This window comes from Alosa alosa, chromosome 1 (genome assembly GCF_017589495.1).
Source record: "Alosa alosa isolate M-15738 ecotype Scorff River chromosome 1, AALO_Geno_1.1, whole genome shotgun sequence".
Taxonomy (NCBI): Eukaryota; Metazoa; Chordata; class Actinopteri; order Clupeiformes; family Clupeidae; genus Alosa; species Alosa alosa.
This window is the reverse complement of record NC_063189.1, coordinates 40,049,915-40,183,581: the sequence shown is the minus strand read 5'-3', so window position 1 is coordinate 40,183,581 and position 133,667 is coordinate 40,049,915. Positions and strand designations below refer to the sequence as shown.

Below are 133,667 nucleotides of genomic sequence, written 5' to 3'. Positions count from 1 at the left end.
GAACGAAAAGGAGTGAGAAAGAGAGTGGCGGAGATGGGTGAGGCACTGCAATGCAGAGACCTGCAGCTCCCCCCCTGACAACACCAGCTCTGACCAACGCTCATAAGCACAGAACTTCAGCCTCCTGCCCACGGAGAGAAGGCTACTACACTAGACTGGACATCACACAGCACAACTTACAGTAATCGAAATACAGCTTCCACCAACCAAAAACACCCAGGGACAGGCTACTGCCTGTGAGCACTCGGACACCAAGAGTGTGGGAATCACACAAACGGGCAAAGAAAGATGGAGTGTTTGCCAGCAGCGCTGCTTCGGAGACATGTGCACACACTCTGAATTACGTCAATCGCACCAGTTTTATGGGTTTACTAGCAACATGCAGTCACGGGCACACAGGACTCGCACAGTAGCTCTGTGGGCAATTGTGGTTTACTAGAGCAGTTTGCACAGCAGTTAGTGCATTTCTCAAAACAATTAGTGCAAACTGCAAAACCTAGTGGATGACCTGCAAAAGCACGTCACTTGCTCAAAATGGATAGTCCATTCCTCAAAAGCAGGTATTAATGTCAATGAAACTGTCAGTCATCAAAATGAGAAGTCTTGACGTTCGTTTATGAACAAGATAGTCAAATGGCTTTGTCATGTTTTCATTATGACAGTTCTCTCAGTGTTTTCCAATGCAAAAAAAAGGTCAGAACTCGGTGACACTACCTGAACATGCTCAAGACAGCACTATACAGTACTTGTACAGCCATTTGAAAACTACAGTAAAGTTACACATTGCTGTAGTTAGGGGAGTAAGTGAGTACAAGACACTGAATATGTACATTTTTACTGTATGCTCTTTGCAATTCCACAGCATTGTGACAGAATTTTATAACTAGTTCAACAATTTTGTATGTAATGACTCAAGCAATGAAATGAAGACTATTAGTTTTATTGGGAACGACTATTCAGCATCCATAAGTATAGTTCATTTTGACTGACATGACATAAGCAAATGATAATGTTAAAAAACAGCAGAGAATTGTATGAAAACAACTGATACATGTCCAAAAGCATTTGCAATTTGTTCAGAGGAAGGAGAAATTGCTACTATGATGTGCACAAATGACTAAATGTTGTGGAGGTTGAACTAATAGTTATGAGAATTTTCATTCTGATCTGAAAAATGTACCAAAGCGACTGAGAAAAACTGTAACTCTGATATTTGTTTCTCCCGCTCACAACATAAAATTGTCTCACAACCTAAAAGAAAATGCACTTCCCAGTCATGTGAAAAGGGCTGGATGAATGGATGAATGGATAGATCGATAGACAGACAGACAGACAGACAGACAGACAGACAGATAGATAGATAGATAGATAGATAGATAGATAGATAGATAGATAGATAGATAGATAGATAGATGTGTGATAGATGTGTGATAGAACTTTGTGTACCTACTCAAAAATGAACCGAGATGCTATAGACTAGGATTATGTTAATGATCATTTCAATGCCATTGAAAACATCTTCATCTAAGTCAAAGGTTCCTCTGCACTCACCATCTGTATGGGGACGTTGCAGAGGTCCCTCTCGGTGACCAGCCTCTCCTGGTCAGTGACGTAGAGTCCTCGCGTAGCGAGGGCCTGGATGACGGCGTTGTGGCCCAGCAGCGGCTTGGCGGCGTCGCTGCGCAGGATCAGGCTGCCGGCGCGGCAGTAGAGCTCAGCTGACAGCAGCAGTGATGCCACGGGGGGCTTCAGGTGCTCCTGCTCGTACTGGTCCTTATAGAAGGGCTCCTGGAGGTCCTCGGGGATGCTGTCTGCTCACACACACACACACACACACACACACACACATAACACACACACACACACACACACATACACACACACACACACACACACACACACACACACACACACACACACACACACAGAGAGAGATATGAAGGGTTACTTAGGAAAAGGGATGAGATCTCATTTCAAATGTTGCTCTCCTATGGTAAGGATTGAGGTCGAGAGAGACCAGACCATGAGATTATTGAAAGGTCAGAGGCATGAGGCTACATTCACAAATGTTACAAATTCTTACATCTGAGCATAGCTAAAAGCACCATCACAAAACACCTTTTTATTACAACATGCACAGTAGAGGTACAGGGCCTCAAATGTCTCCTCTACTTTCACTGCAACCATGCCATGGGCAGCAGATTAATGCTCCCTTAATCAGGTAAGAGGCCTCTTAAACTAATGAACTACTAAACGGCCATTAAAGATAAGATAAGTGAGCATCTGTACACAAACAGGACCTCCAGAGCTGCTGGGGTGGGTTGCAGTGCCCTACTGCCTGCTGCTGTGCTCCTCATCAACATGTTATGGAGCGGACTCAGTGGACAGGCTTTCACAAACAAGGTCAGGAGACGCCCAGGGAGGACTCAGCGGACTCAGGAAAACAGGTCAGTGGCCATGAGGGGCACACAGTGGCGGGGTGACCGGGGCTTCCACAAAGTTACTTTGCCACTAGCCACTGTCTGTGACAGAGATGAACTAGCTGATGGGATTGCAGCTGGACTTGCAGCAGGCTATTGTTTTTGGTTCAGTTTAATTTATATAGAGTTGTAGTTTGTGGGGGGATTTTTTTAAAGAGTAAAGACCACAGTTGTCTTTTAATAATACATGTTGATGTGCTAATGATTAAACTCTGGCCAATGGCTTTATCACGATAACAGCAGGGTGCCTAGTAGCACAAGCATGCCTTGTGCACATTCACTTACACACACACACACACACTCTTTCACTGTCCTGTCTCGTTCACACACTTTTGGCAGGAGTGTGTTTTCCAGTTCCAGTTCTCATGCACACACACACATACACACACACACTCACATGAATGAGACCACAAGCCTCCACAAGGGCATTGGTTATAAGAGTGTGACAGGGAGTCACTGTTTTGCCTTATAATCTCATTACAGTGCTCTGTTAATCTGATTTGCAGAACCTTTCTAAAATAGCTGAATGCTCTTTGTTCTGCACATGTGGGTACAGTAACCCCTACAGACACACGCAGAGTGATTCAGAGACGAGGCTGCATTCAACAGACCTGTTGAACTGAGGACACATGTCTTCCCTGCTAACCTGGGTCACATGATGAGTCTGTGGAGAGAGTTATTGTGGGTAATGATGTGTGTGTGTGTGTGTGTGTGTGTGGGTTGAGCTCAGATGTTTGCTCTGTTGGGGTCATTTCCCATCTCCTCGTGTGCATGTCTAACAGCTCCCCAGCAACAGGAAACTCGTGCCTTAAAGGCACCGTGTGATCCAACCTTCCAGAACCCTCCAAGACGTGTGCATGCAGCCACAGAGACACATCCTCCCTGTTGCTGAACACAGTGGTTTTTCATAACCCAAACCAACGAGTCTCCCATGACGCCCCTACTGTGAACGGCTCTAACACCACTGACGGGCTCAAAGTGTTTTCCCATGACACACAGACCCCCATCTTCTAGCCATTATTCACTATTACTGCCCAGGATGTCAATATCTCCCTCACCTTTCTGCTACCAATCACTGATAATTAATGACAGTAAAGTCCACCCAGGCAACAGCACATGAGCGTGTATAAGTGTATAGTATAAGTATAGTATAAGGCAACAGCACATGAGCGTGTATAACTGTATAGTATAAGTATAGTATAAGGCAACAGCACATGAGCGTGTATATGATAAACACAAACACACAGACAGCCTACAGGGTATGCACTTCTTTTCCTTCCCATTACTGGGAGTAGGACTGAGTTGACGATGGGCTACTGGATTTATCTTGATGGTACACATGTTTTCCACCCGATAATGGCCTTTCCCAGCAGGCCACTGGAGTGTGAGGGCGGTGCGGCACCTATCTCCTGGACAATGGGCTTCTTTCGGCAGGTCAAAACAGAGTTATTCGCTCCCTGCGTCATGTCAAGACCCATGCAGCGTTTTTTCCCCCCTCTGTGTCAGCCATGAAAGAGGAAAGAAAGCAGGAAGCTGTTTTCACAGGAAAGCCTGAGCATGCCAGAAGAGTCCTATTGTGCTGGAAAAAAAACAGTCAAGCCCCTCTCTGTAATGACATGATTTAACAGCTCTGAATCAATACAGGATTTGTGTGGCAAAAGTATTCATTTCATTTCAGTGACTGTGTGGACTGGTTAACCTCAAAGCGTCATACAAATGTAGAGAAAGCCATTTTTGATGTCCTCAGTACACAGATTAATTGATTATATCATCAATACCCCTTCTGAGGGAGAACCAATCATGTCAGTTTGTAGAATATCTGTCAGCAGACACAGACAGTGTCACAGCTGTAGCTCAGCTGTAACAGTGAGAAAAGTTTAAGACCAAGTGCTAAAAACAAACAAAAGCAAATTGACACGAGGGCTCACAGTTAGCACTGAATCACATGGAGTGCGCTCATAAGGGGCTGCTCATACTGTGGCATGCCCCCTCAGGCTGTTCTGATGTAACAGAGACAAATGCTGTCAGTCTTTGGTATTCCTAGCACGCCACAGATGTTAGCGCAAGGGAGAGACAGACAGAGAGAGAAAGGAAGAGCTGAGAGAGAGAATGAGAGAGAGAGAGAGAGAGAGAGAAAGAAAGAGAGAGAGAGAGAGAGAATGAGAGTTAAGAGTGAGAATGAATAAAAAGAAAAAAATCTGTCTGCCTGTCTGTGCAGTGGGGGCTATTTATGACAGCTGTTTGTTGCATTAGAGGGTCTCTAATGTACCCCAGCGCAGTCTTCAGACACTGCACTAGGTCGGCTCAGATGCCTCCATTTTGAAAAGCTGAGACGGCTATGTGTTCCATGGCCTTCCTGTGATGTGGTGCTCTGCCTACACCCTCACCACCACCACCACCCTACCCCACCTCCTTCCGGGTCTATTTTGCTGAGGAGGGATTTCAAACACCCAAAGAGCCATACAGTCAGAGACAGCCACCACACTCTCTCCTGTCCCCGTGTGGAAAATGGGTCACTGGTGGTATAAACAAACACCATCTCCAACTTCCAACACCAATGCCATTTGCGTCTATCAACGCAACCGTGTTGTTTGGAAGTCATCTTGTACCAATTTGGGATCTACAAACTACACACCAGAGCCTTCAAACACACTAACCCATAATTAAGGATGTAAGCCTGTCCTATGCTGTGCTCGCCGAGTGCACAGGCCATGGCCAATTCAAGCCGGTGGAGAATGAGCTGTGGGAAGCACATCTAACCTCCGCGATGACTTCACCGTGCATCTGGTGCCAGCAGCCCCTCTCCAAACTCCCGTCCTATTACAGACTGCCTTCTGGGACACCACTGTTGTGGCCTGGCCTGCAAACCACTGGAGGCCTCTGGATCTAACTTCAATTTCCCTTGGAGCGCCAGCGCCTCTCTCTCTCTGTCTCTCTTTTCACAAGCTAATTCAATCCTATGAGTATCATATGGTGCTCTCAGAAAGAAAGGAAGGAGGCCTGTTAAAAGAATTCATTAAGTACGTGAAATGACCTAGCAGAGCTCAAAGACAGACTATGAGTGTAGTGGTGTATGACTGTAGAGGTGTTCATATGGTTCCACTGAACATACAACGCTTTACTTTAGGTTTAAGTTGGCAAAAGCATTTAGTGTAGAGAGACAATGGAAAATTTACATAGATGTGTCATTTTACTTCTTTTTATTTAGACATGTAGACAGTTTTCTCTGAAGCATGTCATCTATTTAATAACATGGGGATGACACCAGTTCAGAGGGACTATGGTGAAGGCAGCAAAGTGACTCATTAGTTTCAAAACAACTGCTTGGCTAAAGAGGCCGTGGCATCTAATTTCACATTAGAGTGCCAAAAGCATGTGGACTAGTCCGGATTGTATAATATGATGATTGTATGTTTACATAGTTGGTACAGGTTTCAATTGGCAAGTATTTATGATACACAGTAAAAGCAGATAGGCCTAGTTGTGTTTCTGAAGTGATCTTCAAAATAGGCTTTTCTTTCTGTCAACCAACAAAGGAATTTAAACTCGTCTTTGAGTGATCATTATTAGTTTTCTTTAAGGGGGCTGTTGTTACTGTTAATGTGTGTGGATGTGGAACTAGCCCTACGGGATCTATTGGAAAAACCCGACTCGGTTCTGTTTCAAAGGGATTGCCTGAGAGGAAACGCGCAACAGTTAGTCAAATGATCTGTTTGGATACTTAGCGAACTCGAGACAAACCCAATGGCTTTTTTAAAATGCTGTGATCATTTTGACAGCTCAATACATTTGGCAACATTGACAACATGACAATTAATCAGGCAATATCACTTGTTTCCACGTTGTTCCATACTATCAACATGACTTATACAGTCAAATGATACAATTCTACACTATGTGTTACAACTCGTAATTAGTGTCAGTTATTGAAATGTAGCCTATGGCAAAATAGAACACGAAAATGCGCCACCTACCTGACCCAAAGGCTTTGGCAACGAGCCACGCTAAACTACAAGATATCTTAGCCCTTGTGAAATCATAATGATCAAAAGATTTGATGGCCGGGACGATGTATGTCCTTTTGCTCTCCTTGTTATCCACCGTGTCACCCATCCTGATGTCTAACTGGATCTATTCCTCTTCCCCAAGGATGACGGTGAACTATGAAGCGATACTGATGGATGACGATGGCATTCCAGAGAACTCAATGCGCAAAATGTTATCTTCATTAACGTTAATTTTAGAGGATCTTCTGTCTGATAGCGTTTCGCACAATCGGGGTGACTTCCTTCGCTTTATATGTATGATGGAGAAAGGTTGTCCATCGTATTCAGTGGTATCTCCATGTGTTCACGTTAGTACTCAGTCCAGTGACTAAATCCAGCCATCCGCAGTAGTTCTTCATCCATTCCCTGACATTATCCTCAGGTTGCCAAGGATGTTACAACATCGAAATGTCAGTCAAACTTCATCGTTTCTTACACGAGGGGTTGGCGAATTCCATAAGCTCGAGCGCTGTTGGCGACTTGAATAGTCCTCGTCTCCATCTCCATGTTGGAGATTTCCCTCTTCTTTAACTTTCTAACTGTCCTCCTCCATGAAATCTCGGTCTCTCCCTGCGGTTTTCCTGCCGCACTGGCCTCAAAAGCAAGCACTGGTATAGCGCCTGCGCGTTCCGCCCAGACACAGACCGACGCGGTTGGCTACATTGAATCCAGTGACCAAGTCGTGAGGCATGCGTTTCCGCCGGTTGCATTCCAATGCCACTTCTTAATGTATATTTTTAATAAATTACCTAAACAAGATGGTAAAAAGTCATGCTATTACATTGTAATTGTATGTCAAGAAATGACATGACAGGCTCAATTTCTGTTACAAATATGCCATCATTCACTTTTTTATTGACTTCTTCACCAAAATACTGCCATGATTTCAAATATTGACCAGTGACCATCCAATAGCAATCAACAAATTATCCAGTGACAAACAGCCACACCAAAGCGTCACAAGAAAGATGCTTGGAGAGCAACATTTGGTAAAGGACCTCTACAGAGTTGGATCCTTTGAGCTAAAGCTGATTAATTAGAGGAGAGACTAAGGTTAGCTTTAAATGACAACTATTGACCATTGAGAAATTACCCTTAGCCACTAGTCACTCCATCTAGAGTGCAGGCTTGCTCAATGCCTCTCTTGATATGCATAAAGACTGTAAGAAATTTAGTCAGCCATTTTATTACTTTTCCTAGAGGCCTCTCTCTTCCAATCTCCTTTGGAGACTATATTCTAGCCTACTCAACATTCTGATGGTGGTAATAGTAACCCAGTTGTGATGGTACCAGCAGTTAATACTTTTGGAGTGAAACATGATCACTGTGATCACAACAGTTGTAGCTACAGGAGAGGATTGTTGCCATGGTAATGATGGTTCTGTCAAGGCAGTGCAGTCGTTATAGTCGTGGTGTCGTGGCGACGGCGGTGCAGGCTCGGGGACTAATTCAGGCTGCAGCATCAGACAGGAAAGGGGTGTGTTTCACTCAGCCGAGAGTATCAGCCTACGGAGAGGGATAATTACCTTCCAAAAAGAGCCATAGCCTTTTTTCTGGCGGGAAGAGAGAGAGAGAGGAAAATAGAGATATGGGAGGAGGGACGGAGGGAAAGAGAGAGAGAGAGAGGATTGAGAGAAAGGGAGTAAGAAAATGTGAGGTATAGAAAGGGATGGAGGGAAAGAAAGAGAACGAAGAGGATGGGGGAGAGAGAGGGTAAGAGAAAGAGAGAGGGAGGGAGAAAAAGATACTCATGCTGGGCAGAGATCTCTCCGGCACAAATGGAAGTCATTTGGTGTGCTTTTACAGAGCAGGGACTCCGCCCATGTGTCGCACACATACTGACACACACACACACACACACACACACACACACACACACACACACACACACACACACACACACACACACACACACACACACACACACACACACATAGACACACACACACACACACACACACACACACACACACACACACACACACACACACACACACTCACACACATAGACACACACACACACACACACACACACACACACACACACACACACACACACAGAAAGAGAGAGAGAGAGAAGGAGAGAAGAGAGGCAGAGTGTCATAAACATATGGACACAGAGAATACAAAAGAGACAGAGTATAGGGCTGACCAGCTGTGATTTGCTGAAACACACTCACCATTTCCCATGCATGACATGGCACATGGCATAGTTACAGGTGACGGCAGACCTCGAGTCATGCCAGTGCCAGAGACGGACCCTCAGAGTTCCTCTGCTGTAACATATCTACTGCTGTGGCTATGAGGCACATCAACAGCAAAAGGGACTCCCAGTCTGGAGGGGTCTGACGACGGGGGATATTATGGTAAAAAGGGCAGATAGAAAATCACTAGAACTCAAAAGACCGAAGAGTCTTGCCTGAGACATTCTCCAGTGAAGAAGATTTAGTGTCTTGCATGTGCAAGATGTTTACAATGCAGTTAATACGTACAGTATTTATTGACATTGTCCCCAGTTCATAATTGTGTAAACATGACAAAAGTTCGAAAACTTTACAAGCCTTAATACTTTTCAGACACAGCAGAACTAGGCCTATATAATGATACTGATTTTGCCTTGTGTCTTGCATTATTGGTCTGCCCTATGAGAAAGTTCTAATTTATCCCAGCATTAGGCTACTGCTCCATTGGTGTGGTGATTTGATTTAATGTTTGCCCTCTTTAATGTAATTGTTGCATTGCTTAGCATCTAAGACATTTTAAATTGATGTTAAGAGCAGATGAGATAAGAGCAACGCGTCTATAACCTAGATTACACATCCAAGAGAAAAGTTAAGATTCAAGCAATTAACCATTTCTAACGGTTGAAAATCTTGATCACACTATGGCTTGCTAAACTTTTAGAAACTAGAGCTCTACTACTCTCTAGTGGTAGGACGTGACTGTACAGGACAAATATGGGATGGAATGTTGCTGCTGTTGCACTAAATGTGAGGACATAGCTTTAACTCAGTTTGCCAGTTCATGGTTACAGTAGTAGGTAGTAGTACTTATAAATAAATACAGTATACAAACCATAACTCATAAGAACCGCTTAATTAAGTGCATGCAACAGATATGTCTTGAAAGACGCAAAACTATCACGGGAACGGAGAGCACTGGGCAACTCATTCCAGCAACGAGGAACCACTGAGGAAAAGTCTTTAATTTGACCTAGCGTTTATGTCTGGTCGACACAACAGACGTTCATCAGAAGACCAGTGGGTGCTTGGGGATGTACAGCTCGATCATAGAATTGAGATAGCAGGGACACTCCAGTAAGTGTCATATAGGCCAAGATATGAGATTTACATTTTTCAATTTAATGCCCACATGGAAATATTGTGCTTTGGGATGTGATGAAGAATAGAGCTTCCTTGTGTTTATATTGCTCCTCAGTGTCCTTTGCCAGCACCCCATGGCTGTAGGTAACCTTCCCTGAGGTCACTATACGCCCTCCCAGCATTTCCCTTCAAAGGCCTCCATGATATTCAGACCTACCTCTCCAACTGCATCCTTCAAAGTCACACCACTAGATGGCAGCATGCATCCAATTTAAACTTCATAAACTCAGGATAGTTGCCACCTTTATTGTCCCAGGATTTGTATTTGGTGTATTAGGTTTGTTTTTTACCAATGGTTGGTGGTTTCACCAAGGTTTTCAATACCTAATAAATATTTATAAACATAAGACTATAGTTATAGTTATAGTTATAGCTGTGTCAAAGTGAGATGAAATCTAACTACGTTCTCAGTCTCACACGAAACAATGTGAATGAACTGATCTGTGAATGAACTGATCCTCTGAGAGCGATATAACCTTTAGGCCTCTTGGCTTTTGTTTTCGTCTGTTGGAGGAGACAGACGGTCCTTTAAAATATTGAGAGAAGATTTAAGGAGCTCCCCTATGATCTTACATTTCTGTGGGCTCAGAGAATTCACATGATTTTAATTGTCACGCCATGAGGAATTGTTATGCAAAATGTAGCCTACAAACCCCCCCAACACACACACACACACACACACACACACACACACACACACACACACACACACACACACACACAAACTCTCAAACAAATTCTGTTGTATTCTGTCAGAAAAGACCATACAGTATTTCTCATACAAAGATGTCTTTACAGGAACACAACAAATTCAGTGTTCTACCAGTTAGTCAATACGCATGTAGTTGTAAAGCATTCTCCATTCCCATTCTACTCCCACACAAAACCACACACACACACACACACACACACACACACACACACACACACACACACACACACACACACACACACACACACACACACAGATACAAAAACACAAAAACAGTGGTAACAATCCTTAACCAACCCCCTTTATATATACATGTCTTTTACGATAGAAATATCAAAACATTTGCCCCCTTGCTGTTTATGGATTAAAGACCATAGACTTCTGGAGAGTTTCTTTGCAAAAAACTTTCCCTGAACAAAGACAAATATCAGTGTTGACCAGTAAGTCATCTTCCTCACCGACTGCTACGAACATCAACACATTTAACCATGTAACCCTAAATCATTTACATGCTTTGCACAAAGTAGACATTCGTGTGAAAAAGACACAAAGGCCTAGATTAGGCCTTTGACTGGGTGGCTACGTGGTACTGGTGTAGTGTTGGTGGTGTAGTGGTGGTGGTGTAGTGGTGGTGGTGTAGTGGTGGTGGTGGTGGTACAAGTGGTGGGGGCACTCTTCCTAAGTCCTTATCCACCCCCACTCCCCTCCCATGTTTGGTAGGGAGAATATTGAAATCGTTTTTTATTGTCGCAAAACAAAAAGAGCCATTGTCAAGAGGAAACCAAACGAAAAGAAAGGGAAAAGAAAAAAAAGAAGGGAGGCAGTGAAAAGAGTGAGAGAGACAGAGAGAGAGACAGAGAGAGAGAGAGAGAGTGAGAGAGACGGAGAGAGAGAGAGTGAGAGAGACGGAGAGAGAGAGAGGGAGAGAGAGAGAGAGGGAGAGAGGGAGAGAGAGAGGGGAGAGAGAGAGGGAGAGAGAGGGAGAGAGAGAGAGGGAGAGAGACGGAGAGAGAGAGAGAGTGTGAGAGAGAGAGCCAACCAGCCATAATCCTGACAGAACACAGTATTTTTAAACTGGCTGGAACCTCAAGGTCTGTATTTACTGGGGGTGGAGCGCCCTGGTGCTGGTGTTGGTGCTGGTGAGGAGGTGTGGTGCTGGCTGACTGGGGGGGAAGATTGGACCAGTGGCACTGGCAGGGCTGTTAGCTGTTCATCTCTGTCCAAACTCTGTCAGCCACACAGTTTAAATTTGCACCTATAATCAGAGTCAAAACTGCACCGGCCGAGCCCATTCTGTCTCTAATTCAGCTACTGCAGTTCAAACTATTTAAGACTTTAACTATTCATGATGTTATGTTCACCAAGCAGACAAGAGATGCTGGGTGGTTGCAATAGCTCCACAACGTGTAACAACTGTGTGGAAGTCAAACCCTTTGCCAAATGTACTCAGTGATGACCACAGGTAGCTGTAGCTGTTGAGTATTTGAGTAAATGAAAATATTCTAAACACAAACATCAACAAGAGGCTCTTGAGTAGCCAACACAAGCACGTTATAGTGGCTCATTTTACGCAATCTGAACAAAAGACTTGACCACGCCATCATGTCTAATCCCAACCCCCTTACACAAATCCCCACACACACACACACACACACACACACACACACACACAGACACACACTTATATGGATACACTGAAACGATCATGCTAAAGGCATATGTGTGGACATGTGTTTTAGAGGCTCTGAGTGCTGATCCATGAGTGAAACATGTGGACCGTGATGCTCCACATAATAGCCCCCTCCACGAGTGAAACATGTGGACCGTGATGCTCCACATAATAGCCCCCTCCACGAGTGGTTTTGCTCCAACAAGCTGGGCCCAGGAGAGGGAGAGCAGCACTGCACACACATGAGTGGACTGAAATCCCAGTGCTCACCAGAAACACCACCATATCTCTCCTCCCTCAGAACAGAAATGGCATTGCTACGCAGTCATGAAATATACATAGCTCAGGATATCTGTGCAATTTAGGTTAGGCTGTCAATCTGAGAAAGATCTGTGTTGTATTAAAAAATAAATATATATTGCAATAATTTGAGCAGTATTTTTGTCTATGCAGGCCCTCGTACAAAAAAGGTGGCAATGATAGTTTTGCTTCAACAAAAATGACATCTGTATGGGGATATGAGTTTTACAGTAAATGCTTTTAAAGTCATAAATAATCTGAATCATTGACCATTCTTCATACTCCTCTGACTACCATTTACCCTTTGAATTGTGAAACAAAACAAAACAAAACAAAAAACCTCCATGTGTGTCACCTCTGCATCTGTCTCGGTAATATATGGGGCCTTCAGATTGTAAATGCTGTGCCATTTTTCATTATTTTAATGAGATGGACCACACCTTTGTTGCTCATGCAATCAGATCTGATCTGCCAGCCGTTGCCGGCTGCATGACTAGAATGCATAGCAAGTAAAGAAAGTTCAAAATGTTACAGTTTTTTTCAACTGCTTACACACTAAATCTTTGCTTGTCACACAAACATGTCTTCCAAACATCATAACCCCACACCAAATCTGCAAAACCATACACTAATTCTCAATGTTTGACTCAGTTTTCAATGTACTAAAACACATTTAGCAAAACACCACACACAATTTTCTACTTTCTACACACAAAATTCTAACAGGAAGTAACTTGATTTCGTTTTTTCAAACACAACCCATCAAAATGCCACACTAAATCACCAGTGTTTCACTCTCTCTCTTCACATGTGTAAACACTCTTTACTTTACGGAACACCATCCAATCATTGCCTTAGTATAGGCCTATGAATAGATATACTCTATATGTAGGTATGGACCCTTTCAATCTGGCCCTAGAGGATTTCCGGAACCAATGCAGGTACTTTGAAAGGAATGTTCTACAAAAAGTCGACTTTACCATATGTACAGTAAATGTATCTTTTTTACTATATTTTTGTGTCTCCCCAAGTTACCATTAGCTCAATACATTTTTCTATAGACCTATGAATACATAGCCCCCACACACACACACACACACACACTTTTCTTTGGAAAAAGCAAAGTAATTTGATAGTAGTCAGTCATTTCCATCTTAGGCAAAATCAGCTTTTTCAGAACTCCATGTACATCTGGTAGTCATTGTATTTTGCTTTGCTTTGTTCTTGTTGGCTGTAAAATACTGTATTCGCAACAGCAAATTATTTGGGAAAAATCACTATTTTTTGGTTTCAATATTGCTTGCATTTTTACTGTGTATTTCAACTTCTCTCTGTAGATACCGTAACTTTCACTTTTGTATGGAAATACATAAAGCCCATGAAAGACAAAAGAGCGTTGTGTGAGCAACAGTGTGTACATGATGTATCCAAAATATCATATTATGACAAAAGTGTTCGCAATGTGAGGCGAATGTTTGATTTAAAGATGTGTTTATGACATTTTGAATGTTGTGTGTCCTTTTGCTGGAGATTTGAGGCATTTTGCATTTTGTGTGAGCAATTGTTGGTTTTGTGTGTGGAGTTTTGAAAAATAGACACAGAGTTTTGAAAACGTGTGTAAACAGTTTTCAAAACTGTAAAAGTACTGTTTAGGAGAGGATATAAACTATCCTAATATACTAAACAATCCTAATATCCTAAACTATTCTAATATCCTAAACCTTACAGTTTGTAGAAAGAGCCCTGCTTAAGCAAAACCATGCAGAATTGATATTTATCCCCTTGGCGTCAATATTGAAAGCCATTCATGGCTCACTGTCTTACCCGATCCACAACATTACATAGTGCAATATGTTGCAGGCAAGCATCCGCATATGTGAGAGACTTCATTCTCCATATCACAAGTCATTGTAATTTTTAAGGGACTGCATTGTGCATTGTGTTGTGTTGTGTTGCTTTAAGCAAAATATTTAACACAATTACTCCCTTGGTAAACATACAATCCCCAATATTGATTGGATATTATTAGCATCAGTGTCATTTAAGTACAGCGTAATTGCTAAGTGCTGTACGGAGTGTTCCGTAATCACGTTAGCCTTGGCTTGGGCGGTGCAGTGCAGGGGCGAGTCCGTGGCCCCGACTAAACTGCTGAAGCTAGGGATGCTGTCTGGCCCAGTACTCTTGTTTCCACCACACAAAAGAACGTCTTTGTCAGCAGTGGCTCCCAAAATATATCTGCAACGTGAAAAGACTTAGTCCGACCATTCAGCAGCCACACTGACCAGCAAATCCCTACTGTACACTGTGTGTGTGTGTGTGTGTGTGTGTGTGTGTGTGTGTATGTATGTATGTGTGTGTGAGTGTGTGTGTGTATGAATCCACTCACTGTATGACTGAGTGTGAGTTTGTTTGTGTATGACAATAGGAAAGAATGTGAAAAGAAGAAATGTGTGTGTGTGTGTGTGTGTGTGTGTGTGTGTGTGTGTGTTAAATAATATGGATGATAAAGAGAAGTGTGCTGAATAACATGAAAGCTATGCTCATAGAGTTCTGTATTATCCCCTGCTTCTTGCCCATGCTCTTTGTGTTGGCTGTGCCTTGCTAAGAGGTGGAGCTCTGTGGCTTTGCAGCTGAGCCTCAGCACTGCCTTTCTCCCACACGGGACTCCATTGCAGCCCAAGGCTCAGGGCTATCTACGGGACTCAGGCAGGCCAAGTAAGAGCACATATACAGAAAACAGCTGAGAGGTGCAGACATGCCAGTTACCTCTCTCCCTCTCTACGGGATGCTCGGTGGGGGCACTTCAGCCTGTGCATGGAAGGCTGGAGTGGATTTGCCTGGGAGAGGTCCAGGACATGTCCCAAGATAGGAGTTGATTTCTAGGGGAACATATCTGGCTCTGTGGCTGGCTGGTGGATGCTTGCCAGATCTGTGCCATGTCAGTACCACATGTGCTCCACATGGGACTTTTTTCCCCTCCCCGCCACTGTTTTTATTTTTCTCTCTTTTTCTGTCCTTATCGTTCAGTGTTGTTCATTTAACTTGCGGCATTGTACAAGAGTTCACTCTCAAATGTACAAATCAACAAATCAACAAATGTCCTGACAAATATATGTAGTGTCCCCACTCACACACACACTCATACAGAGAGAGAGAGAGAGAGAGAGAGAGAGAGAGAGAGAGAGAGAGAGAGAGAGAGAGAGAAGCACACAGGGTTGCATGTGAAGCTTCAGGATCTTCATTCTCAAATGGCCTTTAAAGAGATCCTTATATAACGGCCAACTGTCCTTAATCATTGCGGGTAGAGTTTGAAAAAAAGTCACATACAGTACACACAAATGCACAAACAGTCACACACACACACACACTCTCTCTCTCTCACACACACACAAACACACACACACACACACACACACAGACGTAGCTTACAGCTGTGTCACTTCCTCTGTGCCCACCACTCCGCCTGCCTTCTGTCCAAAAGCCTCACAGCTCAGTGCAATGTGAGGCCACCACAGCACATACCCAACCACACACACACACACACACAAACACATGTCACTGACACACACACAAGAGCGCTCACACCCCGCAACGTGCAGGCAGCCTATGAGGCCCAGTCTCGGTGTCAAAGGGTAGATGAGATGTACTTGGGTAACACTCTGATTATGAAATTCACAGGCCTACCATGGTCAGGACTGAGGCCGATAATTTAGGCTAGATAGATTATGTTTCCTCACTTGTATGAAATGTGGAAAAAGATGTAATGTGTGTGTTTGTTGTGTAATTTTGTCAATACAGTATATAAAAAGGAGTTTGACAGAAGTATTTCATAACCTACAGAAGAGAGTTAGTTACATAGTTTGGTAGATACAAATAGTTGCTGTGTATATATTTTTTTCAGAATAAAAAAGAGCTATCAACTATGGTTTTAAAATACACATGTTATGGAGGCAGGCTTTTCAAACTTGTCTCCCTAGCAAAAAATACGTATTTCATACAAGAAAATACGTTTTGTGTAGTTAAACTAAGTAAAAAACGATGACAAAACAACCTCACTCCTCACACTGCTGTCAGTCTTTGTTATTCCATCGTTTGGCACTATTATAGCACTGAAATATAAAAAGATTATGGAAATGGAAGTCATGAATATATAAAAGCCCTGAGCCCTCATATTGTTTGTTTGTTTTCATCATCTGTCCGTGCAAGCATTAATTATTGTGTCACTATGACCCAAATACAAAATACAGCCTTGCTCAAAATCATAGTGACGGCCGTCGTTCCAGATTTTTTTGCAGGCACAGCAAACAGTGTGTGTGTGTGTGTGTGTGTGTGTGTGTGTTATGTACATTGCCCTTTGACAGCGGTGTCACATCCTATAATCCCAGGACAATGATACGCAGCTGCCTTGCAGGCCTGCTAGCCAGACAGATTTGCCCCTGTGCTTCCATCCAGCTCTTGCACCTCTCTCTTCTCTGAGGAGGACCACCTGCATGCCATGGCCACAGAGCACATCTTAGCACACCACACATTCTAGCACCAAATAGCACAACAAGCACAGCAATGCTTCACAATGCTTCACACAGCGCAACACACAGTTGCTGAACATATAGAATTAGCACAGGAATAGCACAATACAACACAGTCCAGCACAGCACAAAACAACACAACACAACATACTAAAATGCAACATGACATAATATACACAAAACACACACACACACTGCAACATCGATCAACAACAATCACGACAAACATCAGGAGAAGCAGGGCACGTGGGGTACGATAGGCAACATGGCATAACTTCTTACAACATGGCACTTCATGAAAACATCCAGAGCAGAGCAGTGTAACTGTATACAAAGCTGAAGGGGAAGAGCATAACCAGAGCATAACCTCTGTTTTATAAGCTATTAGCTGGCCAAGTAAATGGGCAAAGATGCTTAAAAACAGAAAGCAACACAATAAAACCATGCATGACAACATCACATAACACACTATCATGCACAGCAAACTTCGCAACCCAACATGACAGGAGTCAACGTGACAAGACATGACATAAGATGACATGACACAATGCTCTGATGACACATGTACTGTACATCATAACACAATGTGGAAAGAAGACCAAACACAACTCACAAAAAGGTGCTATGACTCATCAGAACACAAAGAAATGATATAACCTGACTCCCAAATCCAATGGCTAACACTGGATATGCTATACTGTGATTTAACACAGAGAGACACACAACATAGCACAGAAAACACAAACGTAATGCAGACTAACACAACAGAAAAATTATATAACACAACTGAACACACACAGATGACGTAACACTAGAGAAGGAATAAGGAGTCAAGTGGGGCTGAGCCACACATTTTATATAATTCGGCCAATTACGAAACAAGTGTTTCACAGGCTACACAACACTGATAAAATCAACACAAAAACTGTACAGACAGAGGAGGTTTCAGCATATTTCCATGATGTTTCACCATGCGCTTACTCAAGGTACATTTTATAAATACACAGTGTAATGCAACAGCACTCAGTGGAGTCAGTGTGGAGTAAAGAGCTTGACATTCAGGTAGCATGGCACCACACCACACAGATTACCCCAGCTCTTTTCCGTCCATTCTACAGTAAAATAATAATAATAATAATGGTAGTTTCCTCTCTCTCCATTGGTGCATACCGGTACTTGTTTTTTAATTTCTTTTTTAAACAACTTCATCCTTATTATACATGATTGAATGTGAGTTTGTTTTCACATAAATGTTTCAATAATCAGAAATTCTATAACGATGTTCCAGCATGTATGTTTTTTCTGCCTCTGTCTTATAGGCTTACAGTAGAGGAGAACCTGAGAGGAGAATCATTGGAGGATACATACAATTGTTTTGGGGGGAGGGCCAGCAAAAAAAGACATTTCTTTCTCTGGGTGATCGTCTAAAGAGAAAGAGAGTGTATGACAGAATAATAGAGGAATGAGAGTGAAAGAGGGAGAGAGAGAGTGAGTGACTGAGTGAGGAAGAGAGAGAGGTAGAGAGTAAGTGAGGAAGAGAGAGACTACTGCTGAGAGACACACAATGAATCAATATTTCCGATTTGAGCATTCAGAATGAATGAGGTCTCAAGGTTTTAGTCACACATGCTAATGGTAATGGAGTTTTCATCCTCTCTCACTCTTTCATTCTCCTCTCTCTCTCTTTTTCTTTCTCTCTCTCTCCCTTCCTCACATACACAATCTCTCTCTCTAATGAGTCAAAAGAGGCAAAAAACTTCATTTGTAACAAAGCAAGGCATGTCTACACAAGTATATACATATAAAAAAGCAGAACATCATGTAGAACAGACATGACTCAGAACCGTGCCTCCTTATGCACTCAGTATGTGTGTGTGTGTGTGTGTGTGTGTGTGTGTGTGTGTGTGTGTGTGTATGTGTGTGTGTGTGTGTGTGTGTGTGCGTGTGTGTGTGTGTGTGTGTGTGTGTGTGTGTGTGTGTGTGTGTGTGTGTGTGTGTGCATGTGTGTGTGTGTGTGTGTGTGTGTGTGTGCAGTGTGTGTCAATGCGTGTGTGTCGCGTGCATGTGTGTGTGCAAATGTGTGTGTGCATGTGTGTGTGTGTGTCGCGGCATTGTGCGTGCGTGTGTGTCAAAGCGCCGCGTGTGTGTGTGTGTGTGTGTGTGTGTGTGTGTGCGTGTGTGTGTGTGTGTATGTGTGCCTCACTTTCTCTCTCTAGATATGAAAATCCTATTTTTGCTGGACCGACACAAAGGCCATCAAGGATCTATCACTGTATAATTGCACAAAAGTGGACAACCAGTGCTGCACTTCAAGGCTTCCATCCTCTGAAGCACAAAATGGCTTTTATGCTGTTCTCCCTCAGACCAAACACTATTTCCTACTACCATCTGACAGCATATGCTGAATGTATACATTTATATCGAATTTAAGTGTGAATATGAGTAAGTGATATAAGGAAGATAATAGGGACATGATAAGTTTATACCAGGAATCCGTTGGAAAAGAGAGGAGAGGCGCACTCTCTCTTTACAGTAATCAAAAGAAAGCTTAGAAAACACTTAAAACATGAATACGAGAAGTGTATTTGTATTATGTCTGTACTTTTAGGCCTACTTCACTCTTTAAAATATTCCATATTTATTATGACTTTGTCACAAGCACTAGCACAGGATAAGACAGTTTACAAAGAGTTGCAGGAGTAGGGAGTGCAGAGGATTTGGGAAGAGTGTCATATTGTCTTTACATAGCAGGTGGCAACACCATGCAGTAGACATCTCATGCCCTGCTTTGTGGAACATCTCATTTCAAACATTACCATACCAACTTAAAGGCTTTAATGTCTCTCTTCCTCTTCAGAGCAAAAAAACTCCTCTTCTTTAATGAAGACATTCAACTGGAACTGAAATAAAATATGATAACTCTAAACAAGGAAAGTCACATCTAACATAACAAAACAGCATTTGGTGCGTTAAGCAAGTTAGGAGGACCGGTCAGGCATGCTCAGCGTCTCCACACACACACACACACGCACGCAGATTATGCCCTGGTGCACTTTTCAGCCTGATTCATGTTAATAGGGAATAATAGGCACAAGTCCAACATCACATTAAAACATGCTTATTTTAATCATAACACACATTGCTTTACATCATAATGAACCGTCGTCCGGAGGATGATAATGTCACAAAACAGCCCTTGCTTCATTAAAATGTGCCCCTAACAACAATCGCAGAGCAATGAAGAGACAGAGGAAGAGGAGGAGGAGGAAGATGAGGAGGATGGAAGGGGGAACGCAGCAGCGATACGAGGGACGTGCGAGCGCGCACTACACAAGAGCATGCTTCGGTTGGCATGTAGGCCAAGCCAACAACAATGCATAATCTAGCCAGTGGGCACAAGAGGGCACATCCAGAGATACGGCTGCATCGCTGTGACAGGACGCCCCTGAGGAGCTTGCCGAGCCCAGCCTGGTCAACACTGAATTAATGGGAAACTGTGATTCCTTTTTTATTATTATTTCCCCCTTTCCTACCACATCCAGTGTCTTTGCAGTTCAAAAGAGGATTTGTTGCTCATTAAAGCATTCTGTTTACACGTGTGGAGTGCTGATCGTGGCCTTTATGAGGATTCAAATGAAAAGTTCATTTGCACAAGAGATGAGCTCCATTTTAATTAATTTTCATAAACATGTTTTAATGGGGATTTTTTTTTTATTGTGCATTCCAAGTAATAACAAAGGAGGACGATGATGATGATGATGGCATCCATGAAAGGAGATGGAAGGAAGACTGGGCATAGGCCATTTGGCTCTCTGGTGTAGTTACGTTATGCACTTGTCTCCAAGCCACGCAGTCCCGGCGTGTCAGCCAGGTGGCCTGCTGCTGCTGTGGCTGCATCTCTTGCCGCTCAGAACAGTACAGGAGCTGTTTCTCGGCACGGTAACAGTCTCACTGAGCACGCTCCAAAAGGCCACACGTGCTGAGTATACAGAGAGGGAGTTTTCCCTTCTCTTTGGTCTTTCTTTTTCTCATGAGGTCATGGATTTCTTCCCTGTGGTGGATGTGGAATCGGAGCTGCAGGTGTGCATCCAAAAGCAGACCCCAGGGTAAGGCTGGCCAGGAGGCTCTTTTCCCTCAACACATGAGCTCCAATGCAACTTCCTACATTTCAAAATTCAATTCATTTGAATGTGGGGAGTTTTACACTCAAGTGTTTTTTCCCATGTCAGTTTATCTGAGCAGATAAGGGTATTTTAAGTGTCCCAAAATGATCTGTGAAATCAAATGATCATACAAACAGACATGGGCATCATTGCACCCATACTGTTTAACCACTTCTTAATGATCTGGTATTTAGAGCACCTGTGCCCTCTTAGGTCACAGAGAACTCTAAATTATTTTGATCTCCAGTACCGATTCCAGCTTTTGTAGCAGGACACAACTGTAATGTAAAGATAAGATCAGAACAGAACCCCTCTTATGACCCTACAGTGAAGCGGTATTAAGGAGTAATCCATGTCATAAAAGATGAATTATTGAGCTATTGTATATTATGGTAGTATAAAATAAGACCATTTATGTTACTCTGCCAATATCCTCCACAGCCTGGGTCAAATTTATTTGTCCACTTTAAAACAGGCGATTACGTAAAGGCAAGAATAAGGCCAGAAGAGTTTTCCAAATTAGTCACTCCTTTTATTCCACTCTATTTTTCACTGTGACCTCACCCTACTCTTCTATTCTTTCTCTTTTTATGGAGAAAAGACGAGTGTGCATGCATGCGTGTGTGTGTGTGTATCTTGTGGACGTGTGTGCATGCATGCGTGTGTGTGTATCTTGTGGACGTGTGTGCACATGTGTGTGAGAGTGGATTATATCAAGCTGTATAATTTGTGTTGCCACTGTGAGAGCCGCTGAGACAGAGAGAGAGAGATGTTTGCAGCACTCACAGGATGTCAGGCTGGATTGGAGTGTGTGTGTGTGTGTGTGTGTGTGTGTGTGTGTGTGTGTGTTTGAGTGGCAGGCGGGCATGTATCCCCATCCCAACAGAGCTGCAGGGCCTAACGTCCGCACAGTAAACACTGAAAAACATGTCATCCACCACAGCTGAGACCCCCGCCCCCCAACAACAACATACACACATGCACACACATTTACACACAGACGCACACACATACAAGAACATACTTACATGCACACACTCTCTCACTCAATCTCACCCACATCTATACTTCACTCCAAATTTGCACACACATAAACAGGGACAGATGAGACCTTCCCTATGTCAACACCAACAAAATAAGACCCCTCTTTTTACATATATTCACCCATACACACACACTGTTTGTTGCTCTCTCTTTCCCACATAGACACTCATGCACACATACATGCTCATTCACTGTCCCATCTCACTCACTCACACCACCACACACACACACACACACACACACACTCACACACCTGGATCCCATCCTTAACCCAGCTGCCTGTTGTTTGTATCTGTTCAAAACATTGTGGGGGTGGCAGCAGGGTATTGAATCCCTGCGTAAACCGTAACTGCATAACACACACACATCACAGCCCCTGGGCCTCTATCAGCCAACCGCCAGGTTGGACTCCAGAGTCCAGCTGTCAGCACAAAAATCAGACACTTTTGCAAACAAATGAGCCTAATTTGTCTGTGTCCATCTCAAACTAAGCCACAGTGAAAGGCAACAGTGCTGGATGTTTACTTTCTGTGTATTTCTAATCAAAAGGCAAAGGAATGTAATCAGCAACCCCTGTGTATTTTGCATTGCATTTATTCATAGCACCAAAGCAATGGCATTCTTTCATCGGTATGTCTCAGGGCATTAGACTCATGTCTTTGGAGACGTTCTTCTTTCCCCTACTCTCTGTCCATCTTCCACTTTGAGCTAAAATACAGGAACACGTACAGTAACTACCTGTTTGAGCATAACCTGATCGGTTACAGTGGTTTCAGTATCCAACATCCCCATTGCAGGGAGCACACCATTCTCTGGTGATGGAGAGTGTGTGTGTGTGTGTGTGTGTGTGCAGTGAAGGGTGGTTGGGGGGTACCCCTGCTTCCTTATCCCCACCACCCTACCCCCACCCTCCACACCCCTTGCTCTAGCTAATCACGGCAATTACAAGACATCTGCTGCAAGTCTCCCTCTGTCATTGGACACAAGCAATCACCCTTTATTACGAGTATTTACAAAGTCCCCCCAACCCCAGTGCAGGCCTCAGACTGTGAATAACAACCCAGCCAATTCCTGTAGCATGAAGAAGCCATTCTCTTATTTTAGGCCATTTTTGTTTTTGCTGTTTTCCAGCAGCAAGTCATGTGATTTCCAAATTTCCCATTTTATTGCTTTTGAAAAGCTTGCAATAGCACTGTCTTTGCTGTTTTGTGGTTGACAATGGTTTGACTTACATTGTCTACTAGGCTTGTATCGTTTTTTAATTGGAAGGTTGTGATTAGATTATATGGAGAAAAAAACAGCAGGTAGTTATCATACTTTTATTCATGACAACAGTTGAAAGAATAAAACCGATGCACTCCATGGTAGTGATTTGCTTAAAACCCTGTCTTTTATGTTGCCATGGATTTGTAATGTAAGAGTCCAGACCATAAACATTTATTCTTGTCTCACTAAAATAGTATTATAAATAGAATGTCAAAATAAGTTTACTTATTATTATTCATTGACTATTCTGTCCATACTGAAGCACAGTGGCTTTATTGTAACTGATACTTTTCATATTTATATTTTAATATTTCATACACACTGAACATGCATATTTTCTATCACATGCATAGCAAACACACCATGAACATGTAGACAAAACTGTAATTTGAAAAAATATCAGGACATCTCAGAATGATGTGGTAAGAGAGACAGAGCATTGTATTGTGCTTGTAGAAATCCTTATCTTTTTTTAGACAGCACATTATTTGTTTCAGCTGAGGTCATTATTACATGTATATTAGACTCCATTTCAGCTGGCCTTCATGAAAATATGTCCAAGGTAAAATAAAATTGGCAATTCTCTTGCTGCAGCAGGGATGGTAAAATAAAATTTTTATGCCACAATATAGACACAATATCTGTGTCAAATAACCATGGAAACTACCTTCCCTTGCAGAACCCTTGTGCTACTTTCATTAAGGATTATCTCATAGCGAGCAGCATCAGTCAGCTCACCAAATAGCTACTGTGTGTGTGTGTGTGTGTGTGTGTGTGTGTGTGTACGTGTGTGTGTGTGTGTGTGTGAGAGAGAGAGGGGGGGGGTAGAAGTCTGTGAGAGACTTAATTCATAATTCCCAAAAAAGGATGCGTTAAGCCAGCAAGATTGCTGTGCTGTAAATATCTATAGTGGACAGGCAGTTGACAGCTTTGCTTAGAGAGTTATTTTAAAACATTTGATCAAAGCATGGAGGGTGACTGAATAACATGTTTGGAATTGTTTCCTTTTTATCAAGCATATTTTGATTGTAGCACATCGCTCACATGTAGCACAATGTACAAGTAACACAAACACAATCGTACAATCCACACACACACTCACAAACAAAGAAAATGCTATTATTTTATCACATCACATGAACATGAGACACAGACCACTCGCAGGGACAGAAAAATACACACAACCACACAGGTACAAAAACCCACAAAAATGGTCTCAAAATTGTGAGGTAATCAATCCAAGAAGATTCCAGACTTGACGCTCCCAGGACAACAGGTCTGTCTCCAGCATCAGGAGTGTAGAAAGTGGTGCTACATGGGAATGCTTTGAACAGATATTGATCGGGCTGACAGTGCCTCCTTGTGTGTGTGTGTGTGTGTGAGAGAGAGATAGAAAGAGATGTGTGTGTGTGTGTGTGTGTGTGAGAGAGAGAGGGAGAGAGAAAGAGACTGTGTGCGCGCATGTGTGTGTGTGTGTGAGAGAGAGAAAGAGACTGTGTGCGCGCACATGTGTGTGAGTGAGTGCATACTTGTGTATACTGGTATGTGTGTTTGTTCTCCCATTCTCCCAATCAGCTCTCGTCGCCCCACCTACCTCCTGCTTCCCCTCGCCCTCATCAGGACCCATGGCTCCTCTTCCTGGAATACAGATCCATTTAAAAATGCATTATTGCATTACGGTCATGTTCAGCAGCAAAGCAGCATCCACAGACATCGCAGGCCCTTCCATTCACATTCACTCACTGGTGATAATGGGACCGGTCAGAGCTGGGTGGGGGCTGGGGTGGGGTGTTATACCTGCTATTTTAGGATTTCTTTGTAAATTATTCACTAATCACTCTGTCATGTTGCTCTCATAAAAGCATTAAAAGTAAGCTACATGCAGAAGTGCTGCTGAATCGCTGCCACTTGCCTATGCCTTTAATCCCTATTAACCAATAACTATTATGAACACCATATATATATAGCACATATCAGCATAACTATTACAATTAGATTTACATAAAATCTTTGTCAAGAATAGCTTTGACTGAGTTGTAAGGTAGAAAGGTTTTGATAAATCCATTTTTTTTGTCTGTGTGTGAAGTGGACGGATTGTCCAGTCTACTCCAACCCAGTCTGAAACGCGCGCGCGCGCGCACACACAAACACGCACACACACACACATATTACCGCACCCTCTTTTCCTTCACGAATTTTTACACAAGTGCCTATTCGGCTTTGCCGCGAGCAGGAACGCTGCACCAACTGGCTCCGTTCTACGCCAATCACAACGACCAAGTGGTGAGCTACCAATGCATTTGCAGCCAATGCGTGTGTCGCTTGCGGGCCATGTGATGCTGGTCCGTCCTCCCTGTCTCTCACCGTCGGCAGAATATACTTTAATCGCTGGAGAGCGAGTAAAACTACTGCGGAGCAAGTGGGATGTCATTAAGTAGACTACCTTAGAGTTTGAAGAATCAGTCGGGCCGAGGCTGCAGTTGTTATATCCACTGATGTAACGGGATTGTCCCTCTTGTACCTACCATCAACCCTTACCCCAGCGACGAAATTTGGTCGTAAGTATGTTTTAAATTGGAGCATACATTTTAAAGGGTACACATATCAATGTGATAAAGGTTGTGTGCATGTCGCAGATGGAATAGCCTGCGCGAATCCATGTCGCGGTCGGGTGGCTGCTCGCATCAACTATCTGCGTAAAGCTGACTAAATAAAATAGTTAGTCTAATTTGTAGTCTACGATATTTATTCCAGTCGTTTTCATTATTTCTGTCTCCATCTTCAATATGCTCGATTGTATGGTTTGCATACTCTCTGTAAATGAATGTTTAATTAAACAATTAAAACTTTCCATGTTTGACTTACCCGAAAGCAATTGGATTGATGTATCGTCTATCGTCGCATTTCACTGCAGTGACTGGCTGCCGGTGTTCCGACTGCATGGTAGCGCCGACTCCCATAAATGAAAAAGTGCGGTAAACTCGCTGACCTCTCTGACAAGGGCGCGTAGCTGTCCACCTGGTCTCCACGGCCCAGTTAACATTGTTACCTACAAGGGATCGGAGCACTTGCGAGGGCATGTCTTAAAATTAAATTTGTAGGCTACGGGTGAATCCTGTTCAGTTAGTCTTAAATGGAGACGTGCGATTGAAGTTTTAATGCTATTCAATAAAGCAAGATTGTTTGGGTAAAATAGTAAATTCGTGTGACAATTTTGGCTATCTAACGCCAAAAAATATGAACACTTACGCCTTATACTGGTCTTGCAACATAAATTAACTAAATCACAATTTCAATATATGTTTTAAGTTTGTTAACTTTTGTGTAATGGATTAGTAATAATTTAGCCTAGGCCTAATATCGCCTGTCGCATAGGCCTATCGAAAATGATTTTTGATTGAGATGAGAACATGTTTTGCTAATATGCTGTGCTGTTTTATTCTGCGTGTTATTTAGGCCCTGTGTTAAATGAAATAGGCGACTGGCATGTTGTCATGTGTAGAAAAGATGTCTGGTGTGCATCGAATCCAGATGTTTCTTGTTGTGGTTGGTTAGTGAAATAGCCTACGTTTTGTCTTTTTTATGTAGTCTGGTAGTCTATATAAGGACAAGGGAGACATTCGTGCTTTGCGCATTTCTAAAGGGAAAAAACATCACATAGGCTAGCCTACACTTAAATTATTCCTGTACCGGATAGTGTTCTCCCTCTTTGTCTTTCGCCTCCGCTGGAGGCTACACCTCCCCCAACTATCCGCCGCCCACGGCGAGCAGAGACACCTGAAGACTAGACAGAATGATCCACGGCATCGGGGATGTCTGGAGCATGGCCTATGCCCCCTCCCTTGTTTTCTCTATTCCCCCACCATTCGCCAGTCGTAGGGCGGTGTAGCACACGCTGTTTTTAAACTCGTCAATGTTGTCGGCCACACAACCACATACAAACTCAGACAGCCAGGAAATAATTTTTATTAACATCGTAAAACAGGTGCATTTATGTTTGGGTTCAAATAACGGCTGTAGTATTTTACATCCACCTGCATGAATAGGTCCGCTATTAGGCCTACTCTGAATAGGTTGTCATCCAATTATAGCTTACATGACGCCCGTTCAATTAATGAACCTTATCAAATGTAACCAGACAACTAACATCATTCCAATTATTGACCATTGACAGCTTCATGGTGGGAGTTAAACATATTGTGAAATTGTGATGTGGAGCATCCTCTCTGAGCTCTGTCCAAATGTAAAAACATTATGGATGTGCACTGGGTTTTAATTTTATATTTGAAATGTTTTACTTTTCATGTTAGAGAGTGTAAACTGGTAAGAACTGTCACGATAGTAGGAAATATTCTGGTATCACTAGATTGCTGTTCCTAGTAGAAAAAAAGTGGAGTCTGTTTTAATCTCTTATAGTTGAGTACAGTAAACCAGCCTTCTTGAATCTCTATCCACACAACATTAATGTTTCCGTGACTTTCCAACTTCTAATGATAATATCCTATATTGCAGTTGTAATTATTCAAACGAGATCTTAATTGGCCTGTTGATTGCTACATCTGTTATGCCTGATGGTGTATATAACCATAATGCTTGTAAAGGAGATGTATGTCAAGAAATTCCATAAACCAGAGGGCTTCATCACTGCCATGGTGTAATGTTTAGAAATGATGATTGGCCATTGACATTCCCGGAGAATAGCTATCATTGTCTATGCAAGTCACTCCAGTTATAGGCAATTTTCCCTCTATGCGATCTGGTTTGGTCCCTCTGTAATCTGACCGTATGGATCGTCCAAAAAAAAGGTGAGGGTAAATTGCGTCAAATTGACTAGGAGGAATCAATGCAATGTATTGGAGACTGTGAAAAACTACTGTGTCGGGAGGAGGGGTGGGGTTGGTATGTAGTCAAAGCTGGACCCCCTACGGTGGAGAAAAATATATGACAATAATGAATGCTGCGAAACCAGGAGGAAAAAAAATAAAAAAACAGAGAGAGACCTGAGGGAAGATGTGGGGAGGGGGCAGGCAGACATCTTTGAATTACACTCAAGCCCACCGCTGCTGGATGGGAAGAAACAGTCTATTCTTGGCCAGGGAGACGTGACAGCCTCCTAAGGTTTTAGGGATATTGCTTTGCGTAGCAAATGTTGGTGGAAGTGCGTGATTCAGAGTGGAGGAGGGGGAGAAGAAAAGTATAACGCTGTTGCGACTATCAGCACGCCAGGAAGTTGAATGCCTTGAGGTTAATGAGGCAATCTGCATAAATTCATTTTGCCATCTGGATATAAAGATGCTTTGTGCCGATGTAATGTCTTAGTTTCCGGAACTTTGCGTGTTTGGGATGGGAGGGGGTGGTTGTTTCGGGATGGGAAAAAGTTCCTCTGTGTAAGCAATGCAAAAAGGCTAAAGAAACCCTCTAAATGTCACCAGGGTGTTTGCTTATATATATATGGATGGGCTCTGTTTACATGTCTCTCTGTTTCTGCTTAAGTTTTTTTCCATTTGGTGGTGTTTATTAGCCCCATTAATTTACCTGTGTGGTTCAATTCAAGGGTTCCATCAGGCTTCTTCAATCTGATTGCTGTGATTGTTTGAGAACGGGGTTGGACTGCATTCTTCTCATTAGAAGGGTAAGCGAGGTGAACTATATTGATTGAAGGGACCTGGTGGTGATCCTGTTAATGCTCTTCAGGACTGTGGTTCACATCAGCTGATACTGGACAGGGCCCCTGGCTGATTATCGATGCACGACATCGTTTATCGACAGCCCCTGCAAAATGTTATTTGCCATACAAGTTCAATAAGAAAATGTTTGTGTAGTTTGTCTAAATGTGTATCGGTTGTTGTGCAAGATGTTGCTGGAGGGTCTCCTTTCTGCTCTTATTGAGCACTTGCAATACTTTAAAAGGACTGGTTTGGCATAATGGGAGATGGCACATGCCTAGCCTTGCTATAATCGGACACGACAGCATGATTTGATGTTGTCGCAGCATTTAAAAACACGTTTTTTTTTTATGTCAGTCAATTGGTTCTCTTTTCCAAAATTGAAGGAAGAAAAAAATCCAAGTCTGAATTTTATTTGTTAGAGTTACCATTGAAGCTTATGCAAAGGAAATGTTAACAGTGAAGGGTGTCATGCACCGTCACTGTCTTTAATATCCCACAAACCCACAAACAGACCAAACTCTCAGGAGAACAGCGTGTTCTTACAGGGAAAGCCCAAGTTCCCTATCGCTTCGCTTTCGGTTCCAAACAACTGTCACTCTAAGTGTGGCATTGCATTTTTAGTACTAAGCAAGAGATTACGGGAATCCCAACATGTGGGTAGGATGTTGTGGGCTCAATGAGGCATCCTATGCCTTTTACCCCCTATCTGTGAGGAAAATGAATGGTCTCATTTGCATTAATGGGCTGATTTTATGCCGAGGGAGTTGCGGGTGGTAGAAATGAAAGAGAAAGCTGAGTCCATCTTCTTTTAAGGGTGGAAATGTGCTAGATGTTCAATTAGAGTTGCACCTGAATTGTCTTATGAAATGAATGGAATGATAAGTAATGGCTGCTACAGTGTTTTTGATCTGCGTTTTTTATGTGCAACAGCAGACTTCCCAGAGTTATATGAGCAAAGAATGGGTTTGAGCGCTTTGATTCTATGTTCACAACTCTCCGCAATGTTCTACTTTCAAGATATTTACTTATTTTCAGCAGTCAGTAACATCCCTGTTCACTTACTTTCCCCTATGTGGTCGCCATAGTAGATAGCATTGCTTTAATAATAATAATAATAATAATAATAATAATAATAATTCTAGAGTCTGAATTCAATTCCTTTCTAATTCTAGAGCAGATGTACAGCGTACTGGTATTTAGTTGCTTGGTTTTAGTTGCCGCTCGGTGCCTGGGGCCTAGGATGCTCATCAAACTTAAACTGAGGGCTTGACCTCTGTCTGTCTGATGCCGCCACCCCTGAGCCTTGAGGTGTGTCTTGTGTGGTTTGTGTATCTCCCCGTCTCTCTCTCGTTACGTGGGAAAGCATTTGTAATCGTCACGGCTGACCTTTCACTAGTGTCACCAGACCCCCCCCCCTCAGCAATTAAAGTATTAGGCTTGGTGAGTAGGAGTCCCTCAAATAGCTGATGTCCTTTGATCTTTTTCTTTCCCTCAAAGGAAGCAAAGTTAAACTGAGCCATGGAGTTAAAACTTGCAACTCAGCATTTCTGGACTTTTTGAAACTGAACCAAATGAGTTTCTTTTTTCAGCTTTTGTTCCTCTAATTAATTCCTGGAATATTGAGTGAAACTGAGTTAACTCTTTTGGGTGAGAGTGACTCGACTTCGACCCAGTTGCAAATGGATTGGTTTGGTAGATCCTCTACCTCTGCAGAGGAAAAGTCTGAAACCTCTGAAACCTTTTGTTTTTCAACAAAAGCGAACAATGAACCATTCCCCTGAGTACAAAGTAGGTTTTGTTGGCGTTGTCTGCAAGCTACTGTTTGCAGGAGGGTTGTGTGAGGATCATGGCTGCTGAAAACATGTAGCACTGTGACAACAACAGGGGGCCGGTTAGGTCAGGCCGCCGCAGAAGATCTCCCCTCCCAGCGTCTCCGCCATTCCCCTCCTAAAGTTCATATGGAAGTAGGAGCACCAGGAAATGGCACACATTCTTTCTGACCGATTCAAAAATAAACTGGAGTCCTCACTTCCTGTTGCTAGAGTGGAGACGAGGAGAAAGGAGGAGAGGAGGGGAGGGGTGATGAGAAAAGGGGAGAGAATGGAGTTGATGAGGTGGGTGCAGAGGAGAGGAGAGATGGGGAGACAACGAAAAAGAGGAGAGAAGAGGTTGGAGAAGAAAAGAGGAGACAAATAGGTAGAAGAGACAGGAGGAGAGGAGAGACTATGAGAGGAGATAAGACCAGAGTAGGGGGGATGATAACAGTGGGAAGGCATGGAGAGGAAAGGAGAGGAGAGGGCTACACTAGGAACAGAGTTGAGTCCTAACGTGACATTTGGCTGGGTTATGTCACTCGCTGTGCTTCCCGCTTTTGTAAAGGAGAGATTAAGGCCTCGGCAGTGGCTGTGTGGTTTGCCAAGTCTGTCCCCAGCCACACTCCCACATCCTGTGGACTCGGCATGCTGCGGCATCGGGGGGTCAGAGCTGTGCAGGTCTGCTCCCGGTCCTCTGATTCTTCTTCTGACCTCACAAGACGAGTTGAAGCCAGGTCAGAGGAAGAACATGTGGAAGGGGCCCTGCTAAGAGCGTTATGAAATATCTGCTTGAGTAATCCATACTCAGAGAGTGGGGTGGAGGTCCATCCATTAAGTAGCGGTCAAGTTTATTATTGATTACTCATGCTGACAAAAGAAACAGACGGGAGAGATTTTTCAATTTCAAGTGCTTAGAGCGTTTTTTTGCTTTTAGACACAAAAAGCTATTATCTGATGAATGATAAGCTTCTACTATTACAAAGTTGTAAATGATGATAATTGGTCAATATTTTATATCTGGGAAGAAGTATGGGTATAAGTATGCCTTATTTTCTTATTTAGATGTGATACCAGGCTTAAGGGCAGAATATGATCTGCAGCTTGCTGTCGTGTGCTGACTGATTTGAGCCTCCCTTCTTTTCAGTCCAATTGTTTTAGTTCAGTTCTGGTGCCTGGAGGTCTGTCTATCTTTCCTTCTCATTTGCAGTTGTATATTGTTTTTTATGTTCAAGCTGGGTTGTTAGTCTCTCTCTCTCTCCCCCCTTTATTGTGTAGAGGAGGTCACTGTAATCAATCTGAAACCACGTTATGTTCTAGCTGGCGTCTCATTGGCTGCCTGAGTGAGCTTGGGGGAGGAGTTTCAGACTGATGTCACCCAGCCCCCACACACACACACACACACCCACACACACACACACACACACACACACACACAAACACCCACCCTCCCTGTGTGAAGACCCGCTATGCTGAGCTGGCATGAAACTTGACCAACGTCAAAAGAGAAGTTAAGGCTGGCACCCTCATCTCCCCCTCCTTTTCTCATAGCACTCCTCCCTCTCTTCCTCTCTCTCTCCCTCTCTTTCTCTCTCTCTCTCTGCCTATTGAGACCATAGTATCAGACATGGAGGATAGCACTGTGCTGTGTTGTGCTCTGTGTGCACGCCTCTCGTATATTCTTGGCTTGAAAGGACAAGGTTCCCCTGCCAGAAAAATAGATCCATCAGATCTGCATGTAATTATGTCGGAGTAAGAGTAACAATTTAAGATGTGTCTGAGAAACAGACCATGTGTGGTGTGTTATTTTAAATCCTCTTGGTTTGGGGTAGAGGGTGCAGGGGTTGGAGGTTTTCCTGTCCATATGGTTTTGATATTCCTTAATTTATTGATTGTTTAAGCTTTATCCTTGCGGGTTATTTATGGTGCCGAGATGTATGCCATGTTTGTACTGGAATGGCCTTGTTGGAAGGGTAATGAGATAATGTTTTCTTTGCATCTATTTCTGCAAAATCCTTACAGCTATCATTTTCCCGGTTTCTTTTCTTTCTTGTTTCGGCCTGGTTAACTCAGTGAGTGATTGAACGTGGTGGTGAGTGCTCTGGCGTAGTGAAGTATGGCCGAGCACAGCAAGGAGAGGTATAGCTGTGGTTTGACCATCTTTATGGCCTGACCTCTGTTTTGATGCCGAGTGAAGAAGTGTGTGTGTGTGGGGGTCTGATTGATTTAATGGCCTCTTTTCATTTTCATGCACTTGTGATTTTTCTGTCATCTCGAGCACAGCAGTGGATGAATTGAGAAGAAAAAAGGCCCTGAAGTGTGTCATTTCAGGGCACTGTGCAGAAGAACTAATGTGGCAATGACAAATCGCAGACCAGTCCCCCTTTAAGGACAGTGTGTGTGTGAGTGTGTGTGTGTGTGTGTGTGTGTGTGTGTGTGTGTGTGTGTGTGTGTGTGTATGCATGCATGTATGTGTTAGATGACTCATCAGTCATCTTTTGAGGAGTGTGTAGCTCACCCCTTCCTCTCTCTCTCTGTCTCTTTCTCTCTCCTTTCTCTCTTTTTCCTTCTCTGCAGGTGTTTGGCATGGCATTGATGGAGAAGCTGACAGAGAAAGGTGAAGCTTCAAGGCTGTTGGGTGCAGTAATCTGCGAGCGTCAGAAACCCCCTAACACTTCAGGGTGTGAAAAGTGCTCTAGAGCAAGGGTGTTGGTGAGTCATAGACAACCCTGTCTTTCTTTCTTTTTTCCTCCTCTCTTCTCTCTCTCTCTTTCTTAGTCTCTGTGCACCTGCACGCAACTGAAGCGCTCTTAAACATGCCATAAGGGACTTTAGTCATTGTTTACATATCGTTGACACTTTTAAGGCTTCAGCGGTCTCTCATAGGCTCTTTCCCTCCTAACTTAATGTGCTCTTTGTGTGGAGATTGAAGACTGACAGACTACTGTGAGACAGCAAAAGAAGGAGGAGTGAGACAGACTACTGTTAGTTAGCATAATGAGAGGATAATGGACTACTATTAATTAGCAATGAGGGAGGCGAGAAATGGACTAGCCTACTGCGTGGATCGGAGAGAGAGATAGACCAGTGTTATTTAGTGTGTAGAGAAAGGGAGATAAATGATGGTTAGCTAGCATGGAGGGAATCGAGGGACGGCCTACAGTTAGTTAGCAGAGAGAGGATAGCAATTGGCGACTGTTAGCTAGCGTGGAAAGAGAAGAGAGATTGACTACTGTTAGTTAGCATAGTAGGTAGAGATGGACAGGTGTGCTGACTTGATGTTTTAAACCCTCATTCTCATTCCCTTCTATACTTGAAATGCTGCACCCTCTCTCTCATCCTCTGTGCTTTTCTACATCTTTACAGTTTCCTCTCTTATCCCTCCATTTTCCCCCTCTATCGCATCTTTTTTGTTCCAGATTTAGTAAGCACTTAATGGGGGCTTTTATTTTACTGGCTGTGGCCTCTTTACAGAACTCCAAGGACTTCGGTCGTTTCTTGTGCCTCTTCCACACTCATCCTCTCTTCAGTTTGGATCGTTTATTTCTCCTCTTGCTCTATTTTTCTTCAGTCTCATTTCTCCTATCCCTCTCTTCTGTCCTCTTCATCACACTCTATTTTCTCTTTTATCTCCCTCTTTGGATGTTCTTCTCTCCTCTCCCTTTCTTTTTCCTCTCCCACTTTCTTTAATTTTCCTCTTTCCTCTCCTCTCCTCTCCCCTCTCTTCCTGCTTGGCTCTGTTCTTCTCTCCACTGCTATTTTCCTCACTTTTATCTCCCTCTCTCCTCTCCTCCTCTCCTCTTCTCTCCTCTCCCTTCTGCTTGGCTCTGTTCTTCTCTCCACTGCTATTTTCCTCACTTTTATCTCCTCTCTCCTCTCCTCCTCTCCTCTCCCCTCCCTTCTGCTTGGCTCTGTTCTTCTCTCCACTGCTATTTTCCTCACTTTTATCTCCTCTCCTCAAATAATAATAAATATGTCATGTAAATAATAAATAATAATAAATAATAAATAATAAATAATAAATAATAAATAATAAATGTCATGTCGTAATAAATGTCATGTAAATGTAAATATGTGTGGGTTGTGCATGTAAAAATGTAAATAATAATGTCAAATAATGTCATGTTTAATAGTAAATATGTAAATGTCATCATCATCATCATCATGTCATGTGCATGTAAATGTGTAAATGTCATGTCATGTCATGTCATCATGTCATGCCTCTCCTCCTCTCCTCTCTCCTCTCCTCTCCTCCTCTCCTCTCCTCTCCTCCTCTCTTCTCCTCTCTCCTCCTCCTCTCCTCTCCTCTCCTCTCCTCCTCTCCTCTCCTCTCCTCCTCTCCTCTTCTCCTCCTCTCTCTTCTGCTTGGCTCTGTTCTGTATCTGTATTTTCTCTCTTCTCTGTCTCCTTCTGTCCTCTCCTCTGCTCTCCACTCCATCTCCTCTTCTTCTCTGTCTCCTTCTGTCCTCTCCTCTGCTCTCCACTCCATCTCCTCCTCTTCTCTGTCTCCTTCTGTCCTCTCCTCTGCTCTCCACTCCATCTCCTCCTCTTCTCTTTCCTCACTCACACTAGAGAGATGAATGCTTATTTGTGAAGCACCTTTGCAAGACTGCCCTACAAAGCATATACAAGAACTGCCATCCATTTGTTTGTTTATCGTTTGTTCATTCTTTCCTTCCTTCCTTCCCTTATTCATTCATTCACCCATTCATTCATCTCTTCTCCTCTCCTCCCTACTGCTTGTTGGCTCCTGTCATGCCAGCAGTAACTCTTGGGGCTTTGAATGTCCCTGCATGTCGGGTGATTCCCAGACACTGGCCAGACAAAAGAGAGTCTGCACAGGGGAGGAGCAGCATGAAAGGGGTCAGCCTTGTACAGCCACTCGCTCCTACAATGGGGCAACCCTCTTCACAGGACACGCTGAACAAATAGCCGTTCTCTCTCTTCTCATTTTACTAACTCTTTTTACCCTCTTTTTTTACTGTGCGTGTGTGTGTCTGAGAGAGAGAGAGAGAGATAGAAAGTGAGAGAGAGACTGTGATTGGGGTGTGTGTGTGTGTACATATGTGACCCTGCAAGGCGAAACCAGTCGTTTTGTGCATGGTGCTATTTTGAGAAAATCCATGATAAACAAATGTACAGGTTAAAATGTCGAATTTCACGTTCATATTATGAACAAATCATACGTTTTGACTGTTAAACCCTTACTTTATTTAGGTGAAGATTCAACACATTAGTAGTCATTCCCTTTGTCCACGCCGCTATAAGGTTTTACGGTGGTAAGAAGTGCGGTGAAACAAATTTACTCATTAGGCTACTCATTTTCGTTACTCAATGTGTCAGCTCTATATCATTCTTGGCAGATGTAACCCGAATATGAATGTGAAAAGACTTGCCTTTCAGGGCCGCGAGCGGGTCAAAAGCACAAACTTTTAGAAATATCTGCGTCATTTTAGGGACCAGGAGAAGTTTTCCATTGAAGTAGGCTAGGCGCGCATTTTAAAAGTAGGCTAGGCTATACACAATCTGTGTACACAGAACTTCCTCTCCCCTTACTTCCCCCGAAATACATTAATTATATTCTATAGTGACACCTTATGACTGTCCCAGGTATTAACTAGGAGGCAGAAAAAGACTCATTGCACGGTTGAAACTGGTTGAAACTACATAGTAGTCAGTCATCCGCTTCAAAGTCACGCTCCCGTAAGGGTAATCATCAAGGGCAATCACACCTCACACTATCACCGTGACAATCTACTTAAAAGGTGATTTTCTCCTCTTCTGGCGTGTCGTGACAGGAGAACCATGCCAACTTTGGACGCGGTTATCTTAGCGATACTTTGTGCAATACCTTTTGATATACATATCGTTGGAAAGCTTAGTTTATGGCCGTTCGTGTGAATGCAATAACTTAATTTTGTAAATTTTACCAAAACGACTGGTTTCGCCTTGCAGGGTCACATATATATATATATATAGTATATACTGCACAGTGTGAAGTTTATGAGGTACCATGAGGAATATGTATTTTTGTGTACACTAGTGTACATATACAGTATATATATATATATATATATATATATATATATATATATATATATATATATATATATATAGATACAGCAGGGGAGTGTCCTCCTGGACCAGCCCCACGGTGGAGCCCTGGCCAGGAGCTGAGCAGGTGGCTGGCCCGGCCTCCCCTCCACACCTGCCCCTGGCTGGACACATCCTTGCTGAGGCTGGATGGCTGATCCAACTTTTTAAAAAACAAGGATAATCTGGCTTTTTACCTTTGACATGGATCTCTTGGGCCTCGACTCTTCAAAGCGCTGGGTGGAGCACTTTAAAGAGAGTACTGTGGATGCATTTCTATCTTTTCTTTTCTTTTTCTCTCTCTCTTATTCCCCAGACCCTCAAAGTGCCAGACGCTCTTTGTACAGCTGCACATTTAGAGGACTACTGGGTGTAATTCAAGCAACAGTTTTGATGAAGGGAAAGTTAGGCACAGAGGTGAAGTAGAAGATGAAGGAGGAGGAGAAGAAAAAAACACAGAAAAAAAACATAATACTTAAAGAACAGCCCCCCCCTCCCCTCCTTCAGTTCAAAGCGCCGAGGTTCTGTTCCCAGACGGGCTCTCAGACGGTCTTTGGGTTCAGTCCTGCGCCACTCAGCCCCAACGTTCCGACTTGCTAGCCTGAGGGGTGGATAAACAGCAGGAATCTGTTTTTATGGTCAGCACTAGAAACAACCTGCTCTTAAGGGGGTGGGTGGAGTAGGACTGTGGGGAGAGGAGGCCACTAGGGTGGGGGTGCCTTTCTTCCTGCCCCTTACTTTTATGATGTCATAAATGCCTCCACTTCCTTGCCTGGCCTGAGGTAGGCTTTGAATGGCAGTACCTGTGCAGTAATTGTCGGTGCGTTTGGATTGTTCTCTCCTGTTTCACTTGACGGTGCTGTTCCCTTGCGCTGAAGAGCCTCTGGTCGCCAGTGAAAAGGGAGAGGGATCTTGACGCTGCCCTTCACTGCACAGTGTGAAAAGGAGTGTGAGTTTCACTCTCTCTCTCCTTTTTTTCGCCACCTGTTCCTTCAAGCCGAGGCTGTCAGAGGTTAGACACTCTTTCTGTCTCAGTCATAAATTGGGCTTCACACCACTATGACTTGGGCAACAAAGCTTCTTTTGTTTTATTTGTGTGAAAGGGGACGACACAGGTGGGGTGGATTGACAGAGTAGATGGCCAATGTAAGGAGTCACCTCTGAATGTGCCACGATTCCCCCTTACATACAACACACACACACACACACACACACACACACACACACACACACACACACACAGGCCCCCCCATCTTCCCCTTGTCTATCTCCTTAGGGAACCGGGAACAATGCACACACACCAGTGTGTCACAACATTCCAGTTTTAAAGGACAACCTTGCTAACCTGACCCTCGCCAGATGAATTTCGCTCCGCCTAGCTCCACTCATCCATCTGGGATCAATCCATTGAAGTGTTGCTTCAGAAGGCTGGGCCTAATCAAAAAATGCTTGCATATGATTGAATAAGCCACTTGTCCGTCATCTATTGGCGTGCTGCTTTCAACCACTCACGCCGAAGCCAACCCGTGGCCGCTGATAACAGTCTCACAGTGGCTTCTCACGGCTATGTCACATCTATGAAACTCCCGCCCTGCGTCCTGATTGGCTAAACCATAAAGTCGGTTGCAGAAATCACTCTCAATGGAAGAGGTCCCAGATGGATGTGAGTGAAGCTAGGCGGAGCTAAGTGGAACGAAATTCATCTGGCGAGGGTCAGGTTACAACCTTGCTACCTGTAATCCAAAGTGGGCCAATAGCTTCAACTTCCTTTCTTTCTTTATTTCTATTTATTTCTGTCTTTCTCTCTCTCCACTGCTTAATTTTGTGAGTTGCCTCCGCTCTCTAAGCCGTCATTGGGAGAACTTTGTCAAGTCTTTCAGAATTTCACCTTTTTCTTTAGCATCTTGCATCGACCAGGCATTGTAGCTGCTGAGCAGTGACACTTCGAGACTTTGTGTGTGTGTGTGTGTGGGTGTGTGTGTGTGTGAGAGCTGATTTGAGAGGAATGAGTAAAGCTTCTTTTTACACCTCTGTGTAGATGAAAGAGGGCTAAAATAGCAGCGAAAGCCCCCGAGGCGATGGTGGCGGTGGAGGGAGGAGGCCCTGGAGTTTTACACGGTTGGAGTGGTGGAGGGTGAATGGGTGGAGAGATGATTGCATATTTTAGCAGGGTATTGGATTGTATGCTTTATGGAAGTGCACTGGGTTAATCCCAAGTCAAGAGAGAAGAGGATTCGAGAAAGCTGTTGCCCCACTATCTCTCTCTCTTTTCTTTGTTCTCTCTCTCTCTCTCTCTCTCTCTCTCTCTGTGTCTCTCACATTTGAGCCTCTCCCTGATGACTTCCCACAGTGTTGGACTGCAGGGCAGCATGAGGGTTTCAGATGGCTGATTCAATTAGCCTCATAATAGACCCTGCCGGATAAATAAATAAATAGATTTCAGATGCACCCAGTGCCTGGAATTGCAGGTCCTAAGAATTACAAAAACTAAATGAGAACAAGAGAGAGAGAGAGAGAGAGAGAAAGAAAGAGACAGACAAAAAAAACCTCAAACAGCGAACAATCAAAAAAACAATTCAGTCAGTAATCCATGGTTGTCCTGTTGTGTGTTCTCGCCTGGCTGGGTCTAGGTGGGCGCTAGTGGACGCATTCATGCAACATGGCTGAGTTTAGGGGGTAATTGAGTCAAGCCTTCTCTCCGCTGTTTGGTCACCAACAGCCACTATCAGATTAGGCCTGTTAGCGACTTCACCTCTCATAAGTTCCCTGGGCCTAATGTGACGTGTGGCATGACAGGAGTATGCAGTGTTGGTGCTCTTATAACTCCCGATTATATGTAAGGTTAGGGCCTTTGAGCGACTAAAGTGTAATCAAGTGAGAAAATATCCATGAGCAAATGACACATATTGTATTGTGATCATTCTACTATATCATAAGAACTTTTCATATCACAAAGTACACAATATAGTTTTGTGATGATTTTTTTGCGTAGTGTGAATTTGCACGGTTTTTATGTGTGCATGCACGGCTTTTCTTTGCCGGTTAAAGGGGTGAAAGCGGTAAGAAAAAATACACCCGTTGGTTTCGTGTAGACTTAGAGTTGGGCACCGAAACACGGTTCTAATATGGCACCGGTGCAGACGCAAACGGTAGTAACTGCATCGAATAACAACATGGATTTCGGTGCCTCATGTTGGTGCTTAAATAGCGTTCTTTTTATTTGGTTTTTTATACGAGGCACCACTGCATGTCATGTGACATCTCTTGCTCTGATAGCAACACATCCAGATACAGTTAGCTAACATAAACACTGGATGTATAAACCAGAAGGGTGCACCACATAGGCGAGTGGACAGTGTTTGACAGCTTGCGTGAGCCCAAGTAGCTAACTTTAAAGCAATATTGCGAGCTCCTGTCTAGGGATGTAACGGTATGAAAATTTAACCTCACGGTTATAGTGACCAAAATTATCACGGTTTTCGGTATTATCACTGTATTTCTAAAAGTGTGTTCATTATGTTCAGAAAGCACTGATAGGCCTACACAAGTTGAAATAGTTTCAAAAAGTGTTCTGTTCACTTTTTCTTCATGTTTAATTGGCTATGTGCTTATAGCTTAACTTACCCTACCATAACTTGGAGTTCGCTATTTCTGTTATTTGGATGCAATGAGTGAGACCAAAGTAAGCGTTCAAAATAAAACTTTAGGCTACTGTATTCTCCTGATAGCATTGAGTGGAATAGATTTAATGTGGGCGTGAACATAAAAGGCCTAAAGAGTGGCTACATGATACAGTGCTCATTTTGCGGTGAAAAAGTTACGCCTTTTAAAATCAGGTGTAGCCTAATCCGAATCGTAGTTAAAGTCAGTCTCAGATGAAGCTGGGAAGGATTAAACACACGGTTTCCACACTGCGGTAATCAACAGTGATAATCAATGATGTTTGAAATGAAAACGGTAATTATAATCGTCAACATTTTTATCGCGGTTTACCATTATACCGGTAATCGTTACATCCCTACTCCTGTCAAAATCTAGCAGTGGGCCTAACTACACACAAGCAAAAGGCTATGAAACAACATCAACAGTAGCCTATACGTTACACAATATCCTTACTAATGTGCTAACTGGCATTTATTTGAAATGTTATCAGCAAAGTTGTAAGTGAAAACTTTATTTTATTATAAACAACATAATGGCATGATGTTAATCTTTCATGTGCATGAGGCCCATATAGCATCACAATGAATATGAAGATCATGTTAAAAGTTAGCTGGCAAAAACATAAATATGTAGGTTACATACCTGATGTCACTGAGCTGTCAAAGAGGCTACGAAACCATCTCCGTACGTTATCGCTAATTAAACTCAATTGACTGGTGTTAGCGCATAGCCATAGCTGCTGTTAAAATGCCTACTAGGCTAGCGTTGGGAATCTAAACACTTCAACACTGACATGTAGCCTAACATGTTAAAAACTATTGCGTGTTTTGGGTTTAGACATGAAATGTCTTGAAGCATTTGGAAACACTGAATTAACTGGAAAGTAGAGTCCCTGTTAGATTATCTTGCTTGCAAATGCCGTTGTCCATGACCTGGCAGTTCTATGGCAAGCGGTTTTAACATACCTTATGGCAAACCGCCTACACTGGGTAAACGTGAAAGCAGAGCTTACCATTGTGTGGGCATGCATGTCAAGCTGTTTTAACATTTAAATGTATTATTCGTAGGAGCAATGAGATATTGATAGTAAATTGAATATAACAGTTCAATTTCATGTTCAAATTTGTCTTATCAATAAAAAAAGCAATTCATGCTTTAGACCATTTTAATTTAAAACATTTTAAAAACAAAGTACCGGTTCAGGCACCGTTTCGGCACCAGCACCGTTTTAAAAGTATCGATTTAGCACCGGTATCGGATAAAACCCAAACGATACCCAACCCTATGTAGTAGTGGCCTAATTCTCCTGCAGTTCCCAGAGCCCTCTGTGAAAGTGCAGAGCAGCCAGCTGGTTATCTGGCCATCAAAGTGATTTAGAGAAAAGCCAGTTAGACTGACTACATGCGAAAGGGCCACTGAGGTCCCCAACCCCAACGGTCTCAGGAAATGGAGTGTCTCACTGGTAACAGAAACTGAAACTGCACTGAACCAAAAGAAGGCAGAACGAGAGAGAAACACACACTCACACACACAAAATGTCCTGAAAGATCGACAGGAGGAAATGATACACACACACACGCACACACACACTATCACTTTCAACCTTAGCCAAGTTGAGTGACCAAACGTGAACTTGCAGACCCTTAGAGAAGTGCTCTGCAGAACCCATGTGGTTGTTTCACACATTTAATGGAAGAAAGTAACCAGCTGGAGTTAAGCTTTCACCCATGTATACTCAAATCCTGAAGTGCACACTTGCCCTTGATGAATGATCTCCATCTAAGATGGCCTCTGACTCTGAGTCTGAGCGGCTGTCTCCTCTCTGCACTGGGTGTATCTGAGGCGCTGCTTCTGTGGCCAGAAGCTGGTCTCTATCATCATCATCAGCCACAGCAGCAGCAACAGCAGCAGCAGGAGCCCTTGGACAGATATAGCTCTTATCGCAGAGGACTGTGTGTCTGTCTGTCAACTTGCCCCACCCTGGACTCTGGCCCTTTCTCCCATCAGTCACCTGGAGAGAAAGCGCCTGCTGAGAAAGAGAGAGAGAGAGAGAGAGAGATGACGATTACTGCTGAGTCATAGTTAATTTTTTTTGTACTTCTGTTACTGTAAGAGCTTGCGTTGCACTGTTGCCATGGTTATAATTAGGGATGCCTGCAGTAATTTAATGGGAAAATATATACATGAACGTGTACAGTATATATACATGAATTAGAGGAGGGCTCTCGATCTTTTGTGGCATTTTGCCACGAGTTTGACCACATCAGTCAGGACTTTTGTGTCCATGGCCTCCTCCTTCTCTCTCTCCTCGTCCTCCTCCTCACTCTCCTCTCTTTCGTCTTCATGCTCCACTGATTAGACGACCCTTCCCCAAATGACAACAGCATATAATTTGGCTGGCCATGCTTGCAAGGCTGTTGAAGTGAGCGGTATTTCTGGGTCACTTGGTCGCTTTCTCTCCCTCTCTCTCTCCCTTTCTCTCCCTCTCTTCTTCTCCTCTTTTTTGGGCAGCAGAGTGCTCTCTTTCCCTGAGGTGCGCCACAGTTCCTGGAATCTCCGCGCACACACACACACACAACCCACACAAGATGGTGACCGCTGAGGCATTTTAAAGTGATGCCCTCAAAAACAGGCCCCAGAGAGCCTGAAAGCTATTAGAGAAGCATATTTGACACACACGCACAGACACACACACTCACACACGCTTAGGCCCAGCCATTAACAGACCACCCAGGATGCAGGCATGCGATCGCAACCCTGAAGAATGAACAGTGGTAACCAACATGAGAGCTCAGGAAAGGGACACCACAACTCTTCTTTTGGGGCTGGGAACCACAGCAGATGTCATTACATCACTTTCTGACAGCCTCACAGGATATAAAGTCACCCTTAAGAGATTTGTCACCCTCAGATTCACCAAAAATTATCCATTTAAAATTAAACCTGCATCATTACCGGCGACTCGAGAAGACAGCATGGTCTCTACTCCTCAGAAATGCCCTGTGAAAGTACTCAGGCAATTATAGAATCAGCCTGTTCAATGTTTTTATAGATCTCCTTAGATAGTCCTGAGTGAGCTTGAGCTATTATAAGTCTTAACATATGTGTTTGATAATGTGTTCTTTCACAGTAATAATTCTAAACCTGCCGCTACTTTTACTGTTCAAAGTACAATGAAAGAAAAAGGGACACTGATGGACAGTGTTTAGTTTACAGCTTCTGTTTGGTTGGGCAGAGGCTGTATGTGCATGTGTGTGTGTATGTGTGTGTGTGTGTTTGTAGAGGGGGTGTGGGTGGGCTCTGTGCTGTGTATCCGCTGCGTCTCACGTTGCCGAGCTTTATTAGAGTTGAGAGAGCGTCAGCTCGAATCTGTCTGCGTTCTCTCCCCGCAGGGCAGACGCAAGACAGAATACCACGGAATGTTCCTCCCCGTTTCCCATGGTTACGCACTCTACCTCGGGTAATTCTCCCTTACCCATCCTCCCCTGCCCCCAAAAAATTCAAGCATTCACACACAGACACACACACACACTCAGAAAAACACACACGAAGAAAGATGGTCCTATGTAAGTGAATGTACTGCTACATCATGCTCTTAACACATGGCTAGATATGGCACAGCAGTGCATCAAGTCTGTGTAATGTTCAGTGCATTCACACTTTGATCCCAACACACACCACCCAACACAAGCACACCACTTGCTCACTCAAACTTTCTCACGTTAACACGCACGCAATACACTCTCAGACGGACATAAACGATACTGTTTTCTCACACACACACACACACACACACACACACACACACACACACACACACACACACACACACACACTCGTGGCCAGAGTGAAAAGTGGAGCCAGCCAGGTTATTCATTATTCTCTGTGATGCATTATGTGCCAGTCGAGCCCTGCTTTAAGTAATGAGTATCACTGCTCAGGGAGGCTCTGCAGTCACCAGCTCTTTTTTTATTGGGTTCAAAGTCCTCCCCTAAACAAAATAATATATTGCACCACAGTACGTGAAGTGAACGTTCATCTGTCAGTGGCTATGGATTTTCCTCCCTCTCAGGCTCTGAATGTAGCTTGAGATTAAGAAATCCCATACAACCTTGCCACCCACACACACACACACACAGATTCAGACTCTCTCTCTCTCACACACACACAAATGCACACACCAGCACTAACTGTGGCACTGGCCCGTATTGTCCTGATGATGCTCTGAGGCATAGTCAGGGAGAGCTAATTTGAACAGACAAGTGTGACCATTAGCTCCAGTAAAGTATTAGCAAGGGAAGCCTGAGCCCTCTGGAAACACTGATTAGCAGGACCTCGGCTGATGAATTACAGTAATATATGAATGATACATGTGACACAAGGCCATTGTATGTAATTACAATTCTGTGACTGTGTGCATGTATATGACTGTGTGGGTGTACTTTTTGTGCCTGTGAGTTTGTGAAAGTGTTTGTGTGAACCTGCAACTGTATGCATGTTTGTGGGATATTGTGTGGGTGTGTCCATGTATGTTATGTGAGCTGGTGCGTAAGATGTGTGTGTGTGTGTGTGTGTGTGTGTGTTGTGTGATTTGCGTCCCCCCATTGAGCATGCTGGCCCTCTGGGCTATGCCCCTTGTGTAATGTCAAGACTCTCCAGCCTTCAGCGTGGCCCTCCATTCAGTGCTGATCGCTATGATCTGCCCCTCAACACAATGGCAATATTGAGCCCTTGGGGGTGGGGGTCCTGCTGCCCCCGGGAGTCCATAGCCGCGCAGGGCTGGGATTAAGGAATGCCTCCCCAGCACTCCCGTTGCTATGGAGAAAAGACTCTCTCCCTGTCTTTCCTTCACTCTCTCTGTCTCTTCCTTCACTCTTTCCCTTTATCCATCTCTCACCATGGACAAACACCCTTTCTGTCTCTCTCTCTCTCCATTTCGTGCATTCGTCTGCTTCTCATTTCAGGCCTTGTCGGGGGGAGGGGGGGCTGTAGTGGTTCACATCACACCATCCATGCCAAAGGGGTGAGATTAATTTGGATTTACAATTATAATGTCCAATTACGTGCCTCTGATCTAAAGGCACTACTGTACTGTACTACTGCCCCCCAGCACTACTCTAACAGGGTTATTTGTGTCTCTTGATACACAAACTGTAGGGGGCCCACAGCGGTTTCAGTGATACAGTGATTCTCTGTCCTCAAAGTGGCAGGTGATATGACCAGCTATTAATTAGGGCCACAGCCAGGCTCATACAGAAACATTTAATAAAGCCATGGAAAGGTTTGGGGTAGCATCATTAAAATGAAGTGTTTTTGAGTGTTGTGGCGAAGAGTGGGCTGTTAAAATATTGGTCTAGCATGTTAGCATGGTGGTTTCTTTAGTTTTGTAAAAAAAATCATACGACTTCAGGCTGAATTTGAACTCATTTGAACCCAGATACAACCTGATACCGATGGAGCCGACAACTGTCAACTATTCTTCATTAACAGGATATGTAAAAACCTATGAAGGTTAATTTAATGCAGACAACCATTTTAGAATTTGAAAAAAAGATTCATGGATGGAAATATAGCTTTTTTGAGTAGCCCTTTATTAAGTGGTGATTACATTTATTTTATATCAGAGCAAAGCAAAACTACCCACAGTTTAATTCACAGCCTACTAATGTGGTAAAGTGTTCAAAAAGTGAGCTCTACACTGATGCAAACCAGCACTACAAGAAACTGTAGTATCTATTTAACATATTCCAAACACGTTTTCCATAATATGACATTTTGGATATATCATGTACACACTGTTGCTCAAAACCTAAAGCTCTTCTGTCTTAGGCTTTCTATATGTATTTCCATACAAGAGTGAAAGTTACGGTATCAACAAAGAGAAGTTTGTACAGTATGTATTCATAGGCCTATAGACCCTCTCAACTTCAGAAAAAAACAATCCTAAGCGTTCCTAAGGCATTTTTGGAGGCACAGAAAAATGTATTGAGCTAATGGTACTGTAACATGGGGACAAACAAAAATAGAGTAAAAAGACAAATTTTACATAAAGTCAACTTTTTGTAGAACATTACTGTAAGTCCGATTACTGTAATTTTACTTTCAAAGTATCTGCATTGGTTCTGAATATTTCAACCGGAAATCCTCTAGGAGCAGATTGAAAGGGTCCATACCTATATAGAGAGTATATCTATTCATAGACCTGTACTAAGGCAATGATTGGATGGTGTTCAGTAAAGTAAAGAGTGTTTACACATGTGAAGGGAGAGAGTGAAGCACTGGTGATTTAGTGTGGCATTTTGATGGGTTGTGTTTGAAAAACGAAATTAAGTTACTTCCTGTTAGATTTTTGTGTGTTAGGTAGAAAATTGTGTGTGGTGTTTTGCAAAATGTGTTTTAGTCAATTGAAAACTCAATGAGTCAAACACTGAGAATTAGTGTATGGTTTTGCAGATTTGGTGTGGGGTTATGATGTTTGGAAGACATGTTTAGAAAATTGTATGACAAGAAAAGATTTAGTGTGTAAGCAGTTGAAAAAAACTGTAATAGTGCTGGGCTATAGAATGGCCTATTCAGGGCACAGCTGCAGCAGGGAATTCTGGGATATGTCCTCGGTAGGCTTGTCCTGCTAGCATGACATCATCCTTCGTTCATCTCGTCAGAGGCCATTCATGAGGAGCAATGACCTGCAAAGCACAATGGTGTGTGTGTGTGTGTGTGTGTGTGTGTGTGTGTGTGTGTGTGTGTGTGTGTGTGTGTGTGTGTGTGTGTGCGTGTGTGTAAGAGGACACAAAGGGAGACCAAACAATATAAGTAACATCTGCATGGGGATGCAGATTATGCTTCATCATAGTTTGTGTGCTGATATTTAAGTTACATTGAATGCCTCTGGTTGTTTTGTATTGTTCTCTCTCTCTCTCTGTGCATGCATGTTTGAAGAAGGGAGATAGAGTGAGGTTTGTGAGTATGTGTGTGTGTGTGTGTGTGTGTGTGTGTGTGTGTGTGTGAGTGAGTGTGTTTTATGTGTGTGAGAGGGAGAAACAGTGAGAGTTGTGTGTGTTGTGTTTGATTCATCCCTCTATGGTGGCTGCGCTGATCTGAGCACAGTGTGAGACAGTGAGGACAGATGTCTGGCTTTGAGCGCCCGTGTGTACATCATATAGAGAGCTGCTGGAATTTGGTGGCACGTCAATTAATTCACTGGCGAGACCCGTCAGCACATTGCTGCTGCTCTCTGTCATTGTCTCTCTATTCAATGAAACTGTCTCTGTCCTTCCCTCTTTCTTTCAGTCCCTCCCTCTCTCTCTCACACTTCATCTCTGTGGATCTCTCTTTTCCCCTTTCTCTCAAGACAAGTTTGAGTAAGCAGTATGAAAAAGTGTACATAGTAAAATGTTGGCATACATTTTAAAATATTTGACTATTTTGTGTATGCGTATGTATGTGTAATGTGTATTGTGTATATATATATCATATTCCCAGGCAGAATAGCACTGTGTAGCCACATTAACTTTTAAAAGATCATATTTGTGGACAGAGTATAATATATCCTGCAATGGGATTTGAAGAGGATGGAGGAAGCATTGTGTTATGTTTATTTTTAACTTTAATAAATCAGGCTATCTGGTAAATAAGCTGATCAGGCATGCTAGGAGCCGCCGAAGCTGAGAGGGATATGGCGATACTAGGTGCATTCATTCTGAAAGGTAGCGCTTTTATCTTCAGTGGGGGTGCTCCAAAGATGAGCTGATTAATAAATGAGTGGATGTTGTGTCTGCATCTCTCTCTCTGCCTCTTCTCTCTGTGAGGCCAATATTAATGTTGTTGTGTTGCTTAGATCGCTATTTCCCAGTATTTGTATTTGTCTTATTCTATCCGTTCCTTTCCGTTCTCTTGTTTGCTCTCATTCTCTTCCACTCCCTCGCTCGCTCCCTTTGTTTCTGGTTCTCTGTCCATCTCTCTCTCTCCCTTTCTCCCCCTCTCTCCCTCTTTCTCTGCTGTAAATGGCATCAGCCCCATGTCTTGCTCTTACTGCCCTGCCTGATGCCTGAGTGGAGATGAGAGGACAGGGCCAAGAGCCTCCTCCACTGAAGAGGCCACACTAAGAGCACATACACACACTCTCTCTCTCTCTCTCTCTCTCTCTCTCTCTGTCTCAAACACACACACACACACACACACACACTTCTAAACACAGGGGAAGAATTGCAGATCCAAACATTGATTGAAGCATGTTACAGGTTCAGACAGGTCTAATAATTCACAGAATAATTTGTGTTATTCATCCTGCACTAGTGATTGTAGGTAGACATGGTATTGTTGTCTCCAAATGGATATATTACCTATTATGGTGGACATGGAGCAGTACGTTGCTAATCTGTATGCATTTGACTTGCATAGTCCACACAGTTTCAACCCGTGTAAAACAGGATTTTGCATATGCCCAAAACTCCCAAACACAAGAACGATTAGTTTGCAATGAAAACCCAGGTTTGTGATACTGTAACAAGTGGCTGATATTTTAAAAACTTGAGTTGAAACAAGTGTCCATTTACAATCAATCAGAACATTCTATTTCAATTATAGTCACATTTTTACTATTTACATCTATGATGGTGATGTCCGGGGTAGTATCTTCGCCAAAGAACCAGTCAATCAGTCCATTTGTACAGCAAGGTGTTGGTATATTTTTTTATTACCTCCTGCCCATCTTAAAGCTTTGTGACACACACACACACACACACACACAAATACATGCACAGGATCACACATGGAAAGAAATGAACACCCTTGACCCAGAAATGTGTGAAAAATGTCTACAGCGTCACTGAAATGGAATGCTGCATTTTAGAATACAGTAGGTGCTCACCGAATAGTATGGTATGGAAAAAAAACGAACCCTTTTTTGCTTATCTTCTGTGTGTTTTCAGGTGGTCCAGAGTAAAGGATGGGGATGAAGTGAATGTTGAGGATGCCATGGGAGGACAAGACCGGCATCTTCCCCTGAGCCTGGTTCAACTTATGCATAGTAAAGATGTCCTGGGCAAGGGCTGTTGTACAGTTAATGCATGTTAACGGAACAAAACGCACTCCAGGTTTTGGCTGACGGGTGATTGTATGGTAGGTGGTCTAAGCGGTGGTGTAAAAGCAGAGTAGCATTAGTAAAAGCACATGGATAAGGTAAGCACAGTAGAGCAAATCACTTCTTAGCAATGTTGGTGCAAAAGAAGCAGCAGCATCATTCTGTGTAGCACCATTTTGAATGAACGGATGGAGGAATCTGCTGTCCTGTTGAACAGAATGTTCATACACACACACACAGCTTCCTAACAGCCTGTCAAGCAATGTTGCCAGTCTCAGATATGTAACTGCCATCAATGACTGTTGCTCAAAGAGAGCCATATTTAATCACTCTTACACTGTACTTGTGAGCTGACAGCTTGGTGATGAGGCATGGTCTGCACTAGGGCTGCAACTAACGGTTATTTTAATAGTAATTTAATCCATCAATTATTTTATTGATAAATGGATTATTGTTATCAATAACATTTCCGGAAATGGTGAAAAACACGCCAAAGATATTTAGTTTACTAAAGTTGAAAGTATTCAGGTTTAAGAAGCTTCAATCAGAGAATTTTTGAGTATTTTCCTTAAAAAGTGACAAACCGATAACCAAAATAGTTGTAAATTAATTTAACAGTTGACAACTAATCAAGGTCATCACACTTCAAGACTGGCTCTCAATGGATGGTAGGGACTGGGGAAGATGGCTGACCTATTCATCTGTTAGTTTTCCTGCCCACACTGTCTGTTTATACATCTGTCCACTCTGTCTGTCTTTCTCACTCATATGATCTTTAATGTACGTTAATAAATCCACTGTGTTTTTAATGGGTAACTGGTGATGTCTTCAAACGGAGCTGGGACCAAAGTGCTATTAAAACTTCGCAATGTTTAATTTGCTCCCCAGAGTCATACACACCCTCTCCCTCACACACTCACCCAGACACACACACACACACACACACACACACACACACACACACAAGCATGCTTTGGTGAACATTCAACGCTGTCGGTGAGTTTGATGTGAAGTGTATGAAACCATCGACCGTTGATTGTACCCCACGGCCTGGATTTCCTGCGCCGGAAAATCAGCACATGAACCAGGAATATCAGTACCCTCAACACCTGATAATGTGTGAAATGCATAAGGTCTACAAGGCTTGAAATATGAAGTGTGACTTTATGTGTGTGTGTATGCAAGTGTGTGAGTGCAAGAGTGAATGAGTGGAATAGAGAGTATGCTGCTTGAGTATGTGAGTTTGTGTGTGTGTGCATGTGTGTGAGAGAGAGTGTATATGTGAGTGTGTGTGTATGTGTTCCCTTTCATGTATTCAGGATAAGAATGCCCTCCTGTTAAAAGGTCACAATCAACATTCATTGCTGTCGGTGGGTTCAACACAGTGGAAAGCTCACCGAACAATGAGTGCAACTGTGTCCCAGATTCTCTCGCTCTCTCTCCTCTTCTCTTAATGTCACAGAGCCCTATCGCCACCAGATGCATTTTTATTTATTCATTTCTCCATGTTAGCCTGGTCTTCAGGAGGTTGGCTGTCACCGAGGAGGTGTGTGTGCATGTGTGTGTGGTTGGGGGGCGCTCGCCTCCTACCCCGGATGGTGTAATTGAAGGTTGTGGTGGTGGAAGGAAATGAGGGATGAATGTGTAATCATCTGGATTTTCATCTCATCTGGCCGCTTTGTTCTGCGTTTTTTATTTGTCAAATTACATGCTGTGTGTTTGTATGGCAGCAGGCCGGAGAGGAACCAGGAACTAATTGGCCTATGCTTTTCCAGCACGACTTCCTCAGCTGTCGCTTTTGTCAGCGATAGCCCTCCTCTTCCTCCAATTTTATGTTTCCGTCTATGAGTGTGTGTGCATGTAAGTTCGAGATACAGCAGCAAATGAGTAGCACTGATTGAGCCCCATAGCCAGTAGCTCGCTAGTCATCCGCTGTGACTCATCTCTATTTCATGCAGGGCTGGCAGGCTCGTTTGTGGGTCAATGGGTTATGTGTGCTCCAGGCATGTTGGCTAGTTTCCTAAGACTGGGAGACTTTGAAACCCAGACAGAGAGCTTCACCTAGAGCATTCTGGAGCATGTCAGAGAAAACCACTTGTCATTTAGTTGAAAAGGAGGAATAAAGTGTAATGTACAGCCTTCAGCGCACAGTGGGTGGTATTTTGGTATTTTGCACAAGCTTTAGCAGGCGATAATGCAATAAAGATATATATTATGAAACATCTAACACCTAGGCTATAATTATTCATAGGTGAGGCATCACACATCAGAATGGGTATCAAAGGAGGATTTTTTCTCATCTGCTTTTCCACATAAAAATAATGTGTCTTGTAATTGTCTTGTAATGGCTGAGCAAAATAAAATGACACTAACAAATGTTAAATGTCCAGTTAAATACTGTTTTGTGACTTGAATAAAATCTGCTAAGTACATTTCAATGAAGTGTTTTTGTTTCCTTCATTATCTTTATGTACTTTGTAGGGTATGTTTTGTTGATAAATTATGAAGTTTCCGCACAAGGTTGTAACCCTTGGCAGCCTGTATCTATCTCTTTATGTAGCATTTTCTGTATTTAGTCTATGGGGAAACCCAGGCTAGAAGGATGTGCTAACTTAAGAACTCTGTGGTTTGCTTGTAGAGCATTACAAATGTTTTACTTTGACTCTTCCTTAAGGTCCACTGACTCGAGTCATGTTATGATCCCCAAATGTTTCCTGAGACATCTGCTGACCAAGCATAAGACCTTTTAGGATGTCTAGAGGCAAGGATCAGCAATGTTTGTTACACACACACCTACACACACACACACTGAAGACGTACACACGGAGAGAACAGATGGATTGTTCCCATTTGCCTGTAAGCAGTTTCTCCTCCACTGAATCTTCATTGAGCAGCACAGTGTTATTTTGCCTGGCTGGGCTGCCTTTTCTCTCGTATGGAGAAACAAAGTCCTTAAAGTTTGGTCCATTCATTTGGTGTTGTGAATCTATAAGAAATTAATTTTAACATTGCCTCTTACTATAATGAGTATACTCAGCACAGCTCAAGTGTCCGCTCTAATTGTAGTGCAGTTAGAAACACAAAGTGCTCGATTGTGAAATCACCAAAGTGACCAAACGCCACACGAGACCACCAGTCATTCAGACCACGTGAGGTTTGGCTTGGCACATGCATGCATGAGGAAGGAGCTACTGTCTCAAGAACCGATGGCAGACTCAGCGATGACTTGGGTAGTCTTAGCGCCTCCTGAGCTTTTTGTTGAAACTGGCGTGGTCCCACTCCCCGCGCCTTCTTCATTATTCAATGGAAAGCACTCGGAGTGCAACGGTGCGGACCGACGCTGGCGATGTAATGAAGGCTGTCATGGCGTGGGGGTGAGTGGGTCCGGTTCTGTCCAATTAGCCCAGAAGAGGTGCTGGACTGGAGTCAGGCCAACTGCATCATCATAAACTCATCTTAGGTAACTTTCATGTCTTTGAAAACCAGAGATCTCAGGTTTTTCCATACAGAATTTTAGATACTAAAATTGATATGACTTTTGTGACCTCAGGCCCACTTCTGATTATGTAAAAAAAATATCAGAGGACCACATTCTCAAGTAAATGAAAAAGAAAAGTGGTCTATAAAAGTTTAAGACCATTGAGAAGATGTATCACACTGATGTTTCGACCAATCACTGATGATTCAATGAAAAAAGGAGATCAGACTCTGCAGGCACTTCACAAAGAACAAGGTGTGATTAGAAAAAATGTCCCTCTCCCCTCCCTGTCTGTATCCACACTATTAAATGATTCAAGTTTAGTAATGTAGGCCATTAACATGATGAGAAAAGTAGATATTGGAGTAAAGGGGAGACAGATTAGTAACAGTAAGGTAACATAGTATTTAACAACACACTATTATTTCCTGAATTTTGAGGTCTTGGTGGCCCACCACTGTTTGGATGCTGTAGGCGATGTCAGATTTTCACCAGGGTACAAAATGGCACCTGAATGCTTGTGGCAGAGACTATGTTTGCTTTCTAATGTAACTATTTTAGGTTAAATTCTTAAATTAAGTCGCTGTATTATTGCGTGGTCCTTTCCTGTATTCATCTTATTTACTGTAGCTGCGCAAAATAAAATCAGCTTTTTAATCAACCACCATGGTTGTCCTACATATGAAGCAGTGATCGTTCAAATTTAAAATGAATTCGCAGACAGGAAATAAACACAATCAGAGGGAGAGCGCTGAAGTAAAAAATAAAATATAAAGTAATCAGAGATGTGTATCAATTGCTACACCGCTATGCGCAGCTGCAGGTGGATTCGAGGTTGATTCCAGGAGTCGCCCTCTGGTGGTAGTTTGAATATAATGCCAAGTGAGCAATTGTAGTTATACTGAATTTTCAGAGGCAATCACCATCGCTTACACACGGGGCAATCCATAACCATTGGTTAGATTCTAAAACCTAGTTGACAACAGGACCTGTGTAGCTTGACTACTTAACAAATTCATTGCAATTTCAGTTTTTGTATTCAGTTTAAATACTTTAGTTATTTAGTATATTTTTATAATACAGTTTTTCTCAATCACTTTGGTTAATTTCTTGAATCATCATTAACATTTGCACAACAGTTAGTTCAATATTGCATTATGCACAATTTGAGCAAACTGCACCCTATATGGATTACCTGCAAAAGCGCATATCTTGCGCAAAATGTTTGTTTATGTTTCAAAAGTATTTATACCAATGAAACTGTCAGTGCCATCAAAATGACAAGTCCTTACGCCATTGTCATAACTCTGTCTCTGGCATTTTCTAATGAACAACATGCAAGGCATCACTATTTTCTATGTGACTATTTCAAAACTACAAAGTTACACAATGTGTGTGGAGGGGGTCGATTGCAAGAGGAGTTTTTGCTGTTGACAGACATTGTGACAGTATAAAGAAAACAGCTTTTACAGCATTGTGCAAATGAAAAATGACCAATATACAGTAAAAAAAAAACCTTGGTCAGAGACATTTACACCTCTAGCCTTTTCACTGAAAAACAACTGTTCAAAATCATAGCATAAGAGGTCATAAAAGGTGTGTGTTTATCTTTACTGCCTATATTTGCCTATATAATTATTTGCCAGAGTTTTAAATCAATGCTTACACTGCCAAAAAGAGTGCAAAAAATAGTTCTAAAAAATCTATTTGTATTGTTTTTAGTATAAAGAGACTTGCCTAGCACGCTCCCGTAAGATCATTTTGACTTAAATTAAGGAGTCTTATCAAGACCAATGCACTGGCAGCCAAATTGCTTGTTTTTAAGTCAAATTAGCTTAATGCACTGGCAGCCAAATTTGCTTATTTCAATTTATAAAGTCAAATGTTTTTACGAGAAAGCGCTAGTCTCTTCATACTAAAAACTACCAATTAGATTTATTTGGTCTTGATATAAGATTAATAGTTGGTTAGATTTGATTGGATAAGCAGTTTTTGCCGTGTAAGACAAAACTCTTTCACCAATTTCATTAACTGCACCTTTCTTAACATCATTCTTTGCTCTATTTGTATTTTAATTATATAAATTATTGCTTCTCTGCTCATTTCTGTTTTATTTGTTTTTAATCCTGTATTTTATCTTTTAACTGCATCTATTTGACTGTTTTTAATTTTACTGTTTTGAAGATGTTTTATTCTATTATTATTTACTTTGTAAGCTACTTTTAACTTATTTTATGTTCTTAACATTGTAAAACACATTTAGTTGCCTGTGTATGAAATACGCTATATAAATAAAACTGCACTGGCTTGCCTATATCTTTGTGCCTAAATCTTTGTACACACTCCACAGTTATGAGCATTGCATTTGTGCTGTGAGCTTCCTTAACTACATTGCAGTATGGCCACGCTCAGATTTCAATCTTGGATCTGCAAAATGGAAGGCACTGGGAAGGTTGGAGTCGTTTGACTTGTCAAAGACACACAACAGTTGTCAGAGTTTGCCAGATCCCTAGCGGTCTTTGTCAGGCACACCACAATACACTTCTTATATACAGTATACAGTCTATGGTCTTCATATGGTTGATTATTGGAAACAAATAACATCATCAAATGAAAAACAGGAAACAGTAGGAAAACTAAAACAGTACCATGTTTTTAACTGGACACCCACATTTTAAAAAGGAAAGGCAGTTACTAACTTGTTGCCTTTGGACATCTCAGATTCTTGGTCCAGAATAAAGGACAGCCTCATACAACATAGAGACAGTAAGGTACATCTCAACTACCAGTACTTTATCTTCACCACAAACCTTCATGGTACTGCTGCACAATTATTTTTTGGACTTTTAGTTTGTGCCTCATTTTGAAGCATATTATGCTTACTATTTCCATTATTACCGCCATCTTCCTCAGATGAACCGTACCCTTCTCAATATCATACCCATTGAATGTATCAACCCTCTGATCAGTGAATGGATAACCAAGTTGACTGTGTATCAGATGCAGTATGAAACAGTATGAGCGTGCACTTCACCTGTACATTCAGTTCACAGACAAACACTCTGGTGGATATCCCTGCAGTCAGCATGCTCCTTCAAAACTTGTAACATCAGTGGCATTGTGCTGTGTATTAAAACGGCCTTTTAGTGTGACCAGTCCACGGAACAGTAGAACAGCATCTTGATTTGCCACACATCAGGTGAATGGATTATCTTGGTGAAGGTGAAGTTCTCACCAACACAGATTTTATCAAATTGTTGAACAAAATTCAAGATAAATAAGCCTTTTTACAAGTATAGAAGAAATTTTACTTCAATTTGTGGAAAAATGGCAGCAAAAACACAAAAGTGCTGCTTAAAATAACATCCTCTGCCCCGTCATTTAATATCCTCTGAGTAATGATGGCACACACGTACCCATCTGTCAAACAGGAGTGACAGCGGAAGACAGGCTGGTGAAAGGAAGTGTGTGTAGGTATGGACAGACCCTGGCCCATAAGCAGCTCCATGAGGAGCCCTGGGGGGCACCACCCAGAGAGATCCATCATGTTGGTAAAATGGAGCTTGATAGGTTGGCAAACTCCCATGTTGTGTTGATGCCATTTCTAGGTAATGACTAAGCATTATGCAATGGAAAATTAGGGAGGATCCAAAAGAATATTAGGGATGACTATTTGTCTTTCCTAAATGCTGCCTCAGGTCAACTTAAACCGAGAAGTCCGATATGGACTATACATGCATTTGCTTTAGATGTGTAGACTGTAAATTGAGAATGATTGCTTGGCTCTCATATTCAACAGTGCTGTCAGATGCTTGGCCACTAACAGGATTACAATCACTTCCTTTATTTGAAACTGTTGCTAGCATACAAAAACAACAGTAATGCATGCAAAAGCAATCACCTCAAACCCATCAATTGTACAGCGACAAGACACCTACGCGATCCCTAAAGCAGTCTGAAATTATCGCTGCACTTCTGAAGTGCATGTTTGGCAGACAGCCATGTGTGGGAGAATTCCTGACAACAGGGTCAATTGTTCACCTCACCTGATCAAGCAGCAGATTCCCTTCTTCAAAGTGCTGCTGTGCCACCTGGTACTGGAGAGCAGGTTAACCAAGGCCTTATGAATCCATGGGATAACCTTCAAGGAGCTTGTCAAGAGCATGGCCGTAGCTGAGGCCTTATGAATCCATGGGATAACCTTCAAGGAGCTTGTCAACAGCATGGCCGTAGCTGAGCCGGTCACAGTATCAGACATTTCAATTTCTTTTAACCCAGATTTTATATTTTATATTTTTTATGCTTTATTAATATATTCATGTTATTTTATGTATTTATTGTCCATCTTTAGTTTCGGAATTATATAAGAGAGGTCAGAAATAAGGAGGCTGACCTGTTTTATTCAACAAGGATTTTATTATTCTAAAAACTCGATCAGTGTTCTTCATTCCAATAATGTTACACACTTGATATGAATGATTCCTCTGTTGTGGGTTACTGTATTCATAGCATTTCAAAAATAATGTGGAATACCAGCCAGTTAAAATCAAGCATTGAAACTATTTTAGAAACTCTCTTATTTTGTAGATGTGAGCTCAAATGTGTGCTGTGACTCATGATGAATCTCTTTTGACTTGCTATGAATAGAAGTTTCATTCATTCATAGCTCCTATGAATAGAAACATATTATTTATGACTAGATTTGACTATACTACAATGAAATAGCAATAACAAAGAACGATGTGGCCAAACAGCCTTTGGAATGTGTTGATGTGCATGTCAGGTGGGAAAATGGAACTCATGATATGTTGTGAGCAGGCAGAGACATACCCTTTACGATAATGGCAGAACAATGTGTTTAATTTGGGGCAGACAACTGTTGAGTGAGTTAGAGGCAGACACACACACACTCTAAATTGTTGTGACAAGTTTTTTCTTGAAAAAAAAAAAGTACAAATGGAAACTCACTCACCTGGCTATCCTCATTTACCCCTGAAACTGTGATTAATGCAAACGATGAGTGCCCAACAATTTGACAACCAATTTAACATAATACAAGACGATGAACACACACAGGCACATCATGAGTAGTGTTGACACGATAAACAAATGAATACCTTCTGAACCAAGTAGGCACTTGTAGCTCTTCATTTTTTGATGAAATCTAGTACATTTTCTTCCTCAAAAAATAAAAAATATCTAAAATATCTCTTCCTCAAAAAATATCTAACTGACATCTGCAATATGAACCCCAACCTCAAAGTTGGGTTTTGCCCAAATAAAACCAAATAAGAAATGAAATGTACAGCATGATAGTGACTAGATTTCTTAAAACTGGAATAGCATACAGAATACCTCCATCGGTTTTAATACTGTTAATGCTGACTCTGCCACCCCACACAAAGCGAGTCAGACAATAGAGATTAAAGCTCTAATGTTTAAGGTTTTAATGAACAAATAAAAAGGTAAGAAAATAAAGTCGAAGGTTTGACTGTTGATTATCTCTCAACCACCAAGGAATTACACATCTATTCCTTACTAAAATGACCAAACAGAGAGTCTCCTTCTTTCAGTGCTTCAGAGAAGTGCCTTAGAAACATCTGACTAATTTAAACCATGGTTCCTTCAAGTTTTTTCCCCAATCTTTTGAGGACCATTATGAATGAAATGTGTACCATTGAGAGAAAGGACAACGATACATCACCGATGCAATTAAACATTTTTAAAAATTGTGGGAGCATTTAAATAATCACTTTAGGGGGAGTGTTACATGAGCATGAACACAAAGACATATCAATTTACTGAAAACCTATGTTCATGTCTTAATGCATATTATACCTTTTAAGGCCTAGAATTCATATTATTACATTATATAGACTTTTCCCTGACTTTTTAAGGCCCTGTGGAAAGCTTGTTCATTCATTGTCCTGAAGCACAAGAAAATGTCAGGCAGCCAAAAATAAAGCACTTACCTTCAACCTCCTCTGAGAAGCTCAGTAGAGAACAGTGGGTTACTGTCATGCTTTCGTGGTTCCAGGAGTTGCATAAAAGAAGTCAAATTGTGCATCAGTGTCCTCCTTCACATAGTTTTCCATGAACATGCGAAGATATAATACACTCATAGGTCACATTAATTTGTCAGAGGAAAGACTATATTACCAGCCAATAATGATACAAAATGACAAAGAATAATAATATTTTGCTTACTACCTATAAGATATTATAACCTTTTTCACCTTTAAAAATGTCCACATACTCTTTTCTGTGGCTATTCACTGATTGGATACAAACGTCATTTTTAGTCAGATGAATCTCACAAAACACAAATACATGTCAAATACAATCACCATTTCCCATAGTTTCTGTTCACTATAGAGACACACAGATACTTTATTGTCTGATGATGTCTAAAACATGTTCTTGCATAGCCTAGCATAGGAGGCAGCTCCTTTTGCCCACACAACCATACAATACAATCACAGCAGACAAAGGAGAAAAATCCTTTCACTGTATATTTGATCTATTAAGTTTTAAAAAGTGCTTCAATTTGTGCGTCAATCCTATTATATCACAGGGCCTGTAACTGCGATTTGAAAGGTTCAAATTCAATATATGTTGACTATTATAAATATATATATATAAGTATATATACTTTTTTGATCCTGTGAGGGAAATTTGGTCTCTGCATTTAACCCAATCGGTGAATTAGTGAAACACAAACAGCACACAGTGAACACACAGTGAGGTGAAGCACACACTAATCCCCGGGCGCAGTGAGCTGCCTGCTTCTTGGTAGTATTTCGCGGGGAGCAATGAGGGATTAGGTGCCTTGCTCAAGGGCACTTCAGCCGCAGCCCACTGGTCGGGGCTCGAACCGGCAACCCTCCGGTTACAAGTCCAGAGTGCTAACCAGTGGGCCATGCTGACTATTAACTGGTATACTATCAATAAAAAGTATTAAAATGTTTTTATGGCCAGTATTGTTACGTAGCCTACAATAGGCCTATATTTGGGCGTACAAAACCAATTAACTGACATAAAAAGGTTATTTGGGGATCCACTGGCGAGTCACTACTGCTTTGATGGAAATGAAGGGCTCAGGTATCCAAGTCAAACAATCCCTTCCTTCTCCGATTGACTTCTTCTGTCAGCAGCTAATCTAAATCAGACCTGACACAATGGAATCTATCTTAATGAGTGCCTCAAATGTTCAGTGATTTTACACGCTCCTCCGTTTCCTTCTGGAAATAAATAATAAACAAATCATCCTATATTAGAGATAATTGTGGGTGTTTAAACTGATTTATGGTCTGAAAATTATAAACTCACCTCAAGGTGAAACACTTACTTACTGTCATTTTCTCTGAAAGATTTTGAATTTTTAATCAGTGACATTTTGTTTTATTCTGCTAGTCATAGTTATGCAACTATTTATTTCAACCTTGCACATTTGGTTTGTGGTTTATGGCTAAACGACATGTTCAATTTTATTTTAAAAATACAGTCCTTATAAATCCCAGCATTTTTAAAGGGATTTAACAAAGAACATTGTCATGTTAGAGGTCAGTGAGCTGAGTTGATTTGAACAGACTGTAAACGCACGCCTTGTGAGGAGCTCACCGATAGTATAAGTTAAACTCAACAAAAATAAGGTATCGCGTTTTTTGCGGAGCACTGTTTGACATACTGCCACTGCCCATGAAATAAAATAGCCTATATTCTATCCCTGTAATAATTGTGGTTTAAATGATGAGCATAATCCCTCTGTGATACTCATATGCACTGCAGAATTGACATGGTAATAGTATATGCTAGAAGTATATTATCTCTGCACAAGAGGAAGGTAAGAGGACATTAAAGATGCATGCTATGAGCACTTTGACCCAAAACTGGGTAAAAAAAAAATAATTTTAAGAAAAAATAACTAAATTGTATTGCTTTAAACAACATTAGACTATGCATCCTGATTCTGGCAAAACAGCCAATTGCACTTCTACATGTTCATCTATGTGTTGATAATAATAATAATAACAATAATAATAATAAGCTTTATTTGTATAGACTTTTATACACAGAAAGCAGCTCAAAGTGCTTTACATCTGGAACATTTAACACAATAATAGAGAAAAATGTAACAATACAAACAAGCTTTTTAAAAGATGTTTACAGAATTTGCCTGTACAGGCAGGGTGTTCCATAGTGCATAATGGATAAAAGCAGCTTCTCCGCTTTGCTTGTGGAGCACTTTGGGCACAATTCAAATATTAGCATTGGAAGATCTAAGGTTTCTTTGTGGTTGATAAGATATTAAAAGCTCAGAGATATATGAAGGATATTGGCAGACTGGCAGATTGAATGATTGGCAGACATTGCATATGACTCGACATGAACCGCTTTTTTGTGTCCTATACAGTATCAGGACTGTGTACATACTGAGCATCTCTTCAGGAAAACCCCATCGCTCTTGTCCTCATGTAGCCTCCATCATGACACATCACCCCCGACACACACACACACACACACACACACACACATACACACATACACACACACTGTAGAATACCTTCAATCTTTCAGACTTGTTTCTCTAAGTATAGTTTTCCACCCTTGCTTATTATTTACAATATATATCTCTTCTTTGAAGTAACCTTCCTTAAAACATTTCACGTTGTCTGTGCCAATTTTTTTTTTTTTTTTTTGAAATCATGTTGCTAAGGGCCTCCGGAGTTGTCATAAAACATTTATTATTTATTGACATCATGTCATATCTCTGACTTCAGACTTCTATTTATAATCTGTTAATCATGACTACGTCTTGGCGGGAGACGAATAAGGACGTGCCCATGTTAACCACAGATGACTCTGCAGAACTTTGTCAATTATGAACTTATGAATGAGAACTTGGTAAAAAAAAGTAACACTGCAGCACTCTGTTGGAAACCAACAACACATCCTCTATGAAACAGGACTCCCGAGTCATCATGAAACTGTTGGCATATAGTGTCTATACTTGCCCAAACAAGATATAGACATGAAGCAAATACAAATGAGGTGAGAAAGGCAAGAAAAGAACAAACAGAAAACAGAAAATGTGTATTGTATTGAATTAAACCTACACCTGCAATAGCCTGATGCCAACAGTGTGAGATATTGCACTTAAATCAGAGTTACCTTCCATTGTTCAGGAGGGAGCTACATCTCCATTCAGAAATCTGCGGTGCCAACATGCAGCAGTAGCCTAATAATAATATTGGATATTGTTGGTTAATGAAGCTGAAAAGACAAACTCATTTCCGTTGTGTGCACACACTTTACAGGATAGCCTACTAAATAGCCTGGGTACTCATGTACCTTCACTTTGAAATTCATTTAAATCATAAAGCCCAATGGTACCCTAAGTGGCTTACAATTAAAATGTAGGTTGCTTAAATGAGATGGGCAATAGAGCAATGGATTAAAAAAAATGCTTTAGCCTATTCTGTTATTGTTGTTGGCTTGCTGTAGGCTTATTGCAACCGCAGAAGGCGTTGATATTGTTGACATCACTAGCAGCAAATTATAAATTCTTGAGAGCAAGGCCGTATTCCTCAGATGCTGACCTGACAAGTAGACAAATTGGAGTGCCGTGCCAGGGACTTAAAAACAATGGATTTTACACACATTTTAATTTATGGACTGATGATCACTTTATCTTTCCGACTCAATGCAAAACCTTTGACAACAACACCACATAAGGTCGGTTGCCAATTATAGATGTATGAAAGGGAGTGGGAAATAATTGTGTTGCATGTTTTGAGTTGTTTTCTGTTGTTTGTGCTGATTTAGCTTTGGCTGCTGCCTTACAAATTGAAGACTTAACAATATGTCAATTTACGATTTGCTTTCAACATATTTGTAACATCGCAGCCATTCAGAACTCAGATGGCAAGAAATCGCACAGAGAGTGAGCCAGACCGCACACCAGAGGGCGAGAGGCTACATCTAGCCCGAAGTCTTCAGATGGACTCTCAAAACCACACTCAGAATGCAAAGTCAACCAAGATAAAAGATTCAACTAACAAGAAGAAAAAAAATAACCCCAAGAGAACCTACACATCTGCAGGTGCCTGCTTTGGATACAAACTGGATAGGATCAGTGTTCAAAGTATGGGCTGTTAAAGATGGGCCGTAACAGAAGAGAAGGGCTCTCATGCTTGTCAAGTCCTTGACTGATATTGTTATTTCTTTGCTACTTACTGGCTGTGCATGATGTCTGTCAATATGTTATTCACAGTGATCTCTGAGGTTCTTGGGAATGTCCTATTGTAGAACCTTCAGGGGTCAAACATTTAAACATACAAACAAAAACAAAAACAAAAAAAAAGAAAACTAAATATTTTGGTGACAATAAAATCATTATTATGGAGAACGTGCCAATATTTTAGTTTTTGGAATGCTGTATAGAACAAGAAAGACCAGAGAACCTTCATGGCACTTTTGTACCTTCATTTGAGTGTGTATGTGTGCGTGTGTGTCAGTGGCGCCAGCAGAAAATTTTGCCAGGGGTGGCCAGGGGAGGTCATTGCAAATCTTGGGTGGCAATGCCAAAACGGGGTGTATTTAAATAAATAGTAATATATCACATATAATATATTAGGGCCACATAAGAACAGTTTGGCTCCAAAACGCTATATTCCCCATTTTAATGCATTTTCATAATTCATTTTTTTAATTAAATGATTATTTTGTTTTCGGATCTGTAATTGTTATTTACTCAATCAAAACAACACAACTGCACTTTTATTTATATTACCTGAAAAACACAATTAAATAACATGACTTGATTACAAAAATGGATTTATAGCGTTTTGGAAAAGAGCTCTTCATATGTTAGGCTTTGTCGTTTTCAAGACAGTGTAGCCTACCCATCCCTGGGAAAGTATGATGTGATCATGCTTGCATATATCTTAGGCAGCCTTTATATTAGGGAAAAATACTTTGTGTCTGCATCCATGCCACCTGAAGCATGCTGGTAGAAATATCTAAAAGCACAGTTGATCTGTGCATGCCATGACCTACTTTCGATTCTTTGATTTGGAAAGCAAGTTTATTATTTTGGGCTGCTTCATATCCCCGTGTTCGGTAGGTCTGCTGTTTATTTTGATATATGATTTGCTATGTTTTGACCAAAGTGTTCGTGAGATATACCACCGAGAGTAATGGGTGTGGAGATAGACGAAGCGCTGTGTGCACAATGGAAATATGATTAAATGCCATGTATATCCAACGTTAATCACAACACCTAGCCGCTAATATCATGGGAAAGCTCAGGTTCTGCTCTTTCACGTGATATCTGTGTGATGTATGTGTGATAAGTACTCTGTGAGCAATTCAACAGAGAATAATGGGTGTGAATTTGGACACATTTTGCGTCCGTCAGCCACATAGCCAGCGGTGGCCAGAGCCTACTAAATTCTGATTTGAATGACAGCTAGCTGAACCAATAAGACAACACAATTGCTATTAGAATTAACTTAGCTTGGCTGTTAGGTGCAGAGAATAAATCCCTATGGTAACTTATGTGCCATCTCTTTTGTGAAACCAAGTCATCCAGGATAACCAAAAAATCCCAGCTTAATCGCTTATCTAGGTTTTGTGAAATACCCCTCTGGTGTGTGTGTCTGTAAACAGGGTTTCGTTTTTATTTGGGGGACAGGCTGCCGCCACTGCTTACATTGTACTAATGGGATGGAAAGCTAGCAGATTGTGAGTAGATATTTGCTGAATGTGACAAAAAATGTTATGGTCTTGGAACCACCTATGATCACGCACTGCACCTTTAAACCAAAGATATTTGATTACTAGCTCCGCTTGAACCCTCTCTGTTTAAAGGTATCCAATTTTCCATTTTCCATCCATCCATTTTTTGGGCTTCTGAGCTCCTCATACAGTTGCGGAGTAGGCCTATTTGTAACTAAAGTAGGCCTATCATTACACCGTTCCCCCTGGACACATTAGGCCTAAATCTACATGTGAATTTGTTTACAAACTGTCAAAGATAATCTCTGAAGAACATCATAGTTTGCCTGTTGTTAATTCTTCGCCTCCACAACAAAAGCATTTTCATTGTGTAGCCTACAGGGGGAACAAGCCACGAGAATTGGCCTAGGCCTATGCTATTTACAACGGCGGGTAAAATATAAATAGCCTATGTATCGTGACTCTAGGGGGAGCTCTACAGTCGTCAAAAATGCCTGAAACGGCATAGGCCTAGTGTAGGTAGGCTACCTTTAAATAAATAGTTCATAGCGTCTACATTTAGTCTGCCTAACTTGAACTATTGGGGAAAATAGCGTTCGGCGCACATACTGTAGAAATAACAAAAATGTTGATGAAGCTATAGATTGACATCTGATTATAAACAGCCGCGACTGATATGCGGAAGAACAGTAGGCCTATGAAATGGCGCTGGACCAGACCAGACCAATGTGTTGCTGGCCCATCTGCCCCCGATAAATTATGCGGCCTGGGCCGTTGTGCGATTAAACTAGAACAAGTCTGTTTTGCGGATCAAGGCCAAATCCTCTTGTATCATTTGGCATATTCGGACCATAGGGGTTTAGCCTACTACGAAGCAAAATAACTGGCTTACCCAGGTGACTTCGAGAGTTACAGCTCAGGAAAACAAATGTCACTTCAGAGGCAATAACCTAAAGACTAGCCAAAGCGTCCTTTTGGAGATCAGCGATTGGCCTACTTCCGAAATTAGGCAGAAACATCGCTTCGTAGTAGGCTATAGCTATCTCATACGCCCCAGACTGTTTTATTATCCTCAAACAATACCACATACGGTTACTTTAAATTCTTCGGGGCGGTTCCACTGTCTCATCCCCTTCGATAGCTCAGTTGGTAGAGCGGAGGACTGTAGAGGTGTACTATGCTGCCATCCTTAGGTCGCTGGTTCGAATCCGGCTCGAAGGAGGAAATCTTTTTCTGCTTCCTAGAGCAGAGCATGTGGGCAGGCCTAAGAGGAGTTGTGAACTAAACCGTGTGGTAACACAGATGTTCAAAGCTTTTAGCCATTGAAAGATATCAGTACATTTTGTAATTTCAATTACTTTGTCTATTCAAATTACAAACAACGTTGGAAGTCTAGGCCGATATGACCAATGTAATTACTGAACTAATCAATAACTGGAACAATCACAAAACACTTCAAAATTGTTTTATGTTTCATTTTTTTATTTTTTTCTTGACTTACATATTTCAGTAACTTTTTTTAAATGTACAAACCCCTCTCAGGCATCATAATGAACACCACTGAAACAGCCCGACTATCTTACCTCTCTTGGAAGAGACATGATTAAAAAAAATACCAAGAGAAGAGGCAAGAAAGGGTAGTTCATCTAGTGTACACACTGGTTGAACAGCTACACTGCTGTTGACTTCAGGTCTGTTTCAGCTTCTCTGTAAGTTACAAAGGGGATGTCCAATGAAGGGGTGGGGTCTCCAAAGAGAACAGCACTTTACATAACACACTTAGAAAAGTCTACCTTAGTATATATTCCTTTTCACAAAGAAAAGACACTTACGTACATACAGAAATTCTGTACACAATGAATAATGAAGACAAAACAACACTTGGCCTCCTCTCACCATAACATGTATTTTGACAGGGAAACATAACATCCAATAATTATATACAAAACATCCAAGGGACTAAAAATGGCAATAATGATGAAAATAGTTTTTTTATAAAGAAAAGTTATGCAGAATAACAGAATATCATGAGAAATTAACAGGTATGTTTCAAAAGAAAACGTATGACGACAATAATTGTGCAGCTCATTCATGTATTTTGTACCTCATCTAACAAGTCTGTAGACAGACACATTCATACACATTATCAAGTATAAATGCATGCATACTGACGATGCATGGACTCACTCGTGCATGTTCACATACTAAAGTATACACTCACACCAACTCACTCATTCACACACACTCTTGCCCGTACACCAGGTCACACTCCACATAGATCATGGTCATAGACCCAACTCAAGAGACTGGACAGGTAATAGGGTAATGGGAGCAACCAAAAACAAGTTGGGGGGTGCATCATTAATATTCATATGGCACTAGAACATCACCCTCATGGGTAATACAAAAATTATAATGCCCGGTTATGTACTTTCAGCAAGGAGGGACGGGGGTTTCTTCTCAAGTGACTTATTTGAGGAAATACATTTTTGCTACAACTGCCCACACAGTGGTCTTGACCTGGATGATCCTACTGGTTGCTCCACACTTGACACCATATTCTGTTCAATCGGAAGTTCTTGCTAGCTTTTTTTGTCTTTTGTATTGTCTTATACCAGGGGCAGCAATCATTGATCACCTTATCACCTCCCCTTGACAAGCAAAAGAGGCTGTTAATTTACATGTCTCAACACAAAGACACAAATGGAGGCAGAGCCACCATCCACTCAAATAGGAAAAATTCGTATCCATGGCACAACACTTGGGTGTGGAGTGCCACCACAGTCCCAAAATATTGTGAGTACAAAAGTAAAAAGAACACATCATCATACATAACCTGTACAAAAGTAATACATAAAAGTAATGTAAGTACATGATGTAACTAATGCATTGCATGATATTAAACAACAGAGATACTGACAAAGGTATTTGTAGTAAAATGTACCTCTCCCACATGGAATGTTTTTGAGACACTTGAGGGCGCCAGAGAGTCAAAATTCGAACAAGCACTGAATACCAGCCATCCCACCATAAGTATGTTGCACATCCTCAAATCCAAGCCCCACATGCAAGCACTCCACCAAACAGCCTCAATATTTTGGATTTTGCTAAGAAAGAAAAAGTCCTATCCCCTAGGTTAGAAACTACATTCATAGACCACCTTTTATCATTCTTTTCATCTACTTCATCTCCTCTCGGAGTTCCACTCCACCTCCCTCTCTGATCTGTTCTTTCTTTCTTCCTTCCATGTCCCATCTTTTCCCTGCTCAGGGAATCTTTTCTCCATCTGTTCTTTCCTTTCCCTCTCACTCTAAAGCCTCTTTACTCACATCTCTGGGTTAGCATCAGTGTGTTAATTAATGTAATAATAATAATAATAATAATAATAATAAAACAAATAGTATCTCTTTAATGCCAATGCTTTATGTACTTCATACCTAAGGTTTAGTCGGCGATACTGTCTGTACCTGGGAGCATCGCACACAGTTTTAGCTTTTATAAGTCAGATTAAGTCATATTCACATTCTGCATGTCACTGCAGCAAGGGACTTCATTCCTCTCCGTCTCCATGTTCACTCTCACAGCCTGGCAGCCCTCCAGTGCCCCCCCCCCCCCCTCCCCCATGTCCTCTCTCCCCCAGCATCTGAAGCTCTGGCAGGGTTTCTCTTCTGTGCTTCACCCTGCCCTCTCTCCCTCTGTTCCTCATCACTGCTGGATCTCGTCCTCTGTGATGCCCTGGGCTTTCAGCTCTTCCAAAACATTGTCCAGGTAGCCAGGGTCAGGGTACCCGTGGCCTGTGAGGTTGGAGCCAAACTCGGTCTTGTGGTGGACCTCATTCCAGATGACGGTATCGGACTCGCCAGTGGTGCTGGACGTGCCCACGGAGAAGATCAAACGCCGGTCCCATGCCACCAGTAGCAGCCGCAGCACCTGAGGAGGGGAGGGTGAGAATCACACATTGGGCACAGACAATACTACGCATCCAAAGCATTCTACATACTCTTAGTGGGATGGGTAATACCACACACTGGCTTTAGACCTAGGACCTAAGCCAGAGATTGCTGAAAGTTTCTTTTTTTCTTTTTGAGAAATGCATGGGCTATGAGAGGTAAAAAATATACTTTCTTTAAAAAACTCTGCACTACAGCGTAATGTAATGTGTAAAAAGTGCAATGATTTCATCACAGGTCTAGGGGTCTCAGGGCCCTGATTTGGACAAAATTCATGTAAAGGACTGAACATACCTTGCGCCCCTTCTCGCTGTCAGGGAGATAGCAGTGACGAGGGAAGCCTCTTGCGGTGAAAGGTTTGCCTGGGTTTGGGTGCTCAGGTCCCTAAAACACAACAGGGAACAGAATCAGTCAACACTGAAAATGTCCAAAAGGTAGAGGATGAGGGAGTCAATTACACACGAGAGCTCATCTCTTAGTTTGCAGAACACTGTCAACAAACTGTCACTCACAGATGTCTGTGCATACAATAGTACATAAATGTCTGAGATGCGTGTGATTTTACAGGGCCTGACCTGGATGCCTGGGGGGATGTTGTAGATGATGCGGATGGTCTTGCAGTCGGGGTGCCCTGGCAGGGAGTGCGGGATGACGTGGTACTCCATCTTGCCAGGCGGCTGGTTTCCCGTCTTCACCCCGTAAATGGTCTTACACGTTGGACACTGGAGGCTGCCATCTTTATTGCCATTGTTGTACATGGCCACCAGGCACTGGACGTGGTACTGGTGGCCACACTGGGCCAGACGGCCCACTGACTCTCCCCGAGAGATCCCCCGACTCCGGGGCCTTTGTAGCCGGACGGACCCCCGAGAGCCTCCATACAGATGGTGCAGTCCTGTTGAAGGACAGGAGAGAACAGCCTTATTTCCCACAAACCTCATTAAAGCGTATTATAATGAGAATAAACTACAACAATGTGTCACCATAAACAACAACAAAACACAACTTAATTAAAAAAAAAACTTCTATTTGACATAAACTATCAGGCCACATGACTATAAGCTGTTAAGATCCCTGAAACCACCTGCACATCAACTTTTGGATACCCCTTTTGTGGTTGACCTTTGTGACCTTGTGACACCAGACATTAGTAAAGCAAAACGTTCTCACCTCCTCAGGGGTGTTCCGGACCTTCTGCAGGTAGCGCTTCACCACTTCCTCTGGGGTCTTGCCTGTGACATTGGAGCAATGTCAACACACTGACAGATGGTGTACCGGTGTGTATGTAAAAAAATGTGGAGCATGCACATTTATGAAGGTATGTGTGAGGACAATGTGTGTGGTGTGTGTGTATGAGTGAGTGTGTGTGTGAGTGTGTGTGTTGGTGTATTTATGGTCGCTTAGCACCCACCCTTGCGAGCCTGCTTCTTGGTGGTCTTGCGGCAGCAGTGGCCGAGGCCAGGGATGGGCTTGATGTCGCTCTTACTGACGGGCGGCGGGTGCAGCACCAGCCTGGGCGGGCGCGTGAGGCACACAGGCAGAGCGGCGGCGCTCATCAGGATCCCTGTGATGCCCGCCAGCGCCGGGTGCACCGGGCTGGCGCCGCTCAGGTTCTTCACCGGCACCGTGGGCACCCTGCCAAAGCAAACAGACAGTCGTGTTACCAACATGCAGCATGGGACTCGCAGATTGGCTGGACTTGGAGATCAAGTTCAAGTGTATTGTCATGTACTCATAAAAGGATTTATCAGTAATACCATTTCTTGTGCTCAAGAGCCAGCTCAACTTTAAGGAATAAATTAAAGAGTATAAAAAAGTCATATTAATTGTGTGTGTGTGGTGGTGGTGAAATAGTGTGTGTGCATTGGGGGTTGTAAGTCTCACAACCCATCACACCTTCAGCCGAGGTAATATTAGGTCTATTTTCAAGGGTAAAGTAGTACATTACAGCAGGTAGCAGTATGTCTGTGAGTAGAATCATGTGTGGTTAATGTATTAGGGCTGTAGCCCATGCTGTGTGACACACATGAATTAGGTCTTAGTCTAAGCTTGGTCTGTGCCATCTCTTCTCGTGTCACCAGACGCTCATTCAGGCCCGCAAAGCCTTTCCACATTCAAGGATTCACCTCACATACACCTCCACGTGTATTCCACCATCAGGAGTTCCCACGCAGCCAACAAGCATTAGAGCAATCTTGTCAGGTGGCACCCAGGATAACCCGACCTATCTCGGTTTAAGTCCGATGTTTCTCTCACACACACACACACACAGATATCCTGGCACATTGCCACCAAGGTGCTCAAGTGACACGTGTCCAAATGTCGCAGCCTTGACCTGTGATCTCTAATCTCTCTTCAGCCTCGCTCCTGCCATCCTCTCCCTCCGTCCTGGTAGTGCCAATGCCAAATGTAGTACATCTTATGGACATGCAGAGACTGCCTGACCTCTGGCACTCGATCTGCTAACCACAGACAGACGAATCTTGGCTTGTCCCCTTAGACATTAAACCAGGATGCTTGGCACAAGCATTGATGTCAACTACTGAAGGGGGGAGATGTTCCTTGGTGGACTAGTTAAAGTGTAACTCCAGTGAAAATTGACCCCAGGGTGTTTTTCTGTATTAAAACACATCAAATAAGCCATGGAGACAGTATTTTTTGTTGATCAACCATTACAGAGCTTGCTCTGGTATATGCTATAGCCCCAAATCGCAAACAGTGGATTAGTTAAGGGCCATGAGAGAAACGCTTCCCAAATAGCATTTAACCAGTAATATTGTTGAAAACCGCACCAAACCTCATTAGTAGCTTGCTCAGGGTCCCTACACATAAAACGAAGCACCAACAACATAGTTAGCGAACCCAGAGTTTATTACAGAAGACTGTTAAGAACACTTACCAACTGTCCCCCTACCAGCTCCTCCAACCCCAGCATGAATAATAGATTAACCAAACGTGACAGTACAACGAATCCTTGCGATACTGTGTTTATGTGTAGGGACCCTGAGCGAGCTACTGACGAGGTTTGGTGCTGTTTTGAACAATATTGCTGGTTAAAAAAATTGGGAAGCGTTTCGGTCATGGCCCTTAGCTAATACACTGTTTGCGATTTGAGGCTATAGCGTATACCGGAGCAAGCTCTATAGAGGTTGATCAACAAAAAATACTGTCTCCACGGCTTATTTCACGGTGTATTAATGCAGAAAAACACCCTGGGGTCAATTTTTGCTGGAGTTACACTTTAATGTAACACTGTGAAACAGGTATCAACTGTGGAAAAACTAAGAGTATTTATATTATTATTATTTCAAGGCACACTAGTCACCAAATGGAATATCTTACCTTCTAATCTTTCAGCTGTGTTGCTCAATGATTCTTGTTTAAACACATACACAACACACACACACACCACACACATGACTCGGCTCAGCTCACAACTACAATTAACATTTATGTTTAGTTGTTTTTTCACTGTTTAATTTCTGCATTACCTCCTAACTCTAACTACTTCCTCTTCTTCTATTGCTTCTGACTACAAACCAACAAACAACCCACAACAATCTTCTTATCACAGTCAGACAGACTACCTAAGTGCTAGTCCGAGGTAATCTTAAAACAACACCGGCCATTGCAATCAGCTCTCCTCGAGGCACAAACCACAAATCATCTCAACCTTTCATCAATATTCCATGGCCACTCTCAGCACTGCTGTTTGTGCTCTGTGATGAGGCCTATTGGAGGTGTAATGAGTGATGTGAATGGTCCACAGAGGCTGTGGGTCAATACTCACTGGAATGGCCTGATGACTGTCATCTTTCCTCCTGGAGGCAATTCGGAGCGAAAAAAAAAACCCCAAAACAATTAAGGAGTTGAGATAAAATATGCCTCCAAAGACACCAGCCCTCACGCTGGGAAAAAACAGCTCAAGAATGGATTCCTTTGTGATCACTCGTTGTGTTTGCCCAGTCACAAACAAACAGACAAGAAACTCTCCCGTTCTAGAGAGACCCAGGTGTTCTTGGATTGCCTTGTCCTGTATTCTAGCACTCACACTAGTGTTTTATCTCTTTCTTTCCTTCGCTATGGAGATTCCCTGCTGTTGTGTCTCAGTGAGCTCCTCTCTGGTGGTGACTTCACGATGATGTGTTTACCAGTGCGTCTGGTCAGTCTCTTATACCTCTAATCCACCTGCTGACCTACCTTACAGCAGTGACGCTTCGCACCTGCCTGGGATTACCTACACATCATATGTTCATGTGACGAACGCTGCCAACAATTGGACCCACTTTAGGCTTCACGTTCATTTAGACTTAGCCCTATTCAATGAACTTATCAAAGATCGAGGAAAATCTATTTAAAGATGTTGTGAAAAAGACAGACCATCTGACAAGATACTGACAACATCTGTGCGACAAAGGAGACCAACTGGGTCTTTAAACATCAGTGGTCAAATACCTCACAAGAGCTCCACATCTTTTTATCACCCTGCTTTTCAAAAGGGAATTATACGTTTCAGTGAATCTCCTCAAAAGCCTTTTAACAGAGAAAAAAACAGAACAGACAGCGTGAGCCAACAAAGTAGTGAAGCAGTGACTTTTAAGACACAATTAGACAAATTGTTGAGTTATGTTCAAGCCCCTGACCCAGTGGCTAGTGTCTGACTCTCTATAGTGGGGTCACAGTTATATCCCCCCGAAAAGGGTTTTAGTGATGCCCGTGACCAGTTAAACAACAGGGCAGAATTCAGTCTGCATTTGCACTCGGCCTAACTGGAGTAGGGGAGGGGGTAAATGGATTAGATATTGAGCCAACAACAGAGATTATAGGGATAATCATCATTACAGCATGCTGGGGATGTAATGGAAAACAATTTCATTAATACTCTGATGCCACATTGACGGGTTTTTTTTTATAGTCTGGCGGAAAGGGAAAGAGAGAAACTACCCAGCTGATACTTTGGCCCTAACTGGTATTATGAATTAAAAGTAGGGCACTGGATGACGTTGTGTTTGTTTATGTTTAATAGGTTTCTTGCCATGCACTTTCCCCCAAAGCAACTTGCATTATATTTGAACTAAAGACCAAACAAAACACACCAGAGAGGTAGCTCACCCCTCCATTCAGTGCTCCCCGACAAACTCCACGCAGTATTTTGTCATTGTTTGGGGGAAAGGCTGTCTCCACTTTGTTTGTTTCCAGTTCAGAGTCAGGGCCTTTTTGACAGTGTTCTGTTCTCAGAGAATGCATGTGTGAGTGTATGTCTATTCTTAGGTTGAGGACCTTATTTTTAATCACAGAGATTAAAGAGAACCTTTACCTTGCACGAATGGGGAAACAGAACCTAGAATCACTTGAATAGGTCCGTTTACATGAATCAGCACAACTCCAGCTTACTCTATAATTACCCAACTCCAACAGAACCAAGACCAAGGCCAACCATCTGCCATGTGAGGCTGTGAAAGGACAGCTTCCTGTGAGAGGGAACCAGCAGGGAGGCTAACAGAGTGAGGGCTTAATCAACTGTATTAATACCCAGCTAATCTAATGCACAACTGTGTTAGCAGCACGGCGATGGGATAGGGCCAGACACTAGTGGCAGACTGTGGAGAATGTTAAGTCATGTTTGATACACTGCTAATCCAGACAGCATTAACATACTTCTCAGATGCCCCATTGACAGATAGACAGACACTACAGGTTACAGGTGCAGCACCTTTTTCCTGTCAAGGGCCATTAAAATGTGTAATGTGGCCCTGAGGTCTCATGTCCCCACTAATATAGACTCATTCTGAATATACTACATTAACCACATTACGGGAGCAAGGTTAAGGACAACTTAACCAAATAAAAGTAAAAAACACTCTGGTTATGTAGTATCTGAACAACCCATTTGTAAGAGTTTCTGTGTAACTTTGGCACATTACCTGCTCTCTGCTATGAATGACACTCAGATTCATTAGTGAATGAGCAGCAGCTGATGAGCTGTCACATGTGACCCCTGACATGTAGGTTTGTTATCTGTTAATGGACTCAGAGCTCAAGCATATGGTTGAACAGTACGATGGCAAAACCCTTAATCCAACACGTGCACACCATGGATCTTCACATACACAAATACACGCAGTAAACCGGTGAGATTACCCCTGAGTCAAATAAAACCTCATTCATTACTCACTCACTGATCTTGGCAAGCGTCATAGGTTCCTCAATTTTATATTGCAACATGCAAAATTAGCACTACAGCACGAACCCTGAAGTGTTCAACTATATCAACTCTTGGTTTGTAGCTGCCGTTATACCTCTCTAACTATATCAACTCTTGGTTTGTAGCTGCCGTTATACCTCAACAATCCACTCATTGCATTGCCTGATAATAACATAAATGTTATCACTAAGTTATATACCCTCTACTACATGGAAAACTATTTAAAAGAACACACACAAAAACTCTAACCAACACAATTATGCCATTTCATTTAAACCAAAAAACAAGCCATTAGTTAGCTCACCATGCCCATTTCGACAGGCGAAATCTCCCACATCCTAATTTCCCAAACACTTAACACAACTGTTTTTTCTAAGCCATTATTATCTTTGAGATCTTAGATCTTCATGATCTTTGATATTGTCTTTTGTTCTTTCTTTCTTCCTTTCAGCTGGGTTCTCACCTACCTTGGCACCTCCACTGATAATTGCTGTTAATTAAGTAATTATTTCCCCTTCTTGCAGTGAAGTGAAAAATGTAAATTTCACAGGGTGGGACACACATCACACCTCACTGCACTTGTTACATGTCTTGCACACACACCCAAACACACACACACACACACACACACACACACACACACACACACACACACACACACACAGTCACAGCCTCCAGCTTAAGCAGAACGATTACACCTGCTGTAGCACTACCGGTGTCTCTAATGTTTCTGAGTGAAAAAGACGGGACTGAAGAACAAGGGTGGCGTCTGGGTTTCCTAGGGAGTGCCTGACCCCCGAGACCCTGACTCACCGGCCCCACCCTGAGCCTCCACACTCCATGACAGCCGCCCTTGTTTCTCAGTTCTCTCTCTCACTCACTCACTCACTCACTCACTCCTTTTATCTGTTTTGCTTTTTCTGTGTCCAGATGGTCATCTGAGCGAGGTGAAATCCAGGGTCATGATTTTGATCAATCACAAAGGGACACTACAACACTCAACCTAACAAGAGCATATTCACACATGGACGCACACTCATACCCACAACACTAAATCTCTAAAAACTGAATTGCTGTTGAGGATAGTGTCATGGTTCTGTGATGAGGCCAGGGGTGCCATCACTTGTGTGAAAGTAGTATTTGCCAAGCCCAATGTGTTGCATTTGTTATATCGGAGACAATTCATTCAGAATGGGTCATGCAGGAAGCCTACCTATTTTCTTTGTGATTGCCATTACATAACACTCCAATCTTATACTACCATGTAGGCAGTGTTGTAGAAGTTCATACTTCACAAGAGCTAGAGGAACGTTGTTTCAGCGGTGGAGTCTATGTGATACGCAGGACTACGCAGTATACCAACTTAAAAAGCATCACCATCTCAGTATACCCACTTAAAATAGGCAAGGATACGTATTAACATTTCAGGGTGATCACAGTATACCCACTACAGCTAACTACTACACCACAGTATATCCACTACAGCTAACTAGACTTCACAACTAGCCTATTTTGTAAGAGGTATCATAAAAGGGGGGGTCTGGGGGCTTCTTCCCTGAGATTTTTTTTTTTTTAAAATTCTGCCTGTTAAATACACCAGTTTGGGAGGGACAGAAATATCTAACAGAGCAAGCAGGGCCTGTCTTGGTTACCTCTTACTGACTCCGGTGACAAGAACATTGGCTACCTAAATAATGTTATCACTTCACTGCTTGACAATATGGAGACATATTTCATGTCAACAATGGAGATGTTAGGAAAACTAGCTTTTGGTTAACAGAGATGCAGATTCATTTCTTTGCGCAACAGGCCACAATCTACGATCATTTCAGCGAGATGAGTGAAATAAATGTTTTATTTTATTTTTTTAAAGCAATTGCCATTGGCTATTAACCACGATAACCACGGTATTAGGAAAAATACTGTTCACCAAGTCATCAGCTATTGGCACAGTCCAGCAGCAGCAGTGTGTGATGTTTAGCCTACTGAGTGTAATCTTAGGTAATGTCATGTATGAAAACTAGTATTACCAAGTAAGCAGTAGTATTACTACATTGAAATGTAGTATAGCCACGGTAATACTGGCAATACTGGCCACAGCGGCCATGGATGAGGCAGATGCTATGACTTTGGGACTATAGCCTTCAGTATGACGATAGCTGCGCCTGCGTGCGTGTGCGTGCGTGTGTGTGTGTGTGTGTGTGTGTGTGTGTGTGTGTGTGTGTGTGTGTGTGTGTGTGTGTGTGTGTGTGTGTGTGTGTGTGTGTGTGTGTGTGTGTGTGTGTGTGTAAATCTGTGCAGCAGCTCCCTCCAGCAGGCAGACAAGGTCATTTCCATGGACTTGTTGAACACCAAAACAAAGTCTGGAATGGAATCTCCAGACCCCACAATTAATCATACACTTTCTGCTTCCCTCTCCACTCTCATCTACTCTAAGGTCTACCTGCTTTTTTTTAGTTCTATCTCAATTTCCTCTCACAACTCCCCTCCCCATTTCACTTTTCCTTTGTCCATTTCTCACACTCGCTGAGAAAACAGAGAGCACATTCCATCACACAGCCGCACTGGAAGGTCAATATTTACTCACTCAGCATGTGCTCCTTTCTGCCTACGAGGTCGTTCTGTGTGAAGCCCCGAGCCCATGTGTGTCTCTCTACGTGAACGCCGCTCTCTGATTGACACCTGCTAACAGACTATTTCCAGAGTCTGGCCTGGCGCTTTCACACCGTTCTCCTTTCCCTGCTCTCTTGTTTTCTTTTCCTCTTTTTCCTGCCTCACCTATGGCCCGTCTCTCCCACACGCTCCCCATGGGGGAGAGTTGGGGGAGTCCAGTGCTTCTCGCATCAGTGTGCGATCAATCTCTCTCCAGATCTCCCAGTCGCTCTTTTGTCTGGGCCTTCCCTTGTCTCCCTCTCAGGGTGGACAGCGTCTCTGTCTGCCTGGCCAGGCTCAGACGCCACCCCCTCTCAGCCATGCATGCACACACACACACACACACACACACACACACACACACACACACACAAGAAACACACACACAGACTAGGAACACACACGCGCACACACACACACACACACACACACACACACACACACACACACACACGCAACCCACTCTGCACACACACAGACTAGAAACACACACTCCACTCAGACTCCATCTCGTCTCCTGCAATTCTCTTTGCAAAACTACTTCACAAATGCCTCAAGACAGACTGAGACAGATCCTGACAATAATGATTGGACCCTCTTTGTCTTCGCAATTTACAACTGCTCACACACACACACACACACACACACACACACACACACACACACATGCAACCCACTCTGCCAGCAGGGCGGCATTGTGTTGCTAATGCCAACTAGGGCTTGCCGGCATGCCAACAAAAGTTGTCATGGAAACCCACCACAAGCACACAAAGGGGCTGAGGAGCACCCCTATCCCCATCCCCTGGCCAAACCCCACCCCCTTATCCAAACTCAGTGAAGCCTGGGAGACAGGGTAGACAGGAGGGTGGGGTGCGTGGGGTTGGGGGTGCTCCTAGAGACGGAGGGAGGTTCTGACCCCCATCAACCCCCCCTCCACCACCCTCGTCCCCAAGGCTCTCCTCTCCCTCATTCCCTCACAGTCCCCGTACTCTCATTCCTCCACTCTGCTACAAACGCTTCCCTCTCTGTTCCCAGATGGCTGACACACACTGAATGATTTAGCAGTGTGAGAAACACACTCCAACACATGCATCCCCCCCTCCCCCACATGCACGCTCACACACACAGATTTAAACCATGATTCCATGGAAAGCTATCACACACATACCGTCACACACACAGAAAGACAGCCAGACACACACACACACACACACACACACACAGGCACACACACACACACACACACACACACGTGCACATGCACACACAGTACCAGCCACACACATGCTTTTTTTTAAAATACACCACACTTGCACAAACACAAAAACATCTATCTCTGATAGCTGGCCACATCCTTGCAAGAGGAACTGATCCAGTCCTTGACACTGTCATCTGGATGACAGAGTGAACAAATGGGATTACCCAGACTCGCGCTGACTAACTCAAAACACATGACAGGAAATGGAAACAAAGACCAACAGCCCAGACACAAGAAGAACCACTTAAAAACCCTCACGGAGAACGCACCACATGAAATGATCTGGACTGAAACCAAGCACTAGGGAATGCCATCACAATGCAAGTGATAAATGCTGCAATGCTGTGATGAGCATCCAGTGTTTGAATCAGACGCTGGAAACCCCACAAAACTGCCACACAGCACTATCAGTGGGGTTCCAACCAGAAACTAAAACTGTTTTATGCCGAATTACTACTGGATCACACTCAAATTATGCAAAGTTGTTTAAACATTACAGTACAGTTTCACACCACAGGTATTTTTGAATATCCCTCCAACCTTTATGGTTACCACCTTACAGACACAGAGAAAGAAAAATGAAAATGTGTTTTGCTTTCCCTCACCACTTGCTGCTGTCACTTCAACCACCACTGATAAAATCAGCCAGACAGGAAAGCTTGGTTGGCAGTGTGACCACCATACCTGTCAACACTCCCGTTTTTCCCGGGTTCTCCCATATTTCAAGGTCATCTCCCGGCACCCTCCCAGTTTGTTATTTCTCCCGGAAAACTCCCGTAATTTGCATGGCCATCAAACTTCAATTTAAAATCATTGATCCATTTATTTTTTCTATTAGTCTGACATAAACATCTCAGGTTGCAAGATTTTGTATGAAATGGCAACAAAACCCAGAAAAATAATGTGAGGGTATACAGTTTACCACAGAGCAGAAATGGAACTGCTGCCCTATTAGTCTGTTTTATCACAATTGGGTTGAATTAGTGTGGAATACTTTTGTAGGTAATTAAAAATTCAAATCAGAAGTGTTTTCCTTGACTGGGTTGAAGTTGGGTAAGAAGACCTTGGAGTCTACGTCACTGAGAACAAGACTAAAAACAAAGCACTGGTGATACCACTGTTGCAGACAAGGCCACACAAGGCCACACAAAGGCCCCCAAGGCCCCAACGGCATAGTAACAACTTTCAGTTCAGCCAAACAGTTCAGCGGAACAGCTTCATATGTGTATCAGTAACATCTGAGTGCAATACACACTGAACAATAGATGGAAAAAGAGCATTGTGTGGTTGTGTGGTAACTCACCCTGAGGCAATAAGTGCCCGCGACTGTGCCATGGCAATGCGTTGCAGGGCAGGACGGCTGAGGCCTGCCAAGCTGGCACGGGGCGGCAGTGGGGCGGCACAGGCGGCGGAGCGCTGCGCGGGCACGGCAGGTGAAGGCAAAGGAAGAGGTGAGGACGAAGAGGTGGTGGTGGTCGCCGTAGTGATGAGCGTGGCAGTGGGCACCGATGGCGTCGAAGTGGTGGAGGGGGAGGAAGAAGGAGGGGGGCCAGGTGTGGAAGACGTGCCTTGGAGCTGCTGCTGATTGGCTGGTGTGGGTGGCTGGGGTGGGGGCAGAGGTGGCGGAGGTGGTCGGTTGGAGACAGACAGCGTGGCAGTGCCGGAAGCGAGCAGGGAAATGGAGTGGGCGAACGCGGCCGCGCTTCTGCGCGGGGAGAGAGTCCTCGCTGAGGAGGCGTACGAGAGTGCGTGTGGAAGAGTGTGCGAGTACGAGTTCGAGTTCGTACCGGCGGAACCAGAAGTACCTGCGGCTGTACCTTTAGGGCTCAGGGACGGCTTGGACTGCGAGGGCTTGCGGCCCAAAGTGTGCGATGCCGCCATAGCATTGGCTTTGACACTCATGACAAGCATACACTGCTGACAGGCACAAGGCTGACCTAGAGAGGCTAGGGAGGACATGGAGACCGTACTGCTGGGATACACAACACTCCCATTACTGCTGCTACCGCCATTGTGTCCCCCACTGGACAGGGTGACACCAGACACCCCAACACCTAAGAGCATCCCCGTTGAGCCCCCAGCACCAGGTCCTGCCCCTGTACCCCCACCACCCCCACCACCACCCCCTGTTATAGCTTCACCTCCTGCTCCACTCCCCCCCCCTGTGCCTGAGGTGGCCCAGCCTCCTTGGGCCGATTTGGGGAGCGGGCCAGACACGAGAGGGTAGGCCATGTCCGAGCGCCGCTGGATGCGTCTGCACCGTTGCGTCTGCCGGTTGATCTGCGTCATGCTCTGGAAATCGATGAGGTAGCAAAACCCCAGCGGCGCCAGGTCCAGCCAGGGTTGGTTACGGTCCCGCGCCGCCTGGATGGCGATGCCGACTTCCATGTCGTACGTCGTCCAGGAGCCGGTGTCATTCTCCCACTCCCACAACCAACCCTGGCCCGGCGCTGACGTGGGGTCATAGAAGCTGCGTCGTACTGGTCTCAATGTGCCTGTACAGAGACAAAGAAAGAAGAACAACTGGAGATGAGTTCAGACTTGTAAAGAATATGTATTAAAAAAAAACATGAGGAACAGACACAAATAATGCAAAACCTTAAATAACTGTCAAATAACCTGTCGAGGATATGTGACGGAGGGATCCTGGTGTGCCAGTGAGAACTTGGCTGAGAAGGGGTACTTTGTGATTGTACCACATGCATTATTAACTACAGAAAGATTAGGAGAGAGTAGTATAGCAAACATCTCAGTCTGGAGTAATCAGGATCAGGGAAATAAATGCATCAGTTCACATAACACCACCATGTTTAAGAATACTCAGCTGTTCCACACTCAGTACTCTCTGACAGTGAATCCAAAAAAGTGTTACTGGAAAATTAGACTGCGTCTATCTCCTCATGGGAGTGTGGGGAGCTTGGCACTCCTCAGAAGCGGGCATAGAGACCCTCCAATACACAACCTAGGCTGTCACCAGGGGGAGATGGGCAGTATGTTTATTCAATCAATGCCAATATAGCTAGACAAAAGGACATTTCAAGGGGATGCCTGCCTGGCATTATCAGGCAGTGGCACATTGGCATTGAGGGAGAAAGCCTCAAAAGGCTAAAAGCCAAGAGTCTTCTGTGCACTAAAGAGGATTGGGCTGTCTCAAGGCTGGAGACCCGAAAAGCTCTCACTGATACGGTTCCCTTTGAGATACACTTCACAATGGAAAGCATTGTGTACTTTATTTAACCCAAGTGGGGCACACATGAAATGTTTTCCTGGCATTTAAAACAGTGTATAATGACCTGGTTAATCCAAATTCTGCTCCACATACCATTTTGTGGAATTAAAATAAAAAAAAGTGTGCAAAAACCAAAGTGTGAGGCTCGAATAGTTCAGTCCCTAAAGATTCCCATCTAAAGAGATTGTCGGATTTATCGGATGTCTTGATGTCCTTTGATCACCTTGCATTGTACATGTTTTCTGCTGATCAACTTCCTCCACAGACAATAATCACTTCCTGCTGAGACTCCATTGTACCTGAGACTCTTCAGGTCTTTGTGCAGTAGAGCAATCTTTGTATTCCTGTCATTAGCAGCACAAAGGCCTTGTCAGACTCACCAGGGAGTGGGAGGGGTCCTGGGTCACAGAATAAGAGGATGGGGGGGGGTGAGGCCCAGCCTGCCTTGAATAGCAGGTACTCACAAAGGTAAACACAGTGTGGACACCAAAGGCGACTAAACACCTCATAACAAAAGGCGTCCTCACAACTGAATTATAACATGCGCACTTTCAACCACTCCGAGCCAAGACATCCCGCTTTCCACCATCAAGCTGACAAGTTGACTTGGCCACGCCCACATAACACTGAATAACACTACTGTTGTCATGGGAATGATACTGATTCCTTATCCATTATCCATGTTAATTAATCTGAAAGCACCTTGAGAAAAATACAATGGTGGACAACAGAGTCCGCCATGTGCCAACTGCATGTAGTCATGGTTTCCCCATTCTCATGATAGCATGTTTTAACAGCAGCAATAAAGGCTAACGATTGAGTTGTCTTGTGTTGGACCAAAAAAGTTGCCCTCAAATGCACCATACAGACTACTACTGCCAACAGCCAACTAGCACATAATATATTCCGTGCCTGAATGATATAGAACACAGGTGCACATATCCTATGTACACAACACAGACTGCACCATTTCCCCACTACTCTCATTCACCACAGATGGTTTCATACTACAGTTTTTTTTACAACTTTTACACATATATTCAAAGCTCAGTGTCTATTTTTTAAAACTCTACACACACAACACACAATTGCTCACAGAAAATGCAAAATGCCATAAATCTCCAGCAAAATGACACACAACATTCAAAATGTGACAAACACATCTCTAAAGCAAATATTCGCCTCACATTATAAACACTTTTGTCATAATATGACATTTTGGATACATCATGTACACACTGTTGCTCAAAACCTAAAGCTCTTCTGTCTTTCATGGGCTTCTATGCATATTTCCATATAAGAGTGAAAGTCATCTACAGAAATACACAGTAAACATGTAACCAATATTGAATTCAATATTGATTTTCCCAAATAATGTGCTGTTGTGAATACAGTATTTTACAGCCAAAAAGAAAAAAGGAAGCAAACTACAATGACTACCAGAAGAACATGTAGTTCTGTGTTTGGAAAACGTCCTGTTAGATTTTTGTATGTTAGGTAGAAAATGGTGTGTGGTATTTGGCAAAATGTAAGCTTTTCAGGAAATTGAAAACTAAGGTCAAACACTGAGAATTAGTGTATGGTTTTGCAAATTTGGTGTGGTGTTATGGCATTTGAAAGACATGTTTAGAAAAGTGTGTGACAAGCAAAGATTTTGTGTGTAAGCAGTTGAAAAAAACTGTACATACACATGCTATATGTATGCTATAACTCTCCAGTTGAGATTGTGTCTGATAAGAAGTTGCAGATGTCACTGGCGTTGTCCACCCTTGGTCTTTTGATTGTGAAATACAGAAAGAAGTAAGATAACAGAAAAGAAGAATCATTTTGTCCGACCCTACAGAGGCAAAACACTAACTGACAGAACTGATCTCCACAAGACATGTCTGATGATTACACTGCGCTTCTTGGCAAAAGGTAGGCAAGCTGAACAGCCAATCAGGGCAAGTGTAGTGCTTCTCAGAAACAGCTCTAGCGCAAATTAAGCATGACGAACTGGCTGCAAACTTGTCAACTGGTCAGCCGATGTGGCACACACAGCAAAGACCTGGGCCACAGACTCTTACCGACCGGCCTGATGCAATCAACCTGTTACAATAAAGCATCTGAAACATAAACCTTACAATGTCTCACAGCAGTGTTACTAACTCAACCCTGCCACAGAAGCAATGCTAAAACCATTGTTTTCTGCTCTCTCCTTTTCATTTGGCATTTAAAACCAATTGGCTCAGCTGTAAAAGTGGTTATCACATGCAGAATACATTAACTATGCCCTTTACAGTATTTCCCACCAATAATGTTGATGTCTGTGGAAAGAGAAACTTAAGCCTCGAATGAAAACTGATGCAGAGATCTTAAATGATAGAGGTCTAAGGTCAAACATCATTGTCATCAGTTTCACATTCAGAAATTGAACAGATGGTCATGTCCACATCACACACCAATGATAAAGAGCAACACAACTGGAGTGTGTGTACACTACTAACAGCGTGCTACAGACTAAGGGTACAGACTTTTGACCACTAACAAATTCATTAAACTTCAAGGTGGCCCACTAGTTCCGGCCTCGAATAATATTGTGTTGTAATATTTCTTCTGGTGCCACAACACCATCACAATAATGGGAGGAATCCTGTTTTGGATGATAAAGAATGGACTCTTTTGCTGTGTACCCAAGGTTTTTACTCCAATACCATTGCTTTGTTTGTTTTGGCCTTTGATTTAGGACAATTAAGTTTTTAAATGTTTGATAAGAGACGGTGGATTGCGCAAGTTAGAGTGAGATTAACTTCAGGATCCCAGGACCTCAGAGTCAGCACAAAGTGCTAAAGCAGGTGTGTGTGTAGGGAGGAGGGGATGTCCATCTGGTCTATTGTTACTCCTCTTGCCTCTTTGGACCTCCTCCGCCTCCGTTCCTCTCCCCCTCTTGGACTCTCTCTCACACACACTGGCTGGGAGAATCAACACGCTCCCATGAGAGAGATGCTCAGGTTAATGGGTCAAAAAGCTGCCCACGGACAGCACCGCCCAAATCTATGGTCAAACAGGCTGTAGCAGGGCCTTAAGGTATTCCATATCATCAACTCAATATGGATACAATAACTGCGACTACTTTGCCTGCGGACTAAAATGCTTAGCCGTGGACGGCTTCCTGTTTGTACTCTGACCTTCAGAAACCCGCTTCAAATTCTCTGCTTCTTTCTTTTCTTCTCTGCTTCTTTGAACATGCTGCACAACACCACCACAAATGCAAATCTTGCAGATCTGCTCTCCCTCTCACTCCCCTACTCTCACGTACACACACACTTTTGCTTTCTATGCAACTCTACCTCAATCACATTTTATGAGTCATTCCTCACTGATGTATATCTTGCAATCTTCACCCCACGATCCTCATATGAGCAGGATAGGGGGAGAGACCGACAATGGCAGGAAGGTTGCTGGGGGGATGGGTGGAAGGTTGTGGGGGTATGGGTTTGTCGGGGGATGAGGGGGTCTGTTGTCTTAAAACAAATATACCCCCAATGCTCTCCTCCCAGTTCCACAACGAGCTCCTTCACTGCTTTGTCCTCTCTTGTCTGGACAGAACTCTATGCCCTATCCTCCTCTCTCCACACACATTACACCCACAAAGACTAACCTGCACAGAACATAGCTTGTGCTTCCTTGCAACATCATAAGTTGGGCTATTGTGTAGAAACTGACTGCAGGGATAGGAAGAAAACTAAATGCCCAAAAAACAAACAGGCAAGAGAGAGACGGGGGGAAGACAGAGAGGGGGAATTATTGCAAGGAAAGTTTAAAAACAAAGCCCCCCTCCTCCTCTTCCTCCCTCTCTCCCCCTGACCACTTTTTACCCGGTCACATGAGAGTCATCAGGCCGAGAGCCACACAATCCAGCCCTGTGTGCTCGTCTCCCCGGAGAAAAGCCTGAGCTCCTAATCTCTGGCTTGCGTTGGGAAACACACTATGAATGACAGGGCCCAGGGGGCCCTTAGGCCGGCTGATGAAACTCTACCCCGCCTGTTGCACAACCAGCAGGGAGAAAACACCCCCACCCCCAACACCGGCCTTGTCCCTCTTTCTGCTGTTTTCTGACTCACCATTCATTCTCTTCCACTGAAGTTTTCTCCATCAACTGCAACTACACCTCCCTCCTGCATGGCGTATGTGGATGTTTTTCTTCTTTTCTGGTCTGGTACTTTTTTAACTTGGAAAAGGCTACACTGTCTTTCTCTCTATCCCTCTCACACTCACACACACACACACACAAGGACACTCACACTCACTCACTCACACACACACACACACACACAAGGACACTCACACTCACTCACTCACACGCACACACACACAAGGACACTCACTCTTTCTTTCTCCACAGGGTGTAACCTCTTTGATAAGACCTCATCCATTCTGCAACATGTGTTTCAACGTGTGTGTGACTGTGTGTGTATAGGTGTATGTGTGAGAGAGAGAGATGTGTGTGTGTGTGAGCTCATGGCCTCCTTACCTCTCTCCAAGCACCAAGCGACCCCTTGACCCCTGCCCTACAACCCCCAGCTTTGTAAGTGTTTGGGAACGTGTCTTGTTTAGCCAGACCAGCTGGGGTAGTGGAAGGACTCAGACAGCAGCTGTCTCCCCCCACTCCTGTGCAGTCAGTCACAAAGGCTGTGTGTCTGTGAGTGTGTGAGTGTGTGTGTGTGTGTGTGTGTGTGTGTGTGTGGGTGTGGGTGTGAGTGTGCATGACTGTTTGATTCAGCATTTCCCTAGAGAAAGGACATCATCATAACCTCATCTGTGGGAACATGGACAAGCACTGTGACAAAGCTGTAAAAAGTAAGTCTTAAATTCTCCAAGTGAAATCAATTCAGTGCTGAGCCATATGTGTGCCTGCCTAAGAGAATGAGTGTGTGTCTGTTGACTTGTATGGCATTTAATAGTCCGGTCAGAGGGCCAAAGTGACGCCATTCACAAAAGCCGTAACCTTTTTGGTCACAAGATTCTGAAATGCCTCTGAACAGAGTCCACTGTTACAGCAAGTGCAAATAAGGCAAAAGATAATGCCAATAAAAGTAAAAGATCAGCATACTGCTATGCCTATGTCAGCAACCAAAGCCTTACTTAGTGTCTTTTTCAGTTTAATGTATTTTAACTTATTATACCAAAAGGGAAAAAAATCACCCATTTGTGTCACGGTAAATAGAGTAAAACAATTAATAAATAAAAAAGGAAATACATTTCATAATTCTCTATCTCTTAAATAAGCAATGACACCTGCTAAACCCTGGACGTATCTCTGATGATGACAACCAGACGACTCAGAAAATGATTTGTATCCCACAGACTAGGGAGTGTGGAAGGTGAATCCTGCCTTTGGTTACATCAAGAAAAACTTTTTGGAACTTGGGGTTTAAGCCTTTCACATTCACTTTTGAACATTTTAGCAAGCTTCTTTTTTCATTTTGACTTGAATCTGTTGAGTGTCCCATTTAATTGATCAGCTTTTAGTCAAGATACCTTTAGCAGAAAGAGGAGAAAATGAATGTAGCAACACTCCCACTTCTCCACTCCCATTTAGCATACATAACTAGCTCCAGTATGACAGCACTATAATCCATGATAACTCATTTCTGCAATAGCAGAAAAAGTGTCATATTCTGTGGAAAGTGGCCCAGAAAAACCTTTGTCCTTTGTTACATTCATAGTCTCATACCACTCCTCCACAGAATTCACCTTCTATTTGAACAAAAGAAGATGGAGGAGAAAATACTTGGCAAATTGCGGTGATCACCAAACTGCTTTGTTGGTCTGATCATTTGCAACTGCACAACTCCTCCCCTTACCATGTCTGCCTGCTTCACTTGCTTTCTCCTGCAATAATCCTCCACAAAGCCGTCAACATCTATTCTCTCCCTTTACCAGTGAAACAAATGAGGAGGCTCCCTGACCTGTCATACTCCCAAAAAACTCCTAATCAGAGTCCCAAACCTTCCATACCCACATATGTGATCCCTCTCACTCTGCTCTTGTCTTTTGGAGCCAGAACTGGACTAAATAATGGTCAGCGAAGTTGTGAACTGCCATATGGTTCTCTGATCACATCTTGAAATGTGTAATTTACCTCTCACTCTCTCTCTTTCCACTGTCTCTCTCTCTTTCAAAGCTGTCCTCAATACTCTCCCCACAATTCAACCACAATGAACAGCTGCATTGTTTCTATATTGGTGGTAATTTGAATGTAGCACTCTAGTATGCAACCCACTCTAGTGCAACACACTTATCTGTCTGAGAGCTATTTCACGCCAACTTTTGACTATCATTGACAGGAGCCTCCTATCATTTGTAAAATCAGTTTTCACTTTCACTCTCACACACCCACACTCACACTTTCTTCCTGTCATTACAGATAGAGATAAATGCATTCATGCACCCACTGTAATTTTACATTGGTTACCTACAAAGAGGATAGAGAGTCATTGGACACGAGCCACTTACCCGTATCTTGTCGGAACTGATGCATGGATTGCAGATCTATAATATACGGCGAGAGGCGGTTGTCGACTTGGCCTAGCACAACGCTGCCGCCCCGAGGATCGCTTCGTATCACCGCCTCGATATGGTGAGACACGGCTGGGCTGTAGGGACGCCACCGTCCGTGTTCGTTGAGCCATTCCCAGACGACCACGGCAGAGGCCAGTAACATCGTGTCCCTAAAAACACCAACACATTAGGTTACATGTCTGATTTCTGTAAAGCTGCTACTTTATGGACAGCAGTTGTCATGTTGGAAATTTGCATAGGCATTGATTATCATTTAGCTTAAATCGAACAGACCCCTACAGTTAAGCTTTACGTTAGGCGTTTTAGTTGCAATTGGAGGGCTACAAGTTCTCCTAACTACAGAATACTCGCCTTAGTTTATTTGATATCATATTCATGTACTCACATTTGATCAGCTTTCAGATAGCTAACCCGAGAAGACGCAGCAGCATAAGGTCTGGAACCTCCGTCCCACTTCCATCGTAGTGTAACTGATCACTTCAGCACACTATCAATACCGAATCGAGCTGAACAGAACGAATAAGCTGCTTCACAGTACTGAATCGACGATGTATTCCTTCTCTTGACTTGGCTACAATTTGTACACAGCCTAGAATGGGAGAGTACGAAGTGAAACGCCTGCTTTCACTCGGACCGGGCAGGAATCTGGGGGCTACTCGTTCGGGGCGTTGCGTACGCAGATGTTCGAAAACGATACCCTACACCGCAAACACACTAATAATTCTAGTCTGTGCGAGTCACTCTTGATCTTTCACAACAACGTTAAGAAACCGGTCCGACCGGTCGAAGACGTACGTTCCAGCCAGATTGTGACTGAAGTGGCCATATGACTAAAGGAGCTGTGTTTCCTAAGATCGATTAATATATTTATCATTAACGCTTTAGGTAACCTTTGTGAAAAAGATACAGCCTAAAATGTCCATTTGTATCCTTTGGTATCCTGGGCAACTTTTAAAACAACCTCAATTCATGGATAAAATCTGCACGGAAGGTTCGCCGAAACACACACACACACACACACAGAGAGACACACATTGAAGTGAATGTTATAGTTAGCATGACCTGACACTGTAGCCTATATGATCACCTTTTACAGGCCTAAAAGATTAGGCTAGGCTACTGTTACAGTGTCTAACAACATTCGGATATAGCTACAGCTGGTACTGAAGGCTACAATGTTGCCAAGATTAAAACAAAAGAAAATCGTTCTGTTGTATCTACTGCCTCAAACGCGCATAAAATACACCAGTTGCGACTTACTTTAATAAGTGGTGCGTTGGTTGGTTCTTCTGGTCTGGACGACCTGACCACACCACTCACTCAGTCGTTGTCACTGTAAATCCTTCATCTCGCTCCATAAATGAGTATTAATCCACTTGCTCCACTGCAGTCAGTCAGAACATCGTTGTCCCCAATAAAGGTCAAGTTTAGTCAAAAGCGCACCGATGCTTTGAGTGATTCCTGCAACCCCCCCGCATGGCTCTTGTTGGCAGTATCAACATCTCTGAGTTCCAAAAAGTATCAACATGTGTTCTCGAACGGCATCCGTCCTAGACTAAAGTGAGAATTCAGCAAAGACCCTTGCAATGCCCTAGCCTCCCCTTGCCAGAACAAATGTTGGCAAACCAATCACAAGCATCCACCAAGCCCCCAGCTAGGGGCTGACCTGTCCCCTCACTGAATCCATAGCTAGTAGGGACATGGACCTATAACTAACACTGAGGCAAGTGTCAAAATAGCGTCTGATGTAGGCTACTGACTGCAACTACAAACATAAGCCCAACAAAGTAACAAGGAAACAAATGAGATTTAAAAAAATAATTTAAAAAATCAAGACCACTTGATATCAAATTAAGGCCTAAAACAATATGATCATCAAAATGGATGTTGGTTCTGCAAGTAGGTGTGGATGGCTTTCAAGAGAGTCCTCTAGGATGCCATTAATGCCAGCAATTAAAAAGAAGACTAGGCTATAGAGCCATTTTGTCTTCCCAATATCTAAAAAGCAAGGAACATCATGTCTGAATGGCTGTCTCTGTTCTTTGCATATCTCTTGAACCATTGTTTTGACACAAGAGCACAAGAGAGTAGTGTTGAGTTTGATACTGCTTAGATGTGAAATTTGAAAGATCTTGTAAAGAAAACCTTTCTGATCCATAGTTTAATATGGTGACCGCCTCTGGATGCAGTGTGCATGCAAGCAGGAAAACATTTTGCAGCTCTTAACACACTCTTAATATACTCTGGGCAGTTCAGCTGAAGAGACAGAGTGGCAGAGTGTGACATCAGTTTAGCTGGATAAAATGACAGAAGACATTTTGGGAAAGTCTGGCAGTTTCAGAGGCCGTTTACACGACACCGCCGGGTGGATTTTCTCTTACCGCTTTCACACCTTTAACGACTCCGGCAAGAAAAAACCTCGCGTGTACACAGAGGTGTAACCGGCTAAATGTGCTGTAATGCATATGCCAGACCAGTGGATGGCGCCGCTGTGCAGAAGCTTCACGATAAATTCGCGTGAATCGCGACAAAAAACAGACAATTCGGTTTTCAATTCAACTGTTAAACTAATAAAGTTCATTTTCAAGGTATGTGACTGCTATGTGAAATTTCAAATGCTTAGCCTACGCATTGCATTAGGTCTGAGCACCACTGGAGAAAACACTAACATGCAGTAAGCTAATGTTTAACTAAGTTAAGCTAACGTGTGCTTCTAACTTAGCCACTAAAGGCTGATAGGCTACATTGTGCACATAAATCATGACAGGGGAAAGAAAATCATTTTAATATGATAAATAAATGGTTTGGTTTGTTTTGACAAGAAACATGTCAGGTCGAGTGCCGTGGCTGAGTTGAGAGGTGGGGCTATGTCGTCATGAAGTTGCCGGCTTCGCACCTACAGCAGAGAGGGTTAAAGCGGAGCTAGTAATCAAGGATCTTTGCCGACAGGCGTCTACACGGCGAAAGTTAGCCGGCGGTTTCAAAAGTTCCCACTTCGGAAGCCGGTTTCAAAAGCTATCGGTTTCAGTCTCCTAAACTGCCGGCGTCGTGTACATGCAAGGCGTAACCGTTAACAAAACCTCACCGGTCTCACATAGAGAAGTTTAGCAACAGCAGGTCCTTGCCCTGTCCTATACCACAGCAACTGCCTTGTGTAAAAATTTGAATTAGATCCTCTTTACATTAACAATGAAGGGTACATGGGAGCTAGGGTAAATAATAATATAAGAAAATATGTACAATATTTACTGTTGTCAAGCTCTAGAATAAATAAACCCAATTTCAAAACGGTTGTTAGTGTTATAACCATTTCGATCCATAGAAAAACTTTGTTATAGAGAGAATGGAAACATTTTTGCAGTTTTTTTCACTGACCATTATTACTCTATAGACATTCATTTCTTCAAGAGAACTGTGCATTTTCACCAGGCTGTGATGAAGCCTTTCAACATGCAGCCAGAGTATGGCAAGGACACTTTGGTTGATATCTGACAGATAGACTAATGCATCTTTATCTCCTAAAACAGTGAAGCTGTCTGCAAAATTTGACAATATAATGGGCGTGTTTTGCAACATACAATTATATATGTTCAAACAAGTAAAGCCATAGACAACACCCATATGAGGTCAGGGTGGAGTGTGTTATGTTGCCAGTTTGCAGTTTGTGGTCTGCTCGTCACAAAGAGGGCGTATTCTCAACTCAAAGCCACCCGCTTAAAAATATGTTATGATTTAGAAGACCAAGGCCTATAGCAATAACAGGACTTTATGGGAAAATAATGTTTTTATCCTAATGTGTTATCAGTTCACAACTGCTCATCACATTAATACATCCACATGGTAAGAGTTGTAAAAACAAAGAAATAAAGTGAAGCTGTTTATTATTGTTATTAGATTATGACCGTAGCCCTACCAAAGAGCCTGTACACACTCACACGCACACACTGTCCTTCTTTCATTTTCATCCTTTCAGTCAAAAACTTCCAGTCAATTCAAATGGAGGTATGAGAACAGTGCAGTGTCTGCGATAAATCAGCAAAAGCCCCAAAGCCAATCCAAACATCTAACTATGGCTGCATGAACTAATTTGATGACTAACTAGTCTGTCAACCTATCTTCTTGCCTAACTGCACGCTCGCTGCTCTCTCTCTGTTAGAGCTTCCTGAGGAAAAATGAGTGCTTGCGACTCTACTGAAAATGCGTACAGCTGAGATCAGTAGTTAGCAAAGATTATGGCTCTCATGCAGAGGGTCCGAGTATGATTCTTGTGTGTCCGAATATCCACAGATTGTCATTTAGGATGAAAGCTCTTAACTAATTATTATTTGTTTATTTTTTTACTTCAAATTTGATCTCTATAGCACCTTTCATGAGGCAAAGGTGCCGTGGTGTGCTATCAGCAGTCGCCATGGACAAGCATAGTAGCATCTATCCTGGTTTGTAGGCTGTTATTTAAAAAATGTGAAATGTCGAAACCACAATCCGTGAATTGTGCTAGTTTTGTGAACGCATCTCATGCATCGGTTAAGGACTAGAAAGAAAGCCAGTTCTCAACACTAATTTAATATCTTGGTTTGAAGAATCGCACAATTTTGATAAGGTGCATGAACAGGCATCCGACTGTCAGGGATGAGAGAAGGTGAGAAAGAGCAGCAGATAGTCAGATGGGCAGTAAGGAAGAAGCAGACTGCAGGAATGCAGGTTTTACGTTAACACTCTGCGTATGTGTGTGTGCAGGGGCGTAGCCAGGATTATTTTATAGGAGGGGCCAGCTGGGTCGAGACATTTTATTGGGGTGGCACTTGGGAATCAAAACTACTATTTGAAAACTACTCAAAAAGTTTTGAAGATTAGGATAGCCTATTTTAATAATGGCAATAAATTGTGTAAAGCCAACACTGATACACAGGTCAGTTTGTTGTCCACTCCAACACATTTTCCATAAATAGGCCAATGCTATAAAAAAGTACATTATGATGCAAAGATACTAGAAAATGTTGTCCTCTCTCAGGTTTCTTCTTATCTGAGTGAGTTAAATATATGTGATAAATTCCAATCAGGTTTTAGATCTCTGCACAGCACTGAATCGGCCTTGCTTAAAGTCCAAAACGACATTCTCTTAGCAGTTGATTCTGGATCTTGCGCCCTCTTGGTGCTTCTTGATCTGAGTGCAGCATTTGACACCATCGACCATAACATCCTATTAAAACGCTTGGAGGATGAAGTTGGTCTCCAGGGTTCCGTTTTGCAATGGTTCTCTTCTTATCTTAGTAATAAATAATTTTCAGTTAGTTTAGGCAATTTCTCCTCTTCCTCTGCCCCTATAAAGTGTGGTGTTCCTCAGGGTTCCATTTTTGGCCCTATTTTCTCTTTATATGTTACCCCTTGGCTCAATTTTTAAAAAGTATAACATTCAGTATCACTGCTATGCAGATGACACTCAGTTTTACCTGCCTGTTAACACTAATGGCATTTGTTCTTTGGAGAATATTTTAACTGTCTCAGTGACGTCAAATGCTGGATGGCAAGAAATGTTCTTCAACTGAACGAAAGTAAAACTGATATAATTATTTTTGGCCCTCCAAGTGATGTTTCTATCTTGAAAAATGCACTAGGACCTCTCTCTGCAAACTGCCAGTGAAGTCAAGAATTTTTGCTGTTTTCTTTGACTCCTCTTTACATTTTAATAAGCAAGGCAGCTTTTTCCAGTTAAGAACCATTGCAAAACTGAAGCCCTTTCTGTCCTTCTCCGATCTTGAAACTCTTACACATGCTTTCATAACATCTAGACTAGATTATTGTAATTCATTATATGCAGGCCTGACCCACTCCACTCTTAACAGACTTCAGCTAGTTCTTTAGCTAGGTCTTCATCTCAGAATCTTCTCTATATCCCCAAAACACGCCTTAAAACTAAGGGTGATAGAGCCTTCTCTGTTGTTGCCCCCCAACTCTGGAATAGTCTACCTGTACATATTAAGTCCTCTCCAACCACTGACTGCTTTAAGACTAACTTAAAGACTTTCATTTTCTCCCAAGCTTTTAATCTACCTTAATACCCCCACACACACACACTCTTTATTCTTTATTTTATTTTTGACCAATTTGTTTATTATTTCAATTATTTATTTATTTTCCCCCCATGTTATGTTATTATTGTTGTTGTACCATTGTCATTGTTTTATGTTTGTTTGTAAGCACTTTGGTTCAACTCAGTTGTTTTTAAATGTGCTATAGAAATAAAGTTGACTTGACTTGACTTACTTAATCAGTCTTATTCAAATGATGTTAAAGAAGAATAATGAATACTACAAATATTGTATGCAGATATTTAATCTTATACTGTTGTCCAAACTATATTTCTTTCTGATATCCACTCCAAGTACTTGGCTGTAAGTAACATGGCTCTGAATTAAGAAATTAACCCTTAGGACCCTAGACTGTTTTAAGGGCTTTTTCACTACCTTTAGTTAGAAGCATTTATCCTGGTCAATGTAAGTGCCATACACACATGCTATACAGTGTTTTTTTTTTTTTTTAGCAGAGTCTAGGCTACCCAGATCTGGCACAATTATTAATACTTGCATTGATTTAATTTAGATTTTTAAATAATAAAAATACAAAAAGTGTATCATAAAAATTATTATATTTTGACATGTATCTCACCACTGCAAGCTGTCAACTGGCACATTCAGACTGTCCTGAATCTGGCAATATCATTGCCATGGTGGAGGGATTCTCTTTGGCTGCGCAAATGTGAAAAATATGTGGTGTGTGCCTTACGGAAATAAATGCCTTTTTTTTATTTAGCCCTATGAGCCCTACTCTATTTTTGGCCATTCTCACTATCTTTAGTTATAAGCATTTATCCTGGTCATTGTAAGTGCCATTTACACATGCTATATTTTTTCAGAACAGTCTAGGCTACCCAGATCTGCCACCAATTCATATTAAGACTTGCATTGATTTTTAAACAATACAAAGACAAAAAGCGTATTATACCATTCTTATTTTGAAATGTATCTCTGTCAGCTGGACATGACTTTATGTGTAGGGCAGACTGTCCTGAATCTGGCAATATAAGAACCATGGTGGAGGGGGGCTTTGGGGCTGAGCAATTTAGACATGTGGTGTGCGCCTTACAGAAATAAATGCCATTTATTTTATTTAGTAATGAAAAATGAAAATGCGCCCTTATCTGTGACATTTAACTGATCTGACCTGACTGAACCCGAGTTTGCGTGTTCTGTGTGTACATTCATGATGATTCTAAAACAACTTTTTACTGCATTGTCATGAAGAAAGTGAAGGCAAAAAGGTGTTTCTTTGTCAAATAAATTGGGATGCAATGTGAGTCTCGAATTGGATGCCATGCAGAAATTTGCTGGGATCTCAAAACCGCATTATGAACATACTTTGCCATAGAGAAACACATGATAGCGTTGGATTATGAACATGCCTTGCCACCACAACACAAAAAAACGTGGGGTAAGTTGAACTATATGAAGTTATTATTATGACCGCCGCGCAGCGAAGCGGCGGTCATATAGGTTTAGTCAGATTTTTTTTATTTTTTTTTTCCGTCAAGGATTCCCGGGACACTGAAAGACCGGGGTAGATGAAACTTGGTGGGCATGTAACCCCATATGGATAGCATGGAACCATCGTTTTTCGTTTTGATCTGTAGCCCCCCCCGCTGGACTGCACCCCCCGAAAGGAGGGTAGGGCAGACACAGTTTTCTGTGAACATCTCGAGAACCGTAAGGTTTAGGAGGTCATTTTTTTTTGTATGTTGATCTCAAGGGGCCATGTCAACCCATTCCATAACCACTCATTTCATGTATAGCGCCACCTAGTTAAACACAAAAAAGTAAAAATGAGGTGTTGTAATCGCAGGTATCTGTGACCTAACATAGTCAAAACTGCACGAAATTGGAAGTGTAGGATCATTATGACACCATCTGAATGCACACCAAGTTTCGTGGAATTCCGTTAATGGGGGGCCACACAATAAATTAATTTATGTTACTATACACCAACTGGCCTGTAGGTGGCCGGAGACAGTTTTCTGTGAATATCTCGAGAACCGTAGGGCCTAGGAGGTCCACCTTTTTTTTTGTATGTTGGTCTTAAGGGGGCATGTCAACCCATCCCATTACCACTTATTTCATGTATAGCGCCACCTAGTTAAAAATTAAAAAGCAAAAAATTAGGGGTTTTCATCACAATATCTCTGGCTGACATGGTCAAAACTGCACGAAATTGAAAGTGTAGGATCATTATGACACCCTCCGAATGCATGCCAAGTTTTGTGGACTTTCGTTCATGGGGGGCCTTACAATAAAATAATTTATGTGTACATTTAGTGACCGTACACCAACAAGGATTCCCGGGACACTGAAAGACTGGGGTACACAAAACTTGGTGGGCATGTAACCCCACATGGATAGCATGGAACCATCGTTTTTTGTTTTGATCTGTAGCCCCCCCGCTGTACTGGACCCCCCGAAAGGAGGGTAGGGTAGACACAGTTTTCTGTGAATATCTTGAGAACCGTAGGGCCTAGGACAGGGGTGGGCAAACTGCGGCCCGCGGGCCGAATCCGGCCCGCCAAGCACTTTCATCTGGGCCCGCCGAGCATTTCATTTGGTTATCAGGCTGCTCGCTATTTTTTTCCCTGCGATAGTTGGTTAGCTTTACTGCAAACTGCTTTTCACTCTCCTTAGAGAACGTTTACAATGTCAATGTCAAAATATCATGTTAAATAGAGATAACATCATGTTAAACTAAGTTAACTCTTAGTTATCTCCTTTGCAGCAGATCTAACGTGAACATTATGCGATCTATTTAATTGGGAACGCGTCTGCACTCACGAGAGGGAGAGAGAGCCGCAGGTTCTGGCTTGTCATTGTTGATAAGTGATATGTCCTTCTTATAAAAAACTTTTAAAAGGAAATCATGAAGGCAACAGTAGTTCCCACTACTGACCATTTAAAAACTGTGAGAGGGCCCAGCCGTAGGTACAGCACTAGCCATAGCGGAACAGGCAGAAGATCATTGAGAAATAAACGTGAATTAAAGCGACTGTCTTAAAGCAACAGTGCACAATTTATACATTTGTTAAACAGCATAAAATTAGCAGTATTTTTAAGCAATTCACATTTTAAAACAAATACTTTTCATACTAAATTATGGGCTGTATTGTATGTATTTTTTAATGTATTTTTTTTATGTGTGTGTCGTGGGGGGGGTTGTTGTGCGGCCCGCCGGGCAATTTTCAAAACCCAATGTGGCCCTTGAGCCAAAAAGTTTGCCTGCCCCTGGCCTAGGATGACCAATTTTTTCCGTATGTTTGCCTCCAGGGGTCATGTTAACCCATTCCATGTGCACACATGTGCATAAACTGATACACACGCACACACATACATTCACAGTAATCATACGTATGACACATACTCACACAGTAGACATATGTACGCATGCATGCACATGCACAAACACACATACGCAGGCAAACACACAAGCATGCACACACACACACACACACACACACACATAAACATAAACGTGTACACGCACACATGCACACAATTCAAGAATTTCTCAGAATTATGAACAGGCAAGATGGGGGTGGGGTTGTATAAAATGAATTTTACATGTGAAATCTAAAAACTTGAACTAATCATGTTTTGGTACTTGTTGTCTAGCAGATACCAGTGAGAATTGAGTGTGGATAATGCATAAGACAGTTAGAATCATATGGGCCTTTCAGCGTGATTTATTTTTGTGGAAAAAATGTGCTGGACTGGGCGGCAGTCGTATTTTGTACCGCTCTGCGGTACATCTAGCTTTGATGTCATTTCGTCTTTTTTATAACCCAGAAGGATGTACTTGGTATCAAATGATAGCTCTGTGTCTCCTCTTTCATCTGACATGCGTGGCATATCTATCCGATCACGGGTTCGTGAGTATAGGCCTAATTCAAACGAGAGTAATGGGTGTGCAGCGTTGGTTTTTGTACATGATGTTAATTTGCAGTCACGTTGTCTGTTTTTATCAAGTAGGCTATAGCCCAGAAGCATCGATATACTTGGTACCAATAGATAGTCCTGTGTCTCCTCTTTCTTCTGATATGCTTGCCATTTCGATCACGGGTTCGCGAGTAATTCAAACGAGAGTAATGGGTGCGCAGGTGAACTGTAGGCAAGTGTTTAGTCTCGTTGGAAAGCCCCACTTCTGCTCTGTCACGCAATTAAGGTTTCATCTCGCTGGGATGAACAGTTCTGGAGCAATGTAACAAAGAACTCAGGCAAAGCAGCCTTCCTCTGCCTGACCAGCTGGCAAGAACCACACGCAGTCAGCAAATTATTAGCATACTTTTATTGGAGCCATCCGGAGATATGTGCCTAATATGCAAGGTGACATTGATATGATGTTGATTTTCCATCCAAATCATCATTTTGGTTGAGATTGAAATCTCAATGGTAAATAGACATTGAATCAGCATTACAATCCTGACAAAAACCCGACAGTGCATGAATATCGATAAGAGGGATATCGGAACAACATTGGTTTATAGTTTATGTTGCCATAATCGATAGAGCATCGATACATAGTCAGGCGCGCGGGAACTTATTTTTGACCAGGGGTGCTGAGTAACAAAACAATGGATGTCCGACGATTTCTCCTCTAGCATGATACGATTCGAATTTAGACAGCTAAATATGCCATTTCAGCGCCGTGTATGAGTAGACCCTCTGGTAGACCTAAGACCTATAGTCAAAGCTATCCATAGATTAAACGTTAGTCTAGCTATAGAAGTGAAAGTGACGTGACTCGCTAAGGAGAGACGTTGCAAGCAGGCTAGTTGACTTCGAGAAAAGAATATTAGGCTACAGAAAAGAATACAGGATTTTTTTTCTCCCGGCAGTAAAGAGAGTAGATTCAGTGTTTAAAATGTAAATGCAAACTAAAGGTAGGCTAACTATGCATATGACCATCCAGAGGCTGCTGATCTGTCAAAAAATTAAGATCAAGATGGTTTTATTGTTGCTGCCATTATTACCACAAACACGAATTGATAACGAGACCATGGCGATCGTGGGTTATATCTTGCCTGCTTATTAGGCCATGCACCTGTTAGAACTCTGTGTAGCATGCATGTTAACGTTACTTGGCAGTCTGATTTATAATTAGGTCCTACCTTTGTTGTCAGTAAGTTACAGTTATACTCATTATAATAAAATATGAAGTAGGCCTAGTGCTAGGCCTACCGGTAACGTTAGCTTCTAGGCTACTGTCAAAATTATAGGCTGAAGATGTGCTGCTGGTTAACGTGTAGATTTAGCTAACATTTATGTAACTCCTGGTGATCATATTTTTGTGAGTTTAATAGGCTAACTTTAGCAATACTGATATAAGTTAACTTTAAGTCATCTGACTAGACTGCTATCATTAACCGTTCATTAGGCAGCAAAATTGTTCGGACGAACAGAGCTGCCCGAATGGCTGGTGCTGCTAGCAAACACGGCATGTTCAATGAGCTCACCCAGCTCGCGAAACTGAATTATTCTAACACTATCGCAGCCTGGCATTTTGACAGCAAACTCAACAAACATATAGAATATATATTCTATGATTATTCTAAAGTTTCAATTATTATAAGTAGCCTTCAGTTTCAGTTGAACATATTTATCTAACACTGCAGGGCTGCCAACTTTTCGAAAAACCTTGGAGTGAGATTTGGTGGGGCCAACCAAAATTTTGCTGCGGAAATTTTTGTTTGGCTCATTCAGCATTATACCGTACAGTAAAAAAAATGTACATCAGTGGTTCTCAGGTGTAGGGACCAGGCATGGACGGATTATGAACTTTCGGGCCCCTGGGCCCACATGTATTAAGGGCTCCCCACTAATTGTCGCATATGTGGAAAGGGGAATTTTTTTAATTAGTTTGATGTGATTTCCTGTATTCTGGTGCATTTTGGTAGCCTAGAAATCTAGACACACCTAGCGGCAGCAAATTACATTTGCTTCCAGGGCTAGTCTAGCAACTCTCTGTTGGCTTGTGAGCTCGAAAAATTAAACTTCTATCAGGCCAATCAAATCGTCTATAGAGTCGTTAGGGGGGCATAACATAATGATTGATGGCAGAGTTGCAACGGTTTGGCTTGAATTCCCTGCTACTTGAAAACAAAGAAGATGGATATTGCTGTTGGCCAACAGTGTGACATGAGTTAAGCTTGTTTTGAGATGGCAAAAGTTTGAACTAGCCAACTAGCTCCGCTGGTGGGAAAACGCATAGGACTCAGTGCTGTCCTATTGCGTGCAGAGGGAATTTGAAAGGCAACCGATTATTCCGCCCCTCGGACTGAGCACTGTGAACGGTGAGTGCCCAGACCCTACATTTTAATGTGGGTCTGGCTCGTCAGGCTAGCATTTTTGGGATGGCCAATACTAAATTCAATCAGATTCATAGCCTACATCCTGATGTGTTGATATTGAGGCAATGATTCCATGCAAAGGCTTGGGCTTCAGGGCCCCCTGACACCTTGGGCCCCTGGGTCTGGGCCCGGAAGGCCCGTGCAGTAATCCAATCACTAGGACCAGGGTCCCAGAGTTAAATGAACATTGATATCAAAGGGATCTAGCCTACTACTAGGACCATGGGCGTCAGAGGCATTGTGAAAGTGGGTGGGACATTTCAGCGGGGGGTATGGGGGTCATCCCCCAGAAAAAATGTTTTGGACTAGATGCAATTTCCTCAATTCTGGTACATTTTAACAGGTTATTTAGATACTTAGATATCTAGATATTTAGATATTTTGTTATACTTATATAACAAAATAAAGCCAGCCTACGAAATTAATAAAAAGTAAATCATGCATAATTTAAAAATAACTCAATAGGCTACTTGGCTACGCAATAAGGATTCCATTAGCACCGTGGACGTTCAATGAACGCATGAAAGCGGATGGTTTGTTTAAAATCCCGACACTCTTTCACTCGATTTCAGTGCCCATCAGTCCCAACATTTAACAATATAATCAACCAGTCCAAAAGTAAATTAAATATCAAACTAAACCAAAAATGTCATGCTTTTGAAGGCCTACCAGTATGCCGCTCCAAGAAACGCATGTCTCAAAATAAAACTCGCATAAGAAATAAAGGGCTGTCTCGAATACATTCCTGCCCCTAAAGGCCTGTACTTTGTCTTAAGCCATACTTTGCCATAATTTGAGGATTTACAGTATCTAAGTAGACAAACTGGCTTCAGATATCCAACAGAGTGAATAGAGATTGTGCAGTCTTAGCTGTGGTTAGTGAGTTTTACATAGCCTAGCGTAAACCTATAGGTTATTATTTTTTGGTGTACCTATAAGGCTTTTTACCTTATCAAAAGTGAGGGGGGCGACTGATCTCTTTAACACTGCGGGGGATTTGGCGCTTGTCACTGTGTGTGTGACAGAATAGGAATAGGAGAATGCGTGTAACAAAGAAAAAAAGTTTATGAGCGATTTACGCGCAAATGGGAGAATCCAATGAAAATGACAATGAAGCACTAAACAGATGCTGAAAACAGCACTGGTATTTCGCACGGCAAAAGTGGGGGGGTCCAAACTAACAGTTTTAAAAAGTGGGGTGTTTTGTAAGAATTTAAGAAATGTTTGTTTTAACTTTTAAATGCATCAATCAGGTGCACTTTCAAAATAAATTCAGAGGTCAGACTTGCTTATTTTTATGGAAATATTTGTGCTGTAGCCTAAGCTATTTTGCACTTCAGAATTATAACCATGCACACACAGGTGGAATAGTTATGGTGATATTGCAATAAGTTCACAACCACAAAAAACAAATGCTACATTTCACAGTTCAGAAATGTACATAAATGTGTGTACATTTCAGCACTCCATGAAACTATGCAGAAGTGGTCACCTGTGTTATTCAGCTAGTTTATTTAAGATAATATATTGGTCATTGTAATGGCCATAGCCTATAGCCTACATGCTATTCCTTTTTCAGGATGTACCCATATCTGCATGATGTGAATGTTTGCATATGGCTTATGTCAGGCTTTATATCAATATTTGTGTCTCGTTATTTGATTTTCTTCATATTTTTGCATTAATGTCACTAGGAAGCATGCCAATATAAATATATTCATTTATCTGTAATGGGATTGGCTGGAACCTGACAATATAAGAACCATGATAGTGGGATAATCTATGGCTGAGCAATTTACAAAAATGCATGTATAGGCCTACTGACAAATAGTTTACATTAGAAATTTCGCCCCAATGAGGCTATGTAGAAATGTGTTGCAATTTCAAAACCGGATTACTCAGGAACCACTTTAGGCTATATCCTCGTATTCGGTACGGTTTGCTGTTTATTGTGATATTGGGTTGCCACGTGTTGTGTGAAATATTAAACCGAGAGTAATGGGTGTGCACTGTGTGCAAAATGCAAATGTGATTAGCCTAAATTGCACGTCGGTTCAATGTTAATATTCTCGCGAACCATTTATCACAGCAACTGGCGCTAATATCATTGGAAAGCTTAGATTCCGCACGTTCACATGATGTGTGATATCATATGTATAGGTTTAGTTTAGTTGAACCTCATCTGCCAGGTATTTGACCTACCAGGTTGACACTTCAGCGTGAAAAATACTCAATAATACTCAAAGCATACCTGAAGCCGGGGATGGCTTCTGAAGTAGCATCGCAAATGAGAGAAATTTTAGAAAATTCCACAGACGGGGTGCTCTTGAACCCTCTCACCGTCTCTGAAAGCATAACCGTGGCTCAACAGGTAGATCTATAGATAGGCTAAAGGCATCTGACCGACCGGGTTGACACTTCAGCGTGAGAAATCGGGGGTGTGGCGTGTGAGTGTATGAAACTAATCAAATGCGTGTGTCTCACGGCCAATGCGTGAGAGTTGGCACCTGTAACACTGTCTATCTCTTTTTCTTCTGTTTCTGTTAGGTGCCACTTCACTCTGCTACTGGATGGTGGAGGAGGGCTGACTGCGAACTGGTGGTCTATGAATGCTAAACTGAATGGATGGCAGGGAAGCACAACACACGTGAATTTCTAAATGAGGAAGAGTTAATAAATGCACTTGATTTTCAAACTGATAAGTTGTCAATAGTTATTTATGCACGATTGTGTAGCCTAAACCAGCCATACTAGGCCTAGTCAAATGTATCCTGGCTGTATATAAAGCAGGATGTGAATTTCCCAATATTTTTCCAGATTATAAGTGGTTTACTGAGGTTTAATATCAATTGAAATAGCATTGAAATCGCATTGATCTTTAGTTTGGTTGTAATTTCAACGTTGTTTCAATATTCATTTTAATTGAAATACCATTGAAATTACGTTGATCTGTAGTTGGAATTTCAACATTGCTTCAATATTAATAGAGGGTGCAAAATGTTATAGGATCAATGTTGAAGTGCGACGTTGACTCAATGATTTTAACGTTGACAAAATAATGTTGATTTAACATAGATTCAATGAGTAATTGCTATCTGGGTTGCATTTCACCCGAATTTTATCGAAATATTTTTGTAACAGCGTTAACCGCGGGCATCCGATTTCGGATCAGCCCCACACGTCAATGTCAGACTCAGAGCCGGGCAGCCCAACGCAGCTCACTTGGCTATGATTTGTGACACATTCTAACACCTTATTAACATTAATGTTCCAACTCATCATCAATTCACCTGTTGTTACTGAGGTTAAGTAGGCCCTACAGTAGTAGTCTACTGTCAAGTGTTTTTAACAGATGACTTGAATTGTCCCGCTGATGCTGCTGCTGCTGCACTGTCTAGCCTACTCACGATTTGATCACAACAGTAGGCTACACTTCCTGGCTGGGCCAATGGTCGTAGATAGAGTGCAGTAATTGGTTCAGTCCCTGCTTTCAGTCCCTGCTTTGCAAAGTGTTTGCAAAGTGTCGAAAACGGCAGCATTTTTTTTTTTTTTTACTTTTCACTGAACGGAGCTGGGGTTAGCAGGGTGCCAAGCTTTGACCAGTGGTGGCCGTGGTTTGCGTGGGGACCGAAGGACGTGTCCACACCAATGTCAAATTACGAATGAAATGTCCCCACCGCATATGGCGCAGCGCTTCAGCTTCATTTCACTACAAGGCAAATGGTGCGTCCAAATTCAACCATTCTTCTCTGTTGAACTCCTGGAGAAGTAGGCTACTCATCACACATGTGTCACATGAAAGAGTCTTTTCTCAGCTTTTAAACGGTGCTAGCTAGCCACAATTTGCTGTGATAAACAGTTCGCGAGAAAAATAATTTCAAGAGATTTAATAATTATTCTTGCGCCCATCTCCACATCCATTCGTCTCGGATGTCGTAAGCCTACACACTCTTCACGCAACACATGACAAACCATATATCAGAATAAACAGCACCTTACCAAACACAAAGGTGTAATGCATTCCCGTGTATAGTTAGCTGTTCCAGAGTAATCCGGTTTTGAAATAAGTTGTAGCCAAATTCAACATGGCCTTTCGGCTGTAAGCTGTGCTTACATCACCTAGATATCTGTAAATATTAGAATCAGAGAATATACAGGCAGCTCACGGTTAAAGGGAAACTTGGCAGGATTTCCCCCTCTGCTGGAGAAATTGTGCATTATGCTATTTCAAACTGTGGAAAAGTAATGATAAAGCACATTGATTTGTTTACAAGCTAGCAAAACGGTTAGCATAAGTTCGGTAGACAATGTGGATGTTACAAGGTAAGAAACACGATTTAAAACAAGTTTCTTGTTTCTCACTTCTCTTTCCGGGACGGTAGTCTCAATGTTGCAAGGTTGGTTTTCCGCCTGGGGACGCTAGGGGCAGCGGGAAAAGTCACCTTCACCGGAACAGGTCATTTAACCATCCAAATGATTTCTAAACGGGTTTATTATGTTGAAATAGTTGCCAAGTTCCCCTTTAAGAGTTTGTCAATGTAGCCTTAATGATTTCTTTTCAAAAAAGGCTAAGCATGCATTTAAGTTTCTTAAAACTGAGCTGTGCGTAAATGGGTCAATGCATGATTGCATAACAGACCAAATAGAAAATAAATGTTAAATGTTAAATATAGCCTACATATCTGTACATATTAAAATCAGATTATGTAGGCTTTAATGAATTAATTTTGAGAGAGAGAGTGCTGTATATTACAACGACTACTAGCGTTTAAATCATGTAGTGCAGTCCAAATTCAAAGAAGCCTACTGTCTCCGTCCTCCTCTCGCGGACTGCCAAGACTGCTGCTTAGGTATACAAAAAAGATACTTTTACACTTGAAAAGAAATCTCGTCTGAAGCAAATGGTCAATTTTGAGTGACCTATGTGAAAGAGGTAAGGTTTTCCTCTCCTCTTGTGGAGCTCTTTTAACTTGTAATAACGCCAACATAACACAAGCAATCAAAGTGTTTATCCGCCATACAAATTTCCCTGACAAATGACAACAGCGGCTCACATGAACTGTTAAAAGGTTGTCAACTTCTTCAGTGAAGCATTTTTGCAAAATATTAGCAGCTTCATGCTGCCAGAGCGGCTTTTCAGGTTTCCGATGCATTAGCCTACAGCTATAACGCTAGCCTACATAGCTAAGAAACTGACTGACAACAAGGTGTTTTTATTTCTCATTTAACTAATAAGTCTCCATCAAAATACATTTGGGGATGTTAAAAGATAGCTGCCTGCGTAGTGTCGGATAGCCTACATAGCACTGTTTGCAGGATAGTGGAAGTTCCCATCTTAACTGTTTACGTTACCACTTAGTTTGATGACAGTAGCAACATGCATCGCTGCAGTGCACACAGTTCAAGTCCTACTAGTAAGGGTTTCAGAGAAATGGTCAACTGTTTCCATAAGAAAATAATACATGTGATGTACGAAACGCATTCAGAACAAGAAGCACTACACAGAAGGCTGAAAATGATATGGTGGCATGACAGAGAAGAATGAAACCCGCACCAATGTATAACAAGCAGGGCTCCATAGCTCAGGGGTTAGAGCACTGGTCTTGTAAACCAGGGGTCGCGAGTTCAAATCTCGCTGGGGCCTGCGACTTCTTTTCGGCAAGCTTTTACGGCTAGAAATTAGATAGTAGCCTAGACGTGCGTGAAAAGATGTGATTTTGGGAGCTAGTATGCGATCTTACAATAATACAGCAGTTCGTTCGTCTAATTTCAGTATTTCAATATACATAAATTATTCAAGCAAATTCGCAGGACTCACAGATTAGACATTAGATTAGTTTATGCCCAAACTCCTGGATTTCATTTCGCTAATATTAAGGAATTGGATGGTTGTAAACTACTTTAAACTACCACTGTTTCTTGTTTACTTGTCTAGTTCACGTTAACAATCATACCATTTCTTTAGATATAATTGTATATTAGACTATACAAAAGATGAGAACCTTTTTTTTTTTTTTTTTTTTTTTAACCCTGCGCTTACTTATGATTGTCACTCCGTCCTTTCAATAAAAACACATATTTTGCTCGTGTAAAAAACACTGAAGATATAATGGAGTTAGCATGCAAAATACAAAATAAGAGTCCCTGAGTATCACTTTCTGTTAGAGCCCGGATAGCTCAGTCGGTAGAGCATCAGACTTTTAATCTGAGGGTCCAGGGTTCAAGTCCCTGTTCGGGCGATACTACTTTTCATACATTTTTGTTGTTTCCATTACCAAATTTTGATAATTGAATGTACACACAGTCAACAATACTGCACAGTTGTTGGTTTTTCCCTGTCTTCAAATGTTTAGCTTGCTTTAGGAAACTACTGCTGTCTTAAACGCAATCATTATTGCAACAGGCATATACTGTATACACCCAAAATGAGTTTGAGAGTTGAGGTAACTGCTGCATTCAAGAGGACTCTCAAACTTAGATTACCTTTGGACCACTTGTCAGATGGTCTTCTTAAAGAGCCAGTGCAATAGGCATGATGCATGAGGGAGAAAAACATCTCTCAAAACAGTTAGGCCTATTAAAACCCCTGATAAATATAGCTTGCTGTTACAAATTGTAATATACGAATGTCATCTCAAATCTAAATAAAATAAGGGGTCATACGAGTTTGACTGTGCAAGAGAGTTCTGCAAGACAGCAGATCGCCATATTACCAACCTCTGACATTTTACTCGATAGCAATAAGGATGGCAGGGGTTCCCAAACTTTTCCACGACAAGGCCCCCCAAATACCACTAGGTTCTGGCCAAGGACCCCCTTGTTATTAAACCCATCGACAATACTACGGCAAATGTAAAAAATACATTAAGATAATCCTAATCCACTCTCCTTAATCCTAATTTTAGCTACAAGCACTTCACGCTGGAGCGTACAGTGTGTAAAAATAGCATATGAGGTTTTCTGCTATATGACGCTACTATTACTCCCAGTCATTATCATGGAAAATATAATGTTCAGATATGCAACAAATTATTATAATGGCATTGTATAACAACCCTCATAGTAATAGGTATATTTTAAATGTTTCAAATGTATTTATTTGTTGCTTTTATTTTTCCTTCTAACTTGCTGAGGCCCCCCTGGCACCCCCTCGCGGCCCCCCACTTTGAAAACCACTGGCCTATGGCACACTGATGCTCTCTTGTGGGCACAACTGATGTTGTTTACAAAAAACAAATCTGTTCGGTGTCAAATGTACATAGGCTATTTTCTCAATATTAAGCAAACAAATTACAACAACAAAAATGAGGACTGATGCATTTGCATAAAGCAATTACTCCTAATTTCAGCATGATAACAGGTTCATAAAACTAGACTAGATCCATGCTGCCCTGTAGATAAATCATCTTTATCCAACAATTAACTTGGACATTGGACAAAAGCACCTGGCAAATGCTACAAATTAGGCTACCTTACCTGCAGAAAAAAAAAACCATTCCCTGACCGGGAATCGAACCCGGGCCGCGGCGGTGAGAGCGCCGAATCCTAACCACTAGACCACCAGGGACTGAGAGCACACAAAAATATGTCCATATAAAACCAAACAACATTAAACAACAAAACAATTCCCTCAGTAAGTCAACTAGCCTAGTTTCTCACATAAGAAGGAATTAAGTTAATAGCCTACAAGCAGGGCTGTCCAGTGCTACAAAAACAGTCTGTGCTATGGATGATTTACCTGCTTAGCACCGGTGACACCTAATTTAAAATGTTTTCTAGAGTGTAACCTACAGATGAGGTATTTGTAACTAGCAACCGATGCTAGACATTTTGTGGATTGTTTTACGAAACTATCAACTTGTAGCACCGTGCTATGAACAAAAAAACGAATGTACAGCCCTGCTGCACGTGGTAAACTTAACACTGCTAGGCCTATGTCAAGTTCTGTTGTAGACAGTAGTTGTGACGTTAACTAACTTGGTAGTGTGTATCTGTATGCATAGTATCTGTGCATGGGGAGCTATCAGTTCAAACAATATTTGGACATCTGGCCCACGGACCTTTACGTCAAGAGCGAAAACGAGCAAATTTGTGTTGGCATAGACTAAAAGTTGGCATCTGTCAAGCGCAAGTGGATGAAACAAACAATGACATAATGTGTTCCAGCTAATAGGCATGTGCTAGAAAAAGTAACGTATGATTTGTGTACTAACATTAACCTTACAAACAGGATAGGGATATAGTCCGTGATTAATCTCCTATATTGCTAATTAGTAAATCCTGCTATTATCATATATGATTGTAAGCTTTATTTCTGAGATCTTCCTTTTGTTTAGTGGTAGGCTAATTGAAACTGTCCAGGATTTTCCTGATTGTCCCGGATTTTCATGGTCTGTCCAGGAAAATAAAAATAAAAATCCTGGACACTGAATGTCCCGGATTTTTGTACATGATGCGCAAAATGTGTATTTCAGTTTAATTGAAGCGTGCCTACGTCCATAAACGTAGCTCTACAAAAATGACGTAGCATAACATGGGTGGTGGTGGTGGAGCACGCACCGTGGAGGTTCATTAGAAATGGTTAGGTGGAGACGGAGAGTGTGTGGGACAAGGAGAGTCAGAGAAAGAAAAGTATCCAGTGAAAAACAGTTAAGTTACATTGTGAAAATGGGTGGAGAGACGGATGACGACGAGGGTGCAACAGGAGGTGATGGCAGGCCAGTAAAGAAAAAACAAAAGAGGTCGACGTGTTTTAACAGTGATTGGGTTAAACAGGAGAAGTACGCTATGGCTAAAACCATGCCCAGGCGATCCATTTTATGCTAGCTGCTCCCTGTGCCTAGCGAAATTTCTCATAAAACATGAAGGAAAAAAAGCATTAGATGACCACGTCAAAAGTAAAAACATCAAAATCGAACCAAAAGGTCACGTCAAACAAAGGCAATTTCGTCCTTCATGGTGACAAAATCATCGCAAGACAAGCACTCTAAGCGATCAGGTAAGCTGTTTGACACTACACCTTACATTGCTACATTTGGTTATTCTTACAGACTGAAAAATTACATTATTTGTTTTTATTCCACTTAAGCAAAAAATCAGAACCTAATTATGTATTCCCCTTTTTTACAGTGCATGAAAATGCACTGTACTGTTCTTCCTAGGCTTCTTCTTATTCTTCTTCTAACGCACTTAATGCAGCTTCAACCGTTTAACGTAGAGACTTCATTCAAACTTTGTAGGTCTTACTTAGGACACCCGGGCAATGTATTTTTCAACTTTGTAACTTTTATACTTTTTAAACTATTAATTAAAAACTACTTAAGCAATATAGCACGAGTGAGAGTGGGGTTGGTCATGGATATTCCCACGGGTGTTGTTAGGCCCGTATACGGGCGAGGCAGTGGCGAAGGCAACAACAGCCGTGGGAATATCCATGACCAATCCCGATCCACGAGTGCTATATTGCTTTTATACAACTAATTCTACCACAAACTAAATAATCTGAAAACACCCCATTATTGTTTTAAAAATGTTAATTTCGACAACATTCTTATGCATCAAAAAATAGTTCCCTTTTCAATAGACAGCGTCTTGGTTGCTAGGTAACCAACATTCCAGACCCCTCGTTATGGGTCTTTGTGGTTTACATGTCTTCTTGAAAGAAATGTTGAAATCACATTCATATCTAGGTTTGCTGCATGCATGTTACAAGGACACTGGGCTATGTCATGTAAGGGACATGGTACTGCAAAAAAAACGGAAACATAGTCTACATTGCAGAACCAGTCAACTTTATTAATGTATAGTGAATAAATGTTACACTACTGTGCACAGCCTGACGTGACGATGCTAGCACACTTGGAGTAGGTAAGACTGTTTTTAGTGGCAGGCTAGCACATACCGTTGACTTGCGCTAGCCTAGCACCTGCGAACTCTGCAATTTGAACGACTGGATGAAACGTGTTGAAAACGGTCTCCACTGATAAATATCACACTTGCTTACTTGGAAATGAGGTCCTATGTCCAAAATCCTGAACCACCCCTTTAACATTAGGCTTATGACATCATAATAGAGCACTTAAGCAATTAGAATCCTAGGCCAGGTGTTCCGGCCACCTGGATCAACTGCCAGTCTCAGGGCTGAGCTACACCAGAGGCGCGTAAGGGCTTCTACATACCTGACGCACCCGACCGTTAGCGCGACAACGTGACGTCAAAATGACGTAAATCTTGCTGGCGCGCCAGGATTGAAGCCAGGTAGCGCGAGGTAGCGCCAAGGATTGTTAAGGCGGAGCAAGATATTTCATCAGGAGCCACTTCCGGGAACCCGGATCGTACGAGGGAGGGTCAAAATCCCCCTTTATGAAGAGCAGAGGCAGCGACTGCTCCATTGAAGTCTATGGGCATAGCTCAGAATTTCACCACATATGTAAGGTCTTGGTTTTATAGAGTTAGGAATGTGAATTTCGGGCACGTTTTCATGATCCTCAAATCCTTCTGAACATTTCAGGTACATTTTTAGCATTTTTGAGCATTCCAGTCGGGAGAAAATTGACCTTATATCAGGTGTGCGCCGGTTATTTATGCAGCTGCTGTTGGCCGGTTGCAACGTACGCTCGTCAATACGTCATCGACACGCCTCTATATGCAGACAGGATTCGATCCCCATTTCGCGCCCATAGACATGAACTACGATGAAGTATCTTGCTCCGCCTTTACAATCTTTGGTAGCGCACCACTCAGTTTTTTTCAGACGAGCGCGACAAGGCGGAAACAGGAAGATGGACTAGTTCGAGGGCAAGCGAGAGTTGCAGTGTTTTGTTACAGTCGTGAATTTTTAATAGTTTGCTGGATAAGTTAACAAAGTTACCAGTGAGAGTTGCAACACATGGAATTTAGAGGAAAGAGTAGAAACGATTTATTTTTAAACACAGGATATCTATTAAGGCCTGAACAAACTCTCTTTCAACTTCAGGAAATTACACAAACTCAGCCAGCTTCTAGCTAGCTAGCCAGCTAACTAGACTGTTTCAATTATTAAAATTTCCCTCGGGTTGACCAAAGTATCTATCTATATATCCATCTATCTATCTATCTATTTATCTACCTGTGCACACACCTTGGAAACTAGATGATAATGATGATGGTAGTTGTGAATAGTAGCAACCAAAGTCTGAAGTACCATCACAGAGGCTAGCTAGGTAGCTACTAGTGTTTCTTACTGCAGCTTCTTCTGCTGTGTCACGTAGTTAGCGTTACGGTACAGATCCACTTGTACTTCACTTCATTTTGTCGTGTCGCATTCCACTCTTGTCCTATGGGTGACATCAAGCAACTTTAACGCGCCCGCAAAGCATTCCGGGAAGGCAGCGCTCCATTTGAAATAATGTCGCGCGTCAAATAGCTGGCCGATGCCCAGCTTTATGCAAATGAATCCGTTGAACGCGAGGCGACTCTCCAATGAAAGAATGAGGTTGTAGGTCCTTTGTTGTACCACAACGGTGCCTGTGAAACTTTGGTTCCGCTTACAAGATAAATCATGTTTTAACGATCTCCACCTAGTAGTCCATAAAACAAACGAAACTAGGATTTGGATGAATATATTGACTGTTGGTGTTTCTGGTGAGGATTTGAGATTGCTTTGAGTAGTTTAAATAAAACAAGATTTCGAAATGGCTTGCATAGTTTGTTTAGGCTATTAATGTGTTGTATACTGTTAAGTACATGCCTAAAATTGTGGTCCATTTGTGGAAAAAAACTTAAGATACGTTAAAACAAACTGAGTATGAGCTGGTAACTGACATTTTAAACAAAACGCCCACACACGACTGAATGTGGGGAGGCAGCGCGACATCTATGCGACACGACAAAATGAAGTGTCATGCAAGTGGATCGGTAGCGTTAGTCTTTACACAACAGCGACACCTCTGTTCAGGAGAATATTGCAACTAGTGTCGTGACCACCACGCGCGAGTATAAATGGTTACGGCGCTTCTGTGACGTCACATTGTCGCGCTACTGGTCGGGTGCGTCGAGTATGTGGGACGTTTTACTGAAGCGTTCCGTTCGCGTTGCGTCTGCTGCAACAATTAGCTTCCATTATAATCAATGGAAGTAGCTACACCAGACGTGACAGTGGGGCGTACGTTCGAAAAAAATAGACCATTCATCTAAAATGGATTTTACGCGTCGCGAACGGAACGCTTCAGTTACGCGCCTGGTGTAGCTCATACCTCACATACAGTCTCATTCTCTTAATAAGACTACACATCTTGTTCAACTGTTTCCTCTGTCCACAACATAATTTAACCATTTAAACTATCCACCTATTTAACTGTTCAGTCATTCCAACTATATTAAACCTCATTTACCTAGCAAATCATTTAACCATTTAAACTATCCACCTATTTAACTGTTCAGTCATTCCAACTATATTAAACCTCATCTAGGCCTAGCCTACCTCGCAAATAATTTAACCTTTTAAACTATCCACCAATTTAACTGTTCAGTCATTCCAACTATATTAAACCTCATCTACCTAGTTCAGTTATTCCAACTATATTAAACCTCATCTACCTAGCAAATAATTTAACCATTTAAACTATCCACCTATTTAACTGTTCAGGCATTCCAACTACATTAAACCTCATCTACCTCGCAAATAATTTAACCATTTAAACCAGTGTTTTTCAACCTTTTCACTTTTGACACTTAAAATGTCCCACGGCACACTAACATCCTGTGTGAAGAAAAAATAAACATACCATAGCCTAAAATTTCAAATAATACACAGATACGGCCTTATTATGGCTTCTATGCAAGACTTGCTCAATAAAACATGCGTCCTCTGTTTCATTTGTAGGTGACTGTATCTATAATTTAATTGTTGTTATGAACAGAATACTGGATATGGGGGCCCCATTGTACAATGCCTGCATACCAGAAATAGTGCAATCATACAATCAATGAGGGCATGTGGTTATACATTTTTTGATGCAACCGTTGCTTTTCTGGACCAGTGAGAGTCATTCTAACTATTAAACCTCATCTACCTAGCAACCAATATAGCAACCATGTCAAATACCCTAGTAACAGCCTAGCAACCACTTCCACAGTTACAACCTAGAAACCAATGAGTTTAACCTAGCAACCAGCATAGCAACCACCACAACTAACCTAGCAACAGCCTAGAAACCACCTCAAGTACCCTAGCAACAGCCTAGCAACCACTTATACAGTTACAACCTAGCAACCAATAAGTGTAACCTAGCAACCAGCATAGCAACCACCACAACTGACCTAGCAACAGCCTAGCAACCACCTCAAGTACCCTAGCAACAGCATAGCAACCATGTCAAATACCCTAGCAACAGCCTAGCAACCATGTCAAATACCCAGGCAACAGCCTAGCAACCACTTCCACAGTTACAACCAAGCAACCAATATAGCAACCAATGACTTTAACCTAGCAACCAGCATAGCACCCACCACAACTAACCTAGCAACCACCTCAAGTACCATAGCAACATCCTAGCAACAATGTCAAATACCCTAGCAACAGCCTAGCAACCACTTCCACTGTTACAACCTAGCAACCAACATAGCAACCAATGAGTCTAACCTAGTAACCAGCATAGCAACCACCTCAAGTACCCTGGCAACAGCCTATCAACCATGTCAGATACCCTAGCAACAGCCTAGCAACCATGTCAAATATCCTAGCAACCACCATAGCAACCAACACGATTACCTAAGCAACCAGCATAGCAACCACTTAATTTGGCATAACAACCAACATATGTACCCTAGCAACACTATTGCAACTATATCTGCATTATTTGTTTTTACTCTATATGATATTTTACATAATATTTTTTGCATTTTCATGCACTGTATTTCCTTCAGGAAATGCTTTTCTAGTTCTCCATACTGCCCCCAGGTGTCCACAACTAAAAACTGTTGAAAATATAACAAAATAATAAAGGTCTGCTGTTAAATAAAGCAATTAACTAAACAAATAAGAATTGTCATTCTTACTAATTTTAGCTATACAATTGTGCTTAGAATGACGGTTTTTATCTTGGGTTAGATGTGCAAAAGGCGCCGTTGCTTACAAACAAAAAAGTCGATTGGATGGTCAAAATGTCCAGGATTTTTGTCAGACACAGGTGGCAACCCTACCCTTGTAACAATACTGTAGTTGTAACAAAATATATTTTATAACTATTATTGCTATTGCTGTCCAGTATTTTCATGTTATATAGCATGCCAGGTTACATTAGTGTTGGTTATCAAGTTAGGTAAGATAATGTCAACTTTATGTAGCCTAATTTTAACAAGAATATTAACGTTAGCCAAAATTTTTACTTTAACAGTTTGTCAGCTCTGGTGTTAGCTATAGTAATAATGAATATTAGCTGGATAAAGGCAACATTAGCAAGTGAGTTTACAATGCCAGTTAAAACTCACCTTTTCCTTTAAAAAACTGTTACCACAATAAGTTATAATGCTATTGACTAATTGGCAAACAAATCCACTTAGTTATCTTTACCTCTTTTGTAAGAACTCTGCTGGGTCAGCCATCCATTGATGTCCGTTGAAGCTAGCTTGCTTAACAAAACGGCCCCTGGTTCCCGATTTTCGGATAATATTCCGAAACGAACCATCCTTGCTTAAAGGAGAATTCCGGTGTGATATTGACCTACAGTGTATTGAAACATGATACCAAGTGTGAACGTATGTCTCAGCCCATCTCGGCTTGTCCCCTGCACTCCAAAATCTGGCGCTAGTTAGCCGATGCTACCAACAGCTTTTTCAATGGTGGTGCTTCGGCATCGGGCTAGCTATGCAAATAAATCACTGTTTTACACCATTTACAAGCTCAATGTATGGGCTATGAGACATACGTTCACACTCGGTATCATGTTTCAATACACTTTAGGTCAATATCACACGCTCTGGAAATTCACAATTTCGTCGCCGTTTTTTTCTTTTTTTTAAACATAGTCCAGTATTTCTTTCAAAATTGAAATGAAGTTGTATGGACTTTTTTTAAAAACGGCGACGAAATTGTGAATTTCCAGAGCGTGTTACTCCACACTCAGCAATCGACTCCTACGGACTTTCCCCTGAAGCTGGCAGCAAAGATGGCAACATTTCCGGCAAATCTTAAGTCTTTCGTAAGACGGACTTTACAACGCTCTTAGGCTTACGGTGCTTTCGTAGAACTGGGCCCAGTGCTGCTTCACCATATTTGGTTCTGACAGTTTTTTAAGCATTTTTTTATCTTGAGATCTGAGAGGTCTAGGGGGAATATATTGTTCAAGCACATATCTGACAAATGCTTTGGTCCAACAAACAAACAAGCAACAGAACTTTTAAAATCCATTCTGTACGTTCTGTACGAAACCACGGCCCAGTTCCCCGAAAGCATCTTAAGCCTAAGAGTGTCGTAAAGTCCCTCTTACTTAACGCCTTAAGATTTGCCGACTGTTTCGAAAACCATCGTGAGCTTAAGAGCGCCATTGAAAACACTCGTAGATCTACGAGTGCTCCAGAGTTCTCGTTACCGGCTAAGAGCGTCTTAACAGTACTTCTCACTGAGGTCACCAACAGAACATACAGAGGAATTACAATTTAGAATCCATAATCCAATTTACGTTCCCATTCTTTATTGTGTTTACCTGTGATTAAGCAGATTTTAGTGTGCAAAATAGCATAGCCTACATTTAATGGTCATAACAATGTGATGAAAAGCGCACAAAAATGCAATCAAGTTATGAAACGAGACGTTGCCAGAATAGTTTGCCCTTATCTTTGCTAAGTGAGGGCTATATTTTATTAGGCCTATAAGGGTACAAGCAGAGAAAGGAACATGTGGTTTAGTCTGTAGGCCTACTGCATCAAAATCTAAGCCTACACATTTCCTCACTTTCTTACTCGACTTCTTTCTTATCTTCAAACGTGCTCTTAAGTGACACAGCGAAAAAGTATTGCATGGTGCAACAATCTAATCCTAAATAATTACAATTATTTATGTCTGTGTGTGGTATATAACCTACTTGGGATGCTTACATGCAAGATGTCAAAGTGTTTCTATTTTCTTATTGATGTGAATTAATGTGTAGATCCGAAGTTTAAACGGTAGGCCTATAGCTGTGACGTGCAGTCACCTGACATCACCATCAAATCAGAGGATATTTCAGAACTATTAACGTGGACAGCTCCCCTTAAGAGCATCTTAAGAGCAGTGCATCCGCGTTCACGCTACAAGCGTGTTCGGGAAACAGTCGGAAAAACCAAACGAACGATCTTAAGATGAATCGTAGAAAACCCCCTTAAGAGCTTGTCTCCGTCGTTTTGGGGAAACTGGGCCCAGTGTAGGGACTTAAGTGTGGTAGGGACAGTTGAGAACCCTTGCAGCTGCATTTAGGACTGGAAGCTGCTTGGTGGTCTTTTTGGGAAGGCCTAAAAATTGTCAATTACAGTAGTCAAACCTACTAGAAGCAGAATGAGTTTCTCCAAGTCATGTTTTATCATAAGATTTCTTAGTCTAGCCATGTTTTCAAGGTGAATAAAAGGCTGATTGTGTACTGCTTTCATGTGGCTGTATGACACAAATCCTTCACAATCCTTTCATTCCTTTTCATAATCCATTCCCTCTTCCTTACTTCCAGTATGAATAATCATGCGTTATTCAATTCAATTCTTTATTTATCACAGACACTACCCATAGCAGAGAATAAAAATCAGACAGAATAAATAGATTAAAAAAACAAGAAGACAAGAAAACAAGACAAAACAAACCATCAAGACAACAAAACAAAACAAGCCATCAAGACAACAAGACAAACCCAACCATCAAACATATAGGCATTCTCTCCAATGCCTCCTAAGCTTAGAGGAGTACCTCAAGGAGCTCATGGCTGGGTTCACTAGAGCTTCAATAATACTATTATGTGAGAGATCCAGGCGGCACATGAATTTGTACATTAAATTTCTAAGGACTGCCTCACAGGTTGGCACATTGGAGAAGACAAACAAGTAGCTGGCACTAAACCATCTAGGTAGCTGCATCAGCAATATCATAGTGTCATTGTAGGCAACTTTAAGCTTCTGCAAGCTGCTTTTCTTATATCTACACCAAAGATGAGCAGTATACATAGGTGTACAAAAGGCGTTAAACAAAGAGCATTTGACATTAGAAGAGCACATACTGAACTTGCGTAGTAACATGTTAGCCTGGGCATATAATTTGCAGCATTGATAATATACATCTTGATCATCACTAAGATCATCTGAGATTATATGACCAAGATACTTCACTTCTTTACATACCACAAGTGGGCTATTACACAGATAGAAAACAAGGAAAGTCAATTTTTTATCCTCTCTGCTTCTAACTATCATGACATTGCTCTTTTTTGCATTAAACTTAATGTCATACTCAAGGCCATATTGTGTGCATACCTTAAGTAGTTGCTGCAAGCCAGCACTGCATGGACTAACAATGGCCAAATCGTCTGCATACACAAGATGGTTAATGAGAGAGCTACCAACGAGGCAGCTAGTAGTCCACAAACTCAGTTGAATTGACAAATCATTCATGTATACATTAAATAAAGCCGGGGATAATAATCCCCCTTGACGGACACCATTTGATACAAAGAATGGGGAGGATATTCCACAGCCCCATTTGACCCTCATTGTCTGGTGACTGTACCAGTATACTAGAATCCTGATAATGACCTTTGGTACCCCTCTTTGCAGTAATTTAATAAATAATTTTCCATGGTTGACCCTATCAAATGCCTTAGAGGCATCTAAAAAACACATAAATACGGTGGTAGAAAGCGCTATTGGTCTGTAGTTGTCAATGCTATTCAGTTTCCCGGCTTTATCTTTTAGGACTGGAACGAGCAATATGGAGAGAAGTGAATCAGGTAGCACCCCATGGATAAGGAGCCCAGTAAAGCACATTGATAATAAAGGACAGAGTTTCTGACTCCCATACTTCAAGTGTTCTGCATAGATATGGTCCATGCCACACGCCTTGTTGTTATCTAACATTGAGATTGCATCTAAACTTTCATCAGGTCAAATTACAAGATTCTCATTTGGTTCAATGTAATTTAACACAAAGGGTTCATTCTTAATACAGTTAAACAGTTCTTGATAATGTTCACACCATTTCTCAGCTATTTTCTCAGCACCAGACACTCCCTCTATATCAGAGGGGAGAGAGGTTTTACAGTTATTTAACACTTTGACCTCCTTCCAGAAGTCATAGTAGTTATTACTCTGCAGCTTTTTAGCAAGTGCATCAGCTCTCATAGTGTTTTCCTTCCTTTTAATAAAGCAAAGAGCATATTTAAATTTTGCGTTTGTGGACTTTTTATTCAAATGCTTGTTAGCTTCACGCTGTTGTCTGAACAGACAATAGATTTTATTTTGAGCAGATTTTAAACCCCACCCACCCCAAACAGAATAAATGTGTGTATGACTAACAGCTATTCTAATTAAATATGCTTGTGTATATAAACACCTGATCAGATTATCTTCTTGTGTGTAAACAGCTGGTTCAACTCAATCTGATTGAAAAAAAAGTGTGCATGTAAACAGAGCTACCGAATTACCACATTCTTCACTTTTCACAGTTGCATGCCAATCGCCTTTTGGTCTTTTTACCTATTGATTTGTTGCCCTTTTATGCTTACCACCAACGCTAGCTAAAGCGATTTGAGAAAGGAGAAATATGCAGTGACATAAATATACTTGTAACCAATTGCTTACTTGTAATCACGTATCCATCATGCACATATGCTAATTAGAATGTTACATGGGCAAAACATGTATCAGGTACCATTCATGTACCATTATTCCTGGTCTAGGAGGAATACAAAGGAGTAATGGTCATTTCAAGGACCTGACGGCCGCCATTTTGAAAATGGGGCCTTTCTTGGAGTAAAACTTTGGTAAACTTTTAGAATGTTTTTAAGTACATCTGATACTACTATAAACCACTGAGAAACCTTTTGTTAGAATTTTTTGGGGGTCAAACCATATTTGCGGCTAACTACTAAGCCAAAATGGTTTCTACTAGAATAGGCCTACATACATTTGTGGAATCCAAAATCATTCTTAATGGTTCAATCTTATGTTTAGTCTAATGATTCTCAATGAACAGATTAGACTAATTGAACTGAGAAATAAGACATTTTCAGACAGACTAAACCCAGCCAAGTCAATAATTAATCAAAGCAGTCAGTAAATAAGATAATCAATAAAAGGTATTTATTTTATGATCATGGCATTTTGAACTTTTCAAACAGATTCTTTAAAATAATAGAAACACCAATTAGCAAAAAATAGCTGCACTTAAAAAAGAGCTATACTTTGGCTAAATATGCTTTCACATTATAATATATAGGTCATGTAAAATGGGAAATACTCTTCTAATGTCACATACACTCACAATTTTAAACAGGTATTAACAACCATTGGAGTTCTTTGCACAAAAGAATGGCAATGATGATGCACAGTTTACATTTGTCCAGCCACCTGCAAAGAAACACAACATTTGCGTTAGAAAAGATAAAAGTCCACCTAAGAGGACTGTCAAAGCTTGCTTAAAAAAATCTGAAAGCTAAACTTACCTAAGGTCTGCATTTGAATGCACTGGTAGCTTGATACACTGTTTACGGATGCCCAGTTTGTGTAATGAAAGCCTACTCTGTCAATCCACATCCATGTACCCTGGAACATACAAAATACATCAGATAGGGACAATTAAACACATAAATGATCAACTACAAATCTCTCAACAAGCGTGTTTTCCTGATTGGGTTCTGCTGTATAGCCTACTACATCATGCACCGCTGTTATTTATTTGCATGGAGTCGGGGCCTATGATTAAAGCAACATGATGGTGTTCATGTCATTGCCACACGCCAGGAACGGCTGGTGTTGCACTATGTAACTCATACTGTGCAAGAAGCATAATCTTTTTTGTTATCCTTTGTTAGATTTTCATGGAACCCTACACATTGAAAAGTTACACTGAAGGGGTACCCAGTACGTTGAAAATTGACGAGATGAATAAATGGGTTAACAAATGGGAGGGAAGACCTCACCTGGAAATAGAAACCACCAATCCAAGCTGACGATCTGCCTGCCACTTGTGTCAGACTCTGCAGGAAGTTGTAATCATCTGGGCTCTGTACTGAGGCTAATGCTGCATTCTGGTTCACACAGTATTTCTGTCAAGAGAGTGGAAAATACAGCCATTATAGATAGAGGTAACATCTCAGTATATTATATAGAGTCCTTGAATGGAGGGGAGTTCTTGAAATAACTGATAACATGTGTACAGTATATTCAAAAATTTCATGTATTTAAATGTGGTAAACATAAGAGGATTCTGAGACTAGAACTGAACTGCAAAATGCATTAAAACATATTTATTTACCCAATGAGGTGAGTTACATTTTTAATTCTATATTGCTATGTTATAAATTGTCATAGCCTAGCCAGGAGTCAATTATATCCTAGCCCACATTAACTGATAGAATTTGAAATGACCTGAACTGGTGGAAATAGTTATTATTGAAAGGGTACCTCAGCACTGATCCAGTTCTTTGGGGAGCTCACATACAGGACACAACGTGATCCAGACATGAACCAGCCAGGGGGACAGTAAAGAAAGCGGCTCTCTTTAGGGGTGAGTAGATTAAACGGAGAGTGAAATAAATAAACCTCACTAACTAACATGAACAGCCAAGCACACAAGTCAATATCAGGTACTGCAAACATATTTCTACAGTTAAAAGTGGTATAGGCTACACAATGTCATTTTAGAAGATTTCATGATCTAGAGTGAATCTGAGGTCACTTACCAACTTGGTCTTCTTCAGTTCCATCTTCAGTAGACAGTTCTGTATTGACATACAACTGAAATTATTGACTGATGCCCAAAGAAACTGGCAAGCTCAAATACATTTGAGTAAGCTAAGTCTTGAGATTTCATAACTGAGTAAATTTCTATGAAATAGTTTACTAGTTTTTACTATTGTTTAGATTTTTTGACAGGGCTTCCTTTATTTAATCTGACACTTACCTGGGAGAACTTCATCTTCATTTCCACCTACAGCCTCCGCTAATGAAGAGAATAAGAAAAACACATTTCTAAGCAATCAAAAGTGTACACACGTGAATATACACATTAATAACGCATGCAAAATTAATTTATACATTTATCCATGATGAGGACTATGCTTTCTATCCTTTGTGTCTCAGGACACTGCTAAACTTTGCATCTGAATCAAATAAATGCTTAATATTTCATCAAAGTTTTAGATAAAAGCATGCATTCACCTGAAAGCAAAATACCTCTACAATGAGTGTGAGAAATATTAAGAGGAGTTAAATAAGTACATACTGTTGTTGTATACAGTTTCCTCAGGAACAACCTCAGTGTATTCTTCCACAGGGACTTCAAATGAAGTGATATGTTATATTTTGAAGTATCAATAACTTAAAGTAATTGTTTGTTCAGGTGTTTGTGGATATTGGTCTTGGAGTAATGTATCAGATCAATCAGAAAAAAGGTGATGATTTTCTAATTAAGGTGTCATTATATATAGAAATCTCTTACTGGTTGCTGCCCATGAGAGAGAAATTGATAGGCAGAGTAGAACGGAAAATGTCAGCATCCTCATGGTGATTTTTGGTTTAGTCTGCAAGAATGGTTAAACATTACCTCCCATCACATATACTGTTCTTGTGATAATGTAATCACATACATGAAAGGAAGAGTATAAATAGATAATGACAGGACATTTGAAAAGGTATGAAAAGTAAGACCCTCACCTCTTTGGTTTCTCAGGAGAGATCTTCCAGGTGTGATGATAGTGGAGGATCCTGCAGCCTAGTTTATATAGCACACCCTCTCAGCCGCAGCAGGAAACAAAATGGTATGGAATGACGGTTATTTGTTCTTGAGTAATGATCAGCTGCTTTCAGGGAATTACAATATAAATGAGTCATTTCTATGTCATAAAACATGAGGTGAACTTTCAGATGGTGGAAGGTAGCACATGAGTGTAGATTAGATTTGTCCTGGTTCCTTCCTGCAAGTTACACTGTAAACATAACGCATTGCACAAGATTCCCGCAAGACTCTGTTGAACCCTGCACCCAAGAAGATTGTAAGGACATAGATATGTTGTGTTATGTTATGTTGCTACAAGTGCATAGATACTATGTTATATGTTAATGCTTTTTTAAAACCTCTCTTTGGTTCTGCAAGCATGCACATATAGTGTGTTTGTCTGTTTTACCCATGTGCAGTGGTTTTTGAGTGGGATGAAGTGTGTACAACTTTATTCAACAAACATTATTTACCATTATTCAACAAACACAACTTCATTATCAAACAATTTAAAATCCCTTAAAAAGTTATATTGTATTGCAACAAACCCCTTATAAGGGGAATTTACTTGAAATGGCACTTTTAACCACTAGCAAGGCTTTGAACCGGTTCACGGAACGAAAACGAAAAACAGAAACTTTCAATGTTTTGCTAGGAACAGAAACAAAACTTTACATTTTTTTATGTTCCGGAACAGAATCGTTTATCTAATGGTAACCGGTTAATACCACTATTTTTTTCATTCTTTGACAAGATTTTTGTGCAATATGACTTAATACATTTTCCTTGTCTTAATTCGTGTATAATACTGAAAAAAATGGAGGCATGTCAGAATTACAGTTATGCCGCTTACATATGTAGCCTATAGTGCTTTTTTAATGTTTGATGGCAGGATAGAGACTTAATGAAAATTATGTAAACTATATAATTAAAGTCCTAATGATGGGCCTACTTATTTGTATGTCCTGCAGCTGACATGAGACGTTATTAACTGGTTCGGATTTTTTTTTTTTTTTTGTTCTAACCGGTTCAGGAATGTCAATTCCTGAAGCCCTGACCACTAGTCATACTGCTTTATAGTAAAATAAATGGATCAATATATTGGAGTTAGGGGGAAATGGTTTTATCCTCTTGATTAAATAACATCCTTTCACAACTCTACTTAGATGTAGTGACCTAAATCTACAACAATAATCGAATACTGGTGACTGTGATGCCTAAAGAGTGACAGGCAAGACCTACATTGGAAGTTATTCTGCAAGTACTGCAAGTAACACGAGTCACAGATTTTACAATTTTAAATCAGTAATTAAAGGTCTGTTTCTTCTTACGTTCACCTGATATACACTTTGATCTAGTTGGACTTCTTGTAAAAGCTTTTAATTTTTCCTTGTTCATATATCAGCAATGATTAGGGAGAGCCTTTTATAGTAAACTCAACTCATTCAACTTAAACGTTTTTCCTTATTAGATTAGATAAGATCTTCCTCGTTCCTTGTTCCTTGTCCATTTACCAGGAATGATCAGAGAAAGCCTTTTATAGTAAAACGGGTTTTTTATAGTAACATTGTGATTCATTTTAAAAGTTTATTTTGTCAGATTACAATGTCAGCTGTTTTAAAGGAACCATATGTAAGATTGTGGCCAAAACTGGTACTGCAATCACTTTCAAAATACTGAAGAGCGGTGTATCCCCTCCCCCTCCCCCTCCCCCCTGACTCGAGGTTGCACACGCGGATGGCGAAACACTACTGACTTCGTGATTAGTAGATAGATGGAGGGTGGCGCATCAGTTCAAAACACAACATGACATGACAAAACACAACATCAACAACAGTTGAGGGCTGCAACTTCACTTTTTAAATGACAATATCCTGGCTGGACTACTGTTGTCAGTGATATAAGTATTTGAAATGAACATGATTTCTTAATGTCTAGTGACATATCAGGGCCATTTTATGATTAATTGAAATATTTTTCTTACATACGGTTCCTTTAACTCTATACCCTGAACAAACAACATTGCCCTAATTAAGAAAGAGAAATTCCATCTGTCAGGAAGTGGCATAACATTGTATTGGGTCAGATAAGCCTTAAGTCTGCAGGTATGGTTCCTTAGGTCAAATGTTGGCCAAGCAATTAGAGTAAGGCAGACAGGGAGCAACAGTTCATCTCACAGCACTGCTGTGTGTTCAGAGTAAAGTTTGAAATGTACTTTTTAAAGTTATTTGTAAAAATCAACTTGTTTGTCATGCTATGTAATAAATGATTCACCTATTGCCTATTATGTGCAAACAAGCCTTTGGCCACCTGTGTGATTTGTGAGTCTGACATGTCTTTCAGCTATTCCAAACCTAATAGGTCAGTTGTCTTGAGAGTGGTGGATTTTTGCCAAAATATTTAACTTGTTATATAAAGAATAGCTGAAATATATATATTTATACAACAATTGGGTTCTATGGAACTATTTATTTGTTTCTGATTGGCCGAGAGACGTTCCATGAGTTGGAATATCCCTGGACATTTCAACTCAGACTTTGCACAGCTAATAATAAATCACTCCAGCGATACAATGTAAGATTTGACACAATGTTCTCATCCCAGCTCTCCACTATTTTAAGCAGTGGGTTACTCCTTAGCAAACCATAACGAAACAGTGCTTCACCACATCTGTGGATTAAGCTACACAGTCAACTCAATGTAAGTAAGATAAACGAGGATGCTAATTGTTCTCAGCATGTTCTGGAATGTTGGTTACCTAGCAACCAAGACGATGTCTATTGAAAAGGGGGTCCTAAGTAAGACCTACAAAGTTTGAATGAAGTCTCTGTGTTAAACGGTTGAAGCTGCATTAAGTGCGTTAGAAGAAGAAGAATAAGAAGAAGCCTAGGAAGAACAGTACAGTGCATTTTCATACTTAGGACACCCGGGCAATGTATTTTTCAACTTTGTAACTTTTATACTTTTTAAACTATTAATTACAAACTACTTAAGCAATATAGCACGAGTGAGAGTGGGGTTGGTCATGGATATTCCCACGGGTGTTGTTCGGCCGAATATCCATGACCAATCCCACGATCACGAGTGCTATATTGCTTTTATACAACAATTCTACCACAAACTAAATAATCTGAAAACACCCCAATATTGTTTCAAAATGTTAATTTCGACATAGTTCTTACGCATCAAAAAACAGTTCCCTTTTCAATAGACAGCGTCTTGGTTGCTAGGTAACCAACATTCCAGATCCCTCTTTACGGGTCTTTGTGGTTTACGTGTCTTCTTGAAAGAAATGTTGAAAGTCGGGCTGAAATCACATTCATATCTAGCTTTGCTGCATGCATGTTACAAGGACACTGGGCCATGTTATGTAAGGGACATGGTACTGCAAAAAACGGAAACATAGCCTACATTGCAGAACCACTCAACTTTATTAATTTATGGTGAATAAATGTTACACTACTGTGCACAGCCTGACGTGACGATGCTAACACGTTAGCAGCGGTTAGCTAATTATGCTAACGTTAGTTATTTACAAGTCTCCTCCAAGTGACAATCATATTATACACAATGCTGGAAATGCTGAGAACAATTAGCATCCTCGTTTATCTTACTTATTGAGTTGACTGTGTGGCTTAATCCACAGATGTGGTGAAGCACTGTTTTGTTATGGTTTGCCAAGGAGTAACCCATTGCTTGAAATAGTGGAGAGCTGGGTGTCAAATCTTCGCATTGTATCACGGAGTGATTTATTATGACCGCCGCGCAGCGAAGCGGCGGTCATATAGGTTTAGTCAGATTTTTTTTTTTTTTTTTTTTTTTTTTTTTTTTCGCATGCCCAAATTTCCGTCAATGATTCCCGGGACACTGAAAGACCGGGGTACACAAAACTTGGTGGACATGTAACCCCACATGGATAGCATGGAACCATCGTTTTTCGTTTTGATCTGTAGCCCCCCCCGCTGAATTGGACCCCCGAAAGGAGGGTAGGGCAGACACAGTTTTGTGTGAATATCTCGAAAACCGTAGGGTTTAGGAGGACCTTTTTTTTTTTTTTTGTATGTTGATCTCAAGGGGCCATGTCAACCCATTCCATAACCACTCATTTCATGTATAGCGCCACCTAGTTAAACACAAAAAAGTAAAAATGAGGTGGTGTAATTAAAGGTATCTGTGACCTAACATAGTCAAAACTGCACGAAATTGGAAGTGTAGGATCATTATGACACCCTCTGTATGCACGCCAAGTTTTGTGGAATTCCGTTCATGGGGGGCCACACAATAAATTAATTTATGTTACTATACACCAACTGGCCTGTAGGTGGCCGGAGACAGTTTTCTGTGAATATCTCGAGAACCGTAGGGCCTAGGAGGTCCACCTTTTTTTTTTTTGTATGTTGGTCTTAAGGGGCATGTCAACCCATCCCATTACCACTTATTTCATGTATAGCGCCACCTAGTTAAAAATTAAAAAGCAAAAAAATTAGGTGTTTTCATCTCAATATCTCTGGCTGACAAGGTCAAAACTGCACGAAATTAAAAGTGTAGGATCATTATGACACCCTCTGAATGCATGCCAAGTTTTGTGTACTTTTCGTTCATGGGGGCCTTACAATAAAATAATTTATGTGTACATTTAGTGACGCATACACCAACAAGGATTCCCGGGACACTGAAAGACCGGGTACACAAAACTTGGTGAGCATGTACCCCACATGGATAGCATGGAACCGTCATTTTTCGTTTTCATCTGCAGCCCCCGCTGGACTGGACCCCGGGAAAGGAGGGTAGGGCAGTCACAGTTCTCTGTGAATCTTTTATGGTATGTTGGTCTCAAGGGCCCACATCAACCTGGCTCATAATCACTCATTTGTGATTTGCCCCGGTAAAAAATAAAAATCAGTAGGATTAAAAGAAAGCCAAAATAAATATTCATCATCATCATCATGGCTGCATTTTCAGTATTGGCGAGAAGTAGTCGTTTGTCCACTAGATGGCGCATCGTTGCAGTGAGACGTAATTTTGTTGGAAGTTAAAAGTGGGTTGGAAAAAACAATGGACGCTTCATACAAGGACTGTAATTTACCGCAGCGAACATCTAATAAGGATAGGACGATGTTCACATGAAGTGTAATTCCCATTTCTTCTTGAAGCCGAAATAAATCTGAGGATGTTTATCGGACATGCTTGGTTTTTACTGCAGGTACGTTAATCTTGTAATATCAATAAGGACCTAGGTAATGTTACCGTTAGCGTTGGTTGAGTGATGGAGGCATTTGATTTATTGCATTTGTAGAAAACTATAAATGCGGTTATACCAAGCAAATGTATAGCAGCACTGTTTGTATCTTTCGACTGTCATTTATTGCACGTGCTACAAAATCATTCTGTGCAATGGAAGATTTACCAACGTTATAACCGGTCTGATACAGTTTTGCCAATACATGCGGAGACTGAGACGCCTGTTTATTTTGTTTTAAGTGCGCGTGCAGGGGTGTGAGAGTGGAATCGATGTGCTTTGATTACAGCTTGGTAGTTGTAGTCTGTGAAATTAAAAAGCACGTGTGTGTGAAGTATCCAAACAATGACACCTTCATTTCATTATGGCTGCTTTAGCAAAACACCTTAAGCTACTGTGTAGTGGGTCCCATTTAGAAGTGGCTACTTCATTCAGCTTTCCTTGACTCATGGAGCTGCGTGAATGTTATTACAACTTTTCGCCACGATATGACAGTTTAAGTCCGCTTTGATACTGTAAGGCGAAGCCATTGGTTTCAAAGGAGATTTTATTTGTGTCGCTAGCATAGCCTATTGACAATTTATGTTGTCAATAGGCCTACCTTATAATCCTACCTGTAGCTTAGGGAAGCTAACAACTTTCTATTAGGATCTAGTTTGTTAGTTACCGTTTTGTCATAACTCCCTGATGCATTTTGCATTTAGAATAGCCAGAGCGTGTATATCTCAATCGAAAATTAAACAATATCGGTGCCTATGGACTAGGCTGGGTGAACCCAGCCTGATCTGCCCGCTATTTATTTTTTTTTGATTTCTTAAAAGATTGAGCTTGGTCTGATGAAAGCCAGACTAGCCATGGACCTCAGTTAAACAATGCAAGGGAACATGAATCAGCCTATATTTGCACTAACAATAACGGACAAAAGCTCTTCAACTTTGGCCCGTTAAAATGTGTATGAACAGTCTAGCTTAACGCATTTCATCAAGGCCCATTTGGACATGTCAGTTATTTGCACCACTGGTTAGATGTAAAACAGCATTTCGTTTCAGACTAGGCTACTGTTACTTAATTTGTGCATTAACAATAACGCGTTTCAGACTACTGTTACTTAATTTGTGCATTGACAACAAAGTATTACATGAACTAAAGATGACTAAAATCTTATGTAGAAGAAGAAACATTCACAAAAAAATCCATCCATCCAAAAATGACCTTTGTTTTGATAGCTGTTGAAAACGCATGGAACTGACAGAGATGTTTTTGTTTATAAATACATAAAAAATAAATAAATTAATAACATTATGCTGATACCTTTTGCTTTTCCCAAATACAATGTAGCCTACAGGTGTAAGTGACCTTTCATCAATCCAGTTGCAATGGATGAACTGTGATGAACTGCCCTACTTGTGATTGTTTAGAGATTTTAAAGGTTTTATAACAATTCTACATCTTCTTTGGCTATTCTACAATCTATTCACCTTTTCAGCACCAGTAGGGTACTTTCTGTGCAGCCGCACACACACACACTCAGGCATGCCAAACAAGCATACACAAAAGTTTCAAGAGTGGGGGATTTATTTTCGCGGAACGGATGTACAGGACTGAGCGGCGGTCATATTTTGTACCGCTATGCGGTACATCGAGTTATTAACTATGCTGAGTCTGAGTTGAAATGTCCAGGGATATTCCAACTCATGGAACGTCTCTCGGCCAATCAGAAACAAATAAATAGTTCCATAGAACCCAATTGTTGTATAAATATATATATATGTTACTGTTTATATATATATTTATTTGCACAGCTAATAATAAATCACTCCGTGATACAATGCGAAGATTTGACACAATGTTCTCATCCCAGCTCTCCACTATTTTAAGCAATGGGTTACTCCTTAGCAAACCATAACGAAACAGTGCTTCACCACATCTGTGGATTAAGCTACACAGTCAACTCAATGTAAGTAAGATAAACGAGGATGCTAATTGTTCTCAGCATTGCCAGCATTGTGTAGGGCCTATAATATGATTGTCGCTTGGAGGAGACTTGTAGATAACTAACGTTAGCATAGTTAGCTAACCGCTGCTAACGTGCTAGCATCGTGTCAGAAAAACATATGGGGCTGTGCACAGTAGTGTAACATTTATTCACCATAAATTAATAAGTTGAGTGGTTCTGCAATGTAGGCTATGTTTCCGTTTTTTTGCAGTACCATGTCCCTTACATAACATGGCCCAGTGTCCTTGTAACATGCATGCAGCAAAGCTAGATATGAATAGGGTTACCAACTTTCTGATATGAAAATAAGGGGGGGTTTCTATAATACACTTCAGTACACCGGCATCCACTTCAGTTAGGGGTATTGAAATTATGTATGTATTATTGCACTAAATAGTGTGTGAGCCATTATTTACTAAAATGCGCACATAATATACTACATTCTATGCACAATCTAGTAAAATTAGATCATAATTGTGTAAAATGAGTGCACAATTTGGTCAAATGAACGCACATTCTCACAATATATTTAAAAAAATGTCTTGCCTACATTATAGCCACTAGCCTACTCATTTTCTATCTGGTGCAAAACAAGAATCATTTCGATGCAAAAACACTTGATAAAGAAATAACTGTTTGTAGCCTATTATACTCAAACCAAATAACTCTGAAAACTGAACTGGCGGATATGCTGTCATAGAAAAAAATATATTGAACATCACAAGCAGCTCCAAAAGCACTGTAAAACTCATGACAAGACATGTCATCTCACGCTACGCTATCAGCGTAATCTATACGTGACTCGCAGTGGCTCAAACAAAAAGTGCATTCTCTGTTGGGATAGTGATGACAGACAGACAAACTGAGAGGGATAAATGACAGCAGCAAAGTTTCCCTTTATTTCATACAAATCGTGGTATGGTGATTGGTGTGCGTACCATAGCATTAATTCCTGCAGGCGCCCCTGATAACAGCAGATAGATAGATAGATACTTTATTGATCCCTAGGGGAAATTCAAGAGGAGATTCAAGATCACCTCGGCTGAGCCATATTCAGTCACGGTTTAAGCTTGGTTATTCTACAACCCACACATGACCATATACCATCACAGATGGTTCTGAAGATGTTATGAAATCTTTTTTACAAACAGTATAATATTGCCTATATCAATGTGTGCCAATATAATAATGTTCATTGAATTGTGTCACATTCTCAGGTCTTTCACGTAGTTGGTGCGCTGTCTGGGGAGTCATCTGCTGAGGATGGTGTTGTCCTGTCTGAACTGCCCAATGCACCAGCAGGTGAGAGGGAGAGAAGCCTGTATGTTTCATTACAAACAAATTAACAATTCAGAACTTGAAACAAAGAAAATTCTTATGTCTCCCTGTCACCGCATGGGCCTATAGTCGGCTTAGTGCGCAATTATGTTATCTATATTCTCATGATGACATTCTCATGCCTTTTATTTCAAAGCAATTCTGACATGTTGTCATTATCAACAATCCTGATGCCATTAGTTCTTAAAAATTCCCTTTTTTTGCGTAACTACTGTAAATAGGTAACATATGATGTGTCCTGAAATCAAAACTAAATATGGAATCCCAATGAACCCACTGCTTGTTTTCATTCCATATGCAGAGGCATTGGAGGACGTAGCCCATGAGGAACACCTACGTGTAAAGCGTGGATGGGGAAAGCTCCAAATGTTGGAAGAGATTCCGGAAGAAGGCCAAAAAAGGGATTAAAGGGGCGGCTACTGCTATAGCTGCAAATGCAGCTGGAAATGCAGCTATAGCAGTGCTCGGATGAAGGGAGCCACCTGCTAGAAATGGAGGGTTGAGAAAGGGGTGAAAATTGAATGTAGAATGTTGTTGTTGTTGTTTACACTGGTAATGGAATAAATACCTGTAATTTACTTCTGTCTTCATGGTTTATTTTGTTCAGGAGTTTTTGAAGATGTTAAGGGCAGCTCATGATATATTTTGTACGTTTTGGCCCGGGGTAGACCACAGATTTCTCTTTTGGATCTGGAGCTAAAAGAAATTTGGAATTCGGTCTACTGTACTTGATAGGCATACGTATCTTTTAATAGGCAAAAGGACATTGTTTTGACTTCTACAGTATACATGATAGTGTCAGCCTATTTAAGGAGAGATTATCTTCTGGTTTTCAGAACTGAGTCAGTGCACTTGTGTATAGTGGACAGTGTACATGTAGCGTACATTATAGTAGACATTCTTATAGAATATTCAGATGCAGATCTGTTTATCCAGTGTTCTCTAACAGCAGTTTGAAGTGCCTGCTTGAGTCACTTGCGCACATATGCACAAATATTGCTTACAATGGTTTCAAGGATATTTCTCTCTGGTCATTTTATTTGACAATCAGAATCAGAATGGGACTTTATTCGCCAGTTATGTTCACACATACAAAGAATTTGGTTCCAGCCATTGATATTACTCCAGCAAGACAGTATAGACAATGTCAATAGTCAATACACACGTATATAAATATGCATATTAATTACAGAAAAAAACACAATTTACTCCCAATATGCAGATTGCATAAAGCAATATACAGATTACATAAAATGTCCATAAAATGTATTATACAACAGTTAGGTCCGGTCAAGCTTTTGTTTTTTCTCTTTTTTTTTCTTTGGTAATTTTGTGTCAACGATTCCCGTGTCATCTTTGTGGGGCTACATCCTCGGGATACTTGGTAAGCATGTAGCACCACAAGGATGACACGGAACCATTGTTTTTTTTGTTTTGATCCGTCGCCCCTTGCCGGACTGGACCCCCGAATAGAGGGTAGGGCGGACACAGTTTTCTGTGAATATCTCGAGAACCATAGGGCTTAGGAGGACCACATTTTTTTGTATGTTGGTCTCAAAGGGCCATGTCAACCCATCCCATAACCACTCATTTGATGTATAGCGCCGCCTAGTTAAAAATGAAAAAGCAAAAATGAGGTGTTGTAATCACGGGTATCTCTGGCTGACATGTTCAACTGCACAAAATTGGAGGTGATCATTATGACACCATCTGAATGCATGCCAAGTTTTGTGGAATTCCGT

At 41.7% G+C, this 133,667-nt stretch overlaps 3 protein-coding genes, 2 long non-coding RNA genes and 4 other non-coding genes across 12 annotated transcripts in view; 5 read left to right on the top strand and 4 right to left on the bottom strand.

Moving 5' to 3' along the window:
* camsap2b (calmodulin regulated spectrin-associated protein family, member 2b) overlaps positions 1–7,113 on the bottom strand; it is a 36,831-nt gene extending 29,718 nt beyond the window's left edge. Inside the window, 2 exon segments of the mRNA XM_048235576.1 lie at positions 1,552–1,811; positions 6,455–7,113. Of these exon segments, the coding sequence (XP_048091533.1) occupies positions 1,552–1,811; positions 6,455–6,593 (399 nt within the window). The 5' untranslated portion in view covers positions 6,594–7,113.
* An 18,870-nt stretch (positions 7,114–25,983) lies between these two features.
* On the top strand, positions 25,984–52,345 carry LOC125301254. Its single transcript, XR_007194692.1, has 3 exons — positions 25,984–26,147; positions 33,647–33,781; positions 49,756–52,345. It is a non-coding gene; the product is annotated as an uncharacterized LOC125301254 (long non-coding RNA).
* A 13,910-nt stretch (positions 52,346–66,255) lies between these two features.
* On the top strand, positions 66,256–66,345 carry trnay-gua. The gene is given in 2 exon segments: positions 66,256–66,292; positions 66,310–66,345. It is a non-coding gene; the product is annotated as a tRNA-Tyr (tRNA).
* A 1,130-nt stretch (positions 66,346–67,475) lies between these two features.
* On the bottom strand, positions 67,476–90,215 carry LOC125296993 (E3 ubiquitin-protein ligase DTX1-like). Its single transcript, XM_048247122.1, is given in 10 exon segments — positions 67,476–69,054; positions 69,369–69,458; positions 69,650–69,903; positions 69,906–69,969; positions 70,245–70,306; positions 70,486–70,709; positions 80,493–81,251; positions 81,348–81,684; positions 88,917–89,131; positions 89,368–90,215. Coding segments are annotated over 10 exon segments (2,232 nt in total). The 5' UTR covers positions 89,370–90,215; the 3' UTR covers positions 67,476–68,829.
* A 16,023-nt stretch (positions 90,216–106,238) lies between these two features.
* On the top strand, positions 106,239–132,469 carry LOC125285303. Of its 3 annotated transcripts, XR_007192014.1 has the most exons (4): positions 110,132–110,422; positions 123,308–123,395; positions 131,805–131,889; positions 132,227–132,469. It is a non-coding gene; the product is annotated as an uncharacterized LOC125285303 (long non-coding RNA). The 3 variants fall into 3 exon arrangements; XR_007192023.1 differs by lacking the exons at positions 110,132–110,422; positions 123,308–123,395 and adding an exon at positions 106,239–106,357; XR_007192016.1 differs by lacking the exon at positions 123,308–123,395.
* On the top strand, positions 106,996–107,068 carry trnat-ugu. Its single transcript has one exon. It is a non-coding gene; the product is annotated as a tRNA-Thr (tRNA).
* Positions 107,591–107,663, top strand: trnak-uuu. Its single transcript has one exon. It is a non-coding gene; the product is annotated as a tRNA-Lys (tRNA).
* trnae-cuc lies at positions 108,920–108,991 on the bottom strand. Its single transcript has one exon. It is a non-coding gene; the product is annotated as a tRNA-Glu (tRNA).
* LOC125285189 (ladderlectin-like) lies at positions 120,701–123,382 on the bottom strand. Of its 2 annotated transcripts, XM_048229535.1 has the most exons (9): positions 123,292–123,381; positions 123,077–123,158; positions 122,861–122,914; positions 122,540–122,578; positions 122,319–122,357; positions 122,041–122,135; positions 121,557–121,682; positions 121,080–121,179; positions 120,701–120,984 (listed from the first exon to the last, which is right to left on the bottom strand). In XM_048229535.1, exons 2-9 carry the CDS (start codon positions 123,138–123,140, stop codon positions 120,914–120,916), a joined length of 588 nt encoding a protein of 195 aa, XP_048085492.1. In that variant the 5' UTR covers positions 123,141–123,158; positions 123,292–123,381; the 3' UTR covers positions 120,701–120,913. The 2 variants fall into 2 exon arrangements, with proteins under 2 accessions (XP_048085492.1, XP_048085576.1); XM_048229619.1 differs by lacking the exon at positions 122,861–122,914 and having other exon boundaries at positions 123,292–123,382.
* Positions 132,470–133,667: the final 1,198 nt, after the last annotated feature.

Coding starts and splice junctions, on each gene's coding strand:
- LOC125285189 (XM_048229535.1), bottom strand. CDS start 123,140: ATGAGGATGCTGACATTTTCCGTTCTACTCTGCCTATCAATTTCTCTC. Junction 122,915..123,076: donor TCTCTCATGGGCAGCAACCA/GTAAGAGATTTC, acceptor CTTCATTTGAAG/TCCCTGTGGAAGAATACACT. Junction 121,180..121,556: donor TTGGTGGTTTCTATTTCCAG/GTGAGGTCTTCC, acceptor TGTATGTTCCAG/GGTACATGGATGTGGATTGA.